The sequence below is a fragment of the Barbus barbus genome (genome assembly GCF_936440315.1).
Source record: "Barbus barbus genome assembly, chromosome: 10".
Classification (NCBI taxonomy): Eukaryota; Metazoa; Chordata; class Actinopteri; order Cypriniformes; family Cyprinidae; genus Barbus; species Barbus barbus.
The window spans coordinates 26,659,262-26,772,744 of record NC_136738.1 but is presented as its reverse complement, the minus strand read 5'-3'; the positions used below and the strand labels follow the sequence as shown (position 1 = coordinate 26,772,744).

At 35.9% G+C, this 113,483-nt stretch overlaps 3 protein-coding genes across 6 annotated transcripts; 2 read left to right on the top strand and 1 right to left on the bottom strand.

Annotated features, from left to right (window-relative positions):
• Nucleotides 1-22,927: 22,927 nt before the first annotated feature.
• LOC306875780 (uncharacterized protein) lies at nt 22,928-26,368 on the bottom strand. Of its 2 annotated transcripts, XR_013784767.1 has the most exons (6): nt 26,249-26,368; nt 25,109-25,156; nt 24,561-24,716; nt 24,159-24,251; nt 23,308-23,764; nt 22,932-23,114 (listed from the first exon to the last, which is right to left on the bottom strand). XR_013784767.1 is itself a non-coding variant. In XM_079426505.1 (5 exons), the coding sequence occupies exons 3-5, from the start codon at nt 24,612-24,614 to the stop codon at nt 23,447-23,449; spliced, it is 465 nt and encodes a 154-aa protein (XP_079282631.1). In that variant the 5' UTR covers nt 24,615-24,716; nt 25,109-25,156; nt 26,249-26,358; the 3' UTR covers nt 22,928-23,446. The 2 variants fall into 2 exon arrangements, 1 of the variants encoding a protein (XP_079282631.1); XM_079426505.1 differs by having other exon boundaries at nt 22,928-23,764; nt 26,249-26,358.
• A 9,880-nt stretch (nt 26,369-36,248) lies between these two features.
• LOC306875739 (tissue factor pathway inhibitor-like) lies at nt 36,249-56,395 on the top strand. 2 transcript variants are annotated; one of them, XM_079426450.1, is made up of 8 exons: nt 36,249-36,436; nt 47,046-47,249; nt 52,176-52,346; nt 53,519-53,605; nt 53,847-53,915; nt 55,155-55,241; nt 55,821-56,000; nt 56,197-56,395. In XM_079426450.1, exons 1-8 carry the CDS (start codon nt 36,337-36,339, stop codon nt 56,262-56,264), a joined length of 966 nt encoding a protein of 321 aa, XP_079282576.1. In that variant the 5' UTR covers nt 36,249-36,336; the 3' UTR covers nt 56,265-56,395. The 2 variants fall into 2 exon arrangements, with proteins under 2 accessions (XP_079282576.1, XP_079282577.1); XM_079426451.1 differs by having other exon boundaries at nt 36,289-36,436; nt 47,049-47,249.
• Nucleotides 56,396-57,996: 1,601 nt separating this feature from the next.
• Nucleotides 57,997-80,501, top strand: calcrla (calcitonin receptor-like a). 2 transcript variants are annotated; one of them, XM_079426890.1, is made up of 14 exons: nt 57,997-58,210; nt 62,413-62,480; nt 69,893-69,979; nt 71,147-71,300; nt 71,845-71,958; nt 72,802-72,914; nt 73,018-73,109; nt 73,204-73,330; nt 73,887-74,040; nt 74,123-74,183; nt 74,380-74,446; nt 74,738-74,956; nt 76,144-76,185; nt 78,035-80,500. In XM_079426890.1, exons 2-14 carry the CDS (start codon nt 62,478-62,480, stop codon nt 78,251-78,253), a joined length of 1,452 nt encoding a protein of 483 aa, XP_079283016.1. In that variant the 5' UTR covers nt 57,997-58,210; nt 62,413-62,477; the 3' UTR covers nt 78,254-80,500. The 2 variants fall into 2 exon arrangements, with proteins under 2 accessions (XP_079283016.1, XP_079283015.1); XM_079426889.1 differs by lacking the exon at nt 62,413-62,480 and having other exon boundaries at nt 58,028-58,210; nt 78,035-80,501.
• Nucleotides 80,502-113,483: the final 32,982 nt, after the last annotated feature.

Genomic DNA, 113,483 nt, shown 5'->3' with positions numbered 1-113,483 from the left:
AGCAGCCTGTTTTAAAAAAAAAAAAAAAACATTTAATTTTTCTTGGTTATGTGAACATTAAAAACATTAAGGGGAATTTTCCATTTTATTATTTTGCAAAATATATGGGAATGTTACTTTTGAATGTTCTCTAAACCCTCTTAGATGAATTTAGTTTTTTGCACAATTCAAGAACATTATAAAACACCAGATAACTGTGAATAGACATTCTGTGAACGTTACTGAAAAATGTTTGTTCATAACTTTGAATAAACTCATGACAATAATGTTAACCAAAATTATGAGAATGTTGAACTTTGAATATTAAACATTGAAAGTTCTGAGCTACCATGACCAAGCGAAGTGACAAAATGTAGCACCACATAGTCACTATTATTTATAGCACTTTTAACAATGCAAATTTTACATCAGCTTAGGTTTACAGTATTTAGACGGGGAAATTGTGTGTCGAAATAGTGTCATTCACCTCTTGTTAGACAAAATAGCAGTTTAAATCTAGGCTAAAGTAGAGTCAGATTGTGCAAAGGACTCATCTGTTTCCTGTGGTCTTTTCCCGATGGCCGTCTAGGAGACAGGGTCTTCACTGGGGATCAGTCTCTGGGGCTCATCTAGTTGTCCTGGTCTCCGCTGACGTTCAGGGCTGTAGAGGTCATCTCTAGGTGCTGATCCACCATCTGATCTGGATACAGACTGGATCCGGGTGGCTGCAGTGACTGTCTGATCTGGATACAGTCTGGATCTCGGAATAAGCAAGAAGAATATAGATTGTGGGTGTTTAAACTCTGATTAACAGGAATGTGCATTAAGAACCTAAACAGGTTCAGTTTTTGTTGACAAAGTGTTTTGATCAACGTGCCTTACATTTTTAAATTCGCCTGTTCAGTTGCCTTTCTATCAATTATCATGTACAAAACAGTTCAATGGGGATGTGATGTGTGCAATGATCGGCCTAAATTTAGATTATTACTATAGACCGTCAGTGCTATAAAAAGGCCTGTCATCAACTGTCATGAAAAACTGATGTGTGGCATGCTCAGGTGCATGATGAGGAATCCAGGGAGAATGAGAATGGCAGCTTTAGCATCACAAAAGGAGTTCTCACAAAGAGATCATGCTGATTTTTTGAGCACAGTGCCAGCCAAGTGGTGCAGGGACAAAGTGTAAGGGAGGTTTTAGACATTAGTTTTGGCTAGCTATGACTGAACATAAAATGCTGGAGCTGTAGATGTATTACTATCATTGTAAAATGTACAAGAGAAACGCTCTGCTTTAATCACACTGATTACAATATTCAATGGTCGACCATGGAAATATGAAGTAAAGAGCACCAAAATTACTTTCATAATCACTGTCTTTTCAAGTACAATTTACAATATTGTTCATGAAAACCTGAACATGATTGGATTCATGATATGAAAAGCTACAAAATTAATAAATAAATTCCAATGGATTTACTTAATCAGTTTGAAACTCTTTCATTTTTTTCTGAAATGTTTTCAGTTCCCAGAGGAAAATCAAAATGAAGGGTGAATCGGATGAAAATGCAGCATTTCATAATCAGAAGAATGATCTCACTTGCATACTTTATCATTTAGTAAAAGTAAAAAAACAAACAAACAAACAAAGAAACAAAAAAAACAGGTGGCTTGACAATGAGATGTCACAAAAATTAAATTTGAAAAGTAAATTTTTTCTAGAACATTGATGTGGAAATAAAGAAAATCATTGACCCCCGGTTTCACAGACAAGACTTAAGCTAGTCCCAGACTTAAATGCATGTTTGAGCTGTCTCAAGTGAAAATATCTTACTCTGACATATCTTAAATATGTCAGTGTCATTGTTCTGTGTCAAGATGAACACCTTAATGTATTCTTCTAAGGCATTTTTGTAAAAGTTGCTTCAATATCTTAATTTAACTAAGGCCTAGTCCTGGCTTAAGATAAGCCCCGTTTGTGAAACCAGGCCTGAATCTGAGGACTTCGGTATCGTAAGTATATATTATGTATCTAAAGTATTATTTAACTTGGTATTGCACTGCAATAATGGCACACATAAAGTAGAAACTCAAATGACTCATATTTTTTTCTCTCTTTTTTTTTCTTTTGTGTGCGTGTCTGTATTTCCTTGTTCAGTATATCTCTCTGTATAGGAGGTATTTCATATAAGGAATGAATTTGAATAAATTGTGTCCAATTTTCAGTCATGACGACTTCTCATGATTCTCATGACGAGATCACATCTAAGAATCTGAATCAGACAAGAGGCTGTGGTTCCATCTCATTTTACACAACAAGCCTTTTAAAGATAATTGACTGTCTCTAATGAAAAAGCTCATACATTCCCTAGTTATCAGATAGCTTTTAGCCATGGAATGCTTTCCTTCAGCACAGATACTCATAGGCCATTAGATAATCCCAGGAACAAAGGCTTTACTGAGATAAAAAAAATGAAAATGGGCTAAAATTATAGCATTGTGCTCATGAATATGAGGATTTTAATGTAAAGAATGTGTCGTCTAAGAGGCCATTCACACAGAATGTGTTTTTGCTTTGAAGATGCAACAGTGAAATGGGGAAAAGGCAAGGTCTTGAGACATGTTTGTTAAAGGCTGAACTTCTTTTAACTTGGGCACCACAAACTGGCCCTAAGAGTGGTGTTTTGCTGCTTTTGGTGTAAAAAATTGGATAGAATTGCTAAAACAAAAGGATGAGAAAAACCATTTTATTATTCCATTGGATACTATTTCTCAGGATTTATATGGGCATTAATCTTTTCATAATACACTATATTACTTCCACTTATTATGGGCTGGTCATGGCATTTGAAATTACGGTGCATTTTATAAGGCACGTTGAACACTATGATTTACATTTCTATCGCACTGCAACTCAAAGCCACAGTATATTAAAGACTTATATGTTTAGATTTAATAAGAAATCTAAATCTAAACACAAAGAGAACAGTTTATACAGGCCAGTGGTCCTAACTGCACATGATTATGCAGTGCAAGAATAATAATAATTTTCAGTCTCACTGTATCTTTTCATGAACTCACTGAGGTCTGATGAACACACAATTTCAAAAGGACAGGTACTCGCGGCAATGCAAGCTAAAGATGCACATCAAACAACCCCTCTTTAATTAAGTGAATCTCTTTTGATGTATTGGGGGGAGTTTTGTTTAATCAGTCATTAAACATATAACTTTGTGTAATTCTGAATATAGGCAGCAGCTCAACCACACAAAGCAACTAAATTAGTTATCTTTGAACGGTTTCCAATTTTGTGAGTATAACAGATGCAACAAAGAAAAAGACATTGATACTGATTATTTGAGGAGGACCTGGTGAACTGTGTAGCCCTTGCTTTCATGTTAATGTTACTACATGGTTAATGGTAAGTGGTTAGAATTAAAGACCTAGAATTTTGGGCATACCTAGAATTAAACTGCTGGTCTCGCCTGACCAGAGGAGAATGGCACACTATTTCGACACACTATTTCCCTTTCTTAATATTGTGAAGCTACTTTTACACAATCTGCATTGTAAAAAGCGCTATATAAATTACGGTGAATTGACATGACTTGGTTGCACAAAATTGATATCAACATATGTATTTTGTAGTGATATCAGCTAAATTATACACAGTAAAGTCAGTAAACCAACCCACATTTAATTATGTTCAGTCCACATGGAGATGTGAAATCTACGGTGGCCGAGAAAGCTCAAACCGCCGCAACTTCAGAAAACACATGCAAATAGAAAAGCACCAGAAAATCTAGAAAATATCTTCATCAGTTTGACAGCAGGTGCTGCAAATGCTCACAACGCAAAACAAATAAAGAAACGCACTGCAAATGCTCACAACACAACCAAATAAAGAATTTTATTTGCAGCGAGTTTCTTTGTTTGGTTGTGTTGTGAGTATTTGCAGCGCATGTGTTGTCCAATTGATTAAGTTGTTTTCTTAATTTGCAGGTGTTTTTTCTATTTGCAGCGTGTTGAGCTCTCTCGGCCACTGTAGAAATCAGCTATTTTAAGATTAGACTTTCTTGAACTTCTTACTTTAAAACACAGGGAGAGTTTCTGCTCGTACATGCTGCATACAACATACAAAATTACAATATAAAATAAATAATATAGAGTGAAGTTTCTCATTAGAAGAATATGTTATGTTAATGTAATAAGAATAAAACAAAACATGATAATCTCCATGAAATTTTGGGAAATTTGTAAATAACTGAAAAGATATGCATCTTTTTAAGGCATTTGACACATGAAAAACTAAATAATTAAACTGTATTTATCACATGCAAAACATATATCAAATATTGCATTATTATGTTGCATATTTCAATTCAAACAGGAAAAGTTTTTAACCTATTTAGCCAATGATTAATTGAAACGAGTTCACTGTCATGAGAAACGTTAACAATGTACTACATTATCTCATAGCAAGTGCTCTGTGTGCTCATTAAACCTCCTCTTTTTTCTTTTGAGAATAAATTAAATGGCACACTTCAAGAATTATTTCTTTATCTTTTGCAACATAATGGAACCACTTCATATGCTGATATAGAGAATGAGAGATCTCTAAACGTATTGCTGGCCACCTTATATCGCCTTAAACATATATTTTGTATATATCTGTTTATCCAGAGAGATACGGTGAGGACCAAGACCCCATCTGAACTATGTGCTATGTGCTTTAATCTTCTCTCTCTCGAGGAACAAACTTTGCATGTTAGCAGGAGTTGAGACACCCAGACAACAAGCAGCAAAACAGCACTGGCGGGCAGAGCAGAAAATCCCATTAAAAAGGGTCCACTGATAAGGCGATCAGAGTTTGCTCAAAGTGGCTCAGAATTTCACACCTCACTATTATTTCTACCCACAGCAAACCATAGCAAGTCCACTGCGGCATGGACAAATGTGAGGCTAGTTAGGAGGAGGGAATGGTGCTGTCAAGCTCCTAATGATCAACATAAGGTTGTTGGACTATTGCCGGTGTTTGAACTTTTGCATGTGGGGTTCTTTTCCTTATTAAGACTGAAATAAAAAACACTCTTTTAAATTAGGCAATGCTGGACTGAGGGTGCTAGTATAAGCAAAATATCCCTACAGCTGTAATAAAAGTTAAAAGGGTTTCAGAACATATAGTGTAATATAATTTAGTTGGTACTTTGTGATATAATATCTGACCCAAAACAACCCTAGTTATAAATGAACACACTGGGACTTTGAGTAAAAATATCTTACTCATTCTGCAGTGGGAGGCACTAAAAGAGCTCAAGCTAGGTGCAGCAGAACTGAAATAAGAAAATCAAAATAACTGGGTCAGGTATTTTACAGAAAACAAATACAGGAAACTATTTTAATGAACAGCCAAGATATAACACTAATGAGTAAATATTTCTTATTATTGCACTGCTCTCTGGAACAATTTATTCTGATTGAACAATTGTGGCATTCAGTGGTCAAGATATTTAACTGTCCTCCATAGCCCTGTTTGCACTTGGCATTAAAATGCAACTTGCATTTGGATATTGTCCACATATATACATCAGAAAACAAATGTAAATGTAATTGGAATGTGTTTTCTGATGCTTGTCTTGATTCCTAGAGATGGGCATACTGCTTCATGAAGCTTCAAGATCACTTTTTTATGACAAACAAATGTTCTGTGTTCTGATTGGGTACTGATCCAGTCTGCCTGATTAGTGGGGTAGTCACATCCATGACAATGCTGTATATCGTCCAAGTAACTAGAACCGCTGCTTATTCACTGGGTTCCATTCTGAAGGGCTCATCCCTATGTTCTACTCCCTCTAAAGTGAGAGCTTCAAATGGAAAAAGGCTGTTTCAAAAAACTGTGTTTTGCACTCTTAAAATTAATTTATTGCCATCAATAGTTCCATAAAACCTTTCCATCGCACAAAAAGTTATTCATAGTGGAACAAGGTTCATTAAAGAACCTTTTAAATGTTCTTCACACCGAAAAAATGGTTCTTTTAAGAACTGTTCACTGACAATCTGACAAAAGTTTGGGTTCCTCAGAACCCAAAATAGGTTCTTCTATGGCATTCTTTTGAAAGCCACTTTTTGGAATCTATATTCTTAAGAGTGTGGAACGCACTTCTGTGTCATCCTGCCAAGACCGTTAAGGAGGCATGGTTGTCACACTATTAAGCTTGCAGCAACAATCACAGAGTGAAGTGTCCATCAGTTCATTCCAAAGTGCCCTTAGAAGTGGCCAGCTTTGAGTACTTTGGTTTGTAACAACCATTCAATATGGTGGCCATGGCTATTTTTACTCTGACGTTATCTCTCAGAGGTGGAATGTAGTGACAGTCTCATGCCAGTCTAGTCTCATACAAATGCAAGGGACATCATCTTGCATCTTATTGACTGTAGAAAATGACATTAAATTGCCACCACAGAACATCAGTGTTAATATTACTGTAATATTGTTTTTTTTATATTGTGGAAACTTTAATATAATACATAGCCAAAAATTATAAAATACATCCAAGCATGTATGTATTTATTTGGTCAGTAGGCACGGAAGCAGGATAATTAGCCAGGATAATGTCTGATAATGACAATGATAACTTAAAAAAAAAACAGCATTTTCATGGTTAAAACAGCTTAGTCTCACAAGTGTCAATGTACAGTGAAAACTGTCAGTAATATCCCAACTGGCCTATATGTACGTCAAAAGCATGTTTTTCACAGTCCTTCAAAGAGCTCTACTGTCTGTTTTCTCACATATAACACTGAAAACAAGTGCCGCTCTCTATATACTGGTTATCACAATAGGCTTCATGGCCTCCTTTCCTGAACACAATTTCTGCCAGATATATATTCCTTCTTAAAAATCATTTCTGTATGCTTGAAGCCCACTGAGAGTAGGCTATATCTGCGGGGGCTTTGGTGAACTGCCAAGCCGAAGTCATTGTGATAGCTTTCATGATATCGTTTCAGCAATCTAATTTTCCAAGGCTCACTTAGGGGACCAACAAGGTCGATTTTCTGTTGATGACTACAGATAAGTTTCATCACCTTTGTGTTTCTTTGAGCACACTATAGGAACCAGCAACGAAATGTGCCAGCATGTGGTGATCTCAGTAAAAACATTTAATGGTTCATGTGCATGTGGCATGTTTTCTCAGGGACTGACACAGAAAACACACAAAGGCAGCCCGCTCTCTTTTCATATAACATGGCAGTTATAGAGGTCAAAGCGTCCCCTGGACTAGAAGTTTGTTTATACTGGAAATAGTCAATTACGTGCGTGTTTTAAAACACTAGTGCTATAATCTGTCCTGCTTTAGCTGGATAATGGCAGAACAATACAAGCTACTCGGGGTGGATTGTACTGAACGAGCTCCCAGCTCAACCAAACTAATCATATAATCCTTGCAAATAAATGTCATATTTATAAACAAAAGTGATTGGTGGAAAGGAATTAAAGAATTGTGTAAAATTACTCACTGTTTTCAAAATGCACACCTCCTTGAGCTTTCTACCTTCTTCCTTTAAGAAAAATGGGACCCACTTTATATTAGGTGGCCTTAACTACCATGTACTTACATTTAAACTAATCAATTAGTACAATGCAATGATTGTGTACATGCATGTTTTTACATTGTACACTGTACACAGTAAAAAAAAAGAAAAAAAAAGTTGAGCCAAGTTCAAATTTTAAGGCAACCAGCTTCAGCAGATTTTTGAGTTTTCTCAACATGTTGTTTTAAGTTTATACAACAAAAAGTTGAGAATCTCCTACAAAAATAAGTTGAGAGAAATCAAAAATCTGCTGAAGCTGGTTGCCTTAAAATTTTAAGTTGGCTCACCTTGTTTTGTTTTTTACAGTGTACTTATATTTTTAAAAATACCTATATGAAGTTACATCTGTAATTAATTTTTGTAATTACATTGATAATTACACTGTTGACATATCCCTTACACCTTAACCCACCCTTAAATCTACCCATACCACCAAACCTGTCCCTAACCTTACCCATATCCCACCTTAATAGCAGCAAAAGTGTTTTGCAATACAATGACCACAATAAGTACATTGTACTCATTTTTTAGTTAAGGCCACTTAATATAAAGTGTGACCGAAAAATGCTTCGAATTTCATCTCTCTAAAAAGATCTGAGAGCCTGTAAATTGCTGGAAAATGTGTAATAAAGTTTGCACAAAATATAATTTATTTAGTTTTTATCAAATACATTTAATTCCATAAGAATGAACTAATTTCCAAGAAGCATTTCTTCATAAGACAACTTGCATAGCCTATAAAGCATATTGATCACAGTATATATTTTTGTAATTAAAAGTGATTAAAACTTTACTTAGAAATCATCTAAAATTTACGTAGAAAAATAATTGATTAAAAGAACAGTAAAACAACAACAAGAAAAGACAGAATATTTAGTTTGACCTTCTAAGGACAATGATCTACATATTATCAAGATAAAGCACCTCCTTTCACTGAACATTTGTTGGTTTAAGATTTGTAATTAAGATAGTGTTTAAGTTCTTTTTAAAGAGTTTCAGGCCCTATTCATGGAGAGCATAGAGCATAGCCCTATACTGTCTGCCAAAGAAAACTTACCATTTTAATCAAAATTGCTATGGAAGTAAGATTGATAACGTTCTGGCTTCTGAAGTGTCAAGAGATGGAGAGAGATATGACAGTCCCTGACTCAAGAATTTCAATTTTGAGAAATTATGTTTTCGCAAGCTCAATATCATATCGCACATAATACTGAAAGTAAATTATCTTGTGCAAACTACCGTGATGATATTAAGCGGTGTTCAAAGAGCAGAAAATATGTCCCTACCCTCATTTAAGTAGATTAGTCATATGTATCTGCTTGTGCACACATTTCCCTGCTCCTGTGAGTGTGTTCATCCAACTACACACCCTCAAAATGACTGCTACCGTGACACCCTCCTAAGAGACACGGGTTTGAACTCTCCAGAGACATTTATTAAAACAGAACCTGTCCTTGACTTCACTATAAAGATGAAGTCTGTGTCGTACCCCTCAGAGATATGGATGTTTTAAAGACGATATGAAAGAAAGAAATAAGAAAGCCCACATAGAGAGAGTCTGATGCCTGTGTGCTGAAATTGCCCATAATCGCTAACATCAAACAATGTTCATCTTTGTCATGTTTTTGCATGGCTTTCTTACATTTAAAATGACGTAAAGTTTACCGCATATTCTGTAATATGACGCCACCTGACCTATGACCTCCCAAATTGCAATTTGTTCAACAACAATAGTTTGGAGAAGAAATTAATGGATTATGGGAAACAAACCCTGTGCAGGTAAGCTTTAGCTATATACTGCATACTAACTGTTAACCAAGGGTTAATATGCAACCTATGAGTAAATTATCTGCATTACGCATTTAAATCAATATATTTTCAAGTCAGCAGTATTCTGCATTTATTTATTTATTTTTGCATTTTCATGAATTGCAAACAGACAGCCACCATGCTTTGATTAATGTCCAATAGAAGCTAACTTGTTTCAACATGTTTCTCATAAAGTAATATGAGATAATTTAGTGGAACGAAATCTTGATCTTCGTAATAGGTTTTTCTTCAGGACCCAGATTTGAAATTAAAGATCAGAGTTTATTATATCAAAGTAAATACAAATCAAATGTAAAAAGGTGCAATGATATGCACAATTTCTAACACAAATTTGACAAGCCTTGCTATCCTAAATGCCCAGTGGTTGGTTGCATTTTATTTTTGCATTTATTCCTTCCTGTCTGGAGGAACAAGGAGACCAATGTCTCCTAAACTTTTTTGTTATAAAATAAATGATTGCTGAATCTGACAGAATACCTTTCTTTTGTATCCCCTGCAGCCCAATTGTCCATTTTGTCTACTTTTGCTACAGGTCAATGGAGACGTCCCACAGAGTGAATTGTGAGAAGTCCATACTCAGAGGCAGAAGAACAGCTTCAACCGCTTCTAAAAAAGAAAACCTTTTTTCATTCTAAGTGACTTGTATCTAACTTAAATATAATGACAAACCGAGTCTTTGTTCCAAATTGGAAAATAATGAAAGGACATGTTGCAGTGACATTTGTATTGACAAAAGATGATATATATCCATCAGGTCTTGGCTCTCTCTAGAGGGCAATTCAAAGGCAATTTGTCCAAATGGGTATTGCTGAAAACATTAAGAGCATTTTCACATCAGCACTTAGTGTAACGGGGCGAACGAGACGTGAGACGTGCGGATCCATGTGCAAGCTTTTATTAATAAACAGTTAAAAAAACAGGCAGGGTCAAACAACGGCAAACAGGTATGGTACGGGCAAGACACAGAGCAATCCTAGGGCTAGAGAGAGTCAACGATCAGCGAACAATATCCAACAGGGCAAGGCAGAGAGATAGGTATACGAGCAGTAGTCCAAGAGAGGTGCAAACAGAGTCCAAACGGCAAGGCAAAGGGTAAATCCAGGAAACACGGGCAAGAATCAAAACACTAGAAAAACACACAAGGCAAGACTATGACAACAAAGTGGTTTCCGTATCGCAGCTAAAACTAGGAGAGTTATAAACGCAGAACAATACTGGAACTAAACAGAAAAACACAGAATGGCTCGGTAAGGCAGCTAACACTAGGGCAGTTCTATACGCAGAACAATACTCGGCGATCTGTGAAAGGACGTCCATGGTTTATGTACGGTGTGTGATTGTGTGATCAGTGCATACAGCTGTGCAATGGATGATGGGAAATGCAGTCCAATGTGATGCGTGGTGTGAGAGTCAACATGATGGAGAGGCAACCTCTTGTGGCAGTTGGACAAAAGACCACGAACCAGATTCGTGACACTTGAGACTAAATAATCTGGTGTCTTTGGTGACGTTCTGACAATTTTTAATTGTTTAATGGTGTAGAAACTGATACTAGCCATTTTTTTCTCCAGGTATATTACGACTCCTTGGTTTACAGAGTCTATAGATGAGTGTAATATCTCAGAGCATCAATTTTAATGATACTTGTCAGGTAGTAGGATTACAGCACCTTTAATTCTCATAAACTGCTTATTGGATTCTCTCTTGTGTTTTGTCTTTTACAGTCTTTTTATCAAGGTCTTGTGTACTGTTTATCTGCTACGCTTTTGAACCCTGCAAAAGATTTAAGACTTCCATTTACCATGTCAAATGAGCCTCTTTGCAATCAATTATGAATTTGGCACAGAAAGTTCTTACCCTTGCAAAACCCATTGACCAAAACGTATAGGCCAGCTTCAAACTGCCACCAAGCTGTGGAGTCTGCCAGATTTCATAATGGCTCCTTTCAGTCACTGAACACAGATGAGAGCAGAGGATCGTTTTATTTGTTTTTAGAAAGTATATTTAGGATGTTTAGGGTTCTTTGATTTCAGGGAGGGTACAGCAAGAGTTTTCATTGGCGCACAGGCCTAATACATTATACTTAAACTAGGCTCTATCACGCTAGATAAATTTGTTTATCCTGCAGCGAGTATAAGGTGTTCATTTGATTTAAAAATCTTTAGTGATTAATGACTCTATGCTGTTGAAATAATAGTTATTTACTTGAAAAAATACATGCCAGGAACAAGAACAACCCTGCAATTATAACTCTTATAATCTGTAATGTAATCAGAGCCTCTGTAGGATGCAGACAATAGATGGCAGTCCTCAGTACAAAAGGTCAACAGAAACATGGCATGACCAATTAAATTAAATGTGACCTCAGTAATTAAAAAAGTTTTACACAAACTTTTTACTTTTGAAATGTATGTTTAAAACCATGGTGACTCAAATGAGACAAAGACTCCAGTCATATCAGTAGAGGAGTAAAAGCTGATTTATGTTAAATAATATGGATCTCCTTAAAGGGGAGACTTGTTGAGATCACATGATCAGAATCAGGGTTTCTGGGTTTGTGGCCCCTCCTACAAATTAAGGCCTAAAAAGTCTTAAATTGCAACAGTAAATCTTAAATTCATAAAGTCATGGCATCATGTTGCATGCATATGAATAAATGAATAATAAACAAATAAAAATAAACTATATATATATATATATATATATATATATATATATATATATATCAATGGACTATAAAAATAATAAACTCTCTTAATTTTGATCAGTTTCTCATAAAACAAGACAACTTATTTTATGTAATTTTGCTTCTCAAGTAAATGTGTCTTGATTTAAGAATCTTTGGACATTTGAACTGAAAAACAAGACAAAACTACTAAAGAAGAACATTGCTTTTTGCAGTGTGCTCAAAAGATGCAGGAGAAGTTATTTACACATTCTAGTGGTTGAAAGCAGAGTTACTCAAGCCATGTAATTGTTTTTTATTTCATAAAACAAATGAAAAAGAAACCTTAGAAATTTTGCTAATATAAGACATTTACATTTAGAAACCATATTAATTTATAGTGTTCCATTCAATTTGTTCCTTAAAGGGGTGGTTGATTGCGAAATTTAGTTAGTGTGTAATGTTGCTGTTTGAGCATAAACAATATCTGCATAGTTGCAGCGCTGAAAGTTCAATGCAAACAGAGATATCATATTTTAAAATTATGGCAGTTTAATGCCTACAAAAACGGCTCATAAGGACTACAACGAGCTACTTCCCGGGCTCGTGACGTCACAAACCTAGATAAACCCTGCCCCAGGGAACATGCAACAAAGGGGGCAAGGCCATGCTGTGCTGCTTAAGAGAAGAGGAAGAGAAAACTAGAAAAAAAGAAAGAGAAAGAGAAACGTTTTTATTATGTTGATATAGGTACGTATTGCTGTGTTTTTATTATGTTGCCAAAGGTACGTACTGCGGCGGTTCAGAATTCAAATATCCGGGGTCTGTCCCTAAAAGTTAATGCTCTATCGTGTTGGAAATATGCCCTACACCAAACCCAACCCTAAACCTACCCGATAGTGTTAACAAATGCAAAACTGGTATAAAAACGTATTTGTTGATGCAACCGTGCCATTTCAACTTCCTTTTATGCAGATTTGAACTGTTTTTTCGAACTGTAGTTACACGGCTCCGTACTCCGTGAGCTTCCGTCTATGAAAACCCATAGATACGAGGCTGGATATGTGCGATGCTAACATTCAAAAGAATCAGTTTTCAAATCTCCCAGCATATTAATATTGTTTTGAAGTCGTAACATGATATCTTAAAGTAATTGTGCGAAAAACACGCTTTATTAATCAAAACTCTGTAAATTTGTGTGAAAAGAAGTAAAAGGTGTCTGATTTTTACTGCCTCTAGTGTTTGTTTCTTTAGGAAACTGCAGTAATATGTAGTTATTGGTACGTATTTCGTGTCTCGCTAAAAAATGCACCCTGGTACGTAAATGCCATGAGACTAGGTTGATTAAGATTTGTGCTTGCACAGATTCTACGCGATCCTGTTCACTAATATTCTCTGCGTCTCAGTCTGCCTCAAATTGATAAGCTATATAGACGCCGCCATTGTTTACAATACAACCGTACAATACTTGGTTTTTAAAAAGCCTTAAATTTACCTTCATAAAACCAGCCAAAAGCCTCTAGAATACTCCCCAGTGATAGTAAAACCTGAAATCTCCTGCATTATGGGGACTAGATTATTAAAAATGCTTAATAAACATATTAATGTCTTAACGTAAATGTAGAAAATATAATTTACACTTTTTTTAAGGTGCCCTTGTTACAGTATAATTATACATTTAAGTACTGAGTAATATTAATTAACTATATGTACTTACTATATGGTTAGGGTTACTTGCATGTAATTATGCATGATTTATTGTTATTATTATAGTAAGTACATGTAACGTGTAACAAGGACACTTTAAAATAAAGTGTTACCAAAATAGTATAAGCTTAGTACACAAAACACCAGAAATCATTGTAGAGAGTCAACCATAACTGAAAAAATGTGGACTCTAATAGCATTGCACAGTCCATATTTCATGCATTTCACTGAGTACAGGTTCATATATATTCCAAGTAGTTCACGTTCAACATATTGTCATGCATTAATCATGCAGTTAACTGTGAGTGCTTTAGGTCCCACACAGTGGGTCGTATTTTTTAATACCGTGGTACACCAATGAAAGGAGGAAATCTATCAGCAGTAAAAGGTTACAGCAACAAAACTGTTGGACTGGCTATCAGATGTATAATAGGTTCATATGGCCACAAGGCAAAGTCTGGAGCATCATATTATATGCTGCATCAGCTGGGGAACATCCAAATGTTAATGAGCATTTAATCAATAACCTGTTTGAGAAAGTCATTGTAATGCCATTAACCTTTCACTATTTAAATTCTATGCCACCCTTGAGATAAAATGAATGAGAATATGCGAATAGGTCATCTTGATGCATATTTAGGTATTTTTATTTAACAACTTTATGAGTGCATGGGAATATCAAGGGTTGTACATAAAACATGGATGTTAATGCTGTTCCATGTTGACTTTAAGACCTCAAAATATGTTATATCAAGCAAACTGTCCAGTACACAGCAAAACTAAACAAGATATTTTAAGTATGAAAGCTGAAAAACACAGATGTAAAATGAATGTGAGCAGCTTATCTGAGGCCTCTGATATAGAGTCTGCAAAGACAGAGAGGTCTGTCTGATACTTGTTGAATTGCTAACTTTATCTCCAGTTTTATAAATTGGGTGACTGTCAAAAAAATTATACAAAAGATGAGGCATTAATAAGTTGACTGGTAAACAAAATTCTTAACCTTGAGAGAATGTCACGGATGATGGAGAGATTCAGCCACAATGCATCAGGTTCAAGTTAAAAATACAATTTTTTCAACCAAAATTGAATTCAGTCTTCATTTACTATCGAGATCCAACTCTCCACAGTTTGATGCAGCAGCAGTACCATTAGCTGTGCTAATAACTCATTGCCTTCAGTGCAGTTCCCCAAAGCTCACATTCATTTTTTTATAGACATCCCTGTTATAGCCAAAGCTTTTGACAAACTTCATCTCAGAAATAACATTTGTCTAAGTGTTTGATGGGAGAGACATTCTCATAAAGGTGAGCCTGGTGCGTGTTGAGACTACAAATGAGAGAAAGGCCAAGGACAGATTTTGATAAGGAGCCCCTTAAAAGGAAAGAGCACCTATCAACACCATAAAGCCAAAAGGAATATCTTAATACCTCAAGTCCAGCTTCATAAAATAGATAGATTTAGCACCAAGAAAAGGATTAATCCCCCTCCTGGAAGTAGGCTATTTAGATAAAAGACCTTTCTGGGGTTCAGTTCAATAGTTTGCCATAATTAGATAAAACAAAAAAAAGTTACAAAATGTTAGATCTGTTGAATTCAGGTTGTAGCATCAGTCACGAATTCTCCGAAAATATTATTTTTTTTTGGCAACAGCAACAATAGCATATCAAAACACTATTGAGCAGACTAAAATATATCATAACACTATTTTATTCATTTATTTATTTATTTTTACAATGTAACATCAATTGTATATGCAAATTACCTGCGTGAAAACCTTTAATAAATTGAAAAAAAGTGTTTCAGGCACCTGATAAATTCAAATAGTTAAAATGTACAAAACAAGTATAGAGTCAAAGCATTTCATTATGGATGTGGCAACAGCCTTATTGTCACATGTATGTTCCCGTTTAGTTCCTGTTCTCTTTATTAGTTAATCAGCGTTCATTATGATCACCTTTGTTAATTAATCATCTCGTTTGCTCCTTTGGTTTCCCTGTCTTTATAAGCCTTCAGTTTCTGTATGTTCTTTGTTTTGGTTTAATGTTGTTTCATTGGTTTAAGTGTGTTGATCCTGATTAAAGAATCTTTACATTCACCCCCGTCTTCGTGCGCTATTATCTACAACCACGACCTGTGACACTTATATAAAAAGGCATGAATAATGGCACTTCAATAATGAATTTAAGCGAATAAAAACATGCAAGACTGATTTGTTAGGATGTCAGACAAGCACATAACATACTTAAAATTACTGCACAAAGGTATGCATGTAGCTAGTATGACTAAATGAACCTATGCATGGTGTGATCTGAAGCTGAAATGCATTGCAAATTTTCTCCTTTTATTGTGCAGAATGTGTGCATCTCAAAAAATCCAAAGAGTAGTTTTAAATGAAGATACTATTTGATACATTTGTTAGTTTGCTTGTTTTGGCACTTTTTTGAAATTGTTTGTGGTAACGCTTCTGTGTCTCTGGCAGCAGAAACAATTTTATTTTATTTTCGCTTGGGAACAAATAAGTGTTTTAGAACAAAGCTACTAAGTGAACAAATTGTGAACAAAAACTGTTAATGTTAGAAAATGTTAGATCTGCTTTGTTGTCACTTGTACGATTTATTTTGGTCGTGAATGACTGTTATTGAGTCAGTTTATGTTGTTTATACACCCCACAATTTTCAAAGTCGTTAGATCACTGCTCCTTTCACACTGTGCGACTGTTTTCAATAACATGAAGTTGCTGTGGATTGCACATTACGTAACAGATCAGTGACTGTGGTCACACATTACACAATATTTCACTAGGAAAAAACCTCAACAACTCAATATAGTTTCAATATAGTTTACAAAACACATGTGTGAGAAGTGATACAGGAAAACACATACAGTCATGCCCAAAAATATCGGCACCCTTGGTAAATATGATCAAAGAAGGCTGTGAAAATGAATTTGCATTGTTAATCCTTTCGATCTTTTATTTCAAAAATTCACAAAAATCTAACCTTTCATTGGATAATAAGAAATTAAAATGGGGGTGAATATCATTATGAAGTCTTTAGCCACTCAAACTCTCCTTCTCACTATGCATTAGGACGATATAGACACACGTCCTCTTCCAGGCAGTTTTGTAACATTTTATGTTGATTGGAAATTCTTAATTATTGCCCTGATGGTGGAAATGGCAATTTTCACTGCTCTAGCTCTTTTCTTAAAGCCACTTCACTAATTTATGAAGCTCAATTATCTTTTGCTGCACATCAGAAATATATTCTTTGGTTTTTCTCATTGTGATGGATGATTAATGGAATTTGGGCTTTGTTTTCCCTCCTATTTATATTTCTGTGAAACAGAAAGCCATGGCTGGATCATTTCATGTTCATAATCACCCTGGAGTGCTCAAAATTGTGAATATGAATGGGAGTATACTTCCGAGATATTTTACTCATAAGAATTTCTAGGGGTGCCAATAATTGTGTCCAATGTGTATTTGAGAAAAACATTTATTTCATAATGATATTACCCCCCATTTTAAATTCTTATTATCCAATGAAAGTTTTAAAATAAAAGATCAAAAGGATTAACAAAGCAGATTCATTTTCACAGCCTTCTTTTATCATATTTACCAAGGGTGCCAATATTTTTGGCCATGACTGTAGGCCTAAGACTAAGACTCCTCCCCCAAAAATTTCCCTTGCCCTGTATTTTGCTCTTTCAGTGGCTGTAGGTTGTCGCCGATGTCTTTTCCAGTCAAAACACATTTCTCACTGCAAGAGCAAGAGTCACAGACACATGCAGATATTTAGCCCTCAAAATATTTCTCACGAATCAGTGCTTTGAGGTCGCATCTTTGATAATTCAGACTATACCATCGTCACTCATGACCAAGCACCGATTTGCGCCACCTACTGGTGTAAAATGTAACTCTGCAGAAAAGATCAGCAACTGAATCTGAATGATACTCTTTACATGGTATCTGAATGATACATTTACATCAGAATTATTTTTTTATTTTTTTTTGTGACACATGTATAGTTTAATGAATATTCTGGTTTCTCATGTTTTTCATAACTGAAAAATTAAGGGATATTTTTGTCCCTATAACTGATTATTGAAAATTCAATTAAACAAAGGAGCACTGGTTGTCATTAATTTTTTTTTTTAAATTCAGGTCTATAACATTAGACCTGAGAGTGACACTGCTTCAACAAGCCAACTGCGAAATAGTCATGCGACATCTAGAACATTCATTTATTCTGAACCAACTTAATCACATTTCTCTTGATCCTTTTACATGCTTTTATTCTAGAGAGTTACTCAGCGGCACCCTGTGCTGCTTAGTATGAGACTGCAAAAGCACAGAGTGAGAATCTCATTACAGGGCCCGTCAGTTTCCTCAGGTGTATTGAATAATGAGGATTCTCTAGTCTGACAGCTTGCGATGTCTTTGCGCAGATTAATAAACTGAATTAGAAAATGATTCTTGAAGAAAAAAATCTTTAGACTATGTCTCCTCTAATTGAGTTATAGGACACTGCATCACTCATCATAGAAGTCCACAACCCAGAAACAGCTAAGTAATAAGATATTGAAGTTGCTCTCTGGTGATTATGGCTGTGGCTGAGCACTACCTGAAGCCTTTAGAGTCAAATACTAGAATAAAAAAGTAAATCTGTTCTCAGTGCAGTTTCTCTGCACAAAGAAAGCAAAAACAATCATCAGTTGTAGTATTTACTGACTGTTCTAGGTGGATTGACAGAATCTGTCTTGCATACTAAAATTAATTAATATTAATATTAAAATTAATTAATATGTATATATAGGCTAGGTAAATTATTCAGACAATATTTTGCTATTTAACATCTCAAAACAATTACTGACAATTAATACCAAATTAGTTGATTAGTATCCTACTGTCAACATCAAAATGTACTGACATCCTTTTCAGTTAATATGTTACATTTAAGTTCAGCAAACATATTCACTTTTGATATTTAGCTTATTTGCTGGCTTTAAACTGGTGTATATAATGGCATTGTTGTTCTCAAACAGTGTTTTTTTGGTCATATTTATATACTACTGTGTATTTTGTAGTATATAACGGACCGGGCCCGTGTCTGAATGGTATCCTGTTTTAGGTTTCTCCTTATTTTTATATTTTAGACATCCATCAATTAGTGATGAAAAAAATTCCCGCGCTGGTGGAAACAACAGGAGACTATTATACACGAGAAGATTATAATAAAAGAGTTTTTGTTTTCGTTTTTTTTTTTTTATTTCGTTAAGTGATAATTTAAAGCTTTCTATAGATATATGTATCATGTCTGTGAGGCATGTATTCGCTCAGCTTCGGTTCATTTTGTTGAAGCGCTCCTTTTCAAGACAAGAAGGCAGAAAGCACATCATGTTTGTTTTTGTTTTATAAAAGCACAACGTTTTGTTGATATTGTGAGTGCACACAAATAAAAGTAGACCCTTTACAGTTCCGAATGATGTATTACTCTTACCTTTATCAGAAAAAAATGATGTCGTAGGCTATTTTAAGTTGTTTCCACTAAAAAAAAAAAAATCAAGTGTTTGCTCTGGTGCCTCCATGTCCTGCAGAGCGCGCTTTAGCTTCCAGTCTCCGCACAAACTTGGATTTAGGCTAGCGCACATTATTATTATAGCGCAGGTTTAACGTTTAAACATTGTTATTTGCTTGAACTGTTTTAGTGTAACATATCTGTTTCTGTTTAGTTTCCTTTCTGCCCTTATTTGGTTTTTCCTGTTTTAGTTCATGACCTAGTTTCGTTAATTAGTTATATTCTTCACCTGTGTTTGATTAATCATCTTGTTTCCTCGTTTGTTCCTCTCCCTTTATAAGTCCTCAGTTCTCCCTCTGTGTTTGTCCGATCTTGAGTTAACTAAGTGTGTGGATGCTGATTATTAAAGATTACTGCTACTCTTTTTGTTTATACATTCGTCGTGCGCCTTATTCCTCCTCAACCACCGAACCGTTACAGAAGATCGGACCATTAACTGAAGACGAGATCAACGCTCGTAATGCTAGAGCTGGTTCCCGTCGTTTGCGGGGGTTCTCGCCGCCGTTCGCGGCTCGCCCCTGCCCGTTCTGCGTGGGACGTTGGGCTGCCTGTCGCGGCTTACCCAGGCCACCCGTTTTGGGGAGAACGGGTCGCCATTCGCCGCTCGCCCTTACCCCCCACCCAAGAGAAATTCGCTCCGCCTGAGACGGTGATGAATGTTCCGCCCGCGGCGAAGAGGATTCCGCCGCAAAGGACGATGAACGTTGCGCCGTCCGCGACGAAGAGGATTCCGCCGTACACGGCGATGAATGTTCCGCCCACGGCGAGGAGGATTCCGCCGCAAGGGGCGATGAACGTTGCGCCGTCCGCGCTGGAGAGGATCCCGCCGCCTATAACGGTTCACCCTGAACCACCGAGGAAGGAAAAGCAGGTGCCGGTAGGGATTTTGATAGAGTTTGAGGGCATGTCAGTCCCTCCAGTGCCTGCTCCTCGCCAGTGCCATCCAGTGGCTGCTCCTCGCCAGTGCCATCCAGTACCTGCTCCTCGCAAGCGCCCTCCAGTGCCAGCCCCTCGCCAGTGCCTGCTCCTCGTCTGAGCCCACCTGAGTTCCCGCTGGTCCCGTCCAGCCCACCTGAGTTCCCGCTGGTCCCGTCCAGCCCACCTGAGTTCCCGCTGGTCCCGTCCAGCCCACCTGAGTTCCCGCTGGTCCCGTCCAGCCCTCCTGAGTTCCCGCTGGTCCCGTCCAGCCCACCTGTGTTCCCGCTGGTCCCGTCCAGCCCTCAAGTGTCTGCGCTGCAAGAGCGCCCTCAAGTGTCTGCGCTGCAAGAGCGCCCTCAAGTGTCTGCGCTGCAAGAGCGCCCTCAAGTGTCTGCGCTGCAAGAGCGCCCTCAAGTGTCTGCGCTGCAAGAGCGCCCTCAAGTGTCTGCGCTGCAAAAGCGCCCTCAAGTGTCTGCGCTGCAAGAACGCCCTCCTGCGTCTCCGCTGGTCCCGTCCAGCTCTCCTTCGTCTCTGCTGGTTCTATCCAGCTTCGCGCTTCCAGAGCGCCCCCAAGTGCCCGCTCCTCCAGAGCGCCCCCAAGTGCCCGCGCCTCCAGAGCGCCCCCAAGCGCCCGCGCCTCCAGAGCGCCCCCAAGCGCCCGCGCCTCCAGAGCGCCCCCAAGCGTCCGCGCCTCCAGAGCGCCCGCGCCTCCAGAGCGCCCCCAAGCGTCCGCGCCTCCAGAGCGCCCCCAAGCGTCCGCGCCTCCAGAGCGCCCCCAAGCGTCCGTGCCTCCAGAGCGCCCCCAAGCGTCCGCTCCTCCAGAGCGCCCCCAGGAGTCCGCTCCTCCAGAGCGCCCCCAGGAGTCCGCTCCTCCAATGTGGCCCCCAGAGGGGAACTTTCCCAAAGAAATTTTGGGGGGGGGGCCATATAGTCTCAGTCTGTGTGGCCAGGCCAAGGGCCAAGGCCGCCCGAGGACCCCGATCCGCCAAGGCCGCCCGAGGACCCCGATCCGCCAAGGCCGCCCGAGGACCCCGATCCGCCAAGGCCGCCCGAGGACCCCGATCCGCCAAGGCCGCCCGAGGCTCCAGATCCGCCATGGTCGCCCGAGGCTCCTGATCCGCCATGGTCGCCCGAGGCTCCTGATCCGCCATGGTCTCCCAAGGCTCCAGATCCGCCATGGCCTCCCGAATCTCCAGTCCTGCCATGGCCTCCCAAGGCCCCGGATCCGCCATGGTCTCCCGAATCTCCAGTCCTGCCATGGCCTCCCAAGGCTCCGGATCCACCCTGGTCTCCCGAATCTCCAGTCCTGCCATGGCATCCCAAGGCTCCTGATCCGTCCTGGAGGCTTCCCTGTCATATCCTGGTCCTGCTCCAGCCTCCAGGACGCCCGCCCCCCCCTCCCCGATGTTACTGTTACGGTGCGGGACGCACCTTCCGGGAGGGGGAGATACTGTAACATATCTGTTTCTGTTTAGTTTCCTTTCTGCCCTTATTTGGTTTTTCCTGTTTTAGTTCATGACCTAGTTTTGTTAATTAGTTATATTCTTCACCTGTGTTTGATTAATCATCTTGTTTCCTCGTTTGTTCCTCTCCCTTTATAAGTCCTCAGTTCTCCCTCTGTGTTTGTCCGATCTTGAGTTAACTAAGTGTGTGGATGCTGATTATTAAAGATTACTGCTACTCTTTTTGTTTATACATTCGTCGTGCGCCTTATTCCTCCTCAACCACCGAACCATTACATTTAGTATATCTATAGATTTTATTTTAGGCAAGTCGTGATGATTTGAGAAGGCTAAATTGATCAATCATGGCTATGATCAGCTCACTGTATGCATGCCGCTGGACGCTTGGTCGTTACTTTAAAAAACAAAAACTTAGGACTTCTTACTATTTAACGAACAAAAATGCTCCAAACGTTTCTCTAAATTAACTTCATAAAAAAACAAAACGAAATATAATCATTTTGCCATTACATACAAAATTGAACTATTTTAATAGCCAAAACAGTAGTATAAGCTGTTTTGGGAGAAGGGGGAAAAAATACGGGCTCTTGTCGGACTCGGGCCGGTAATTCTGATAAACTGTCGGACACAGCCGTCGGACTCGGGCCGGTAATTCTGATAAGCTGTCGCTAGGGCCTAAATTTGAAGCCCGTGCAGGGCTCTAATATAAATATAAATATTTGTTTTTGTTTTATTTTCGCTTCAGTTAAAATGCTCTCAGATCTTTGTCGTAACAGTTTACCAGCACTCAAAAAAAATGAAACCTTGACTTTAATTAATTTTTTCTTGTCAACAGGTTCCACAAAATATAATTATGAAAGTTGAAAACAAATATTTCAAGGTTATCTAACTTAATGGGGTTGTTTTAGGGAGAAATAATATTTTTGACTCAAGCCAACTATTATCATTAATTTTTGCTCAACAAGAGACATTTGAGTTGAACTAACTAAAGTCAGTTATGTTATATGGACTAACCAAATTTGTTTAGAATTCGCATATTACATATTTGTTTATTCAAAGTAAACTAATGATTTTACAACAAAACATTAAATTCAAGCTTAATCAAAATAACACGCTTTCGCTAACTTTAATTTTTACTAGTTAGGTTGAATTAACTCTAGTTTGTCAACAGGTTCCACACAAAATACTTCAGTAAACTCAACATTTATTAGTTCCTTTATTCACAACACAAGAGTTTATCAACAACACAACTGTTTATCAATTCTGTTTTACAAAAGAGAAAAAAAAAAAAAAAAGTTAAACATACCCATGAGTGGCAGCATTTAAAGTTGGTTATCTTTACCTTTAAAAAACAAAAAAAACAACAACAACTCTGGACACGCTTTACATGCATGTCACCCAGAACAGTGGTGCGTGTCACACACAAAAAATAGAAAAAAGGTGTGTAAAGTTTCAAGTGTTTTTCAATTAAATGGTTTCAAGTGCAAGTTTTCAAGGCCTTTATGTTAAACGCCACAAACTTTTAAGTGCTTAATGTTGGTTCACTCATACAGTTTGTTTTTAAGCATCTGTACATGCTTTATGACAAAAAAACATGTCACCCAGAACAGTGGTGCGTGTCACACACAAAAAAAGGTATATAAACTTAAGTGCTTTTCAATTACATTGTTTCAAGTGCAAAGCAGGCCTTCATGTTAAACGCCACACGTTTGTTCACTCATACAGTTTGTTTTTAAGCATCTGTACCTTGGTTGAGAGTCTGGTAGCATCCAGCTGGAGGAAGATTTTCTGAAGCCCCTTAAAGAACGTTTTCAGTTCCTGAGGATAACTGAGGTTCAATGCATATATGACACCCATTAAGAGTGCACATGCAGAAGCGATGTCTCCCAAGTCGTGAAGCACTTCAACACCCTCAATCACTATTCCAACATCAACTGGAGTGGTGGTGGCATCACCTCCCTCAGCATTAATGCTGTAGATGCCAAAGACAACTTGTTCAAGGTCCCTCTGGGCAGCACAGCCATCTGAATCCTTTCCACACATAAAAATGGACAACAATGAAATCACCAGTCAATTACATAATTCCAAAGAGCTCATTGCATTGCAGTTTTCTCCATAAATGTTTTAAAATAGTGCTTGATTACTAACTTTTGGTCCAAACTGATTCCTCACAATTTGTACGCTCACTGGCCACTTAAGTACACCTGTATGATCTGATGCCATCTAATATAGCAGCGCTGCCGTAAATTCTACTTTTATAAGATTATAATTTTTAAATTTTTAGATTAAATTATCAGAAACATGATTTTGGTCTCGACCAAAATTGCCATTCCTACAAGTCATATCCCACAATGTTAAATGGATATTGTGATATTCTTAAAAGCCCTATACCGTTACTGCTGCAGTAATTGTTAGTATTACCTACCAGATAGTCTTTGAAGAGACTGCTCGGATCTTCTTTTAGATAGATACAAAGTGCCCTGAGGAGACACTCCCTCTTCTTTTCAACAGTTTCATTCTAAATAGAAAAAAAGTTCTGTTATTTCTGTTGCTTGTAACTTTGAATGGTCATTTTGAACGTCAGTACATCAGTTTCCTCAAAATTCTGGTTATTTATCCATAGTGTGTAGTGTAAATACAAAATAGCAATTTGTTTAAAGAGAAAAAAAAATTAGCTGTTAATCTCAGAAGCTTTGTGAAATACAATCAAAGAAATGTTATATTCATATAGGGTGCATTTGCAATGTTATTGGTTTCTGACAAATGGCAACACACTAGACAACATTTACTTATTCCTAAATGTGTTCTACAAAGTAGTAAACTACACCTGTGCAGTCGGAGCAAAGGTGAGGTTAATTTTCTTTCCTTTAGATCCACCCATCTTCTTCAGCACTCTGATGAGCTGATCAGCGTGGTGGTCAAGTTGTGCAAAAAACGTTGTGACGAGGGGAACAGTGGTAATCCTCAGAAATTCTGCTTCCACCTTTAAATAATGTCCACAAACAACCTGTTATTGATCTATACTAAAATTTTTGTAAAAACACCATATATTACTGTATTCTATAATTCTTTCATACTGTCATTTGAATATTTAAGCACACACACCACCCAAAAAAACAAACAAAACAAAAAAGTGATTTCAGTTAAAAGAAGCTTGACTTGCAAAAAATAAAAACATTTTAGAAGAGTTTTACAAATAGCAAACCATATGACTTAAAATAATTTAAAACATTTATATAATCTGTTAAACTGAAATTATCAATTGCTACTGATAATTAAAAGTAAACAGGATGCAAACAGAAACAAGCTACTCAGAACTAATTAAATGGTCACGCAAGAAACAGTATTTACATTAGTAGATGTTGCAGATCTTACCTATTGTGAGTACCTTGGCAGGAACAGAAAACACCTTTTATTAAGGACCTGAAAAATTGCAAAGGATAAAAACAAACAAAATGATTAGATAAAGATTGTGAAATTTAATCTGAAAAACTACAAACCAACAAAAATAATCACACTTTGTAATTTTTATTGAAAGTATCACAACAAATTGGAAAAAACAAAAGTTTCAAACCAAGTATTAACCAATGTTAATTTTAACAGCAGATTTTAGTTTAGTCGGATGGACGCCTAGTGGTTGAATTTAGTATTACAGTTTCAATGGACAATGACTGTAGCATTGTTTTTCAAATCAACAAGTATGTTAACTTAGTACGTTTCTTAAATACATCTGCAAACATATTGTATTTTTATGCTTTAGTAGAATCAAAAACTTACAACAACTTAAGCGGTACAGCCAGAAAAATTTAAGGGAAAGTTACACACTTCAGGTATACATTTGGACATTGTGTAATTCTGTTTATTAAACGTGTAGAATAATTTACAAAACATTACATATAGCATTATAAATGTTGCGTTCAGGCGTTCATTATATAAAAAATAAACATGCTAGTATAACTTTAAAAATGGCGTCAACACGGAGCAGTTTTTCCGTGAGCGGGAATGGAAAACCCGAAGTGGATCCAAAGCGGAGTGATTACCAAAACCCTTAGAGTAGAGAAGAACGTGCTTTCAATCCACTCCAGGCTTTGATCACATCCCCCTCAGCAGGCTGAATACACCGCGGCTTTTCAAATTAAAATTAAGACATTACACTATTTGAGAAATGTAATCCTATTTACAACCTTAAAATTATGAAGCGTGAATATAAGACATTAAGGACAGACAGGAACCCTGCAACTGACGGTCATAGACTCGCTCCAGTTAACGTAAATCCATCGTAGTGACGGAGAACTTTAATCAATGAACTCTCTCTTATTACGTTTTCTTTTCGCCCAAATAATGTAAATATGCAGCGGACCAACCTGCGCCACGTGGCTAAGCTAGCATGCTAACTTCAGCATGTCTAAGACATTAGAACGCTCTAAAACTAAAGCAGGCCAAAAATAAAGAACGTATCTCTTATTACAAATAAAAAAATGATCGATACTGGTGGAAAAACAAATATCCTCCTACCTTTATCAGTCGTTGAAAAGGTAAGACGTCCCTCTGTCAAAACCAATCGAAGAAAATCTTTGCAGGGGGTCACGCAGGTGTGCAGATTCAAATACACGTTAGTCTGACGCGTCTTGCTCTTCTTCTTCTTTGGGGTTTCATGGCAGTTGGCGTCGCACTATACTGCCACCCTCTGGGTGTAAGAATTTTTTACTTAACATAAATGGTTTGTGTTTAGACAACGCGTTAGGATTTTGTACAGTTAAGTTGAGACATAATTACGTGGACCTTAATAGAAAAAAACATTTCAAGTCAACAAAGACAATTATTATAAGTAAACTGAATATAAAAATATTATGTAAAGTGCACAACCTTCCTTGTTCATTTTTTTGAGTGAGTAGTTTCCCAATTATATTAATATTAGGCAACATTTAGTGTTTCTTATCCATTGGAAGACCAAACATTTCAAAACATACAATGCCATAAGGAAAATGTGGTGTTTTCACATCAATCTACTTTCCCCCGGGCCGACTCACCTCTCTCCCTTTGAACTGTCCAGAGTTTGACAGTTGTATTTATTTATTTTTTTGATAATAAAGGCTTGAACTGAATGTTCCAGAACACTGGATTGCTTAACCTACGGAATCTTGGGCTTTTCTCCAACAACTGAAATAAGAGATTGCAGTGTTATAGAAACAGAAAATTTGTCCAAGGGAAATCTTCTTTGCAATACTTTTTTGGGGGGAGGGAGGGGGAGGGTGTGTGTGATTTTGTTCTGGCCTGCTGGCACTGTTCCCCAGCACTGAGATTGTGACCTTCCTGGACTTTCCCTTAAAATCCCAGCACATAGCGAAATGAGATGTCTGGTTTATAGGAAATGCTAATCTGTACGATAAAGAGTTCCAGTTAAAATGTGTAATGGGCTTTTTGTTTGTCAATGAGCTCTCTAATCATACGGTAATGCTAAAACATCAAGAACTGATCATAACCTAAATGCACTAATTCAAAACGATAAACTGTGCCCTACAATGATGAAAAATAATAATGCTGCAAGAAAGTGTAAGAATAAAATCCATAAAAAAACTAAAGTTCATGGACATTTCCTTCAACCCTAAACCACTAGCCTACACAATGCAATACGGAATTCAAAATGCAGGTTAAACGCCTGAAAGAAAAAAAATCAATATAAAAAATTTAAACTTAAAACATTGTTGGTGGGGGAGTGAATAACCAGAGCTGTCTTCAACCCTCAATTCCACGACTGACGTGAGTCCCTTGAGCAAATTTATGAGTATGGGTCACCATACTTGGCCACACGTCACTTCACTTTCATTTACCGACCCATGTCAAACTGCTATTTACTGAAATAAGAGACCATGGGTTAATAACAAAAGTAGTGGTATCTGAAAATCATCAATGAATAATTTGATCCAGTTCACAAAGCTGGTCTGATGATCCGTTTGTGAATCAATAACCTAATCTGGTTCTTGAGTTTAACTCATTGACTCTGAACCCAGCAGTTAACAGCCCTCTAGTGGTGAAAATAATGAGTGAATAGATTTCACACAAAGCTATTTCATGACTAGTTTTATAATTAACAATAGTGCACATAAGAGTTTTTTTCCATGAAAAAAAGAAAAAAATAGGCCATGCAGATTCAGAACATGGGGTGATTAAATAATGACAGAATGTTCATTTTGAGTGATCTAATCTGTTAAATTTAATTAAAGTATTACATTTACTACTGTATGAAGTGAACTTCATTAGACTTGCTAAACTAGTATTCCAGATTTGTGTTTGGCCTGGCAGGCATGCCTTTGTCTTTGCTTCCTCTTCCTCAAAGCAAAAGTTGAGCTCTGAGAGTTTTCTGTGATTATTCCAAGCAAATGTAGAAAAACAGTTTTGGCACTGTCTCCAGTAAGACATCTAAATGAGAGCCGACAGCTCGGTCTTTTGGGTTCCAGCCTCAGAATCGCTATGTTTTCCTCCCTCCTGCCTCTTCAAAACCAACCCTGAATCAGTTATTTGCTTCATTAGACATCTTATGGGAGTCTCACTTCAATGGGTATCTGAATTTAAGGAGGGAAATACCGAGATCATCCAGTCCTCTAAGGAATGCAGTTTTTGAGCTGTGCTCATCTGGGTGGGCACTGTTGAGGTGGCAGCCTGCTAAACAGAGGGAATTTAATGAAAAAAACATTATCCAGACACATTGCATCCAGGCAGAACCGTTTAGATATTAACATTCTCCGATATTTTGATGAGCACAATGAGGTGTAGTAACGTGTGGGCCTTAGAGTAATAAAACATTCAGGGCATCTCTGCCATACAGCCACAGTGAGCAACTTCCTCATGGAGAGACGATTAACAAAGGAAAACTTCTCAGAAAGAAGTGCTGGAATACTTGCTAAAGATGAATCAGACAGCCTGCTTTTCTTCAAAGAAGTTGTAGCGTTACTTTATCATTTAAGCCAGACTAGGCCACCCTGTGAGACTTTAAGCAATGCAAACCTGCCAGTAAATGAAATGATTATCACAACATTTTACTTCCTTGTGTGTGATTTTGGACTTATAATAACTTCATACTTAAACAAAGAAATACAGATTTCACATTTAATGTGTCTGTGTTGTCTTGAATCTAAACAATATTCAGTGCACACTATTAAAATGTGCAATTTAACACTTAAATCTGTTTGTTTAAAAAGATCATCTTCAATGCCACGGCTAGAGTCAATATTTGTTTTAAAGTAAGAAGAAACGGAATATAAAGGTGCCATTTATTATATTTGGCTCGAGTTAGTTTGTTTATTTGCACTCATCCCCCATGAGGTCCAAACTCCAGCTGTTCTTTGCGACCAAATGCTGGAATTGTTGTTTGTTTTTCACCATGATTGATTTGCTTTCTTAAATCTTAATTATAGGAATGTTACTTAATGTTCATCTATGCACCAGTGTAAGAGCATTAGGCATAATAAAGGTAAAATTGCACAATCATTATTGGTCTGATACATCACCTTCCAGTCAAAACATAAACAACAAATTAACATATCTGTAAATGAAAAATCTGAATTAGTGGTGATTTAAAGTCTAGGTATACTATTCATATTGAAGAAAGAAGATTGAACAAGCCTCAAAATATTACATATGTTTTGTTGTTTAATTTGTGCTATAGACATGAATGATACCTCAGTTTGTATAGCTTGTTTCGGAAAGGTGTGCTATTACTTTTCTCCACAAGACTTCATAGATTCAGGAGTTAACTTACTTTGCCATAGTTACTAAAATATCAAAAGACTGGCACTTTTTATTTGGGCAGTAGGTATATTCCACACTATAGTGTCATAGCTTATAAGTGATTTGATCTGTTCTGCAACCCGTCTGAAATGACATTGCATAAAAAATATACCTGTCTTTTTATTTACAATATGATTCCACGTTATGAGGGATTTAACTGCTGATTAGATCCTCAAATTATGCTGCTGAAAATGGAATAGCCTTGTAAAATGCAGTGATATGGCTTCTTGTGCTCAACACAGCAGCTGAGTGAATGAGATGCCTCAGTCTTGTTTCATCTAAGTACAAAAATATTATCAACAGAATATTTGAACTGAAAATGAGCTATTCCAAATGGGTAAAAGGGATACAACTATTGCATATCAAAACATATTATTCAGAATACATTTAGCCTTACATTATAGTCTAACTGGACCATCATTTGCTTCACCCCCAGTTTTAACAGATAATATGTTATTATTATGGAGACTTCATCAAGGTCCACCTGTTCTTTAAATTTGTTTCTGTGTTCTAGTATGTAAATTAATACAAACCCACAAATTTCCTAACTTGACTTTTGCTCTACCAGTAAATTTCACAAACACGGTCTTTGCTCAGTGGAAAGAATTAGGGTTAAAGTTACAGACTAAAGGTTTCTGGCAACTTTTCACATTATCAGTCTTGGACGATTTTACTTAGAAAAATGTGAGACGAATCAGGAAGCTGACTTCTCTCTAAATGTATTTAAAGATAAATAATACATAAAAGGTCTATACCCTACAATATTCTGCAGAAGTAAGATGGTTATGAACTCATAAAGTGATAAACAGCCTTTACTACCGGACACAATTCCTATTTTGTTTATGGTGTCTATCCTTGACAGATCAATGCCTGTTTCTGCAGTATTTGTGTCTTCACACATTTTTGTAAAGCAGCACCTTTCTTGAGGTCTCTACTGACAGTTACTGTATATTTAGCAATGTGAAAATGAAAATGGGCTAAATCGGAGTATGCATTTTGTGTTACAAACAAATATGAATACATAAAAAAGCCATTTAAACAGAGCAAATAAAAGCAACAGAGTGTCATTCTTACACTTAAGCAGAATGCATTCGAAAACAGATGCTACTGAAAAAAATTGTGAATTTCACTCAGAAATTACTTTTAAAAAACTTTGTGTGAAAACTTTTGAACAGGATGAAGATGTCCAGATTTTTCTTATTTTGATGAAATATCTTTTTTTATTTTTATTTAGTACTGCTCTACGGAAGCAACAGAAGATAAGACAAATTAAGTACTTGATCTTCAAATTCAAAAAGTTTTCACCTCCCGGATCTACAACAAAAAAACTGTTGTAGATCATCCAGGTAACACAGTATTAAGAACCAAGGGTTCCCAAACTTCTGAAGGGGGTTATTTTTAGTCTAGTATTTTTAATTATTAGTCTTGTGGACTATATGTAAACATATGTTTTTGTAAAATATCTTACTCAGGACAGTACTAAATACAAAAATAACATGCATTTTGTATGATCTCTTTTTGTTAAAATTATTCACATTTCCACAGATCCTGCAAGGGGTTCCCAAATTTTCGCATGCGGCTGTAAATATTTATATTTAGAATATTACAGAAAAATGGTTTGTTTTAAACTAAAATATAATTATGTTTATTTATTAATGGCTTTAACTTTAACTTTGTAAAGACTTTAACAGGTGCTGGTTAAGTTCTGCCCACGATAAGTTTCTCCTCCAATATGTCTTCAAGCAATCATCTCAGATTCATCAGTGATTATGCATTTTTATGCTAGAATCACTACTACGGTGGCAAGCCTTTGTTCTCAACTTCCTGTATAGGATAATTGGCAATGAATTAAACCCTACAGGCTTTTTACATAACATGAATACAAGACCCAAATACATATTAATCAGTTAACGCTCTCTTTCAAATTTTGCTTTAAGGAAATCACAGAAAAGTGGATCCGAGGACCAAATGGAAAAGCGATCCTTTGCTCTAGGCAAACCATTGCTCAAGGTGACCTGAAGCAGTTTGTTTTCCATAAGATGGATAAGTGGGTAACTTGATCTGACGCTTTATCCTCTATCTATCCTCTATCTCAGTGTACCGAGCTGTTGTTGAGTCTGATTGCATGGCATCCTGAAACTGTTAGCTGCACTATTTTGCATTAAGAGAGACAACACTTCAGAGATAGTGAGTTCTCACACTTTTTTTCACTGGCTCTCTTTTGTCAGTGGATTTAAGGGAGAGTTCAGCATAAAAAGAAAGAAAATTCTGTCATCGTGTATGAGTCTCTCTGTCACGGGACGCTGCGAGGGTGCCGTGGAAAAGACGGAGTCTGGGTCCAAATGCAGGTAAGGCTCTCTTTTAATCAGACACAAAAAGGTCAACACGGCACGAAAAAACAAAGTAGTAACGGACTGGGATACGAGACGGCAACACAGTGCATGTATCCCAGACCAGAGCAAACACTGGAAACAAACAGTTACAACCACAATTACCAATACACTTAATGCAACCAGGCCGAGTGGTGAAAGAGAGGAGACTATATAGTCTGTGGCAATGGAGAACAGCTGAGGTTGTAATAATGTGACAGGTGTGTGTAATGGGACAGGTGTGTGTAGTTTAGGGGAGTGGAGTCCGGGAGGAAGGCAGATGGTGACCTATGGTGGAGAAGGGAAGAACTGCCAGGCCCGGACTCATGACACTCTCTTTTCTGTTAAGCACAATATTTTGAAGAATGTTGGTAACCAAATTGTTGACGGAAGCCATTGACTTCCATTTTTTCCATCCTATGGAAGTCAATGGCTACCATCAACTGTTTGGTTACCAACATTCTTCAAAATATCTTCTTTTATGCCCATCAGAAGAAAGAAATTCTTTTCATTTTTGGGTGAACTTTAAAGTTCTTCAATGCTTATTATCTTTATTATCTTTAAAGGGGTGTAATATTACCTATAAGACCAAATCAAGAGGGTTTATCATTCACACTGAATATTGTAAATTAATAGATTAAAATTCTGTCATTTACTTTTTTTTATTATTATTATTAAGTTTTGAATGAGATGTCATGTAGTTCTAGTTTCATGAGATCCATTTCTTCTTCTTCGTCTTCTTTTTGGAATATGGGGTGCTTTTATGAGCTATATAGAAAACTGACTTTCATTCCATGGTGAGTAAATGATTGCATTTTCATTTTTGGGTGAACTATTCCTTTATATCAGAATGAAAGGTCAAACATACATTGTGATATTTTCTAAGATTAACCTTGCAAATACATTATCATACAAATGTTTGCATCTGTCTCAAAATAATGTTCATCGACAGTGAGTCAGCAAGTTATTTAACCTTCCTATACCAGTCGCTTTACAGTTTTCACCAAACTAAAAACATTCCGGTCTCAGTGCTCTGACTTTTGTGTGTGTGTGTGTGTAAATGTATTGCATATTGAGATGTAACCTAAGTTGCCCACAGGTATACTGTGACATTAAATGATTGCAGAGGAAGCGTATTATAACCAGCGCAAATAATATAATGACCTTCAGTCGCTGAGAGGTGATTCTCTCATTCAATATCAAATAGCAACCCTGTGTTATAATAACAAATACAATTAATCACAATCTTCCACTATTAATATTCGCATTTACATGTGTGCTAAATTAGTACATTTTCTATATCTTGACATAGATGTGATGTAATTGCTACCAAGGAATTTCAATGTGGTTTGCAGGTTGGGAAATAATAATAATCTCTGTCTTTCAAGTGTATCATCTGTTCTTTTGACTGTTGTTCTAAGTAAAAAGTAAAAGTGGTCAATTTTTTATGAATGGAAGGTATGTTGTAATACTGAAGGGCTTTTAAGGATTTGGGAGGTTATTTTGACCTAGCTTTTATATGAAGATTATGCCGTGAAAGAAAATAGTGTGGATGTACAGGTGGAAAATTAAATGTGAGTCATTTGAAGGCTCATTCTAATGGGGCAATTTCCGACTGTTTCCTTAAAAAAGCTACTTTTTCTAACAGGCTGACTTAAGGAAAACAATTTTAAACAGGATGTCTACAAGTTTCACTTGACTTGGTACATTTCTTGGAGTAAACGGTTCAAGTTATTGGCTGCAGATTAATTGTATGTGGCCTTGCAGGTTGATATTCAAGGTAATCACCACCATAAATGCATAATGGACTGTAATTCTCCATCTGTTTCCAGGCAACATCGGCCAGCACAACACAGGGGAATGAGAGCTCGTCTGCCCCAATCATATTTTCTACCCAGTCTTCACAATAAACACCAATCTGTGGGACCCATCTGAGATGAACGAGGATATATTCACAAAGACATTATCTAGGCTACACAAACCGCCCAGAATGTTTCAAGCCTCTCAACTGTATATTAATAACAGAGAGTGAGGTCACTTCCACTAAAAACATAATGTTTTTTCATCTGTCTATATATATGTATCTATCTGACCAAGTACATGTATGCATTGCATATCTATCATGTTAAGTTGTGTTGTTCTGTAATATCCTGAGAGAGGTTTCTGAGACTGTAAAGCATAAATCACATCTGTAAATTTGTCATCTTTGCATTGAGATATTATGAGAGCCGTATACAATTTCATGAGGCATAAGGGTCTGAACTGAAATAGCACATTATGCTCTGTCGCATGGAATATTTTGATACACATTTTTCGAGGGTGATGAAAAAAAATGCAGGGTTTGTGGTATCCTGGGAAACAAGGCCAAAGGAAATTTTCCACTTCTCCAGTTTAGAATAAACCCTAAAACATGTATATGTGCAGTTATAACATTAAGGAGTTTAACAATAGAAATAACTTTTGTATCCAAATATAGTATAGTTGAAAAACTAATAAACATTACAAAAGCACATACAAAATTGTATACACATATATACATATGTGTGTGTGTGTGTGTGTGTGTACTGTATATAGGCTACACTAATTACTGTTCAAACTTGCTTAATGTGACCACATGAAGCACATTACCCAAGAAAAACTGTTAATGCATTTTGCATGTTGCCTTTTTATTTAGTAAACCTTACACTTCAAATAGTGTTAACAGTTGAGGAAGAAGAAGGTGTGAAATAGAAATAAAGAAAGAAAGAGGTTGGTATTAAGGTCACCAAATCATACCCAGATCAGACACATTATAAAAACTCTAGTTCACTTAAATAAAACACAAAATGAAAATACTAAGGCCTGAAGCAACAAATAAACATGCTGATTTGGAACGCTGTCTGTTTATTAGTTCTAACCATGTCTGGAGTTAGTGAACACAGACTTGCTGAGACAGGCAGAAAAAAACAGACCTGGCAACCAAAACAAAACAGACTCCTTGCTTCCTTACTGCTCAGATAATGTGCAGATAAAACACAGAACAGAATTACACTTTTAGCTCTTTGCCTTAAATACACACAAATCACATCCCATTTTACAAACAACCACACAGAAGTTTTAATTTTTTAGATTTGACTTTTTTCTAACCATCCCTTTAAAGCTTTTCCCATCTTTAATCTTCACACATGATATCCCCCCCACTGCTGAATAAAAACTCTGGCCATAAAAATCCATTTAGCGAGCTCTAGGAGATTGCCCCTGGACATCACTGCAACATTTGCACCTACTTTTTCTTTTTTTGCTTGTGCCCCTGTGGATTTAAGTGTCTAAGTTTCATTAATACTTCCTCTAAAGGTGAATCATCATTCCTCTAAAGATAGATACAGACCATCTATTCAAAAGGGCAGGCAAAAGCAGTGAGTCACTACAAATCCAGTTCCAGTAAGCTGAGTGTTATGGACGCAATCAGGAGTTTAACATGACAAATCAGGAATAAGAAGGAAAGTGATGTAAAAATGAATAGAAATGTGTTTTCCAGAAAACATCCTTTTTTCGCAAACCAGAGACTTTTGATTTGTGAACCAGTGCTCTTTTTTGATTGAACCTTAGTACCTTTTTACAATATAGGTCTGAATGATTCGTTGGCAAATCAGCCTTAATTTGAATGTTAACACATTTTGTTATGAAGACTGGTTCGCTACCTTGAATGACTCTTATGAGCCGGATCATTTTAGAGAATCAATACTTACAGTGCGACCAGGGTAGTTCGATTCCCAAATGAATGACTCTTCTGAGTCGGTTCCTTATAAGTGAACACATACATACACAGCGACCAGCTTAGCTTGATTCCCAAACGAATGACTCGTATGAGTCGAATCTTTCTAGAACGGAACTACAAATTGTTACTTTGCATGTCCGCCTCGAAATAAATAAAGAATAAACCGATCGTGACACTTAAATAAGTTACTGACTATATATATAATATCTTGGAGATACACATGCGTTTTGCTGTAATCAGTGTTATTTGAATAAAAAAGCATAAGGAAGTGAATAAATGAATTATTACCACTTATTTAGGGATATAGGAGGATTTAGTGATACATAGGAGAAATTTGATGACATTATATGCTGCCTCATTAAAAGTAGGCTAGCTAATGTTTGTTTATGAATTGATAGGCTATTCTGGAGTCTGGAAATGATATAATTTAGCAAAAGACTAGGCTTTTCTGGGCAGATATCTACAATAGGGAATTGCATTTCTTTCTGTAAACGACTTTTTCCCTCAAACGAAGTAAAAGAATCGGAATCTTTAAAGGGAATCAGAATAATACTTTAGAACACGACGGGTCGGTCCCCCGGAAGTACGTGACACGGACTACCCCGCAGTCAATGAATACTTGGAGAAGTTGACTATTTGAAGCCACAAACTAAACTACAGCGTACTTACTACTCCACTTAACTCGTGTGATGGCCTCTGCTGCTGGAATGGCTCCATTACTGAGCTGGTCATGTAGACTGCTGCTTCTATTGCCTCTTGTTGGAATATGTTTCACAAAATTCGCAAGAGGTGAGATAGTATTCTTTTTTTCTAATTATAATTTTATTACATCACTCTCACAAAGGTGGCGTGAATATGCACTTCTAGAAGTTCTAAAACTGTTCACGAACAGAAGACAATTATACTTGTTGATTTAAATACAGTAATGAAAGTATAATATCTTATTTGCGGTCAGAGCTTAAAGCGTATCCTAACACGACTACTGCAAGGAAATTAGACGATATTGACATTGACAAGTGTTTAGGGGAGCTACAGCTACTTTGAAGGTAACGTGACAGATGAAGTTTATATTTTAGATCACGGGTTATATGTAAAGATTGTAGAAATGCACACTAAATACTAAGTTGCTTACTGCGTCCCGCCAGTGTCTGGTGGCTCAAAGGTTTCAGCTGAACTTTGATTAAATTCAAAACAAACTTCAGATTTTTGTCAACAAGGGCTGTGTGCTTTGCAGCCGCAATTTCTAAGCGAGATGAAACTCAAAGATTGAAAGGATTTAGGGTCGTTAAAATGAGCATTTTCTGCCACTTTTGTTCCGTTTGGTCTGCTGTAATAAATATGGGAAGATGACTTTTTAATTTTTGGGAACTGGAATTTAATTTAACTTGCTATAATCCCTGCAATGCAAACAAACGTGTAGTAGATTGTTTGGCTATAGTTTTTGCCTGTGATAATGTAATGCATTTTCTATTATTTAATATTATTAAAAGACGAAAATGTACCTAAATGGAATTTTACATGTTCTTAGTTTATTTATAGTTGAGAAAATCGGATAAAATTAGAAGAACAAAATAAGTGATTTATATATAAAAGTGGTATTGCTCAACCTGCTTATTGCCACCAATTAGTTCATTTTTATGTAATTCATTCAGACCACAATCAGTGTCAGACCTTTTATTATTGTTATTATAATTATTATTACAAATATTGCCTCTTAATAAAAACTAAATATTTATAAAAACTCGTTTTGTGGTTATATAATTTTGTAACCATATGTAAACACCCATTTATGTCACATGTTTCATTTAAATCAGTTTATTAGTTCTCAGTCTGAACAATTATGGCTGTAACCTGTAATAATATATCAATGTTAAATACAAAAGCATCTGTAAATAATATCATATTTGTATTTTCTTCCCACTTCCAGTAGCATTTTTCCACCAAGCCCTTGTTAATTCTTTGACCCTGACTACAACCAATTTAATTCCATCATATACAATTCTGATATTTACAGAGACAGATCTTATCATGGTTAGGATATCATATCAGTAAGATGTGATTGCTTGGTTGTTAATGTAATATTTTCTCAGCACCCACCCCTTGGAGCCATAGCTCTTTAATAAGTTACACATGGAAAGCGCTTACGCTGAAGAAATGATTTTGTTCCTTTTGGCTGCAGTCCAAGCATTGTGAACTTTTAGACCTGCTTAACTGCACCAATCGATATGCTGGCTCTCTATCCTCCATAAATCTCTTTAGGGTCGTTTTGAATGCGTGGAGGTCACAATCTCAACTCAACACTGTTGCTGTTATGATGAAAGGATTTGTTTTAATTAAATGATCTTTAAAAATAGATTGGTGTACGTATGGATGCGATGAAATATTAATACTGCAGAACTCTGGCTTGTGCATATGGTAATGTTCTAAAATCTGCCGGATTGACACTACTTGCTCAATCTTCTTTAGGTAGATTTTACTTTGACTCCTTATTTGAAAGAAGATGCTTCTTTCCTCTGAAGACTACAGTGTGATTAAATATGATTTATAAACCTCTTATATAAACCTCTTGATTGAGTGCCATATCCATGTAAGTTCTCTGACTTTGTATTTGTGATTAGTCCAAAACATGATGGCTAATATTCTTTTTTTTATTTGGGTTTATTGTAAATTAAATTAAATTAAATTAAATTAAATTAAATTAAATTAAATTAAATTAAATTAAATTTAATTTAATTTAATTTAATTTAATTTAATTTAACATATATTATATATTTGACAAAACGCAAAAAAAAAAAAAAAAAAAAAAAAAACATAATTATTGGCTGTTTACTTTGCTGTTTTCACCTGGCACCAGTGCATAGAAATAGAAGTTTAATTTCTTTCAAAGATTCTGTCTCATATGCACTTCAAAATATAGAAGGAAGCGTAAGAGATGTTCCTTTCTGTAAACAATGGGCCTGTACTCTAGGTTGTGAAGCTCACATAAAGAGACATTCACTCTCGCCAGATGCGACCTCCATTCTCAAGATGCTGCAATGCAGAGATCAGGCTTCTGATATGGAGTGACAGTTTGTGAACAAGTGATTTATTAGTAACCTTTTCGATGAACAAACATGTAATGAATTCTCGTTATTCTAACAACATAACTGACAGTATTATGAATATTATATGACAAAGGTTACGTAAATTAACACATTCTGCAGGATTTTATATTTGTTTATATATTAGAATCACTCTCAGCCTCACAAAGTATGTTGTTGGCTTGGAACATTTGCTTGGACATTATGGCTACTTCACATTAATTTTCATCAAGAAATTTTGCTGAACCCTGCAAAGCCATCCTAGGCTGCAAGACACATAATCCTCACAAATTTTTTCTTTCTGGGTTAAATATACCACTATTAGTCATGCCTCATTGAATGAGTCATTAGAGGAAGGCTTGTCTGAGCTGATAGCTCTATCTTTTTCCTGAGGTCTGACCCTTTTTCAAGACAAATGGCTTATTTCCATTTGTTTGCTGAGACACTTCGCAGAATTGCACAAAGCTCCTCCCTTAACAGGACTTTTGAATGGTCCCCATTTTTTGAAAGTGCCATTTCTAAAGTTCCAATGAAACATCAGGAGAGGTCAGCGAGAAGTGTGCTCTCTTGATTAAACTTCGACAGAGACTGTAATTGCATCTGTCATTCCTTACACATTTACTCTGAAGAGGAATCCATGCAAGACTGATAGCATTAAATATATGGTTAAACATGCAATGGATTCTAAAATGTGCTCATATAGCAGCTGTATTGCTCAAACATAGTATAAAAGGACAACGATATATACAGTAACTACCCAGGGTCCTTGTGTGGGCTGTGAAAATCTGGGTGAACTTAAGGGCGCCTACACACTTTTATACTGTGTCAGTGATGTGAATACATTGATATCAGTAGCGTGTCATGAAAGCATATAAACACAAGGGTTTTTATGAAAGTGACAAAACAATTAGCCTACAAGAATGTCAGGGAGGCAGGTATAGCTGTGTATTCCCGCTTGATTTCAACTTGCTGTGTTTAAAAGCAAGTGAATGACACAATTTTACTGTGTACATTACTTGTATCGACTACTGTCATGATGCTTTTGTGCTCACATGATGAGGTTTCTTTTTTTTGTGTATGTCACATTTGGAACTTTTGGAATTTTTATAAACTTGGTACCCGATCTGGTACCCATCCACTTTCATGATGGTCGGGAAAAGCATGAGCATTCTTCAGAATTTATACTTTTGTGATCCTGAGGAAAGTCAGGAAGGTTTGAAATGACAATGATGGTGGGAAAATTATGACCTTTATTTATTTATTTATTTATTGTTAGTTAGTTTTTAAACTAATTTTCTAAAAACTGCATTCAAATCAGTATGTACACTAAAATAACTGTCATTGGTTGTTTAAATGAAAGGCTAACATAACATTTTTTATTATCAAATCATTTGGGAGAGATTTAAGGCATAATGTATGACATATGTGTATTTGTAATTGTAAGAATAAAATAAATTGTAATAGTAAAACTTTTTTTGTCCTTGTAAATGTAATTGAGTAAAAATACAAGTATTCGACCCCAGAGGGTTAACATAACTCAGTTAAAGTACAGATTCCCCAAAATAATACTTAAGAGTATATAGTAGTGAACTACTATTAGTCAAATACTTGATAAATACTATAAACCTCAGCCTTTAAAAAATATTTTATCGATTCTATTCATCAGATGAATTCCTCGTGTGTAACGCCCTGAGACGGCTGTTCAGTGAGAATTATCATCAGGCCCACATTGAATTTGTGCCCACAGAGCTCCACGGAAAGCTTAGTAGATTTGAACAGAACTGGAACATACGCAACAAGCCCACACTTTGTTTCCATATTGGGCGAATTTGATAAAGAATTCCAATTTTTTTTTTTTTTAAATCAGCACATAAAATGAACAAAAAAGGTCTGCTGATTCTGTCTGGACCTGCTGGGCCATATACTGTATCAAATGTTCCACAGTGACTCTTCTCGTTGAGATGACATCATTGCTTTGCTTTGATTACAAACTACCTTAGCAGTAGGGTTGAGTCAAGGCACGTTCTGACATTGTTCTTTGTCTGCTTTTTAAAGGATCATAAAGGAACTGTGTTAAGACTACGTTATTGCAAATAACCCTCTAGGCTGTTTGTTACTCATAGCAATATAGTACGGTTGAGTAGTTTTAACACTGGATGGGTTTTGCATGCAAAATACTCTAGATTAACATCAAAAGTACTCATGCGGGCTATATATATATTTTTTATTTATTTTTTTGCTTTTGCTGTGTTTTTAAAATGGAGAAAGGACTTCTTTGTGGCAGGATCATATTTTTCCTCCATGCCGAAGTCAATTCTGCAGGGATCAAAACAGTTATAGAAGGACGCTGTGTTTAATGCTTGAAGTCTTCTCATTTACATGCTTTTAAAAGCGTGTGTGCTATGTGTTTATGTGTATGTCTGCCTTCAGCCATCTGTATCAAATTTCAAAATATATAGAAAAATAACCAAAGTTCCTTTAAGGCAAGTCAGTATACTTGGAAACCATGTTAGCAACACCCCCAGCAGCTATTTTCTATCGCAATAGGCATGCAAGTGCAGGTCCTATCTACTTGAATGTGGAAATGCTTGAATGTGGAAACTGTCATATTGTGATTTCTTCCATTAAAGGAATAGTTCACCCAAAGATGTACTCACCCTCAGGCCATCCAAGATGTAGATGAGTTTGTTTGTTGCATGGTAAAATATATATTTCAGATTCATTATTAGAAATATTATAAGGGGACAGATCAATTAAAGGAATAGTTCACGCAAAATTGAAAATTTGCTGAAAATATCACTTACCCTCAGGCCATCCAGTAGATGAGTTTGTTTCTTCATCTGAACAGATCTGGAGAAATTTAGCATTTCATCACTTGCTCACCAGTGGATCCTCTGCAGTGAATGGGTGCCGTCAGACAGAGTTGATGAAAGCAGATAAAAGCACTACACCAGTCCAGTCAATTCACATCTTGTGAAGTAAATAAAGCATGTTCGTAATAAACAAATATATCACCAAGACATTTTTAAATTCAAACCACTCTTTCTCTAGTGAAAAAGGTCAAATGCCTTAATGATGGATCGTGACATGTACACAGCTTTCTGCTTCATAAGATGTTAATTGATGGACTGGAGTTGTGTGGATTACATGTGGATTATTGTGATGTTTTTATCAGCTGTTTGGCACCCATTCACTGCAAAGGATCCACTGATAAAGTGATGTAATGCTAAATTTCTCAGAATCTGTTCCGATGAAGAAACACACTTATCTACATCTTGGATGGCCTGAGGGTGAGTGAATTTTCAGTTTTGGGTGAACTGTTTCTTTAATTTATCTGATTTATCTGTTTGATTTATCCCTTGCGACATCTTCGATAACAGTTATGAAACTAAACTATACTTTTACCATGCAACATCTTGCACCCTTGCGCTTAAAAGTGCCAAAGGCATGTCTAAATTCTTGCTTTGACTTAGTTGAACAATGTCGCCAAGAGTATGAACTCGTTTCATGACACTGTTCCCATGGTAAGAATTATTGTGAAAAAACAGTCAGAAGGTCTCCCAGTTTGTCGAGACCTTGTTTGATCTGTTGCATTAACTCATCAGATAATGACACCAAACTTAGAACTGCACCGAGGTTTCTCTCTTCAAACTCTATTGCACTGACATTTCGAGCACTAGAATGGTATTCATGCATGCATAGACAAATATTGGATCTCATCTTCCCTCTGACCTTGAAAGCTTTTGTACCATGATTGATGACATTTCACGACTACATTGTGTTTTTCAAGGATAATCAGTGTCATTCAGGGAATAGTCTACACTCCCCAATAGTTTGCGGTGGGAAATATTTTTTATTACAGTAGGATTTTTGGACCATTTGTAGTCTAGCAGAGGCTATCAGAACATTTTTAATAGTTTTCATTATGTGGAGATAGATTACTTACATTATGTAATAGTGGACGAGTTTTCTACTGCCTGTACTTGTTTTATGTATAGCTTAGCTAGTAGTAAAGAAAAATTACTCTCCTGCTTCTTAGAATATTCTCTTGAGAAAATTATTTTCCAAACCTCATTTTAAAGAGAGTTACGCCATGCATTTAGAGTTGTAAAAAACCAACCTGGTCTCATAAAAATACGTACCTCTGGGTATTTTTCTGCAAGAATGTTTTAAGTACCTTACTGCACGTTTTGCCGCAGTTTCAAAGAGAAATGTCCACTGAGTGGCTCTAAAAGACGGGTTCAATACGTGAACCCTGGCATGTTTTTATTACGTTGATATAGGTACGTATTGCGGAACTCCGTACTCCGTGAACAAACCTACCGTCTATGAAAATCCATCGATACGAAGCTGGATATGTGTGATGCTAACATTCAAAAGCATCTATTTTCAAATATCCTAGCATAAGTAATTGTGCGAAAATTACGCTTTATTAATCGAAACTCTGTAAATTTGGTTCAAAAGGAATAAAAGGCATCGGAGTTTTACTGCCTCTAGTGATCATTTCTTTTGGAAACTGCAGTGATATGTACTTATTGGTACGTATTTCGCATCTCGCAAAAAAGTGCCCCAGGTACGTTTATGCCATTAGACCAAGTAGTAAAAAACAGATTGTATGACTACCCTATTGCCATTTCTATAAAATATGTTTACATTGTTTAGTTTAAGATTCTTAATTTGGTAAAACGTCATGTAATAATGCACACTATTATTTAAAATATACACATAAAAGTTGCATCATTTTATTTAAATTAGTCTTACAATATACAGTGTGTTATGCTTGAATACCAATTTACAGAAGTAAATAAATATAACAAAGATACTACCTGAATTAAAATGTTTTTAAATTACAATCACATTTTTATTCTATAATATTCTATAATACACATCTATAATATTTTATTGTCTAGGTCTCCTTGAAAAGGTAGATGTAGATAATCCAGAGCTCCTTGGTGCTTAGTTTATGTAGTCATACATAAAAAAAGATACCATATAAAGAGGACAGAATTATGAGAGAGGGTCAAAGTTAATCACCCGTAGTGGTTTGAATGTAACATCACACCGTGAATAGTTAAAAATGTATTTCCATTGTAGACACCATATATCAGAGGACTGAACAAGCAATTGACTGAAAGTGTGTGTAAATATCCTTGTACAATACCAATCTGTATTCAATATGAGGCCTTTAAACCATGCTGATTTATTTGCCCTGTATGTATTCCTACCTGCACACGTTAACGTCAACTGCCTCGTGGTGCTTAATGGGAGATCAGTACTCTCAATATCCCATTTTCTGTATTGTGTACAGACTTATTGCAGAAAGAGATAGAGATCAACCAGTTATGCCTTTTACCTTAGGCGGTTAACTTGCTATACAGCACAGCACACAATGCTGTGGGATATTTTTCCCCTCTAAGCCTTATGTTTAATGTATGTCCACATCAGGTGTCCCATATGGTTGAACAGACCGATGACCACACACTCATTTAAAGAGCCAGAATCTTCTCATGCAGTCAGTTGCAGACCTGACAATGATTAATTGGGGTGTACAGGATTATTTGCTTCGGTGAGCCCTGCACTGCAAACCTCAGATAATTGCACCAGGTGAGAAGCGAGGAGGATTTTCTGTCCCGCATGAGTTTCATGGGATCCGACACGACAAGGTTTACTAGGTCACCCATTGTTGTTATCTGTGAACGGTAGTAGAATAAACAAGTTCTGACCTATCTGGGATTTAAAGGTGTTGCAGCCATTGCTGGAGAGGAGGATTTTGTAGACAAAGTCGATCTGCAATGCCACCGGTAAACAGGCCTAGACATGGATCAAGCCTGGAAGCCTGACAATAGTAAAGCAAATAAGTCAGAACTTTACTTTTACAAGACAATGCACAGCATAATTAACAACAACAAAAAACACCTTTATAGATTTCTCTGTTTTTTCCCCCTTTTTTTCTTAACATACTTTCTCCTATCCCAGTCAGGGTTCGAAATGAATTATTTACTTGGTAGCACTGGTGCTCCCAACTTGAAAAAGTTAGGAGCACCAGCAAACTTTTTAGGAGCGCCCACCGAAAATTAAAGGTCAACGTCAGCCTGGAATACACTACATGATTTTTGTCCCAATTTTCCACCGATTTACAGTCTGGAGAAGTTGATGCTAGTTCCAGAACCAGTCGGGAGATTTGAGTTGACAAATTCCATAGAAAATCGCTTAGAGTATGATGGAAGTTGTGTATTCCAGCTTTTAGTAAGTTTCTGTCACTTGTGTTACCAAACACCAATCCACATTGAATGTTTGATTGTTGAAGTTTTTAATTGGTGGGATGTTGACCAATAGTTTGATTATTGTGTAAGGCCATGTTGCAATATTTATCAAGATAACCAGGCTGTCTTGCCCTTCCCTCTCATTACAGTTTGATCTTACATGATGGTATATATACACAGTATATACTGTATATGTGCCCATGGACTTTAGACTGTATGCTGACTAAATCAGATAATCCGAAATATGACTCAGACTGGTAGAATCATACCCTCATACTATAAAACCTCACCTTCTGTGACTACTCTCTAACACACATTTGTATTTCTATCAGTAATATTACTTCTGACAAATGGACAGTTCTTAATATGTCACAATAAAAAGGGGCTGGTTATAAAACTGACTCACTGGTTACTAATTTACAGATGACAAATACTTTGCCACTTATCCTTATAGTGTCATTGTGCTGACGATGTTATTAATCATTGCATTGTTGCTCATGTAAATAATAGCAAACCTTGAGCAAAAATGACATGTTGACACCTGTAAACAGATATTTATTTACATGCATTGCGCTTTCGGTCTGACTGAGAGTTCCTGAATGTTTTACTCTCTTCAGATACTGACCGATGAGCTAAATTCCACCTTGTGATAAAATCAACACTTCTCTTTCGTGACGGGTATAAAACAAACAAGGGCTGAGTCTCAACATGGGGCAACCTGCCCGAGCTCGGCATCGGCAATGAGTCTGGCAAAGCACCAGTTTTGGGTTGTTCTGACCACTATCCAAATCGAGGTGAATCCAAGCAGAACAGAAAATTCATGCTGGGCTAAAAAAGCATCTGGCAATTGAAATTTTAACAGCCAGATCTGTTTTTTCCATTATAGACATACGTTTTTTTGGGGGGGAAGTCTGCAGGTCCAGGTATTGTCTGTGTTAGGATACACTGAAATAGCTTGTTTAAATAGTACATTTAAAAATAGCTCAATTGTAAAGGAAGTACACAAAATTTGTCTTAAAAGAGCTGCTGTGTCCATGGAAATTAAGAAAAGTCCTCTCTGCAATTTTGGCTCACATAATTAATGTAATTATCTTGTTCAGATTTTTTATTTTTTTTTATCATCGTAATGGTTGATGATTAGAAAGAAAATAATAATAAAAAAAAATCCTGAAGAAGGCTCTAGTTTCTCAAGCTACATATGACAATGTGCAGGACTTTTTAAAATATTTTTATGTATTATATACATTTACATATATACATATTCTTCTCTGCATTAAATAATGATGCAAATAAGAATATTGATGCTTTAGTTATTTTTCTGCAATGGCAACCCCATCAAGATGTATGCTATGGGGTGTGTGTTTCCTGCTTTTGTGCCGGCGATAATTTTATCCAGAGCATGTGGAATACCTCTCTCCAACCCGAGGGCAGTGTGGAGAGAGTATTTCAGAGTGGAGAGCTTTGGGGAGATGAACATCATGATTTGACAGGATAAGTGATCCAACCGCCTGCAGGATGTTGTCACTCAAGTCCAAGACCATCTGTTACTTTAGTCTGTGGCACTTTGGATTCAGTCCTTGTTGTTTGTACAGGAAGGACTGCAGAGTTCACTTTTCCCAGAATGCTCTTAGAACAAACGAATACGGTTGGTTCTTGGTTGGGATTAAGAACCTATTCCTGGGGAAAATAAAAAAAACGATTTGATTTAAAGCATTCAAATTTACATTCAAGAAAGAGTGCTTTATCTTCCTCGTTGGCTTGAGAGTGGGAAAGTGTAGGAGGTTCATCCTGATTTAACCAAGCGTTAAACACCAAGGGCAAAGCTGTCAGATCCCTCAAATCTACGGACTGTCAAGTCAATGAGACCTCTTTGAGAAAATGCTCTAGCTCTATTAAAAGTAGGTGTGTAGTATCTTTCCAGTGCCAGCAAGCTCTTTCACCCCCTACAAAGCCTTAGGTGAGAGCTTATAGTTATATAGGCTTAAATTTACCACGCAGAGTTTTGTGAATTATGTCCGAAGCAAATTATAACTTCTGGCTTCCTTCCACCCTCAGCAGATGGAGTGAGGTCTGAACTCCATATATTCCATCACTCATGCGCCCTGAAGAAAGACGAAGGGCCGTGCAAGGCAATAAAGGACAGGTTCTACTTTGACATTGACACAGGTCGCTGTGAACCCTTTGAATATGGAGGTTGCCAAGGCAATGCTAACAATTTCGAGACCCGGCAGGAGTGTGAGGAAATGTGTCTTGTGAAAGGTAAGGCAATATTTACCTGACTTGTGCTCTTTTATGACAAACAAAAACAAATATGACTGTTTTTTTTCTGAAAATGTTGGAACTTTTGTAAAATGACCTTTAGATTCAATGCATCTTTCGGAATGAGGATGTGTCCTTTGTGTTAGCCAATTCCATTTTCGCTCAGTATATTGGATGGCCTGACCTAGACTCATGTGTCATGACAGTATTCCACACACCCATGCTACAAACAGCAATCCAGATAAGCATGTCTTGGGTAAAGTAAAAGCAAAGATCACTAATATAGTATTAGGCAATAAGTTATGAGAGACTGTGCTATATTGTAAGTCAGAGCTAAGGAGCGTTTTAGGCTCAGTGTGCAGCAGTGTATTTACTCACAATATTTCAAGGTCTTGAGGGATTTACTGCTTTTATGAAACAACCACTGCATAACAAAAATTATTTGGGAAGTAGATTATTTTAATAAGCAAATTCATTAAGTACACGTACAATGAGTTCCGAAAGTCTGAAAGTACTAGTGAAAGTGCTTCTGTTTTGCATATTTCTACCAGTTTTGTTACTGTAAACTAACACTGAAACTTTTAAAAAATATTTTTTGACATAAAATAAAATGTAAATATTAAATAAAGCGAAATAAAAATGTATTAACGCTATATAGGCATATTAAAAAAAAATATTAAAATGACAAAAGCACACAACAAAATTACATAAAGCTAATATAAAAATAAATACTAACTCAAAATAATTAATGTATAATAATTAATAATATACTGTCATGGTATATAAACAATAATAACATACGATAGTAAAATACATTTAATCAAATTCAATCTTTTTTTGCTATCAGCATAACAACTTGAGTGAACATATGATATAATAATATAATATGAATTTAAAAATGTCTTTGTTTTCCTTTTTTAATTTTACAAATAAAATGTTGTTTTAAGTTTTTTTTTAGATGTTATGTCATAGTTTTAGACCCCAGTAAAGTCACTGACATGTAAACAATAACAGCACATTAGTCTATGGGTGCAGCTCTGTAATGTGGGTGTTGTACGTCATATTTGTACTTTACAACGGCTGGAATGCTGTATTGACCAATCAGCATCCAAAACTACTTTTTGTTTTATAACCATAGAAATAACACGCATTCCACCATATACTTTTATGTGAAGAGTTCACCATGAGGGAGTCGTTCCCAACGCCTCATTAACAGCCCATAAAAAACAATAATGTGATGCATTGGTATGGTACTGCAATTATGGATCAGTTTAGACTCAGCAAGTATAATTATAACATATTACTTTAGAGGGCATGACAGATACTTAAAAAAACAAGATCAGCAGAACAGGTGTTTTGTTCAGAAAACCTCCATGCTTTTAAACAGACATTAGATAGCCATACATGGAATAATGCATGTTTTGTAGCCCTTCAAAGCAAAGCTTTGATGAATACAAAGAAGTCTAATGCAAGGAAAAGAAAACAAGCCAAATATTACATTGTTTCTTCTTCAATATTGGCCTTAAGTTAGTATATAAAAGCAGAAATGGAAATTACTTGAGGTCGCTGAGTCAAATTCATGGCAGCAAGCCAAAGCTGAGATGAGAGGGATGAAAGATACCATTTATGCAATCTGATTATTTCTACAAGAATAATTCTACAAGGAACTCTTGGTCCTTTTCCTAATAAAACGAGGACAATGTGCAGTTCACAGTAAAGTCAGACCACATTGGATTATTTACAGCACTTTACTTTACAGCACTGGTTGGGTGAGTCATATCTCATTACGCTTTCCAGTGGGGGTCAGTGTGATTTGGACAGGGCCCTGCAACGTCGCCTCCTGTGAGAGGTCATCATAATAATCAGCACAAAACAGACTGTTTCATGTGACTGCTAAACAAGCCTCAATCCCATCACAGCCACAGAGTGGGGAAAACAGAAACTTTGCGGCTCATTTGGACAAACACCTCCAAGGACATGAGCTCTCGTAAATGCCTGCGAAGTATTGCCAAAGATCCCCCATGGAGGCAGAAGAGGAAATTGACTGCTGTGTTTGGATTCATTTCTTCTGCACTCTTTACCACATGCCCCTGATTATTTGCAGCTCTGCCAAGTCAGTTTCTAATTTCTGCGGCCACCAAACTTGCTTTTTCTAGTAATAGAAGGAGCATTTAACCCTTTAAACATAACAACCCTTCTAACACAGCATCTGGTCTTCAATGAACCAAAGAGGGGTTATGTCACACTCCTCTTGGTCAATGCTCTGATGTTACTGCCTGCTACATTCGTTAAAAAAAAAAAAAAAAAAAAAAAGTCCAAAAGGGCTTTTATTTGTAACAATGCTATGGAACAACCATTTTGGAATTTTGGGTCCCCAAAGAACCTTTCAGTGATTAATCAGTTTTTAAAATAACCATTTTCTTTTTTTCTAAAAAGCCCTTTTTCCACTAAAAAGAACATTTTGTGTAAAGGAAAGGTTCCATAGTCTTAAAAGGGGGGTTTCCAAAAGGGGGGTTTCACCGCGATGCCATAGAAAAAACATTTTTGGGGGGAACATGTCAGTGAAAAGAACCTTTTTTGTATTAGAGTGAAGAACAGTTGAATAATCTTGTGTTATGGAAAGGTTCCATGGATGTTTAAGTTTCTTAATAGAACAATCAATGCCAATGCTTCTCTATTTTAAGAGTGCATGGTTGAAGGTTCTTCATGAACCACAGGTACCAATAACATTCTTCTTGAAATGACTCAAGACAGACCTTTTTATGTGCATATCTCAATCATAACCCCTTTTTATAAAAAAATCTCCTCTTCCTCTTTGTTTTCTCTGCACTGTAACTGCATTGCAGTACTGTGAGTATTTTTGGCTCTTGATTGTCATGTTCCTAATTTGTTAGTCACTTTGGATACAAGCATCTTAAATGAAAAAGCAACAAATTAAAATTCATGCACTTAAAATTCAGATTCAAATGGAATTAGTATATGGAACAAACATCAGATAATAAACCAAAATGAATGACAAATGTCTCCATCTAGTGAATCAAATCATCAGTGCACTTTAAAGAGTGGTTTGTTTGTGTGTTTGTATGTAAAGTATGAGACAGAGAAAGAGACAGATCAATTGGGAGAGAGAGATCATTTTCTAAATCTTTTCCCCCCCTAGAAATTCAGTTTCTTTAGAAATATTTTGTTTTAAATGTTGATATGTTTTGAGATGTTTTGTCCCATACGTGTATTTTTGTGCCTCTGCTGGTAATAGATGGAATTGCAATTTGTTTGTTTGAGTCAATTAGTTCTATTATGTGTTATGAGAGCTATCCATATAGCATGTACATTCATCTCAATGGGAGTTGCTCAGCTGGTGCAGAACCTACTTGAAAGTAGCTGTCTTGCTGCCATCTTTTTTAATGAGCACTCAGTTAAACATATTGCCATATTAAGTCCTGTCCTTGTGAGTAAATCATACATGGAATGAGAGACTGTAGCCTGGCATCAAGACAATCTCCTTACCTAAAAAGCACCCAAGAGGCTGTTCAGTTGAACAGCACTTTTGAATTATTAATTTTGGTAAGTGTTTTAGATGCATCCCATCTACACTTCTGCTAGAAGTCTAAGTATGTTGACTACAACCATTTAAAACTGCATAATTCATTTGTAGCATTTCAGTTCAGTTAATTTAATTCCATTTATTAAGTGTCCTTGTGAATGTGAACTTTTGATCAATGCTGTATGTGAGTGGTCATTTGCTAAGCTTAATTAGCATTCGTCTACCGCTCTCGGTCAGGACGAATGTCTGGGATGTAGAGTATCAGAACCCAGTAATGTAGTGAGTTTAGCTGCAACCTGATGAATTCTCCCACTTTATCATGTACAACAAAGTGTGGAAACTGTGTAAGAGCTTGACGTATGTTATTATCTGTCATTTTGCATGCAAGTTTGGTCAAAGTCAGCAGTTTTTGAATGACTGGGATGACCCAGCAAATAAAATCTGACGGCAATGTTATCTTAAATTTCATTTTAGAGTGAAATACACCTTTATGTTATCATTTATTTTGAAGGAAAAAAAAAGATATGCTGTCATGTAAAAGTTGGTGAGCTTCATTGTTGCTTTGGCCCTGTTTACTTTCATTGTATGGACCAAAAGCAGTTTTATTTTCAGAGTTTTTGTCCTGACCTTAATCACTTTCAAGCAGTAAGTGAGAATGCAATTAACATTGCTTTATATCCAAAAGCAGCAACTGGCTCTAATCCGTATGGTCACTTTGTGACATTTATGATCAGGTTAGTGCGACTCATCGTTCCTCGTAAATCCGATTTATCCGAAAGAAGAGAGAAAAACAAAATACCCTGATGATTCCTCTCAGCTGATTGGATTAAAGCTGCCTTTCTCCATGATGAATGACCACTTAAGTGAAATATTTTAATTAGCAATGGCCATAAATAAATTCTGCATTACAGGACAAAAACGTGGCAGGAAATTAAGTAATTTTTTTAATCTGTGGAATTTTGGAATCCAGCCATTAATTTATCAACAGGGCATGTGCTGTAGATGGAACTAGAATATATAAATCACTCCAGCCTGTCTGTGGCTCATGGCCAGGATGTTTGTTAAGGGGACAGTAGTTCTGCTGAAAGCCGCTGCTTTACAATTCAATTCCAATATTTGTCTAGTTGTAATTCTTGCATAAAAATGCACAAAAAAGTGATCTAACTCCTTACCCTGAACTGTAAAATTAAAGAATAGTTCACCCCAAAATGGAAAATTCCCATGGAAATCTCCCCCCTCCCCTATATATGATATTTCAAAGCATGAAAAAAAAAATAACACTTTTAATTTATGCTCATGTCTACAGTTGATGAAAAAGAAACTCTAAATAAAGAATTACATGATTTATGGTCTGCCCAATCTTTTTCCTTATTTCTTTTTAGAGGATAAGAGTCCATGCCATCTGGAGGATGAGCCGGGGCCGTGTCGAGGACTGGTGCCTCGTTATTATTTTGATTGCAAGAGCCAGGAATGCAAGCGATTCTTTTATGGAGGCTGCTTTGGGAATGCCAACAACTTCAAGACCATAAAAGAATGCCATGACAGATGTCTACGTATGTACCAGCAACATAATATTTCTCTTCTCTGCAATTTTCAATAATGACATATTGTTTTTATACAAGCCCCATGATTAAAGTCATCTGCATGACAAAGGTTACAGCCCTTTTGTATTCTGATCTCAATAACCTTCATTCCATAGTGCAATTAGCACTTTTAATTCAGCCCATTGTAATTCCATCCACATTCTGTTTTTTAGCAGTAATTTGAACAGCCAGGGTCAGTGCAGAACTGCAAATGTAGAAAATTTCTCAGCACATTTAGTGCTAAAGGGGTCATATCATTACGAATCAAATTATCCTTGAAGGATAAGGCGGTTAAAACTATCCTGGACCCAACAGCAAACAGACAGCATGTGTGTGTTAGAGCAGCACTGTGTCCAATTTCACATGTGAAGAGGGCATTTACACAGATGTCTTAAAGGGACAGCAGCCTGTTAAAGGTCAGAGAGAAGGTGAAACCCAATTTGGGGGGGCAAACAAATAATCCTTGACTAAAACTATAGTTGTAGATGACTATTCGACATACAGTACCACAGATGCTACAGAGATATATAAGCTTATTAAAATTACTTATAAAATTGAATAAAAATGATTGCAGACTTTTATAACAATTAGTTTTTCAAAGTTGTAATTAACAATTAAAATCTCACATTAAATTCAATGTTACTTGCTGTTTCTTTATAACTGTTTGTGAAATTTACTTGCACCTTCTGAGTGAAAATTGTTTCTACACTATTTTTTTTAAGTAAAATTAAAATTAAATGAAAGTGAAATTAATGACTACTAAACTAAAATGAAATACACAAAAATATATTTGTAAAATACATTAACAAATTTGCATTGCTTTAACCGTTCCCTGCAGATCCCACCTTATCACACACCACGATTGGTTGATTGTGTACAATTGCCTGCATGCATATTGGTCAAACTACTTTTCAGTCATTCTTTTCAGCAAGTATGAAAACAAAGCCAAAACCCAGACATTTTAGGCAGTTTAGAAATTCTAGCCAGGACATGACTGGGAAAAAAGGAGGTCATAACTTGGAAACTTGGAAAAACAGAAAGACAGGAAACATGTTAATAGTGCTACCTGAGAGAAAAAGACTCCTCTGTTACAAGAGGACAACAAATATGATCATATTTTTCATTTTCTTTCCTCTTTTTAGCTGCCTCAAACCACATGGAAAAAAATGTTCCATTAAAGCCAGAGGAAGAAGCAGCCAATCCCAAAACAGAACTTCTCACCAAACATGGTGAGATGAGTCACACATCCTGCTTGTTGATAATATCAGAAAACCTTTTTATTTGTACCCTGATATTTTCAGAGTTATCTGTACTTAAAGGTGTGCTTAGCCATTTTTTTGTTTGTTTTGGATTTTTGTTGCACCTTTTAACACACATGCAGCATCACACAAAAACAAAAGTTTTGTAGAAATACCATTAATAGCTTTTATATGAATCATATTTGTTGTTTGTGTGTTTGGTCATTTTTAGTTGAATCTCCATTGAATGCATCGCATTTGCCACTGCAGAAAATGTTCCAACCATCTGCACAGGAAGCAGGTGAGAGTCACACATCTCACACACGTGTACAAACACACACACAGGCAGAGGGTTCTAGACAGCTGTGTCTTCGTGTCAGACAGTCTGTTTGTCTGAGTCCAGAGGGCAGCGTGGCAGCCATTTTTTTCTGCCTCCTCCTGCTTATTTTGACAGTTAAGAGCTGCTCTCTGCTCCACAGCCCCAGGGCACATGACATCCTTGGCACACAGATTGCACAGAAATCCAAGTCAAATATGTGATTTTGTAATATTAATACTCAGTTTTGAAATGTAAAATAACTGAATATCAGTTTTTGTAATTGCAAGTATATTTTGTTGCGTTAAATGACCTCTTCTTGGGATTTGGGCTCTTGAGGGGAATTGCAAACAAACTATTAAACACTTGCAATTTTCCATATTTACATGTTTATCATGTGTTAATGGGAGCTATACATATTACTCCACATTTGCCTCTTCTTGCCTTAATCACAATGGTTTATAGTAAGTGATGTTCACCATCCTGTCAGCGTTCTGTTTTACTAATTTATCACTGGCAATTTACTTTCTGGGTTAAAAGTAACTGCAAATGAATTGCAATAATTGCTTTTGGGTTAAAAGGGTGACTTGGATGCACAAAAGCTCTGTGGTTCCACTGATGGGCAATGCTTAGATTTTACTGCCATCTAGTGGATCAAGTATGTAAAGTCAGGTTGAGTTTGTCATTCCAGCTAGAACGAATAGAGTGCTGCTGCAATGATGATGCATTTTTATAGTCCAACCCAGAAGTTAGCATCAACCTGGTTTCTAAACCTAAGTTATAAATGAAACACAGTCACATGACTTAAGTGTCAGCACCACTACTCTTCCGACAACTCCTTCAGTCTTTATTTAAAAAGAAAAAAAAAATCCCAAGAGCATGATTATAAACACATTGAGGCTGTAAAAGCAGATGGGTGATTAACCAGAGGTGCTATATACCCATCTCCACCCCCTGATCCCTAAACATACCAACCTCCACCCCTAGATGTGGATCCAACCACGCCCCTTGGATCTTGTGGGCTGCAGCGAGCCCTACTTGGACATTTTAAGCAATTGAGAAATCCTAGCCAGGACATGACTGGGGAAAAAGGAGGTTATTCCAAGCATTAAACATGGAAAAACAGAAAGACAGGAAACATGTTAATAGTGCTACCTGAGAGAAAAAGACTCCTCTGTAACAAGATGACAACAAATATGATCATATTTTTCATTTTCTTTTTAGCTGCCTCAAACCACATGGAACACAATGCTCCATTAATGCCAGAGGAAGAAGGAACGAAACCCAAAACAGAACTTCTCACCAAACATGGTGAGATGAGTCACACATCCTTCTTGCTGATAATATCAAAAATGAATCTTAAACTAATATAAAATGACATTGATGTAGCATTTGGATAATATTTATACAACGTCAAAGAAAAAAAAATTCATAATGTGTAACACTTTACCTGTTCACATCCTATACAGTGGAATAAAATATGCTGAATAATCAATAAATAAGAAATGATAGGGATCAGATGTGATTATTATAATATGTACATACTGTACATTGCAATACAATTACAGTATTTGGTACTTGGTTGCAAAGAGACATGAAAAGTGGTTAGTTAATTGTTTGTGTAGCAGAAAAAACAAAAAATTATATAGCTGCTTGTGATCATGTATCTATACGTTTTTATTTTATAATATATATATATATATATATATATATATATATATATATATATATATATATATATAAACAAACAATCTTACACTCTATATTGTTTTATGTGGAAGACAGGAAAAATGTATGCACTGAAATACTCATTATATTTCATTAAAAATTACTTGGATAATTTATTTTTAACTGCTACTGATATTGCGACCTATTGTTATTGTATTTCAGAGTTCAATCCCCCAGAATTCTGCTCGAGTCCAGTTGATAAGGGCGATTGTGATGGCTCTGTGAGGAGATATGTTTACAACCCCAGGACTGAGAGATGCCAGATGTTTCGTTACAGTGGTTGTGGAGGCAACAAAAACAACTTTTTCCACAAGAGACACTGCATGAAAATGTGCATGAAAGGTGTGTTTTCTGCAGCCCTTGCTTACTTTAGAGGGTTTGATATTATAATTGAGGAGAACTGCGCAGTTTAGTGTCAATAATGATGATGCATTCTCAAACATACAACTTGGGTTCCATTAGACTGGACCACAAGAAAAGTGAAGCAGGAAAATTTGTGTCTTTGTTGATTCTGTATGTTCAATGTTTTCTCTTTCAGATCACAGCCGGAGGAAGCAAATACGGATAAAGACGAAGAACTCCAATATCTTATTCCGATCTGTCTAGGGAGACATATACAGTATTTTTCATGATACCAAATCCTAAACCACTCTATAGAGAGGAAATAAGAGAAAATAAGAAACAGCAGCATATAGTACCTCTCTGACCCACAAACTGTCCTCATGTATATAATTATCACAGTTCATGGATTTTAATCTGGGGTTCATATATAAAGACATTCTATGTATTTTAAATGTAAAACATAATCTCACACTCTATATTGTTTTATGGGGTAGAAAAGACATTTATTAAAATGCTCATTACATTTAATAAAAAATTACTATATGTATATATATATATATATATATATATATATATATATATATATATATATATATATATATATAATTATTACGTTTTTTTCCCCTCCCTCCACAGTGCCACTTATGGATCTATTTAACACTTTTTATGGCTGTTATAAATATTTCTATATCCTTTATCTTTCTTTTCTTTTTTGTAAAAGTTTTCAAATCTACTAATTCTTAATCTTTTTAATGTTAAATCTTTAATATGTTTATGCAGTACTCTCCAAAATGTTTGTTTTGCCCTTGCACTGTGACCTTGAACTCTTGCCATTGTTTGTATGTAATGACTAGAGGCAAATAATGTTTATTTGTTTTTGTTTTTAAATCCAGGACACAGTGATTGAATGTTGTGTCTAACATAAAAAAATCATATAAAATGTGACCAACAGATCATCACTAAGAGAACCACTTACTCCTATATGACTGCATAATTTACTAACATATTAAATTACCAATAGAGTGCCAGCGATTCCATTGTGAAAGGTTTTGTAAGACTTCTTGATGGTTTGAAAAAAGAAAGCACATAAAACTGCTTACGACCCTGTTTTCTACACAAGGAGGAGCTGTTACTCTTAGAAGACATTGTGAAATCCACTACTAGTGGTTAAAATGTCTTTATATGCACTCCTAATAAAGAATTGTATTTGAGTGATCTTTTAGTGGTTTCATTATGGTTGTAATTCATTATGTTAATTAAAATCTGCAAGAGAAGTTTTTCTGCCCCACTTCACATTAGGTGGCTTTAACATTTGCATTCTTAATTTTTATGTACTTGAAATGTAAATAATTTGATACACTATACTTATTGTGTATGTACTGTTTTGTTAAACTGTCATAAGATGGGGGTCATCTTACCCCGGGGGGTATTCCATAAAACAAGTTTACCAAACAAGCCAGGCTTATTTCAGTTAGTCTGACTTATTTTGAACCCAACCAACTTGCGATAATCAGACTAACTGGTCTAAACATGGCTTATTTGGTAAACTTGTTTTATGAAACAGGCCCCCGAGGGTCTAACTTTTCACTTCAGGACAAGAATGTTGTTTACCCCACAAATCTAAAGTAATTACTGTAATTACAAACATCCACATAAAATGTACAATGAGAAAAAAAAACATACAGATAAGCTTTAAAAAATTCAATTTTAAAATGTACACAGACATCTCTAGAGTGTATATATATATATATATATATATATATATATATATATATATATATATATATATATATATATATATATATGCATAATTACATGCATAATAATTATATGCATAATAATCCTAGCTTTAATCAAGTATACATGTGCATTAATATTACTCAGTACTAGTAACAAGGACAATCCTTATAATTTTAAATAACAAAGCAAACAGTGGAAGGAAAGCTCCAGTGTGCCATTGAGGCGGGGATAAGCTGTGATGATGTAACAGGAAGCTACTACACTGGATATCTTGCAGCCTGACAGCCGTCGTCATTCACGCTCTGCGCGTCTCGTGCGCTCTTTCATCTCGCGCTCTGATAGTGTTATATTGTTTCATGCAATCGTGACGCCGCGAAGGAAAGTAATGACTTTTTGTGTTTTTAAATAACAAGAAGACGCGTTCCGTTTTTACCTGAACATCTCCAGAACCCCTTGGATTTAATCTGCAGGTAAGGATAAGCTTGACACAGACTGTTGAATTATAAATATGGTCTGACAGGGAATTAATTTAGCAAGTGCAGCTGGAGCCTCTCCTGTCAAACAGGCTTCATGTCATGTTATAATAACTGCTGACTGAACGGAGTCCAAGACTTCTAATGAATTAATGACAGCTTTAGACTGAGTAAATAAATAACCAAACAGCGGGTTTCTCCGTTTGACTGTTGACGCTATTATGTGTGTAATATCATAAGGGGCAGTTTGGCTCTTGTGTTACTGTAATTTCCTAGCTCCGCTGAGATGCGATGTGAGAGTGTGACCACATTTGTGCATGTCTATATTCAATATTAGAATGATCAAAACTGGATTGCACTTACAAATTGATCATAATTTTAATATTATTATTATTATATTATTTGTATGTACGAACTGCAATATTTTATAATAAAGAATGACTGTACCCTGTAATCGTTCTTTTAAATAAATAAATAAATGTTTTTGAATTGTAAATGAGCAACAATCAATTTCTCTCTCTCTCTCTCTCTCTCTCTCTCTCTCTCTCTCTCTCTCTATATATATATATATATATATATAGAAAGGTTGATTATCTTCCAGATTACTTAGCGAATACAATACTTAATATTTTCGAAATCCACTTAAAGGATAAATTTAGGTAGTCAAAAGTGGTAGAAAAATAGTTTGTTTGTTCAGTTTATTATTTTCTGTAAAGAAAGTGTCTGCTTTGATATAAAATTTGTCAAACTAAAACTGAATTTGCTAGTAATTATTTTGAGGACCTCTAAATATATATCTTTTACATTCTGTCTTAGAACTGTAGCTCTTATTGTTGTACTGCTGTCATTATTCCAAAACCTTACAGCCTACATCAGTGCCAGGAACTGAGAAGATAAAATACCAGTATCATGAAGTAACTAGAAATACCAAGGTGTCTGTTGACACCTAACCTGACAGAAGGGGTCTGACAATCTCTCCAAGGAGGAAGAATTGTGATAATTAGCCAACAGATAGTCTTGTGTTTTTTGGACACATGGTTACATAAGCAGCTGCTTGTACATGATGAAATACTGTGATGAAGCAAAGATTTCTAAAATGATTTTGCACATATGATGCAATGACACTATCTCTGCTTGATGTGCAGTATCTTCCGAAGATCTTTCATGTAAAATTCTATCTTATCTCAAATGGAAGCATCAATTATTATTGCTGATGCTTACGGTAACAGATTTTAAACTTCCAAATGTAAAACTTCATGCGTCGTTTGTGCTATTGGCATGAATAATACCTTAAATCATGCGGCTATCAAAGACCAACCTGAGCAGACACCCACAGAAGCAACGTAACCACCCAGAAATCCCCAGTAATGGCACAGAAGCATGGTAAAACCACTCAGAACACCTTAGCAAAGGCATAGCAAAGCTCTGTTAACCAACCATAACATCCTAGAATCATGGCAGTGCATTTTGTCTGAACAAGCACTCTCCAATATCGCTTATTTTCATAATCAGACCTTATACATAGTGCTGAGGTATGAACAATTTGTGCTATGGATTCTGCTCCATCGGTTGCAAAATTAAAAGGTTAGTGACCGTTCGTCTCTAGGGAATGCGAGCTGGCAAAGAGACCTAACGAAAGAGGATTTGTTAGAGCACGAAAAGCCAATTAATTCTCACACAGAATATGTTAAAGAGCATAGATTATGTTTTTAAAAGTGAATCAATTATTTAGCCTCGCCGTTTGAGAGCCTTTTATGTGGATCTCAATGCAGAGCCCCAAAGCATGCATGTGTTTGTCAGGGTTGAGTGCAGCTTTCAAGGAGGATTTAATGTCAGTGGAACAAAGCTGTGTTCTTGGCCTGGCAACACTGCATTCAGTTACTGTGCCATTACCATGGTTCACCCCTTACCTCCGTCACGGAAACGTGGAGAGCAGACAGTAAACCATGCCAGAATGTTTTACTGAAAATATAGCTATCACAATCCAGTACTCAGTGTAAAAGCCTGCTCTTGAGCAATATACTTTCTAGTCCCACTGGTTGGATTAATAGAATTTGTGCACACTGGTCATAATTAGATGCATGTGAGCTCAAAACACCCCTGAGCATTTGCAAATTAAATGTTTTCTCTATCTCCACCGCAAGACAGCCCATGATATGTCTTGCATTTTTCATTGGCAGCAGTGTCAGAGTACATTATTAGATGCTTTGAATTAATGCAAAAAATAAATAAATAAAAATTAAAAAACAGATTTATTACAGTCAGAGACTTGGTGTCTTGTTTCGGGCATTAAACTGGAGTCGGGCTAATAGGACCATTTCATTTCCTCTCTCCAGATACATTAGGTTTTATGTGCGTTGAAGTGCGGCAAGCCTTTTATCGCAACCCGCTATCTAGCTGTTATTTCCATCACATCTATTTCATTCACTAGTCAGTATTATCACATTGCATTAAACACAAAATGACAAAATCATAAATGTTTTATTTCTAACGGTTATTGAGATACTTGGTAAAGAATTATTGCTCTAGGTATAGCCTTATAAAATATCTCTGTCTGCTGTATACACAAGTAGTTTGACCTATATGCTGCTTCATATTTTTGTGGAAACCATGATACACTACCATTCAAAAGTTGTGGCTAATCCAGGGATCCTCAAATCTGGTTAGTGAGATCTACTTTCCTGGAGTTTAGCTCCAACCCTGATCAAACTGACCTACCTGTGATTTTCTAGTGATCCTGAAGACATTGATTAGCATGCTCAGGTGTGAGCTAAACTCTGGGTTAGAGATCTGGACAGTGGAAATATAAACAGAGCTTCAGAATGAGTTTCTAAAGCTGATATACACTAAAAAAGCTGCCGTTGGCGGACAGCGGCTATACGATTTACTGGCCTCTGCCACCACTCGGAGTGCGGGGGATCCTGGGAACATATTTAGATGAATTAGTGCCCACCCACTTCCAAGTGGGTCAGTCTTGGGCTATCATGTGTCTGTCAAACACTTCCTCTAAAATGGATTTCATTCCAAGGTGGAACTGGATCTTCCTATTCTAATTTTAACACTCTCCTCTTTTCTTTCCCCTTAATCTCTCACTTTTGTTTGCTTCTCACGGAACGTGCTGAAAGTGTTACCTGAGTTGCATAACTCAATGAACGCCTTTCGTGCTAAACCTGCCATGCCGTTCTCTCACGTAAGCAGCGAAGTTGACGGCAGTTCAAGTTCAGGACCTTTCACACGCCTTCTCTAGTCCTGGTGGGTACAGGCTGAAGGCCTGCGGGTTTAAAAATAGGAGTGAATGTGATCAAGTTCCGAGTTTTATTTTCATAGCTCTACGGAATCCAGACTGTTGTCCTGTAGAGGCAGAACTCTTCTGGTCCTGGGTTATGGTCTGCAGAGGAAGTGGTTTTACATGTTAGACACAGAACTAGCTGTCTATACACAACAGGACGCCTCTGGGGATCTTTATGAACACAATGGTCCCCCATGAGTTTTTTCAGCTGTCTAGTTATAATATACTGGGATTCTGGGAATATATTTGCATGTGTTTGGTCAGATTTCCTAGCAGTTTCCCAGCGGTCGTTTTGGATGCTTCATTAAACAAAAAACTTTCTTCATTGCAAGAGCTTCTATGCGATTGTCTTGCATATGGGTATCTGTGCTACATGCTTTCAATAATGCATTTACTGTAAACTATAGATAACTGTTTTTAGCAGGCATAAAAGTTGCAATATAAAGTCAGCTAAACACTTGAATATCTGAATCATGCCAGCTGATACCACTTTATTTACATGCATTTTATTTAGTTGTTCAGCATCCAACTCACCAAAGAAAGCTGCAAATCAAGTAACAACACAAATTAAATGGAAAATTTTACATTTAGAATTTTATTAACACAGGGACAAATTTACTAAACAGCTCAAACAGATGCTAAATGTGACCCTGGACCACAAAACCAGTCTTAAGTCGCTGGGGTATATTTGTAGCAATAGCTAAAAATACATTGTGTGGGTCAAAATTATCGATTTTTCTTTTATGCCAAAAATCAGGATATTAAGTAAAGATCATGTTCCATGAAGATATTTTGTAAATTTCTTACTGTAAATATATCAAAACCTTGTATTTGATTAGTAATATGCATAATTAATTTGGACAGCTTTAAAGGCGATTTTCTCAGTATTTTGACTTTTTTGCACCCTCAGATTCCCGATTTTCAAATATTTGTATCTCGGCCAAATATTGTCCTATCCTAACCATCCATACATCAATGGTAAGCTTATTTATTCACCTTTCAGATTATATAAATTTCTTAAGACTCTTAAGACTTAAGGTCCAGGATCACAAATGTCCTAAGATGCACTGGGGGTATTTGAATATTTGTATGAATTTCAGTTTTTAATATGTGCTGTTACTTGATCTGTAGATTTTCTTTGGTGAATGCTTCATTAAAGGAATATTTTACCCCAAAATGAATATTTGCTGCAGATTTACTCACCCTTGGGTCTTCCAAGATGTAGAGTTTGTTTCTTCGTTAGGACAGTTTTTGAGAAACTTAGCATTACATCACTTGCTCAAAAATGGATCCTCTGCAGAGAATGGGTGCCGTCAGAATGAGAGTCCAAACAGCTGATAAAAACGACACAATCTACACAACTCCAGTCCATCTATTAATGTATTGTGAAGCAAAAAGCTGCATGTTTTTAATAAACAAATTCATCATTAAGATGTTTGTAACTTCAAACTTCATTGCTGTTCTGGTTAAAATATGAGCCCTATCCATAACATTGCTTTCTCCAGTGAAAGTTATGCTGTATGAATCAGGAGAGAAAAATGCACAGGTGAAGACAATCCAAAACAGTTCTAAACAAAAATGTTGGTGGATTCTGATGTGCAAAACAACATTTTTCACTGGAGGAAGCATTATTATGGATTACGGAGTTGTATTAAGGCCAGAAGCAAACGTTTAAAGTTAAATGCCTTAATGATGGATTTGTTTCTTATAAACACACAGCTTTCTGGTGAACTGGAGTCATGTGGATTAGCCTACTTGTGGATTATTGTGATGTTTTTAAACAGCTCTTTGGACTGACATTCTACCATTCTGATGGCACCCATTCACTACAGAGCATCCATTGGTGAGCAAATTATGTAATGCTAATTTTCTCCACATCTGTACATCTTGGATGGCCTGAGGGTGAGAAAACTTTCAGCAAATTTTCATATTTGTGTGATCTACTCCTTCAAACAAAAATGCCTTCATTGCAAGAGCTACACGATTACCTTGCATATGGGCATTAGTGTTACATGCTTTAAATAATGCAATAATGCATAATGCTAGAAAGAACTATGTTTTAGCAGCAATATTTTTAAAGGACGTTCTTTGCCAATGTTTAACACTAAAAGTTAGAATGTGCTGTCAGCTAAGCACTAGAATATTTGAAACGTGCCAGCAGATACCACTTGAGTTTTTCAGCATCCAATTCACCAAAAAAATCTATAAATAAAGTAACAGCACAAAAATAAATAACTGAAATGATAAGAATATTTAAATTACCCCAGTCCATTAAGCATCTGGTTGAGCTGTTTAGTAAATTCACCCATTGCATAAAGATCATTTTCAAATTTTCCATCATGACATGCATCTGAATCCAGACACTCAAGAGCAAGTTATGACAAACAGTGGAAACACTTTGGGGATGGATTATGGTGTGAGCCCTGAAATAGCTTTAAATATGTATTTACTCTGCAGGTGTTATTCTGGAGCAGCTTGTGATGGCTTTATTTTTAAATGTGTATTTTTGTAACTTAATATGACCCGCTTTGCCACCCTGTTTTATTTCTGTTCTCCTTGGGGTGTTTATGTCAGTAGCCACACTGGAGGATAATGGTTGCCCCTGGGGTTCTGCATATTCAGCTGTACTAGGCAGGAAAGGGTGGTTCACATTACCGAGCATCAACATTAGCAGATTTGTCCAGGTAGTTAGCTGCTGTGTTTCATAACAGCAATTTGCTGACCTGATTTGGCAGATGCTGGTGTAGCTTTCAGTCTGAATTAAACATTTATACTTTTTTGCTTAACCCTCAACTTTTTATATGCTGCTTTTCATACACTCTGGCTCTATTTTAAGTTAAAGCACTGGTATATTTGTCAGATTGTGTTACAGTGTATGTTTTCACACCCTTTTTTGTAATATCCTGCAGCTATCTAGATGAACCTGATGCTCAGGTTTATATAATCCCTCAAATTGTTGCTGCATTAGCTGCTTTTGTTGAAACATCATAATCTAACATTGAAATAACCTTATTATGTTTATTTCATAGAAAACAAATACGACAAGCTTGTGTCTACTGTGGTTCTCAAAAATGGATCTCAGGTCTAAAGTAAAAATGCTAAATGCACATAATAAACACAAATAATACACACACACACACACACATTTTTGTGGTTTATGGGGACTCTCCATAGGCGTAATGGTTTTTATACTGAATAAACTGTATGTGCTATTGCCCTACACCAACCCTACACCTAAACTTAGCCCTCACAGGAGACTTTGTGCATTTTTAGATTTTCAAAAAAACACCATTTAGTTTGTTTTTTAAGCCTTTTGAATTATGGGGACATAGGCAGTGTCCTCATAAACCACCTTCATATTGTAATACCTCTGTCATACCCATGTCATTATACAAATTTGTGTCCTCATAAACCACATAAACACACACACACACACACACACACACACATACATATATACATACTGAAGTGCTGAAAATTCAGCTTTGCGATCACAGAAATAGATTACATTTTAAAATATAGCCCATTAAAATAGCAGAAAACAGCTGGAAATAAAATTGGAATAATATACACTTATTATAATATTACTTTTTTATCAAATAAATGCAACTTTTGTGAGAATAAGAATCATCTTTTTTAACAACACAGAAAAACTTGATTAATCAAATATGAGTTTACTTACAACATGAATAAAAATGGAATCTGGTAATAATTGTGATAATACTTTTGCACATTGTACATTTTGAAGTTTGAGTTTATGTTTTATTTACTTACATGTACAAAAAAAATCTGAAATCAAAAAGTAAAAAAAAAAAAATAAATAACCACTGCATTACGGGACTGTTAGAGATGAGGATGTTAATGCACATAAATGTGATTCAGAATTGCTAATTGCATAGACTAATCTAATAAAAAAGACATACTAAAAATTTCTGAAGCTATTTACCTGTTACTGGCATCACAGCCATCACTGCCTATAAAGCAGAACTAAAACCATCATATACATTGTTGCACATGTGACGGATAGTTGTGTATGGGTGTGGAAGGGCACAGGGATCAAACAAAGTAAAAGCTTGGCATTTTCTAATGGTCTGTTCTACAATCCACCCTCCTACTTAGGCCTTCTAAGAAAATTCAGAGCAGCTTTCTCTCTGACAACATTGCCAGCCGTGTTCTCCAGCATCTGCATGACTTCATTATGATTCGCTTTGTAAAGCTCAACATCTGGTTGTGCCCAAGGCAAGCTGTGAGCCAATGCTGGATTCATTTTCATGTTCAGCTAATGCACACCAGCTGCAACCAACAAAAAAATCCACAAGAGTGGAATCACATGAAAGGATGGTTTGAGGATTTGAGGTGCCCTGACAAAACAAAGGGGTGGAGTGAGTGTGTAAAGGAGTGAACTGCACCTGATGGCTTTGGGCTGTTATGTGCAAATCAGGTGGCAGGTTACAGCTGAGAATATCTGGCGCAAAGACAGCTGTTGCCCTTTTGTTTTTTCTACAACATGTATCTGGTCTTGTTCCAGATTTGTTTGTTTTTTTTGCAAAAATACAAAAGACTTGCTAGTTACAAGAAAGAATGGGTTGCATTTAGGAGCGGTGTTAAAGAAAAAATAGATGAGTTTGTTTTTTCATCAGAACAGATTTGGAGATATTCAGCATTGAATAGCAGTGAATGGGTGCCGTCAGAATGAGAGTCCAAACAGCTGATTAAAAACATCACAATAATCCACAAAGTAATCCACACGACTCCAGGCAACTAATTGATGTATTGTGAATCAGAAAGCTGTTTATTTAATAAATTGTTTTGATGTTAATGATAGATTTAGTACTAAATTTCTCCAAATCGGTTCTGATGCAGAAACAAATTCATCTTGGATGGTTCGCAGATAAGTACATTTTTTGGGGGGGTAAACTTTCAGTTACTTGAAACTATAAAAAATAATTTTAGTAAATTAAAATGAACCTGAAATAAAATAAAATATAAATAACAGAAAAAAAAACCTTAATCAAATGTAAAAAATATTGCCTTGGCAACTAACCAAAATAAAATAAGTTTAAGTACTAAAACTGCTAGAACTAAAATTGAAGGAAAAATTAAGGGTAAAAAATATATATATAGATACACATACACAATAAAGCATTCAACCAAATTACTAAAACCTAAAATTATAATTAATATATAAAAATAAAAGCTAATTCAAAAGTTTAATTACTAAAATTAATAGAACTAAAACCTAAGATAAAATATAAAAAATAAAGGCTAATTCAAAATATTATTAAATACTATAATAGCACATCAATGATACTAAAATAACACATCTTGTCAAATATAATAAACTTTGTCCACTTTTTACACACAGCTAGCTATCATATGACATCAAAAGACTTGGAATATAGAGGGCATGACTCATATGGGCTACTTTTATGGTGTCCTTTTCAAAGCTTGACAGCTGTGTATGGAGCTGTGTGAAATTCTTCAAAAAACACCCCTTTGGTTTTCCATATCAAAAACAGCAGCAATTTTTTTTTGGGAATAAAATTAGGAGTAAATATTGACAGATTTTTCTTGGATTTCAATTGAAAATATTTTAAGGAGTGTTTATCTTGAGTGCACAGTTTCAATGTTTACATGTGCATCTCTAATGGAAACGAGATTGATACAAATTGTGCTCAGGGCATATTTACGTCCATATGTGCCACTGGGTCTGAGTCGAGTATGTAGCTGAGCGATAAGTCTAATCGCTGCAGATCACATTGTGGGAGTTCTGAGCGAGCTGGGGTTATTCTGAAAATAGGAAAAGGTAATTATGACTGCTCAGGAGGAACTTGGACAGAAAGCAAACATCCTTTGGTCACTGTCGGATGTTTACAAGCTTCAACTGTATTCAAAACAATAGCGCCGATAAATCAGAAAAAAATTCGTACAAAATCTATACACAAGTACACAGTCCTGTGCCACTTTTTTTTAATTGTCAGTTTTTATTTTTTGTTTAAATATAAGACTTCACATGTGATCGATATATGTATGATACATTGTCTGCTAAGTACCACACGTCAAAGTTTTATATATTACCCAATGAGGTATAAAGGGAGATTGCCTGACCAACAAAGTGACCTTTTTGTCTATCGATTGCAACTGTAATAAGGTAACACATAAGCGACATAGTCTGGAACGCTCAGCTATTTATCAGATTGCATGTTTGCAGGAAAGTGTGTCATTTTCTCTTATGAATAATGGCCCCAACAAGTGTTATTAAAGGAAGCGTTATTGGATTTCCATTTGTTGGATAAGTAAGGATGGAGACGACTGGTCATTACTCAGAGTGTGCGTGCACTTACCCTCGATTATTTCCTGCTCATTCTGAATTGTTCTCCACTTGATGTGGCACATGAATGATTTAACTTCGGCAGTGACCACAATGCAAATGTATTTAGATTAGCGTTCACCACAGTACTAGTATGTACGGAGCTTCTCATGACATACGGGAAAAAGTATTGGGGATAAAATAAAGAATGTCTTAATTTGTGCTCATGTATTAAAAATGTGTTCCCTTTTTTTAGTTAAATCGTGCCCATGTTTAATTCATTTGTTCCCTTATATTAGCTAAATTGTGTACTAAAATGTGTTTCTTTTATTAAAACAAAGGCATATGGACACAAGAGATATCAGCAAGTACGATAATTATAACCAAAAATATTTTAAAATTATTCTAACATTGAAAGCCAAAAAAAGTTTAAATCCTGCCTTGCAATTATCTTAAAACATAACTGCAATGCACACTTAGAACAGCTTAAACAGAACATTATCTGCCATTGTTGTGGACACTAATATAGTTTTCATTGTAGCTTACCTAAAACTAGTGAAAACAATTAGTAAAATGTTGCAAATATCACCTTAGGGTATGTCTTAGGGTTGCATGCATGTAATTATGCATAATTTGTTATTTTAATAGTAAGTACATGTAACGTGCAAAATGTCCATTTTTTTTTTAAATTCATGTTTCATATGAATTATTTCTAATTTAGTAAATATTATATTAAACTGAATAGTGTGTAATAATTTAATATTATTAAATTAAATAGAAAATTAAATTAAATGAAATCATATATCGGCTTCATATCAGCCACCCTGCTCTCAACATCAGCCATTAAAAAAAATCAATATAGGTCGACCACAAGTAGATTGTACAGTACATACAGTGTATGTTATTGCATTCAAAAAGTTAACACAACCTCTTAAAAACAGCTATGATGCAAAACAAAGGCTATTTAAAAAAAGCACAAACTGAACTTGCTCCATCTCTCCTCATCCCCCGAGTACTGAGATGATTTATCTGTCAAATTCAAACAGTTAAAATGGCCATAACACGGATCCAGTTTCCTCCCATGTGCTTGTACTCAGAGGTTTCATCGGCAAGGGAAAATACCGCTGTTTGTTCAAGTAGTGCGATCAACGGAAGATAAAAGAGTGCGGATATCAATAGAGGACAGATATCAGCATGACCAGCCTGCAGAGTGGCTAACAAAGGCTCTAACCTTCATGTTTATTTCCTCAAATGGAAAAGTAAACAGCATTATTTCAGCTGCAGCCAATGACGCAGCTACAAGCAGTGGCCCTTGGGATCCGCCAGTGCTGTTTCATGATATGCTGCATTGTGGGTAACATTACGACTGGCTTTCACCGTCTGTTTCTAATTTGCAATACCCCCCTTTTCTTTCCCCCCGACACTCCTGCAAGAGTGTGACCCAATATGAGCAGCGTAAGTCCAAACAGACCTGAAGACATGCCATAACGTCCATGTGAGCAGTCAAGGGACATTATTTAGTAATATCAGGGAACGTTTCTCCACATCAGCTACTCTATTGCGTATGAGGGTCCCTCATTGACTAAACCATTCTTGGTGAACTGGGATTTGAAGAAACTGCACAATCTAGGTTAAAGTGTTTGCTTGACCTGGCTAGAATCACAAAATAACCATTCTACGTATGTGAATATTCAAGCTGTATTTGAAATTGTTTATCTAGTTATATAATTGAGCAATATTGAGAATAGTGGAATGGTTTATTTGTCCATTAATTTAAGGATTTGTCATTGGACTAATTTACTCATTAGACACAGGGCATTTGATGTGAATAGGTTCAAACAGTCTATTTAAGTGAACTGATTCCAGCTTGATAAGAGTTATAAGAACTGAAGTAACCATCAGAGACAGTAGAGTTCAAATATTACAAATTTGTATTCTGTGCATGTGTGTCTGTATGTTTCTGTGTGGCCGTGTTTGCAATAAGCTAGAGAAGAAGACAAGCACTTCTGTTTGTGTCAATAACCGCATAAGAGCACTTAGAACTGTGCAGAGTGTTTTATTGACATTACCTTCCTTGCAGATCGATACTGGGTCATTGCAAATGCCAAAGAAGATGACAGCTTGCAGCTGGATGATCTGTCTGTTTCTGCTGGGATCTGTCACTGAGGTGAAAGATTATTTGCCTCATTATATTTAAAATATGGAGTGGTGCAGAGATAAGATTTTTGTTGGCCAACCCGGAAATTAGCAGCACCCTGGTTTCAACAACAACTACTAAAATTGACAGAACACAAAAAAATACTAAAATTTGAACAAAAGATTTTTAAAAACTGGTTTAAAATATTAATAATTGCTTTGGTTGGATGTTTAATGTCCCCAGCAACCTCTATAGTCCCATTCATCCCCAACAGCAGTAAAAGCTTTTTAAAAAATCATAAATTCAATAACAATGTAGTTTATGTCACAGAAAAAATAGAAGAAAAAAAAGAAAATATCTTGCATTTGTGTTAACCACAGACCTTATTTCAGGCATTTATCCAATTCAAATTATTATGTTGATAGTCCACTTTAGACATTTCTACTAACTATTAGTTACTTTGTAACTACATGTCAACTAATTCTCATTAATTTGCAACTACATGTCTACTAATTCTCAGAGTAGACTGTTAAGGTAGGTTTATGGTTAGTAGAATAAGTTGACATATACTTTCAAAGTTTCTCATAATCAATATGTTGTATGTTGTGGACCCATCAAAATAAAGTGTTAGAAGATATTAAGCAGACTGTCTTCTAATACTCTAATGACTACTAGTTGACATTTAGTTGCAAAGTTACTTACTGTTAGTAGAATGTCTAAAGGGGACTATTGGAATAAAGTGTTACCAAAACTTTGACTTCTGGATGATGGAACCAGAAGTGCTAAAATGCTTACTCATTTCAGAGTTTTGGGCTACAAAATACATGATACTCTATTACAATATAGGGTAATGTCTTTGATGTTAATGTCTCAAAATGGTATATTATGTGTAAGCAAAGCAGCTGCTTAAGTAAATTACAATGAGCAAATAGTACAGAATACATTAGGTAGCATTTAGCAACTTTAAGTGAATATATGGAGTTTGTGCAACTATGTGTTTAATTTACATTTACATCCAAAGTGACTATATGGAATTAATCCCCTGTCCCCTGTCTATAGTTAAGAATAACCACATGTGGTAGTAATTTTACATTTACCTGTCTCATACATCTAAGGAAAGAAACTTGAATGAGATGATTGTTTGTGAAATCAGCCTGTTCTCAGACATTACTTTCATAATGTGCCTATTGTTTGCAGTTCATTGTTCTAGCCAGTCCTGAGGTTAACGAAAGCCAGCAACAACATCCTCAAAATGTGTACCATGACATCGGTGTTACCAGAAACAAGATTGTGACGGCACAGTTCGAGTGCTATCAGAAGATCATGAAGGACAGCAGTCAAGACAGAAGAGGTAGACAAGAGTTTTTACAAGACAGAGATCAAGTTGTATTATTCTGTATCCTGACAATGTGTCATTTACATGTTACTTTACAGATATTCATTCTGCGATTATTGATTTGATGCTACAGCAAGCACGCACATGTGTCATGCTAAAATAATAATATAAGCCTCTCATAGAGTATGTATTGCAAACGTTGACAGTAGTTTTTTGTCATCCTGTCTAATTAGTACAGCAAGAACACACAAAGCCTCAGGTGGCTCATATTCATTCTGTTAGGAAGAGTGCATTTGGCCCCACTGGGTGGCAGGACAGCTGTGAAATATTAGCTCCGTTCCAAAACCTAGTAGACTTCATACTTAGCATCCTAAGCAAGACACAACAATGACTGATTTGGAACACTTTCCATAAGCTGCAGAACACCTATAGCACACGGGGGACTGGGTTTTGGAAAAAGCTGGTAGAACTAAGAATAGTGATAATGAAAACAGGAAGTTGCAGTTTCCCAGTCTCCACAGAAACCAATAAATGTTTTGGGCTTTTTTCAAATATCTAGTTGACCCAGTGTGCAACAGGACCTGGGATGGATGGTTGTGTTGGGACGACACAGAGACTGGCGTCACTTCTGAGCAACACTGCCCTGACTATTTCCAGGATTTTGACCCTACAGGTGAATATTCAAGTTATAAGGTTTAGTGTAAGTGCTTTCTACTCATCTGCCTAATACGCATACATCATTGTCAGTTCTTTCACTCCATTATCCCAGACTTGTTTTCTGCCCTGAAGTAAGGTAAGGTGAATGGATGAGCATGTTTTCAATATTAAAGACATTTTCCAAGTTTAATAAATTTTGCAGTAATGTTATTAATATCTGTAATAATTTCTAACTTTAATCTTAAAAAGAGCTTAGAAAAATAGCAGTAAAATATCACTTTATGACTTTTATTTATTTAATTTTTTTTTACATTTTTTGAACAAAGCCTGGCTTTTACAGCAATAGAAAAACTATACATGACGAGGAAAATAAATAAATAAATACGTATAGTTTATTTATTACATTTTTTGTTCAATAAATTTTGCATTGAAGTTAGTTACTTTCTAAAATTAATCTTAAAAATTGCTTGGAAAAATATCTATATTACATTAGCTATTATTTTTCTCTACAGACAAAAAAAAAACAGTGCTTGTTTTTTAATAATTTAACCACTTACAACATATACAGAACCGAACAACAGAAAAAAAATACATGGAGAAGAAAGCAAGAGGAGGGAAAAAAGAAAGATATATACATATAAAATTAATGTAAAAGATATATATATAAAAAAAAAATAATAATAAAAAATTAAAATGAATTAATAAAGCACAACATAAATACAAGACAGGAGTATTGTGACATACCATATCTAAAAATATTGCTAAGAGCTGACAAACAAATGAAGCTTTCACCATGTCTAGACTTCATATCGATGCTTCTCTTGGTAACATGTTTGGGTTTACTTCTGTTTCTTTGCAGAAATGGTCACCAAAATATGTACAGAAAGCGGGCAGTGGTTCTTGCATCCTGAGAGTAATCGCACATGGACAAATTTCACCAGATGTAATTTGCACACTACTGAAGGACGCAGGGTATGAGCATGAACACTACAAACACTTGAGATGGATATAAACACACATTTGAATTGGCCTGCAGAATATACACTTCATGACTCTATTGTTTGTGTGATTGCAGACTGCAATGAATTTGTTCTACTTGGCGCTAATTGGTCATGGGCTCTCTTTAACATCTTTGTTCATCTCGCTAGGCATATTCTTTCATTTCAAGTAGGTGCAAATCTCTCTTTCACTACTGTATTCAAGCTTTAATGGTTTATAACAATTATCTCGTCATATCTTGCTGTCTTTTTTGTGCCTATAGGAGTTTGAGCTGCCAGAGAATTACCCTGCACAAAAACCTTTTCATTTCCTTTGTATTAAACTCCATCATCACTATCATTTGGTTAACAGCAGTGGCAAACAACCAAGAACTAGTTCAGGAAAACCCAGTAAGTAGTGTGTATTGACAGTAACTTGTCATTTTTTACTCACCCGTTTATTTATTGGCTTTTTTTTTTTTCCAACAGCGAGTTCACAATTCAGACTTTTTTTCTCAGAACTGTGAGTTTATATCTTATAGCTAGTTGTGAACTGGTAATTGCGAATTTACATCTGACAAAATTTTCGTTTTATTTTCTCTGAACTCTGACAGAATCTTGCAATTCAGTTTTTTTTTTTTGTTTCCATTATGGAATAAGGGGAAAAAACTTAATTGTGACTTTTTAGCGCTCAATTTTGTCGCAATTGTGAGTTTATGAATTGAGAATCTCACAATTCAGACAATTCTAATTGTGAGGAAAAAGTCAGAAACGTAGAATTTTAAGAGGAAAACTTAATAATTTTGCATCTATTGCCATACAATCAGACTAACCTGTTATGGAACAAAAGGGTGAATAAATAATGACTAAGTATTTTCAGCTTTTCTTTGATCATTTAAAAGCATTACAGCATGTCACCTATCTGCTGTGCAAATCATTATTAAATGTCCATGTTGCTTTTGTTCAGATCAGCTGCAAAGTATCACAATTTATCCATCTGTACATCTTTGGATGCAACTACTTCTGGATGCTTTGTGAAGGAATTTACTTGCACACGCTCATTGTTGTGGCTGTTTTTGCTGAAAAACAGCATTTAATGTGGTATTACCTTCTTGGATGGGGTGAGTGTTCTAATAAATCAAAGCTATTTATTTACAGCATTAATTGCATAAACTTTCAAGCTCTATCTGTTTTAAATAACAGGTTTCCCTCTTATACCTGCTACAATACATGCCGTAGCCAGAAGTTATTACTACAATGATAAGTGAGTATTCTTGCTCTGTAGCTTTAAGTTAAATTTATTATTATTATAATTGCTAATGCAGGATATCATAGTGAGATTAGTTTTTGTAATTTGTACTCTTATAAACAACACTCAAATCCTTTTTCTTAAGATTCTTACCTAAATCCATGTGAAGTAAAGCAAAGGTTCGGCTAATCCTTTCCTTCCCAATCCGCAGTTGTTGGATCAGCTCAAGTACTTCTCTGCTATACATTATTCATGGCCCTATCTGTGCAGCACTGGTGGTAAGACATCTGGATGTTTTTGTCCTTTTTGTTTCCAAAACATCTTTTTGTGCAAGACTAATTATAATATTTTGGTATTTTTTGCGTAAATTACATCCAGAAGTTTGTATTTGCCAATCTTAATTTATGTTTGAGCAGTCAAGCACAATGTTTACATGTATCAGTACATCAAAAAGAACACTAGGATCCTAAAGTGGTTTGAAGTTACCTACATCTCTCTCTTTTGACATCTGCCAGCCAGCTGGGATCTTTTTGTTTTGCGTTTGCCATTCATCTTGCCTGTCCTTCCAGGTGAACTTGTTCTTTCTGCTGAACATTGTACGAGTTCTCATCACCAAACTGAAAGTGACGCATCAAGCAGAGTCTAGTTTATATATGAAAGCTGTCCGAGCCACCCTCATTCTGGTTCCACTGCTGGGCATCCAGTTCGTTCTCCTCCCATACAAACCTGGGGGACGGGTTTCTTCTGAAATCTACGACTACATCATGCATATCCTAATGCATTATCAGGTAAGCAGTCAAATCAGTCTCCATGTCATCTTACAGATGAGAGCCCAACATTAACATTTTGCCACATCTGCCAATGCCTAAAATATAATTTTAATCATGCAAAATGGATATTGTATATGGCAGTTTTTTAAATATACAATACATGCATACATTTGCGATCAGTAAGACCGTTTAGGTTTTTGAAAAAGGTCTGTTACACTCATCAACGCTGCATTTATTTTAACAAATATAGAGTGAATACAGTAATATTGTGAAAATAATTGTTTTCTATTCAAATATATTAGAAAATGTATTTTTTTCCCTGTGATGACTTTTCAGCATCATTACTCCAGTCTTCGGTGTGACATATTCCTTCAGAATTCATTATATATGCTCATTTGATGCTCAAGAAACATTTCTTATCAATTTTCAAAACAGTTGTGCCGCTTAATATTTCTGTAATACTTTTTTTGAGGATTTATGAATATAAAGTTCTAAAGAAGAGCATTTATCTGACATAGAAATCTTTTGTAAATGTATTCACTGTCGCTTGATACATTTGATTAATCCTTGCTGAATAAAGGTATTATTTTTTTAAATAGTTTTTTATAAAACCACAGAGAGAACTAAATAAATAAAAAAAAAACAAAGAGAAAAATCTTATTCTGAAAAAAAGAAAACTTAAAATAAGTAATGAAATACTAAATGAGATAAAGAAATTATCACTCAAAGTGTTATACAGTATACATAATTGAAAAAAAAAAATTGGGAAGAAAATAAATATTTTTACTAGTGGTCTTTTTTAATGTGCTATGTGTGTTGCCACTGGAGTTCTGGAACTTTAGGCTTTCTAGATAAATATCAGAAATTAGCTAAATTGTCCACTAAAGCAAAAATCAGTAGAACAAAGACATTTCTTCTTTAGCTGATGGTTTAAGTGAGAAGCCTTAGCTGGTACTGCTAGACGTAGCTGAATCGGCACAATAAATAATGCAACAAAACAGGCTTGTCATCCCAGATGATTTTCTGTGCACATCAGAGCACTCGCTCTAGCAAAATGTGTCAAAACACAACGGAGAACAGTACTCAACACCATCCGAGAAACGATTAGTGAAGAGCTTGCGATCTAGGAGATTATAGTTTAGCAGTGCAAGATAGCAGTTTATGCTGATTTGCTGCTGACTTGCATTTCTGATTTTATTTTTAAGGGACTGTTGGTGGCCACAATCTTCTGTTTTTTCAACGGAGAGGTAAGTGTTTACCCAGCTGAAATGAAAAATTTCCTGTTTATCTGCAAGGAATTATGGATTGTGCAACATCCTTTTCCTTGAAAGCAAAGCTCAGATATGGAGATTCTGTACTGGCTGTTTAAATCCTAAAAACATTGGCAGATGTCCACATGTACCAATACGAATGCCTGACTCAGAGGGAACCTGTGTTTTTGTTTTTGCATTGAGCTGTTTTAGAGGCACTGTGGTAATAAGGCATGCAGAAGTTATTACGGATAATATCACAGGTCCAGCAGTTAATACAGCCTTTATGCATAAATGGATGACTGGTCAATATGATATATGTGAGAGTTTGCTATTCGCTTTCAAACTGTATAAGGAAAATCTGTACCAAATATATAAGAAGGTAAATGTGACAATCGATTTTTGATATATGTTTTGAATTTTGTTGCAGTGCTATTTTAGCTCCGATGCCAGACTTAATTTGTCATCAATAAACAATTTAATTAATTAATTTAGTAAATTATCCCTTGGTTTGTGTACCAGAGAAAATAAAGAAAGAAATTGTATAGTAATTATTTTAATTAAAATATGGAAAATACTATATGGTTATTTAAGCAATGACCAGTGTTATTTTAGTATCATTGAAATACTATTATAGATGTTTATGACGATTTTGAATTATCTTTTATTTTATACTTTCATTTAATTTTAGTTAAGGTTTTATTCATTTTGTTGTATTTGTAATTCTTATTCTGATACTTATTCTTGTTATTATATTTTAAATGTAGTTTTTATTTATTTTTATTTCAGTTTTAGTTTTAGACTATTTTAGTATCAAGTTAAACTAAATGAGAAATTTTACCTTGGCCTACCTACTGTAACTTAAAAATAAATAAATAATGCTTAACGGGGACCTATTATGCCCCTTTTTACAAGATGTAAAATAAGTCTCTGATGTCCCCAGAGCGTATATATGAAATTTTAGCTTAGAATACCCCACAGATACATTTTTATTTCTTTGCCACTTTTAGGGTATGAGCCCAAACGTGCTGATTTTGAGTATGTTGCTTTAAATGCAAATGAGCTGTTGCTCCCGGAGAAGAGGGCGGAGCTTCAAAAGCTCAAGCTCCAGCATTAGCAGTGCTAGCCCTTGCAAATAAACATTCCACTATTAGAACAAGCCTGTTATCTTTACAGAAAACATACTCGGTTTCAAAGTCAGTCGTCTGATTATACTGTGCATAATAAATTTGTGCTTATGAATTACACAGACAGGGAGCACAGTGGGATAAAAATAACAACATAGCTGGTCTCATGCTGTCACAAACTTTATAAGTCCCACTTTTGATCATGAGCTTGACAACTTCAAGCGATCAACTCACATTGCTTTCATGCAACTTTTAACTACCACTTTCCTATTTAAGCTCATTCTGGTAGCACTTGAAGGCAGCATCAGTGAAAACAGGCAGAGACAATGATAGCTTTAGCAGTTAGCCTTACAGCGTGCCAAGAAGCGCTTTCAGAAAGGCAATTTGGAAAACCAACTCATGATACTTATTTTGTCTGGAGCTGACGTTCACGCACAAAGTGTTGGTTTTACATTTAGGGGCCGTTACCAATTTTTTCCAGAATATTTCCTTTGAAAATGACACAACTGTGTTCAAACACCTTATAAAAGGGATTTTTGCATAATAGGTCCCCTTTAAGTTAACTATGATAATGAACTATTACTAATATATATGTATATATATTTTATTTTTTTGAGAAAAGTGAATTGTTAAAGGCTCAGACCACAAAGATAATGGATTATTCATGCTGCGTAATGAATGATTTCTGTTGACTGAGCATCTGTCCGTATCTTCCTCAGGTCCAAGCGGTTTTGAGAAGGTACTGGAATCAGTACCGCATACAGTTTGGAAGCGCCATCATACAGTCTGATGCTCTGAGGTCTGCGTCGTACACGGCATCCTCCATTACAGAGGTCCAGGGCTGTTACAGCATCGACGGCCACACAGAACACTTGAATGGCAAAAGCTGCCATGACATTGACAACAGCACCTTGAAACCAGAGAATCCCTTTGCCTGATGCCACTGAACGTGGCAGTATGCCGCTTAAACAAAAAAATAAACTGTTGACTACAGCGACAGCTGTCACATGGCTGAATCGGACCATTTTACCCATAATTCACTGCTCATTCTCTCTGAAGGATGGAGCAAAGCCATTTCTCCTAGAATTTACATGGAAAAACATTTTGCTACCGTCATTTAATGTTAAATGGACAAATATAAGCATTACCGGCCCTGTCTTTGTACTTTGCAGTATTTTAGTTTGCTCGACGGCTGTGTGCAGTTGAATCAAGTGTAAATGTTCGGCTCTTTTTTTTAGATTTCATCTGTAATGCACTTCTTTGTCTTATATTTGTCCCTGTGATAAAAAAAGATTAATTATATATCTAATCCAAATCATGACCACACTAATGATAAATTTATATTTTTACTAAAAGACAAAACTATATGTATGTTGAAACATAAACATTTTAAAGTGCCCAGAGGCCAGTGCCGCTTTTTCTTTTTTAATAATAATTTAGTAATTATTTGAATGTAATTCTGTTATTTTCCTGTGAAGACAGTAGCCAATATAGACAACTGACAAGAACTAAATTGAAGATTTTGTATTTTTATTATACTCCATTTTGGTTGCTAATGCTATTTATTGGAAGGATTCAAAGTAAATCTGTTATTTGACTCAAATCACAGATATAATAATTCATAAACACCTGCTTTAGGGACCCCTAAAAATACATTGGAGATTGGACCATAATTTATGTAACATTTCTAGGTTTAGTAAGAACTCAGTATGAAGGCCTATAGTACGAAAACAAGCTTTCCACTTTATCTAAGATATGTTTCTCAACTTTTATGCTTATTTTTTCACAATTAAATTTATACTACACATGCCACATTTTCAGTGTTTTTGACTTCATATTTCTTGTAGTGCTCAGTCATGTACTTATCTTTTAATATGTGGCTTTTGAGAAATAAGGTACAATAACCCACTAGAGTGTTACTCTGCAAATTTTCCTATGACATGCTTGGAGTGTTTGAGATATTGCTCTTGTGTCAAAGGCAGGGATTTCTTTCACACACTCTACCTAAATTCAATTACATTCCATATGATTTGAATAATGTGCCCAGTGTTTGTCACAGCGTTACCTAAACTCACTCCATTTTCTCTGACAATCAACAAGTTTTCATAATGCTTAAAGGCATAGTTCACCCAAAAATAAAAATGTCTTTATCTACTCACCTAATACTGAATGCGGACAATAAATAATGTAACCCATATCTGACTCATGGACTACATTCTAAGTTTTCAAAAGTCATACAATATTTAAATTTCAATCTGTTCACTTTACATGACAAATAGATTGAAATGCAAGTCATTATTGACTGGAAGTTAAATTATTATTTTGGATCGGTTCTGTTCAGGAAGCCAATTTATGTGCCTCACAAATACATATGTGAAAAATGTTTTTTGGGTGAACTATTCAAATAATTTCTGCTTTTTTCCATATGCAAACCGTGCAAAAACAATTGTTGGCAATGCTACAAATGCGGGAATGTGCTTGTATTAATTATGTAAATATTATATTCTTGGCTGTAATCACATTTGAATATTTTATAGGGGTGTGCATAATATCGATTTGTACTGCAGATATGATGTGTGTGCGTTTCTTCCACCCTAAACAGGAACGTTACTCATTCTGGGTTCAGAACAAATCAGTATTAATATTGCAAATCACGGCACTTCACTGCATGCAAACAAATGCCAATCATACATATTGTATCATTTCATCAGGTTTTCATCATCAGACTCAACTCAATATTCTTCTCCTTGAATGTCATTTATTTTTCATGAATGTGTGCCAATTACTGTTGCTCATTTTTGTTGTGTTTTTTTGTGATAATTTGTGTTTTAGTGAAAGCAAAACACTCACTGCAGGACGGTTTCATATGTTTCATACACGTTTTTTTGACCTGGTATTTAAGGTTGTACTTTGTGTGAAAGTAAATTTTGCTTTCAAAGTTTTATCATCAGAATAGTTGTATTGTGTATATGCTGCACCTAAATTCAACCACTTCAGATGTTCTTTTCTGTACGAATGTAATTTGTCTTTTGTTCTCTTGACGTGTATGCGTGTAACATTTATTTCAGAAAATGTGGGGAGTGTTGCAATCATGTGTATCGTATTATTCTGTAATTATAGAGGATTATTTCAAGTGTCCTGTTTGCATGTTAATGCGTGTTTCATTAAAAGCACTGAGTGGGGATGAGACATTGGTCAAAACATCAAAGCACATCAAAGGTTCCACTATTCACATTGAAGAGGATTGAAGTCAGTTTACTTAAATTCCAAGGGCAATCTAATGGTGTCCTCTCACAAAGTCATGTTCAGCATTAAACATGCCCTTTAACTGCGTTCAGTCAAGTGCATTTTTAATAAGGTCGCTTAGGAACACAGACACACAATACTTCAGGAACAAGAAGGACTTTCCTCTCTAAAAGCTAAAGCCAATACGCCTAGATGACCACTGCTCTGTGAAATAAGGTTAGAGAGAATCTAATGACTGTAATGTTACATTTCAATCAATAAAATATCCATGTCTGCCTATTGGAAAAAGAAAAACAGCATATAAATTTATATTAAAGGATTTTCACATTTACATTTATCTGACGCTTTTATCCAAAGCGACTTACAATTGCTATATATGTCAGAGGTCGCACGCCTCTGGAGCAACTAGGGGTTAAGTGTCTTGCTCAGGGACACATTGGTGTCTCACAGTGGATTCGAACCCGGGTCTCTCACACCAAAGGCATGTGTCTTATCCACTGCGCCATCACCACCCCATTTTTGCCAAGTTACATGGAAAATTTTAATCTGCTGAAAATTTCTCAAACTCAGGCCATCCAAGACGGGTTTGTTTCTTTACTGGAACAGACTTAGAGCAATTTATCATTACATCACTTGCTCAACAGTGGATCCTCTGCAGTGAATGGGTGCCGTCAAAATGTAATGAATTATCAATTTGATGGGGAAATCTCCAAATTGTGCTGGTGCATCATAGTTGCTATAATGTTTTTAACTCTCTTGTCATCATTGTTTGTTTTTGTTTATTTGTTTGTTGTCCCTCTTATATCAACCACCAAATGTAAGAAATGTTTGTATTATGTAAAAATTTATAAAAGCGGGAAAAAACAAATTAATTACAATAATCTATACAACTCCAGTCTATCAATTACCATCTTGGGAAGTGAAAAGCTGCGAGTTTATAAGAAACAAATCCATCAAGACTTCTGTTCAAAATACCAGTCCATAATTCATAATAACGCTTCTTTGGTGAAAAAGACCATTCTCAGCTGTCCTCTCACATCAAAATCCACCAACGTATTTGTTCCGAACTGTTTTGGTATTTCTCTCTTTATTCAGCCCTTTTAACTGGAGAAAGCAATATTATTAATAGAGGACTTGTAGCCAGAAGCAATGATTTGAGGTTTAAAAAGACTTAATGATAGGTTTGTTTACAAGCATGCAGCTTTTCACGTCACAATACATTAACTGATGGACTGGAGTCATGCGAGTTGTAGATTATGATGATGTTTTTATTAGCTTTTTGAACTCTCATTCTGACGGCACCCATTCACTGCAAAGGCTCCACTGGTGAGCAAGTCAAGTAATTCCAAATACCAAATTCCAAATCTGTTCTGATTAAAAAAAAAAAAAACACTCATATGTTTATATCATATAATGGTAAACATTAAAATAAGATTATATACTGTAGCTGCTTCACTGTTGAAACCCTACCTGCTAGTGTAAATTTACAAAAGTCATGTATCGTCTGGACTGCATGTCATCAGATATTTATGAGAACTAAAGGGTATCATGCTGTGAGTAAAGACTACAGAAAAAGTTCTACCAAGGAAGTATTGGCCCACCAGATGTTTCCTCTGACATGCCACAGTGCAGGATCAAATTGAGAACATATGTTGTCCACCATCTTGGAAAGCATTAAGTAAATGGGGCAATCCCAGAGAGCACTGAGCACAGTCTTTACAAGACTTGAACGGAAAACAAACTGTGAAACAGAAAAAAAAACTGCCTTTGGGACATGGGGCCATCAATATAATTCAATCTGAAATGTTGTATTTTGGTGCCCATTTTCCTTAAGCTTGAACACTGAAGAGAATGTGTTCACATGAATGAGGTGTTTCATTTATTCTGTTCCAACTGAAAAGAACATGTTGATGAAATCTCTCTCAACACGTAGCATGGTGTGCAATCAGAGGGAAAGTCCACTGACACTGAGGGCTGGTGAAACAGGTGGGCTAACATACAAAAGCACTTGACACACAGGAGATAAGCATTCATTCCTCTGCCCACATGAATGTGTGTTCACTGTGTGTTCTGCTTTATCCAAGATTTTCAACAGTGCCCTACGTCATTGCCTTGAATAAATAGCACGCATCTGTATTCAGGGAGATACGGCAGGCAAGATGAGGCGGTTCTGCCAGGTGAGGAATGCAGTTAGTATCAGACTGGAACAATTTTCCACTAAGAAGGATAAAGAAACCAAACATAACAAAACATAAAGGAACCAAAACTTTCATATTTTCAGGGTAAAAACAAAGTCAGAGTATTAAAAATGTCACATTAGTAATCTTAAAGAAAATAAAATGGTAAGAAAAGTAGTATAAATCACCATTGTTTTTCCTTGTATACAACCTGAAGCTCAAAACCTCTGCCTAAGATCACATTTTGCATTTCAAGGAAGAAAAATAAATTGCAGGATTTGAACAACATTTGTGAAAATTGGTTTCACATCAGCAGGATTCATAATATTCAATAAAGGTCAATTAGCTGTAATGAATCGTGAGCTTAATATGCTTTGTACTATGCTCAGTCACAGTCTATTCCAAATGTATTTTGTGGGCATCTTATGCAATTTCTGAAATCAATGCCAAAGACAAGGACATACAGAAAATGTCTAATGGAAAGGGATAAATTATGAAAGACTAGATCCAGCTCCATTTCTCTTGGGAGACTTTGCATATCACACACACTGACTGCAAATGATGTTGTTTTAGTGCATGGGGACGGATTATAGGAGTGGTCTTATTAAACACAATGTCTTTCAATAGCTATAGAAAAACCACAATATTGTACATTACGTATTTTTTTAAAGTTTAAGGTAGAGAAATTAACATTCAATTCATGGGCAACAGCTCTGGTGGACTTTCCTGCAGTCAGCATGCCAATTGCACGCTCCCTCAAAACTTGCGACATCTGTGGCATTGTGCTGTGTGATAAAACTTGCACATTTTAGAGTGGCCTTTTGTTGTGGCCAGCCTAAAGCACACCTGTGCAATAATCATGCTGTCTAATCAGCATCTTGATATGCCACACCTGTGAGGTGGATGGACTATCTCGGTAAGAGAGATGTGCTCACTAACACAGATTTAGACAGATTTGTGAACAATGTTTGAGAGAAATAGGCCGTTTGTGTACATAGAAAAAGTCTTAGATCTTTGAGTTCAGCTCATGAAAAATGGGGGCAAAAAAAAAAAAGTGTTGTTCAATGTAAATACAATAAACAGGATTAGGTTTACGGAACCAGTAAAAGCACGTGCTGGTAATATTTCACTACAAAATCATAAAAAAAAAAAATACCAAATAGACATTGACAAAAATTAATTTTATGAATATTTATTTCACAGTTACACATACATAAATATTCTCATTGTTGTAATGAAAAACAACAACAGAAAAAAAAACTTGTTATAGAAAGCAGAAAAGTATTTGGAAATCATGGTGGCATTTTTATAAATCATTGTATTACAGTATTTTTGAGTGTAATAAATCTGAAGGCATTACAGTAATGGGAATTTGGTTGGAAATACGCTTAAATGTCTTTAAAACATAAAATTGACATCTGGACATGTTTTGCAAGTTTCATCAATACATGTAGCATGACGGAAAATCATATTTCACAGAAGAGAAATGCCAATGGAATATGAATTTAATTATTAACATTGATGGTTTTGCTAATGTTTAAACATATAGCACAAGCCTTGACCTATACAAAATAAAAAAAAAATTAAATGTAGCCTATATTTTCCACTGCTGGCATACAAAGCTTAAACAGTGTAGAGATCAGTGTTGTAAAGCTGACTTCATTTTATAAACCTTTTAGCACTGTCAGGCCAAAATCAAGCGAATGGAAATTAATTAAAAAAAAATCTGGAAATTAACCAAAAGCATTACAGTAAGCCACATCCACACAAGCAAAATGTAACCTTGAAAGGAGTGATTGTAGGCACCTTCATACTTAACCTAATCTATCTATACTTTGCAGTAGTCACCCCATGAGTAAATTTTGCCCTAATTAATTAATCAACCATCTCGATATTAACATCTCGATTCTCTCATAATGGAGATGCAACAACATTAGCATTTGTGTTTGAAGATTACAGTTAGCCCTAAATGACCTAAACAGCAGGCAGGCCAGACTAATGGAATATAACAAAGGGTGGAGGCTGCCCGAGGCCAATGTCACCTGCATTTAGCTTCAAAATCTGATGAAAACATGCTTTACACCAATTCACAGATGGGTGAGTAACACTCTCTCTCATCCTCACACATTCATGCGCCTGGGGAAAGACATGAGTGAAGCACTGCGAATGGAACACACATAGAAAAGCCTATTCTTCCAGTTGTTTATTTCACTAATTCCACATAGTTCTTACATCACCAAAAATTATTATATTGTTGAAATGATTGCACATTTACTGGATCACAATCATGACAAAAACAACATTCACAGTTAAATGAAACGCACGTGACTAGCATTACATATAAATAAGCTTTATTTAATTTTAAAAGCATGAATATTGCCATCTAAATATCCAATAAGAGCAATCACATCATTTCTATGGGCAATATTCTGATTGACGGAATAACTTCCAGTACAGGGTAACATTATACAGAGAATCACAATTAAAGAGACTCCAAAAAGACCCTAAAGGGACATCTATGAGAACATCCTTGGGTAGGAAATTGCAATTTAGCTGCAGTGTTAAACTTTGAACTAGCATTAACCTGCTGACATACGGCTAAGCTAAATATATGACTTCATGAGAAACTTGGATGACTAAGGACTACATAAAAAAAAAAATAATAATTATATATATATATATATATATATATATATATATATATATATATATATATATATATATATATAAATAATTAATTCAGGATCACTAAACAAATTGTTTGACTTCAAAGTACATATACTGGGGTCCTGAACCCCACCGCAGCCTGTGACACAGTGACCTGGGCAGCACAGATTTGTTTCCGGAAACAAAGGCGCCAAATGTGTGTTTATTCTATCTAGTCAAGTCTTGTCTTTGATAGCACAGGAAATGGGCAGACAGGAGTTTTTACTCAAAGAAAACAAGCACTACAACCATCCAGACTGCACCGGTCGCTCCTCAGGAATGCTACCGGGATTTTATGGGAGTCGACTGTTTACTCATTCAATTTCCAGTTATCTGTAAAGTAAACAAGGCATTTGAATAAGAGCTTCTTTCAAGGGAATAAGGGACTGTGGTGCTTTTGATGTGATAATGTAGCGTTATATCACTTGCTCTACTTCGAAAAATACACTGTTTACAAGCAGGGCTAATCTCATATGCTTCTGAGGCCCTAAACAAAAAGTCTTTGGAATTTTGGAATGTTCTTTTGACTTCATTGTAAATTTGGGACATCCAGACTCAGTTATTAAAAAAAAAAAAAAAATCTCTTTTACAGCAGGACAAATTTGTCAGAACTGGAAGATGCCATTGTCACGGATCAGCCAGGCTCGCTCACCAGTTCACACCAGCTCAATGTCTAATCTCGTTTCATTCGAAGTGGACTGATGCTACTACAGCTAGTAACCTGTGTACTTACCTTCATATTCTACTTACCTTCTGTCTCATCTCCAGCGTGTTCCTCCCAGCTCTATTCCATCGTCTGTGTTTCCCAGGATCTCCACGAGTGCGTCTCCGTTGTCCAGGATTGTGAGGTGTGTGCTCCGTTCCCCGTATCCACGAGTTCCTGTGAAAGCAAGAGTACTTCCATTATCTCCCTCATCATACTACTGTGTTCATTGAACTTGTTACTTACCTCCATCAGCTACCCGCTGACTCCACCGATTGCAATAAATCTCACCTGTTGTATTCTAACCATCTGTCTGAGTCTGCTTCCCTAACAGCCATGATTTCTTGATTTAATTTTTAGTTGCTGTACTCTGATGTTTCAGCTTATGATTCTCTGAAACTGATGTGGGAACAGGATCTGGTGGTCTCATTCAGACCAGCAGATTGGACTAAGCTCTATAATGGAATTTTTCCAAAGTGCACTTCAATTTCTGTACATGAACATGTCTAATTTTTGCCTAGGATCTATTTTACACATTTCCTCCTTCATAGAATGTTCTCTAGTTGCTCAAACTCTCATTCGGCTGTTCTGGAAAGGGGTTTATTCTGTGACTTTATTCTGAAAAATGTCATATTGTCCACTTGATTTTATTTGCTGAACCACTCCTGGAAACGTTTTTGATGCAGACACTAAATCTTTATTAACAATCCTTTTATTTATGGCATTAAAATATATTTATTGAGGTGGTCTTCACCCCTGATTCCCACCGTCATCATGAGAATATCCCAGTTGTCTGTCCTTTGAACTACCTTTTGATCTACAGTAAATCATAATTTAGACAAATTCTGGAGACATTAGAAACCTCTTCATTCTTTTTACAGAAACTCTGCTTGTTTCAAGAGGACTATATGCCATTTTTCTTTTCCTTTTTTATGCAGTTTTTCTGTTATTCTCTTATTTTTGAAAACGATTTACACAGTAATAGATATATTATTAATGTAGATGTATTCTTTTCAGTCCTTTGGATTTGTCTGTTTGTTCATTTGTTTGTGTCTATTTTTGGTATATTTGAAAATCAATAATAAAGATTGGCAGTACAAAAATGTGATTAAAAAAATCTCAAAAGGCATATTTGCGATTAATATTCTTGAGGATAGTTAAAAAAAACTGTAAACAAATAGTTTACCTATTATTGTGGAGCACCACGAGAACAAAATAATTATTTATTTTTTCAATTAGACAATATATACTAATATTTATTGTAAATACATGTACATGCATATATTTATTACATGTATTTAATTGATTTAAATGACTAAATTATTATTATTATATTTTTCAAAATGCATTCAGTCCTGATGCCCCTTTAAAAAAAAAAAAAAAAGTGTCTTTCCTGAGAACTTAACCATTTTCAATACCCAAGAAGAGGAAGCTATTACGGCAAACCCTTGAAGAAATTCAGAGGGAAAAACAGTGAAGGGCTCCCAAAAGGATATGTGATTTCAATTAGTTTTTTTCCTTGCAATGCCTGTTGGGTGATCTGCTCAGTTTGAACAATTTTCACATGGTACAACAAGGGAGCATGAGTCAGGGAATGCAGAAGTGAGATTATGCAGATTCCCATAAATGTTTAGAAAGCAATACCGTGTACTGTACACATTACTGCAAGAGAGTACTAAATGCAGCACGAGTGCAAGAATGACAATCTGGAGTGTCCCATTTTCTGAACCACCACAAATGGTCCTATTTGTGCAGATGAACGGATGCAATATAAGAGGTGCTGCACTGTAATTTCACAGTTGACGTCAAGAGACGTGAAAATGCATCACACATGGACAGCGCACATAATTAAACCTCAGCCATTTTCAAAGTGACTGAAGCTGGTCCCACAGCAGCCGAGCTTGAGGTGTTATTAATCCACAACTGTTCAACTGTGTTTGCACCCTCAGTTTAATCCGAAAGTAATAAACCCAGAGTTCATGCTGTTGTCATATGTTTGACCTGTGCATTCGGAGAAATCGTGCCACTCTCTCGCACTTCCTAGGAGAGTCCATAGTGGACACAACAAGGACAGGTGCTGTTATTTGAGAGCCTGGGGTGTATAGGCCACAGCTGTCAGGGAAAGAGCCCAGTGAGCATGCCAAGCTTCTGGGAACATCCTGTCATAGTTGTCTAGGCACAGTGGGAGCCAAATTAGGCTCAGACAGCTAGAATGTTAGCTAGATTACAGATCCATTGCATCGCAAATCCAGGTTCAACCAAAAACCATTGCATGCGGTCAGGAAAATTACTTGTGCCATGCTAATGTGTTTGATAATTATGAAAAACAGTATAAATTAATAATATAAATATAGATAAATAAATTTGGAATAAACAAATTAATTGATAATCAATTTTAAATAAGTTAGAATGAACAGATTTAGACAAACAAATAATGTTTTGAATAAATACATGTAGAATAAATAAATTTAGGATAAATTTTTTTAGGATCGATAATTTCATAAATGAATAAATAAATATACACACATATACACACATATACATATATATATATATATATATATTGTGTGTGTGACCCTGGACCACAAAACCAGTCATAAGGGTCATTTTTTCTAAATTGAGATTTATACATAATCTGAAATAAAGCTGAATAAATAAGCTTTCCATTGCTGTATGGTTATAGGACCATATTTGGCCGAGATACAACTATTTGAAAATCTGCAATCTGAGGGTGCAAAAAAATCAAAATATGGAGAAAATCACCTTTAAAATTGTCCAAATGAAGTCCTTAGCACTGCATATTACTAATCAAAAATTAAGTTTTAATATATTTATGGTAGGAAATTTACAAAATATATTCATGGAACATGATCTTTACTTAATATCCTAATGATTTTTGCCATAAAAGAAAAATGTTGACCCATACAATGTATTTTTGGCTATTGCTACAAATATACCCCAGCGACTTAAGACTGGTTTTGTGGTCCAGGGTCACACACACAATATATATATATATATATATATATATATATATATATATATATATATATATATATATATATATATATATATATATATATATATATATATATATATACACCCACACACACACACTGTACTGCAGCTAACAGAGATTTGTCACAGCACTTTCATGTTTTTGTTGGTTTTGATTGTTTCTGTTGTCCCCATTTGTAAGTTGCTTTGGATTGAAGTGTCTGCTAAATGACTAAATATAAATGTAATTAAGTAAATCTCACAAAAAATTATATTTTGCAATAAATAGTGATTATCAAAAATAGCAATTCAGACCAAACACAGCTATACATTAACGGTAATGCAGAAATGGGGTCATTCAGCTGTCAGATTTACATGGAAAGTCGTTCCATCACTGGTGCCAACATGCGTCAGCCAGCAAGCCTGGTTACGATTGCTGGGGTTAGACCCCTCATAGAAACAGGTGTATCATATCTGATACTCTCTAATGGGAAGTGAGAATCCCTGGATAAAGCCGGGACATATAACCAGAGCTTTTCTCATCTGTGTGATTCAGTGTGGCTGCTGAAGCCTTTGTGCAGGAGGTGCATTATTATGCCCTCATGCATTTAAAAGGCTGATGGGAATCAGACACAGGAAGAGCAGTCTTCTGTAAGGTCCTTGAGAGCAGCCTGAGCTACATTAATGTGTCCTCACTGACTCAAAAAAAAACCTGTCAGCCACCCACTGAGAAGAACTCATGCTAATGCTTCCTACAAAGTAAATCCATTAAAATGGATATTACTAGCACAGACAGTGTATTCAAAAGCACCTTGAAATAATCTGTTATTGTTTGTTCACAATGCATGTAAATCAGATCTTTAGGACTGACTGACTGCTCAGACTGTCATTATGCAAGTGATGAAATCGAATGCGTTTCTACAGATAGTGCAGTCAATATCCCATTTATCAACACTTGTTGCCATAGTAATGAAATAAGTGACTGCAAGAGACATGAGAGAAGCTGCCATTGAGAGAATTGAAAACTGAAAAAGTATCTCCTCTTGTCATTCTTCAGACAACATAAACAGCAAAAGCATTACTGCACAATTGACACATTTATATGCTATGTTGATCACCATGTCATTGACGCATGCGAGAAAAAAAAAGGATAATGCAGAGACTACACTATGCATATGATGTTATGTCACATCCTCAAAAAAGAAGAACAAATTCTACTCAGACCGACATTGGAAAGATTAACTAATCGGTTCTCTATAATGAATCAAAGAGCTGGTAAAACCACAAACAACAAATCACAGATTCATTTGAATTATCATTCAAAAGTGTCTCTAGTGGCCTCAGTTCAGCATTGTACATATAGTCCCCTCCAAAAGTATTGTAACAGTAAAGACAAAATTGCTCTGTTGGTTGTGGAGTCAAGACATTTGCAAATATGATTAAAAGATGAATATGAGATAAAACTACAGAATGCCACATTTTATTATTAGCCGTTTCAACGCATACATTTAGAGTTTATCCCACTCATTGATGTGAGCATAAGTATTGGGACAGTTGAACATAAGGCAGATATAAAAGATTAAAAGCTATTATTTAGTTGCAGATCCCTTGCGCACAATCACAGCAGTGAGTCTGTGACCCATAGACATCACCAGACTCTTGGTCTCATCCTTTGAAATACTTTTCCCAGCCTTAATTCAGCCAGTTCCAGATGTTGTTTGTTTTGGGGAGTTTCTGCCTTTACTCTCCTCTTCAGCTGGAGAAATTCATGTTCAATCAGATTTAAATCTGGAGATTGACTTGGGCAATCTAAAACTTTCCATTTCTTTGCCCTTATGAATTCCTTGACTGAACTGGCAGGGTGTTTTGGGTCATTGTCCTGATGCAATATGAAGCACTTCCCAATGAATCTGGTAGAATTTTTCTTGAATATTGGTAGGCAAGATGGTTTTGTACCCTTCCAAATTCATTCTGCTACTGTCATACATACATTAAGTCATCAGTAAAGTTGAGAGGGCCTGTTCCAGAGGCAGCCATGCATGCCCATGCCATGACACCACCTCCACCATGCTTTACAGATGAGGCTGTATGCTTGGGATCATTTGCAGTTCCCTTTTTTTCTCCACATTTTTGCTTTCCCATCACTTAGATAAAGGTTAATTTTGTCTCTGTGGTGAGTGGGGCGGGGCCGAGAGCCGTGGGAACGGAGCAGAGTCGGCGGCGCCATTCGCCGAGTGGCCGTAGCCTGCTGCCATCCGCCATGTTGGGGAGGAGCAGGGAATGGGGGACTCGCTGCCGGCTGCCCTCGACCGGAGGAGCCATCGCCGTCCGCCAGGAGGCGGAGCGTCGAGCCGTCCACCAAAGAGGTCCAGTACCATCGCATGGCACCGCGAGTGAGAGCCTCTCAGCTGGTTGAGGACCAACCAGCAGTGTGTCCCCCATTCCCTGCTCCTCCCCAACATGGCGGATGGCAGCAGGCTACGGCCACTCGGCGAATGGCGCCGACTCCTCCGCTCCCTCTCCGCTCCGTTCCCACGGCTCTCGGCCCCGCCCCACTCACCACAGTCTCATTGGTCCATAAACACAGTTCCAAAACTCCTCTGGCTCACCTTTATGCTTTTTTGCAAACTCAATTCAGAATGCAGAAGTAATGTATATAACTGATACGACACATTCCCTGCTTTTAATATCTGAAGAATTAATGCTAGTTGGTAAAACATCTATGTGTTGAATCACCCAATAATAAAATGTGACATTCTGTAGTTTTGTCTCATATTCATCTTTTAATCATATTTGAAATGTATTGACTCCACAGCCAACAGATAAATTTTGTCTTTACTGTTCCAATACTTTTGGAGGGCACTCTATATGTTTAATATATATATATATATATATATATATATATATATATATATATATATATATATATACTGTAGGTGTTAATCAGGTTTTTTTTTTTATTAGATTATAAAACTTACAAACTGTGATGTTTCCAAATGTATCAAAATACATACACACACTATGTGAGACCTACCTGCACACTTTGTGAATCAGTTTGTATGAATTATTCAAAAGAAATGGTTTAAAATCAACATACCCCAGATCGTCATGTGAATTATCATTCAAAAGTGTCTCCATAGTCCCCCCAGTAGTCCCTCCTAGACAGCCTTGTAAAACATTTCCATAACCATTAATTTCCACCAAAAATAAGTAAATTAATTTTAAAAATAATAATAATACATCAATAGTGTAGCTTATTCCACCACCATTTTACTACAAAAATAACTTTGTTGACTTTGGTGTAAAATATGGTTACAATGACAATGTTTTGTATCCAAATTTCCACAGTGGAGTGATTTTCAAACGCTTTGTGAATCATTTCATGTGAATCATTCAGAAGAACTGGTTCAGAGAACGACTTATTCACAAATCACTAGACTAGGAACAACTAAATGGATGCGAGTCGGATCAGCCAAAACAATCAGATTTTTTTGCCAATTGTCTGAACTAAGCCGAAGTCTCTAGTTGCTCAGACCCTAATGCACATCAGTGTCTGGATGCTGAGGCGAGAAATGCGATGTCTGTGGGGATCCTTGCATAACTGAGAGCTGGAGAGCTGTCAAGCACATTTGAGTGCTCTCTCTCTCTTTCTCTCTCTTCTCTTACATTGTGAATGAAACAGAAGTCTAAAATGTTCTCTACACGAATCCTTGAATCCACTTATTTTTAATGACTTGTGCTCTGTGACCTGATCTACATTACTATAGTATCAGCTGGGCCTCTAGTAGGGTCAAGGCTGGAAAACCCGTGTCCAGGGGGACTTAAAACAATTTCTAAATTTTATTTTTTAAAACTGAAGAAAGGCCCAGAGCGGCCCAAAGATGCCCAAAGTGACCTGCATTCCCTGAATTCACAGTTTGGGCTCAGCAGTACCAAATTTGCATTTGTTAGTGCTTTCATCTACCTCAGATTTGACTTCAAAACTACCTATTTTCTTGATACAATCAAGGTCAGAATTATTGGCACCCTTAGTAAATATGAGGAAACAAGGCTGTGAAAATCTGCATTGTTTACCCTTTTGATTTAAAAAATGAACAAAAATCTAACCTTTCATTGTAGTAAAACAACTGAAAATGGGGGAAATGTCATTATGAAATATTTTTAGTCCAGTTCACACTTATCGGCCCCTTTTTATTCAGTATGTTTTGCAACCTTCATTTAAAATCTTGAGTGCTTTTAGATGAGAGGATTTTTTGACCCTAAGACAGCTAAAACTACGAAATATTGCTGTGCATTAAGACAATACAGACACACGTCCTCTTCCAGGGATATTTGTAACGTCCTGTTGACTGGAACTTAATTATTGCCATCATGGTGGAAACGGGAATTTTCAATGCTTTAGCTATTTTAGCTTTGGTCCTATTAACCAAGGGTGGCAAAAATTCTGACCATGACTGTAGAGCAACAGATTTTGTAAACCTGTGAAAAAGAGACTGACTGCCATGAAATGAAGAGGGCACAAGAGCCAGCATAATTAATTACTTATCAAACTTAAATACATTTAAAGGGTTTAAAGGGGTCTTGAACTGAGAAATCAAAATTCCCTTGATCTTTTGACATATAAAAAACACTATAAAAATATCAAAACTCAAAGCTTTCTTGTTAGTCTAAACAGCTTAAAGCCAATCTGCCAAAACGACGAACAAAACAGTGTTTGCATTGCCTTCCTTCTGCTTCATTTTATCTACTGAAATGTACAACTCAAACCTTAAAACCAATAAATGTAAAATATTTTGCAAATACTTATGAAAATCATTAGTTATGGTGCTGTTGTTTCTGATACAATTACATCATTCTCAATGCTTCATGGAAAGAATATTTTATTCCCCCATAAAAATAATTAAATATACGGTTTTGTATCTGAAATTTTCAAATACTTATTTGCTTCAAATGAATGCTTGGTTGATTTGTTTATGGCTTTGAAATATCTATGGAGAAAATAAACGGGGGAAAAAAGTGACTGTCGCACTCTAGATTTTGCTTGGTAAGCAAGGATCTGCTGATACACTGTTAAATGTAATGCACAAAAAGTATCGACAAACAATTTACTTTTTTGAGTGACGTTGCCAACCTTAATGTGTTGTGTTGGACGTGTCACTTCCTTGAAAAGAAGGATTGTTATTTCATTCCAAAAAGGAAACTTCTGTCCAGTTCAATCTAAAGGAAAATGCATTGCTGGTTTCCTGTGATTGTGTAAAACTCACCAGCAAGAATCTTTTCTACCCACTTGAGGTTTTCAGAAATCATCTCAACCCCACCTGAAGTCATAAAGATGTAGTTGGTTTACTCAAAAAACTATGTAGAACATCAATGCGTACAATTCTTTATTTTGGAGCATACGTATAGCAGGATATTCTTGCTACAACAAGCTATTCAAATAAAGCAAATCCAATGGGACTCATTGCCTGGTCATATTTTGATAAACTATATCTGGTAAGCAGAATGCGATCGTTTATAATGAAGTTTAATTAAAAGGGTTTTGAGGATGAATTATGCATGACAGTAACATCAAATTCCCCAGAGTTGAGCAGTGAGCAAAGTGCACAGCTGTCTACACATTCATGCCAGAGGGAAGTAGAGCATATTTAGTAAACCTCATGCTCCCTTAAGAAAATCATTCCTTTACAAGTTGATTTCTTCTAATATTGCTGTGGTTCCCTGATTATCATCTCATTCATTGTCTCTGTGTGTATGCATGGGAATGTATGTCTGTCTGAATTACTTCCAAAAATCATAAATGGAACAAGACCAGTAAAACACAAGGGGACTTGTTTGAAAGTAAGAACGATTTTCCCAGAACGTTTGCTACCTAGCAACCAGTAACTAAAAAGTTTCCCAGAATTGTTGCTGGAAATCATTATTTTGGTCAGTTGAATTTCCAAGACTATGTGTAGGATAACAACCAGACAGACTATAGGGAACGCCGGGAGGGAATGGGGTCAACTGACTTCAATTGAAAAATTAAAAATCATCATTTACTCACCTTCATTTCATTCCAAAACTGTATGATTTAATTTTTTCTGTTGAATATAAAAATATACTGTATTTTGAGCTTTTTTTTTTTTTGGTTCATACAAAACATAAATGATTTTCTCATCATGTTATGAGTATAGGGTTATTTCAAGTCCAAAAATGTTTTTTTTTTTTGGTGGACTACCCTTTTAAAAATTGTCCTCTTGGCAAGAAAAAAAGGATAATATTTTTTTAAACAAATTTGCTTTGTCTTAAAATGTTACCTGAAAAAAATAAAATTTAAATTAATATTTTAGTCAACATTTTCTCCAATGCATCTGTCAAATTATAGAAAACTCTTTAAAGTTTGCTGGATAAAGGGGGTGAATGCAGTTTACCCCACTATCCCCAATAGGTCCCAGGCTATTTTTTGAATCTCATCCCATCTTGGAGTCCAGATAACCATTCTTTTAGAAAGCAGAGTTCAAAAGAGTGGGAAGAGTGGGAAGTCATGGCCTAATGGTTAGAGAGCCGGACTCGTAATCCAAAGGTTGCAGGTTTGAGTCTCGGGCCGGCAGGGTTTGTAGGTGGGGGGAGTGAATGTCCAGCGCTCTCTCCACCCTCAATACCACAACTGAGGTGCCCTTGAGCAAGGCTGAATAAATGCTGCCCACTGCTCCGGGTGTGTGTTCACGGTGTGTGTGTGTTCACTGCTGTGTGTGTGCACGTTGGATGGGTTAAATGCAGAGCACGAATTCCGAGTATGGGCCACCATACTTGGCAGTATGTCACTTCACTTCACAAATACTGTTAACTGATGTACATATTTAAACAGACCTGAACAGCAAAGTGTTTTTATTTCTCCAAAACGTACAATATATATATATATATATATATATATAAAATTTCCCTCAGTGGGTGTTCAAGTCCATTTTGGAATGAATTAATGCTGCTGTGCAGCCTTGGTCTTATTATGCATCAGGAGGGTTAGAACATGTGATGCATTGTGAAGAGGATGAATCACAACAGCAATGACTAACCTGGCCTCTAAAAACACTTGAAGCCTCATGGCAGGACACACGTGGGTTTAGTTTAAAGTGTCTAGAAAAAAATAAATAAAAAATTGTTTAACTGCCTACATGAACAATTGCTCTATACAGTTACTTACAGTGGAGTCCAAAAGTCTGAGGCCATTTTTTCATCAGCTACTCCTGGTAATAAAAGTTTAAAAGAAAAGTTACAACAATGAATTAAAAATATTCTGCATCACTTATAGATCATCCAACTCAATCACAAGATAGGCTTTGGATCACTGTTATGCTTGATAGTATATCATAATACATATACTGTATATATGTATATATATATATATATATATATACATATACATAATACATACATACATAATACATACACACACACTGTATATATTATAAATTATATTAATTTAAAATAAGGATTTTACTAGTGATCTCATACTTTTTGCAAACAACAGTATCTTAATTTGGTTTAACAAATAACCCTACAGTCAAAACACAGTGAGAAAAATGTATGAGATTTCAGTTGTAAAGTACATACTGTACTCTTCACGCAACCTCCGCTCTGGAAACGAAGCCCTTCTTCAACCACCCAGAACTAAGCTCCGCACTATGGGGGATCGAGCCTTCTGCTCAGCCGCACCGCGTCTTTGGAATTCCCTTCCAAAAAACCTAAGGGCTCCTCAAGCCATAGACTCTTTTAAGAAAGGACTAAAAACCTATCTTTTTAAGCAAGCATTTTTTACTTTTTGCTGACTTTTTTCCGGTTTTTAACTTTGTTTATACTCTGTAGCACTTTGGGATTGTTTTTAAACTATGAAAAGTGCTTTACAAATAAAATATATTATTATTACTGTTGTTTAAAGGTTTGGGTGATTAAATTGCTTAACTGATTAAATTTGTTATTGTCTGTACCTTACATCAAAGCATGGCAAATAATTTATGTAACAGCTCGAATGATGCAAATTATGTAAATATGACCTTTGTCTCGAGTAAGCTTTTAGTTATGTCATTTTGATGACAAAGCTTCAGTTTTGACAGAAAGAAGAGAATCCACTTGACTGTAAATTGTCACTGTTCCCACTGTTTTGTCAATGCACCACGCTGACCTTTATTTTAATTCTGCTCATCATATCCAGTCCAATTAGATTAATCTCTGTAAATGTCACTGTTGCGGTTCCAGCTTTGAAAGCACAATATCTAACCTCAGCCAAGAATTACACCGTTTGGCTGCACATGCTACAACAATAAAACAGAACACGCACAGCACAGCAATTAAGACTTTCACACTAAGAGTCCCACTGCATGAGACAGACGACGCGCCATTATAACTAAAAGTGCTGATTTTGTAATGATTCACTTAACCGGCAAAATGAATCTTATTCTGATTTTAGTCACCATTTATCAAAAGTACCAGATGTCATCGCTTTGGAAAACCAAGGCAAGTTACAAAGCTCTCCAAGGATTTCAGACAGCAGTGACACCTACAGTAGTCAAATAATGAGATCCATATGACAGGGTATTATATGGCTTGGAATCTTTTTTGATTGACTTGCTGTAAGGACACAATCAGTCACTGTCAAACACTCGCGATCTGATGACAAACTGGAATTAGGTCACGTCTCATGAGCCATGAACACTGCAAAGATTCAATAGTGACAACTGCATTTCAAATGTGGGAGCCCCATTTATGCAAATTATTTTACTGATAAATGTTAAAATTCTATATTGTTTGGTTTTTAAGTTAGAAAATTAAAATTTAAACATCACAATCACTACACACAAAAAAAGATATTCCTTTTGAGATTTGATAAAGATAACAGTGTTATTAAATTAGTGTTTTTAAAAATTAACTAGATAAAAAGGGTAAAATAAAATATGAACTGTCAGTAACCAATAAATGTTATATATAAATGTTGTTGTTAATATAATGGTGATCTTAAGTCCATATTTAAGTCACTGATTCTTTACAAATGTATTATTTATAATTTATCAGTGATAGTCAATATTTCTATACCCCTATATAGGCCTATATATTTTAAGATATCTGGAATTTGCTATTTTTGATGACAGAAATACTAGCAACCAGCGAGAAAAAAAAAAATATATTTTTTTTTAATACCATGTCAGCAGCCAGGCTGACAAAGAACAAAATTAACAAGAGCAAAGTGAATAATAAAAGTCATAAAAATAACAAAAACTTAAAAAACAAGACAATTAAAAAAAAAAAAAAAAAATACATTCAGGAAACACTTTTTAAATACATCAGTTAAACATATGAATATACATTGTCTGTTTACAATAAAAACAGTGAGGTCCAGTAAAAAGAGTTTGACTGGTTAATCATATGTAGATTTGGAAAATATTTTTTTACTAAGATTTATTTTAAATAGCATTGACCTCATTCCATCTGGGTTAGAATGCAACGGTCACTCATGAACTACTGTACAGCAAACGCTGTGTGGACAGAACAGAACTCAGGACTCATACAGTGACAACTGTATTTGGTTGCAGTGTGTTTGTAGCTATGGTGACTTGATGACAGTGAGGCATGCCGTGATGAGCTTGCTCAAGTATCACATACTTCCATCTCAGTCTGACGCAGATAATGTAAACTAATGCCACTACAACTCTGTGAAAGAACAATGAAACCAAGCGTTTGCCCAAACGCAGATTTTATGAAAAACACCACTACTGAAGATCATGCTCATTAGACCGGTCAGGTATGAATGTTTAACACCATGGAAAACAACAGAACTCCATGGCCTGGGAGAAGGGGCGTCAGTGAGTGGAGATCTGCAGTTGGGTGGTGCTGAAGGAAGTGTGGCGTGTCGGAATAATGCCACAGCGGCAATTCATTCAGCTATAAATTTCAGTCCTTCCATTACAACGTGACATCATTGACCCTCGTCTTGGCAGCAGCAATGCCTAGCTGAGTTAAGAATGATGAAGTGACAGTAATCCCACTATTACAGGTTAAAGCCAAAGAGCTACTCTAGAGAGCTATGATATTTGCTATAAGGCATGATCATTTAATGGATATAATAGATCATAACATTCAGCGCGTGTTGAGTGATTATTGCAGCTTTCTGAAACCTTTTTTTCTGTTTTATCATATGAAATTAACTACTTTGGGTCGTGACTTGCAGAAATGTTGCTATGCTTTACACGTCCCATTTATTGTAAGTCTTAAAGTTCCTATTTCACCAAGGGCCTAAACACAGCATAACATTTAACAACTAGAGCAGCAGTTCCCTGGTAACCCCACAGCAAAGCTTAAATACTGCTTTATCGACACCAAAACAGAAAAGTAGCAAAGTGTGATATTATAGAGTCACTTTGGATTATCAAATAAATTATGTATGAATTTTATTTATTTTGAGAGTATTCATAGCTTGTATTCAAGCTTTTATTTAAAGCTTTGTCTTTAAATACAACATTCTAAAGGGGACATTTCCTCTTAAATACAGTAAAATAACATGCTATATTCGGATACCTCTGCCCAAAGTATTTTATCAAGTCTAAAATAAAACAAAACCTTGGTTGGGAATCACCAACCATATGGTAATACTAGGAATATGTATCCTAGTAACAGCTGGAGGATCTCCCATCTCTAAGAGTAACAAATAGGTCAATGCAGTCAATTAAAGGTCACTGACTGCTAACTGGTCTCCCCCATTCAATGTATTGACTTTTCTTGCATATTTTAGTAGTCATTCTTATAATAGAAAGGAGAGCTCTATGAAACAAATTTCATCTGCCTTGTTTCCTGCCATTGTCCTGTTGAATGCCCAGTTAGACATGATTTGGGGTAGAATTAGCACCAGCTTCCTGTCTGCCCAGAGACCATCTGCCAAGAGTTGGTGAAGAAAAACTAGCACCTAAATCAGGACTCCTCAAACCCGGTCCTGGAGGGTTTGAGGAGCACAAACCCTGGTCAAGCTCACCTACCTGAGATTTCCTGATGATCCTGAAGACTAGCTTGCTCAGTGATCAACTCACTGATCAATTTTTATGTACATCAACAAATGAACATTAAATATAGGTAGCATATTAAACCAATACTAATCAGACACATACTGTAATACACCAGACTGTAGAAATTTTGGGCCTTCAGTTTAATACTCTGAAATTTCCATTTTGATCTGAAATTGAATATTGATCTGATTGCAGAATTTGTTTATCATCTGACATGAATTTTTTAAAAAATATTATCTCTTTAAAACGCTTCAGTGTAGTAAGCCATTTTTCTTTAGCAGGTTTAGTGCATCTTAAAATGGCAGATTGACACTAATGTAACTACGTTGTTGTGAGAAGCGTGTAGCTTCATAGACTAGTTTTAAAATATCTTTATTTAATTAAGCTTTAAACATCTAAGCTATAGAGAAACACACAGCAGTGTTTTGGACTTTAAGAGGAATGCAATTACAAGGCATGTCAGGTAGCCTACTTTACATTCTAGGTTTCACTTGCTCATTTACTCACCAAAAGCATTGTAATGGTCAAGCCAAAATGCAAACGGAAAGTTGATATCTTCAGTCATTCCACACTTCCAACTTCGTATTTCTCATCACACTCTACATCACTGGCTTTAGACTTCCACACGAGTCACTCAGTCCATTGCAGGTCCATCAAACTCTGGCAGAAAAATATTCCCAGTTCACTAAATCAGCTCTTGTTCTGGAAATTTGTAGCATACATGTTTAATATTGCATTGAAAAAGTTTGCTGTCATGATTCACACTTAATGTTTACACATACCTCATACAAAGGTTGGAGGTCAGTTAGATAAATTTATTTTATTTACTTTTTTAAACTATTACTTTTATTCAGCAATGACAAATTAAATTGATCAAACGACTGTTATATTGGTACACATGTATTTATATATACACATATACACACACACATGCATTCACATACATGCTATTCTTATGAACTTTCTATTCATGAAATAATTTTGAAATTAAATGTCACTTCACAAAAACATTAAACTGTTAAAATTGAAAAATAATAATTTCAACTCTGCAATCACAAAAATATATAAATATTTTCTATTAAAATACATAATTTAAATTGCAATATTTTACAATATTACTGTTTTTAAGTTTTTGACCAAAATGGTGAACATAAGAGACTTCTTTCAGTAATATTTACAAAAACACTTACAAAATCCTGCCCCAAACCTTTGAACAGTAGTGTGCATATACATAATATTCATACATAAAGGATTAATTTGAATGCATTAACACTGTAGAGAGAGGTGGGGGACATTAGTCAACTCAGTTTACTAATGCAATGCTTTTCAGAGTAGGCTACATATTCTTTCAAAAGAGCTTCAGAAAAATAGTGCCTCGATCAATCAAATGACCCGAAATAACTGCTGTATAAAAGCCTTTAGAATAGTCAAAGTTTCACAAACTATACTAAGGAATGGGAGTGTCAGTAGTTAAAGGCTAAATGGTACTTGATGGTGGTAGTGATGGTCTGACCGAGTCTTGGCTAGGCACACGTCTTAGATATGACCTAATAAAACCCAGACTTCCAACTGCAAGCTCTCAGCATTTGCCAGGATAACTACAGTAAATGTGTTTTTGTAGGGGCCAATGTGAGAATAAGAGAGCTTAAGAATTTTGAGCTGTCAAACCCATAAATTACAAGCACCAAAATTTGTTGAAAAACACATAATAACAAGCACAAGCAGCCCATTGGAGAGTTTGACTATTACTCCCTAGCCCACAGTTGAAGAGTAATAAATGATTGTGGAGTTTTCTTCTCCCAGTCCCACAACAGTCAGTTTTTCCAAGTCAAATAATATTTATTAACTGATGAAAACAAAATTAGAGAAGCAATAACAAGACTTCAGTGTGGCCAACGTTACAAACATAACATCATCTACCTAAAGGGGAGAGGAAAAACTAACCAACCTGATTTTAAAGTAAATACAAACTGAAATCTGTCCTGACTTCAGTTTCTAAACTAAAACAGGAGAAAATAAAGACACATTTGAATAGAAAATGGCACCTAGCCTTTCTACAGCTTTCTTGGACCAACAAAACTGAGGGTTTTAAAGAAAAACGAGATGTTTGCGAATTGATATAGAGTATATCTAACCAATTCTATTCCACACCATTCTATTCTGGTAGGGGGCGGAACAATTTTGACAAAAATGTGTGATTATGTCAACATGGATGGAATATACTACTACTACTAATGATAATAATAGAAAAATAAAGCAAGAAAGTATTCTAATAATATTTCAATCTATATTTCGATTTATAATATTTCGATTTATAATTCTATAATTTTCAAGCATTAAACCAACACAAATTTATTTTGACTTTAAGAAGCAGGGAGCCCTTAAATATTCTCTTTTATTGATTCATGCTTCTCATTAAAAGCATGGGAAGACTGTTGACACATGTTGCGTTCTCAAAGCACCCCAAAGATGATGCAAACACCTCTGGATAATAAGCCTCTCATATGTAAGAACACACAGCATATATATTTGATTAAATCTCAGCCATTAAGTCATAATCACAGTTTTGATTTTATGTCATTTAATCATGCAACTCTATCATGTCAGTTGAGATGAATATTTTTTTTTTTTAAGTATACCGTACTTGTTCCCTGTGTCATTTGCACAAGTCTTCGGGCTGAGCTTACACATTTCCTATAATCTGGAATCCAATGTATCAACCTAAACAGAAATTCACTTTAGAAGGCAACTGGAATATACATCATGACAAATGACTGTACATCCTTGGATTTCGAAAGCAAATAAACAGAAAGCAATCAAACAAACATAGGCAGCGTGGGGTGCCTTCCTCCAACTCCTCCTCTGGAACCCTGTTGGTTTGCCTTATATGTTGATAGCATTTGCTACAATACGGTCTCTCTTTGATACTCTCCTTTGCATGAGAAAGGAGGTGTGTTTTTCAACGGATAAGAATCCAGGGGAAAATGCAAGCATTTTTTTTAATGCCCACACGATGTGTCAGTATCTCTCACCAAAGAGGGTTTTCAACCCTAAACAAACAGCATTGTTAATAGGATGAGGCGTCTGCTGTCAAACAATAAGAACTGAACAGAGAATGATACAATAAGACAGAAAGTATTGCAGGCTCTTACTGTCTGGCTTGTGCACTCAAGAGGACCTGCATTCTTGCACATCATAAATCGATACAAATTACAGCAATCATCTGGTAAAATACTACCCGTAATGATATCTGTGTGCGTGATTATGAATAACATTACATCATTCTGTGTAAAGAGATGAAAATGTATTTATAATGGCCTTAAATTACATAACAAATTGAGTGAGCTGCAACTCGGAGCTGTTTTCCATCTGCTATGTAATATGGTTATATAACCAAACAACAGATCAAATCAATACAGAACTTTAAAAGATGACTTGTATAGAACATATAGGTCAAATCTATGCTTGATGTACACTTTTTTCTTTCTAAACTGGGGTGAATGTCATTTAACCAAGACTATTAGGTGGAAATGCCCTAAATAAGCTGATCTTTGTTTTAGTTAACCGCATCGCCAAAGAAATGCATGGTTTAAAATAATATGATATATGTTGTATGCTCACTGTAACATGTTCATACAGTATAATTATAGCAAAAATAATTTGATAAAAAAATAAAAGATCAATCCCTGCTATCGGAGCAATTCCAGCTTGTAGTAGGCTACTACATAAATGCAAAACATGCTTCCACAAATCTGTCAGTCCAGCCACAGACATGGAGCAGGACGCACAAAATGAGATCTGTTCACACAGGATACGTTCTTGCATTCAGAAACAATTACATGGTGCAGTGGAATGGAACAGAACGCAAGGTTCTCAGACTTTTTTCAAAACGGCAGCTTAAAAATACAGAAACCCTCATGCGAGACTTGACAACATCCAATGATATTTATCTGATGAATTTATATGTACTTCAACCATTAAAAAAATAAATATTACATTTAGACATTATTTAGATCTGGAAAAACAAAGTCAGCAACAATACTGAAATAAATAAATATACACATACTGATCAACATTTAAAACAATAGTCTTTTGCATGAACCAATGTTATCAGTCATCAATTACTCTTTATCATTTCATTTATCATACATTCAGTATGATAATCAGAATGTCCTTGAGTACCTAGACTCTCTTGCACCAAAATGTTAATGTCTTTAAAGGGGTCATATGACGCTACTAAAAAGAACATTATTTTGTGTTTTCGGTGTAATGCAATGTGTTTAAGTGATTTAAGGTAAAAAAAAACACCTTATTTTCCATATACTGTGCATTATTGTTACTCCTCTATGCCCCGCCTTTCTGAAACTCGCTGATTTTTACAAAGCTCATCGTTCTGAGAAGCGAGGCGTGCTCTGATTGGCCAGCTATCCAGTGCATTGTGATTGGCCGAATACCTCAACGTGAGACGGAAATGTTACGCCCCTCACCATATTGTGATGCTGTGTCCCTGTGTGCGCAACGACACAAAAACAATAAAACCCATTTTTTATTGTTATTTTATTGTTATTGTTTTATTGTTATTGTTATTATAAATGAGGCATTTGTTGCATCCAGTGGGGACATAATTACTGATTATAATGACTTACACTGTCTTTTTATGCGTCGCGCTGCATTACGCTGCGTAAACATTACCATGTCTGCATTTGTGATCGGAGAAACGACGAACAACAAGCACTACTCTACACAGCTCAAAACTCGCGTTTGAATAGTCAGTAGCAGAAACATACTTACAGGCTGTGAATCAGAAGCATCAGACTGTCCTTGCAAAGTTGGAATTGCCCCACTTTACAGAAACAGCCTTTGTGCACAGCTGGCATTGTAGGCTACTCTTCCATGTTCAGGAAATAGTCCTCCGTAAAATGCGCTGCACACACTCTAATATTAGGGTTGAACTGTTCTGGAACAGTGTTGTAAATACAACTTAACCACTGATTTCTAGATGTGCCCACTTGTGGAAGCCCAAACAAAGTAGTTTCGCTTTCACAACGAAACACAGCGTCTCCATGACATGACGCAACAATACTACAGCGAGAATAATAGTTCTGCCCTCTTTCATTGCGTATACATTTGGGCGGTGTTTTGCAAATCTTCCCACACTATGACGTAGACATGTGGAGGCGTGTTTGAATGACCCATTTTAGGTGGGCATGGCAGAGTCTTAACTTTTATAAAGAATATCTCTTTGGTTTTGAGACTTAAGTCTTTGCAACTTCAGGGATCTTATCCATACACAAACAGCTAGTAGCACTCCAAAGAGAAAGGAAATCGCATCATACGACCCCTTTAAAATTAAAAAAATATAAGGTACTTAAGGTACATACCACCAGTGGGGGAACTATGACGTCACTTTGTAGGCGGATCAGCTGCTAGCATGACACTGGTTCCCTCGACAAAAAGCCAACAGGGTTTTGAATAGGCTTTTGGATTTTCGCAAAAAAATAAGCTCTGTGTTTAATCATAGTCCGTGAAACTATGAATGTTTTGTCCATCAAGATAATCTTCACAAAATAATTCAACTTTTATGAATTTTGAAGCCTAAACGAAAGCACCAGAACTTAAAATCTAAACTTAGGCTATAAACGAACTACAGCACCACAGTCGTTCGCCTCCAACGTCACCACCACCATGTTCCCGACAACTTTTTCAAACTTATTTTTTTAACTGTTCAGTGAAAAGGATTTACTCTGTATATGAATTTTAATCCACGCTACATGAACCTTTTCATATAAACTGGAATAAATACAAAACTAGAGCCAAACTAAAACTGAAATGAGACATTAATAATAAATAGTATAGTGAATAAATGAAATAATCATAACTAAAAGACATATGAAAGCACGTATTTCTGTACATTTCGAAATAAAGTGCAATAAATCCTTGATTAATATGAATATTTTAATTAAAAACGTGTCTCCATGTACTATTCAATAAATTTGTAGTGAATATTAAATAACAGCAGAGTGAGAGAGTTTTTGGATATGGTAAGATTAACCTTTTTTAGTGAAAAAAAAGTACCACATTTCAGCTATCGTTTTGTTAGGGTGGGTACACAAAATGTTATTTTATCCTCTTCTAGAAAATCTTCAATCAGTATGCTTTCTAACAGCTTCATGTGACCTTAAACGTTTCATTTTAACGTGGCTTTAAGCACTATGCATCATTAAAGTTTCACTTTCACCAAGACTAAGCAGGTAAATGTGGTGTTTACATGGACATGAGTGTACCTTATGGTACGAACCCAAAGTTTCTGTATTAGTAGGAAAGCGATAAAACAAGCATCAAAGACATGTGTTGCATTTCGAGGCAAAGCAAAAAAACGTTGTCAAACAACAATATAAAATGCGGGAAACTATTAATTGGTTATTCTACAATTAGTTGTACTATAAATTATACTACAGTTGGAAAATACTGTAAATTGATAAACTGTTCGGCGTCATTTAACGTCTCCAACAGCGCCTGTAATCCCATTTAGCATCTTGTAAGCAGGTCTTTTTTAAGAAACGTAACAGTTTTAAAAAATCACGAGTTGGATGTAACTGGTGTTTTATGTCATAGAATAAAACGTGAAAGTATCTTGAGTTTGTGTGAACCACAGACCTTATTTTAGGGGATTTAACCAAACCCTCATTCAAAAAACACATTGACTCTGGGACGATGGAACCGGAAGTGCTAAAATGCTAACTCGCTTCTGGGTTTTTGCCTACAAAGTGACATCATCGTTCCACCACTCTACATCTTGGACGCTGTTACAAAATGATAAGTTTAGTAAAAACAAGAAACAACAGATTTAGATCTAAAGCCACTTGTTTTTACCTAATTCATTACCTTTCTGCCACAATACATTTGCTGAATTATCTTCATTTGGAGGCTTATACTGTATATTGTTATGTGCATATATAGATGTATGCCATTATAAGGATCTTGGCAATTTGATTGATAATAAGTTTAAATTTGTAGCCAATGCGGAGATGATTGGTAAGAGAGCACAACAACGACTATATTGTCTTCGCAAATTGTCAATTTCATGTGGATAAGACTCCTATGTGCCTTTTCTATAAATCTTACATTGAGTCTCTTAACATTTCTATAGTTTGATGGTATGGCAATCTTAGTGTTAAGGCTAAAAATGCTTTGTCCAGAATAGTAAAGGTCACTGACCTACTGACCTGTACAATAGACAGGTGGTGCGGAAAGCCAACTCTATTTTTTTGGCCAGTTTGGGTTTTTACCTTTGGTTTGCGGCTTAGATTTCCTTTAGTGAAGAGTAATTGATACAGATGTTCATTTATTCATACTGCAATATACATGCTAAATGTGATGGTTAGTGGTTAATTGGTTATGTATTTTTATTTATTTATTTTTTTGTGGGGTGTGTGAGGTTGTAAATTGTATTATTAGGGTTGTGTTATTGTATTGTTTTTGTTCTTTTTATGTTTTGTGTATGTCTTGCTGCAAAACTAATTGCCCCTTGGGGTACATGAATAAAGTTGAATGAATGAATGAATGAATGAATGAATGAATGAATGAATGAATGAATGAATGATTATTTGCGACAGTTTTTTAATGTAATTTATGAATCTACTGGAAGTCAACCTTGGAAAGAAAAAAAAACGTACAAAAAAATTTTTTTTCCTCTGAAAAGATTTATCTCTGGTAATGTTATCTAACTAATGAAAAAATGAACTGATGCTTGTCTCCGAGCTAAAAATGTTAGCTCCGACTGTTAGACTATAATTGCAGTATCTCAAGGGAAACAGATGAATAATTCGCTTCTTTCAGCAACTGTGACAAAGCTGTTCATAGAGTATATCTTCACTGAGATCCCCAGAGTAGGTTCAACTTCGATTAGCTACATTACATTTTGGGTTTTTGTGTCTCTGCATGGAGTTTATGTAGAAAGAGCATGAAAATTCATGACAATTTGCTGTTATCTGTTACAGATTTGTAAACATATTTAAATCAACTAACATCCTGCCAAACGTTTGCCCCCATGACATGGAGCTTATGGTAATTTTGACCTTTCACTGTGTGTTTTTTTAAACTTCTGCTAGGTTTTTCCTGTAGGATGCACTACACATCAACCAAAGGAAATAGAAACAATAAAACCAGTGAAAAGATGGCACTGAGGTCAACCAAAAGAGAAAATGCAGCCTTTGCTGAACATCCCTGGTGCGTAGATGCCTAAAAATGTTTTCACTGGGATTAGAAATCTTGTAAAATAGATCTACATTCTTGAAAATACTGGTTCCATAAGAATGATTCCGCAGCGATGCCATAGAACAATTTTTTTAGTTCCCCAAAGAACCTTTAAGTATACGGTTCATAAAATAACTATTATTTCCTAGTGTGAAAAACATTTTAATAATATAAAGAACCTTTTTACTGTTTGTGAAATTTAAAGGTTCTTCATGAATCCATCAATACCAATAAAGAACCTTTATTTTTATTGCAGTTTTCTGATGTCACTAAACCAGATCTACACTGCAGTTGTAATAATATTTTTACATTCTTGCTATGAGGTTGCAAAGATATTTGCAGTGTTTTTCTGCATATTGCTATATATCTGCTATTCAACAGCTCAGTCCCAAATCTTTTTATATATGTCCCTCCTTCAGTGCAAGTCTGGGCTTTTACCATACCAGGTGATAATGGTAAGCCTGATCACTTTGAAAAATAATAGCACACCTCTCCTCTACAAGCCACACCAAGCATGAGTCAAGCAGAAATGTGATACCCTACTGGTTTACCATGGAGACGGAAAATGTAACCAAGAAAGAGAGGAAATGGTTTGTGATGTAATCCTGTACATGCACGCGAGTCATCTCTATGGGATAAAACCAAACAGATTTCTTCCCATGCTAGACATCATTAATCATCATAACTGCTGGCGCATCACACTGAGCTAAATAAGCCTTCAGTACCCCTCACTTTCTCTTATCCCTTGTGTAATGCAAATGACTGTTCACCAAATCCAAAAAAACATGCGGAATATTAAAGGAATATTAGCACTTGCAGGATTTTATGACTTCTTCCTTTTGTCTGGAATATATGTGCATTCTCTGGGGTCAGTGTCTACAGTAAATCATGGGAATCATTCAGTTCTGCTGACGTTTAATTAATTTCAAAAATCCTGAGTCTTATTATTCTATTTTTCATCCAAATTTACCCCTTCATACTCCAAGCAGTGGAGCAGAAACTACAATCACCTTCATTTAGAACCTGATTTCGATAACTTCTATGTAATAATGGCTTTGCTGATTATAATAAGGATTTGTTTCGTGTTGATAAAGTAATGAAATCTAGACGATTAAACTGACATTTCATTTTGCTTTATGGAGCATCATTAATCAAGCACTACCGTTTTTCTCTTTCTGCTGATTAGAATCCTATTTCATAAAGCATCAGCGATGCTTCTGAACCACGAACATGCTGCTTAAATCCTTATTGTGCAAGCTGCCTGCAAAGGGCTCTGACAGTTGCACAAACACCTTATAACACTGAACCCAAACTGGAAAACTACACCTACACACCAGTCAATTGTTTAGCAGAAAATGAAATAGCACTGCAGAGGATGGCCAGAAGAACATTACTAAAAAGCTAAGAAAGTAAAGCAATAAACCTCTCAACACACATTTTTAAAATGTTTTGCTTTTCAGAAACTCAGGTAAACACTCTTTTGCACTATGCCGTTTAACATGCATTTGGAAAAAAAACAGCTTAAGCACTTCTGATATTAAACCATGTTAATTCAAGCAGGCCAGATTGTGTGGAATGCAAGTTAGGTAGTAAGTTTGGGGTTTCAAATGTGTTGGGTCAGTAATACTTTTTTAATGATAATAATATAATAATGTAAGATTTCACAGTAATATTTTTCAGGGTTTTTTTTTCTTAAATAAATGCAGCTTTGATAAAAATAAAATAATTGTATGCATGCATGTATAACATATCAGCCGTAATCTATCAGTGTTTACATTTCACAGAAGCAACACATCCAATGAAGAAGAAAGACCTTAAAGGCTTCAGAAACTTCAATAGAAAATGAAAAAGCAAAACACAGGAAAAGAAAAACATAAATGAGCTGCACGTCTGACCCATCACGTACTGCAGAATCTCACGGTACCGCATCCATCCCAGCATGATCACCACTGACCTCCTGTGGGCATGCCTACTAGAAACAAAACCATTACCCAGTGCTCTCCAAACACCAGCGCTTACGCTTTCACTGACAACAAGATTAATATGGAGTTAACACGACTATGCATAGGAAAGGCAATAGAATCCGAGTTAAAGAAAAACATTTTGCAAAAATAATAGAATTTTTGTCTTTTTGTCTTATAGTCTCTAGCATTCCAGTGATCTTATATAGAATAAGTGGTGTTGAGAATGGAACGGGGAAAAAGTTAACTCTGCGTATTTTATATGTGTCTGTTTAGCGCTCTATAGTAATGGTGTTGTGCAAAAGTGTCATCATTTACATTCCCACCTAGATGAAAAATGGATTACATTCTCTATTCTATCCATCTCTTTACCTGTTCATAGCTCAGAGTGATCTCTAAACCCCTTAGCATAAAATAAAAGATGACTCATCCTCACCTCGTGCTGGTGTTAAAAATAGCAAGTCAACATCGGTAGATAAATTGGACCTTTGAGAAGCCTTTATATAAGCAGAAAGACTGAAATAGATGTAGAAATATACTGGATTCCACAGGGTTATAGATATGTCTAAGAATGGATCAGTCAATGAATTTATAAAATGGCATCAGAATAACCCTCAAAAATAAGACTTTTCAGTTTTTTACAACATTAGATTATTTGTATTTATTCGCTATTTGCCATCAAATGCCACAAAACAGCTTTGGTAGTCAGCACATTTGTTCAGCCTGATAAAGCATTTGCTGCAGCCAGATTGAAAAAAAGGATGGAAAACCTATCATATAATTCTTCTTCTTAGCCCCTTTAAAAGAAAGCTAAACAAATAATTAACCAGAAGAAAACATCTACATATGGATGATCATTTTGAATGAGTCACACATCGATACATGGGTTACCTTTCCAGCAAGCCATCTAAACTGAGTGGGTGTTTTTATTTTATTTCTTTTTTACCTTCTGTTCTCCTCTTTTCCAGGGGAGCTAATTAGCAAACTAAACTAAGTTTCAACAGTTATTTGCATGAGGTTAGTGCACATGTTTTCCATAAAAGGGATTTCTGGTGTCATTTCTTATAGTTCTTTTTTACCTTAAAAAAGTATAATGAGTAACTTTCTCTGGATTTAAAAGGCATGAACTTGCTAATAGGTTTTTATGCAGTATTTTCTTTTCAGATGCTCAGATCTGGTGCCAAACTGTTTCATATGCATAATCATTATCAAATAAGCGTATGCAAATTAAAACATTATACGCAACAGAGGAATATAGGTAAATAATGATGGTCTCATTTCATATTTTCAGTTGAAAAACTACTACTATGAGTGTTAAATCTACATGGAATAATGTAAATGATGTATATGATCATCGATCACGTTGAAAACACGTCAGCAGCTTTGGGCTAATATTGATCTGCAATATGAACTGCTAAGTGATGGCCCATTTGTATGATAGATTTACCTTCATACAGTCCCTATGCATGTCAGCAAATAAACAGAAAAGGCTGGATTATAGACAATCCAGCTCTAAAAGCAATACAAAATCTCTGGGCTGCTGCAGATAACACCATTCAGCACTACCACAAGATTTATTGAAACTAGCAATTATTTACTAATCAAAAACACTTAAATATTTACACAAGGAATAATGTCTATAGTTGATACAATTGAGAGGAGATGCTTCTGCATGCATATATCTGTGAATATTCTCACTAGATATTACGTAATGGTTTAATATTCAGTAAGATAAATGAATGAGAATGACATAGAAAGCTCTCACTTATTCCAAGTCATAATGGCAGCTGAAAAGATACAATGCAGTCAAACTGACAGTACTAATAACCTATAGCCAAAGGGGAGCATGTATTGTATTGTAAATGATCTGGCTTTCTTGTAACAGTGAGCTCAAACTAACAAATGAAAGGAAAGAAACACCAGAAGAAAGCATAATTATAATTTCAAGATACACCAGACCAGATAACAATGAATTTCATTTTATGAATTGTAAAAAGCTGCTTTGCCTTTTAATATTGTTATTTTGTAATGCACAAAGGGTGAAAAGTTCAAATACTGTCCAGATGGCAAACTGAAAGGGACTTTACTTAATAAGATGACATAATTAGATTTGACCAAATCAAACTGCCATTTAAAACCAATCCTGCTTCTGTTAGCTCCGATGCCTTGTTGTGAGATGGATGCAACTCATTACTGCGCTTTTTAAAAGCCATAACCTGTCAATAAAATGCAATTAATGGCATCTATTATTTTATTAAGCTGTGTGGTAAACAAGACAGAATGAGATAAAGAATCGTATGTTAAACATACTTCTAATAATCTTACGAATACAGCATAAACATGAATCTTTGCAAACACACAAATCTCAATATTTCTATATATTTGTATAATATTTAGGATATTCTAGTTTTTTGGACTTGCTATGCTGGTCTAGCTCAGCTCTGTTCCCCTCAAAATCCACCACAGTGATGGTACATACAGTACAGAATGCCATTTTCCTTGTGTAGCCAGAGAACAAGATAATGTGTTTGAGTCCTTAATGGTCTCAACGGATGGTCAAAATTTTTAAGGTTTAAACCTTAAGGGTATTTTCTTGTAAATTAAAGAGTAATGCGTTACTTTACTAGTTACTTGAAAAAAGTTATATTATTACATAACTCGCGTTACTTGTAATGCGTTACCCCCAACACTGGTAGTGTCTTTTCAACTTCTTGAATAGCATGTGTATTTATTTTTGGGTCTGAGGGGATTGTTCACCCAAAAAATTTTTTTTATTGTTGGTCTGTGTATACATGTAAGTCTTTGGCCATTATGTTGCATTTCTCTGTGACTACCAAATTAAAAGTCATTCATCTTTGAAAAACATGTCTCATGTGTTCCATTCAGCAATTTCTAAAGGCAAAAACAAGACCTGTGCGAATGGCCCCTAACACCCAGCATTCCAGCAAACACTAGCATAGTTATTTAAAACTCATTTACTATTTTTACTAAAGCTTCAGGGTAACCCATTTTGAAAGGCACTCAAGGCTAGTTAATAACGTGTCCAAGGGGAGCGACAGTATGGAAGAAGCTCAGTCAGAGGAACAGAAAAGGAGGAA

Bases quoted from the DNA above. Each gene is read 5' to 3' on its own strand.
- LOC306875739 (XM_079426450.1), top strand. From the start codon at position 36,337: ATGGCCTCTGCTGCTGGAATGGCTCCATTACTGAGCTGGTCATGTAGA. The intron at 53,916-55,154 runs GTGAGAGTCACA...TTTTCTTTTTAG, and splicing joins ACCATCTGCACAGGAAGCAG to CTGCCTCAAACCACATGGAA. The intron at 55,242-55,820 runs GTGAGATGAGTC...ATTGTATTTCAG, and splicing joins AGAACTTCTCACCAAACATG to AGTTCAATCCCCCAGAATTC.
- calcrla (XM_079426890.1), top strand. The intron at 69,980-71,146 runs GTGAAAGATTAT...TATTGTTTGCAG, and splicing joins TGCTGGGATCTGTCACTGAG to TTCATTGTTCTAGCCAGTCC. The intron at 71,959-72,801 runs GTGAATATTCAA...GTTTCTTTGCAG, and splicing joins CCAGGATTTTGACCCTACAG to AAATGGTCACCAAAATATGT.
- LOC306875780 (XM_079426505.1), bottom strand. From the start codon at position 24,614: ATGGGTGGATCTAAAGGAAAGAAAATTAACCTCACCTTTGCTCCGACT. The intron at 24,252-24,560 runs GTGTAGTTTACT...TTTTCTATTTAG, and splicing joins CCTTTGCTCCGACTGCACAG to AATGAAACTGTTGAAAAGAA. The intron at 23,765-24,158 runs GTAGGTAATACT...ATGTGTGGAAAG, and splicing joins GTCTCTTCAAAGACTATCTG to GATTCAGATGGCTGTGCTGC.